At 49.3% G+C, this 125958-nt stretch overlaps 35 protein-coding genes across 35 annotated transcripts; 16 read left to right on the top strand and 19 right to left on the bottom strand.

Annotated features, from left to right (window-relative positions):
- Nucleotides 1–13992: 13992 nt before the first annotated feature.
- Nucleotides 13993–14511, bottom strand: FIESC28_00918 (uncharacterized protein; the record flags this gene model as incomplete). The annotated part of the gene is made up of 2 exons (XM_031155069.1): nucleotides 13993–14051; nucleotides 14109–14511. 2 exons carry the CDS (start codon nucleotides 14509–14511, stop codon nucleotides 13993–13995), a joined length of 462 nt encoding a protein of 153 aa, XP_031020864.1.
- A 5461-nt stretch (nucleotides 14512–19972) lies between these two features.
- On the top strand, nucleotides 19973–21484 carry FIESC28_00917 (uncharacterized protein; the record flags this gene model as incomplete). Its single annotated transcript, XM_031155068.1, has 1 exon — nucleotides 19973–21484. One exon carries the CDS (start codon nucleotides 19973–19975, stop codon nucleotides 21482–21484), a length of 1512 nt encoding a protein of 503 aa, XP_031020863.1.
- Nucleotides 21485–22041: 557 nt separating this feature from the next.
- FIESC28_00916 (uncharacterized protein) lies at nucleotides 22042–29003 on the bottom strand (the record flags this gene model as incomplete). Its single annotated transcript, XM_031155067.1, has 2 exons — nucleotides 22042–28692; nucleotides 28809–29003. The coding sequence occupies 2 exons, from the start codon at nucleotides 29001–29003 to the stop codon at nucleotides 22042–22044; spliced, it is 6846 nt and encodes a 2281-aa protein (XP_031020862.1).
- Nucleotides 29004–33053: 4050 nt separating this feature from the next.
- On the bottom strand, nucleotides 33054–34885 carry FIESC28_00915 (uncharacterized protein; the record flags this gene model as incomplete). Its single annotated transcript, XM_031155066.1, has 2 exons — nucleotides 33054–34562; nucleotides 34655–34885. 2 exons carry the CDS (start codon nucleotides 34883–34885, stop codon nucleotides 33054–33056), a joined length of 1740 nt encoding a protein of 579 aa, XP_031020861.1.
- Nucleotides 34886–36192: 1307 nt separating this feature from the next.
- On the bottom strand, nucleotides 36193–41263 carry FIESC28_00914 (uncharacterized protein; the record flags this gene model as incomplete). The annotated part of the gene is made up of 2 exons (XM_031155065.1): nucleotides 36193–37931; nucleotides 37984–41263. 2 exons carry the CDS (start codon nucleotides 41261–41263, stop codon nucleotides 36193–36195), a joined length of 5019 nt encoding a protein of 1672 aa, XP_031020860.1.
- A 2005-nt stretch (nucleotides 41264–43268) lies between these two features.
- FIESC28_00913 (uncharacterized protein) lies at nucleotides 43269–47068 on the top strand (the record flags this gene model as incomplete). The annotated part of the gene is made up of 2 exons (XM_031155064.1): nucleotides 43269–43408; nucleotides 43543–47068. The coding sequence occupies 2 exons, from the start codon at nucleotides 43269–43271 to the stop codon at nucleotides 47066–47068; spliced, it is 3666 nt and encodes a 1221-aa protein (XP_031020859.1).
- Nucleotides 47069–47640: 572 nt separating this feature from the next.
- On the bottom strand, nucleotides 47641–48414 carry FIESC28_00912 (uncharacterized protein; the record flags this gene model as incomplete). Its single annotated transcript, XM_031155063.1, has 1 exon — nucleotides 47641–48414. One exon carries the CDS (start codon nucleotides 48412–48414, stop codon nucleotides 47641–47643), a length of 774 nt encoding a protein of 257 aa, XP_031020858.1.
- Nucleotides 48415–49589: 1175 nt separating this feature from the next.
- On the bottom strand, nucleotides 49590–51933 carry FIESC28_00911 (uncharacterized protein; the record flags this gene model as incomplete). Its single annotated transcript, XM_031155062.1, has 2 exons — nucleotides 49590–51281; nucleotides 51355–51933. The coding sequence occupies 2 exons, from the start codon at nucleotides 51931–51933 to the stop codon at nucleotides 49590–49592; spliced, it is 2271 nt and encodes a 756-aa protein (XP_031020857.1).
- Nucleotides 51934–55855: 3922 nt separating this feature from the next.
- On the top strand, nucleotides 55856–56205 carry FIESC28_00910 (uncharacterized protein; the record flags this gene model as incomplete). The annotated part of the gene is made up of 2 exons (XM_031155061.1): nucleotides 55856–56012; nucleotides 56066–56205. 2 exons carry the CDS (start codon nucleotides 55856–55858, stop codon nucleotides 56203–56205), a joined length of 297 nt encoding a protein of 98 aa, XP_031020856.1.
- An 869-nt stretch (nucleotides 56206–57074) lies between these two features.
- Nucleotides 57075–58989, top strand: FIESC28_00909 (uncharacterized protein; the record flags this gene model as incomplete). Its single annotated transcript, XM_031155060.1, has 3 exons — nucleotides 57075–57241; nucleotides 57304–58758; nucleotides 58809–58989. The coding sequence occupies 3 exons, from the start codon at nucleotides 57075–57077 to the stop codon at nucleotides 58987–58989; spliced, it is 1803 nt and encodes a 600-aa protein (XP_031020855.1).
- Nucleotides 58990–59553: 564 nt separating this feature from the next.
- FIESC28_00908 (uncharacterized protein) lies at nucleotides 59554–60589 on the top strand (the record flags this gene model as incomplete). The annotated part of the gene is made up of 3 exons (XM_031155059.1): nucleotides 59554–59715; nucleotides 60090–60172; nucleotides 60223–60589. The coding sequence occupies 3 exons, from the start codon at nucleotides 59554–59556 to the stop codon at nucleotides 60587–60589; spliced, it is 612 nt and encodes a 203-aa protein (XP_031020854.1).
- A 263-nt stretch (nucleotides 60590–60852) lies between these two features.
- On the bottom strand, nucleotides 60853–62573 carry FIESC28_00907 (uncharacterized protein; the record flags this gene model as incomplete). Its single annotated transcript, XM_031155058.1, has 2 exons — nucleotides 60853–62233; nucleotides 62287–62573. 2 exons carry the CDS (start codon nucleotides 62571–62573, stop codon nucleotides 60853–60855), a joined length of 1668 nt encoding a protein of 555 aa, XP_031020853.1.
- Nucleotides 62574–65746: 3173 nt separating this feature from the next.
- Nucleotides 65747–68361, top strand: FIESC28_00906 (uncharacterized protein; the record flags this gene model as incomplete). Its single annotated transcript, XM_031155057.1, has 3 exons — nucleotides 65747–65887; nucleotides 65937–66515; nucleotides 66577–68361. The coding sequence occupies 3 exons, from the start codon at nucleotides 65747–65749 to the stop codon at nucleotides 68359–68361; spliced, it is 2505 nt and encodes an 834-aa protein (XP_031020852.1).
- Nucleotides 68362–68736: 375 nt separating this feature from the next.
- Nucleotides 68737–69601, bottom strand: FIESC28_00905 (uncharacterized protein; the record flags this gene model as incomplete). The annotated part of the gene is made up of 3 exons (XM_031155056.1): nucleotides 68737–68845; nucleotides 68896–68977; nucleotides 69028–69601. 3 exons carry the CDS (start codon nucleotides 69599–69601, stop codon nucleotides 68737–68739), a joined length of 765 nt encoding a protein of 254 aa, XP_031020851.1.
- Nucleotides 69602–70063: 462 nt separating this feature from the next.
- On the bottom strand, nucleotides 70064–70894 carry FIESC28_00904 (uncharacterized protein; the record flags this gene model as incomplete). Its single annotated transcript, XM_031155055.1, has 2 exons — nucleotides 70064–70667; nucleotides 70716–70894. The coding sequence occupies 2 exons, from the start codon at nucleotides 70892–70894 to the stop codon at nucleotides 70064–70066; spliced, it is 783 nt and encodes a 260-aa protein (XP_031020850.1).
- A 690-nt stretch (nucleotides 70895–71584) lies between these two features.
- Nucleotides 71585–72968, bottom strand: FIESC28_00903 (uncharacterized protein; the record flags this gene model as incomplete). Its single annotated transcript, XM_031155054.1, has 3 exons — nucleotides 71585–71939; nucleotides 71988–72448; nucleotides 72498–72968. The coding sequence occupies 3 exons, from the start codon at nucleotides 72966–72968 to the stop codon at nucleotides 71585–71587; spliced, it is 1287 nt and encodes a 428-aa protein (XP_031020849.1).
- A 586-nt stretch (nucleotides 72969–73554) lies between these two features.
- FIESC28_00902 (uncharacterized protein) lies at nucleotides 73555–75201 on the bottom strand (the record flags this gene model as incomplete). The annotated part of the gene is made up of 1 exon (XM_031155053.1): nucleotides 73555–75201. The coding sequence occupies one exon, from the start codon at nucleotides 75199–75201 to the stop codon at nucleotides 73555–73557; it is 1647 nt and encodes a 548-aa protein (XP_031020848.1).
- A 3255-nt stretch (nucleotides 75202–78456) lies between these two features.
- Nucleotides 78457–79756, top strand: FIESC28_00901 (uncharacterized protein; the record flags this gene model as incomplete). Its single annotated transcript, XM_031155052.1, has 4 exons — nucleotides 78457–78739; nucleotides 78807–79171; nucleotides 79222–79262; nucleotides 79309–79756. The coding sequence occupies 4 exons, from the start codon at nucleotides 78457–78459 to the stop codon at nucleotides 79754–79756; spliced, it is 1137 nt and encodes a 378-aa protein (XP_031020847.1).
- Nucleotides 79757–79884: 128 nt separating this feature from the next.
- FIESC28_00900 (uncharacterized protein) lies at nucleotides 79885–80796 on the bottom strand (the record flags this gene model as incomplete). The annotated part of the gene is made up of 1 exon (XM_031155051.1): nucleotides 79885–80796. The coding sequence occupies one exon, from the start codon at nucleotides 80794–80796 to the stop codon at nucleotides 79885–79887; it is 912 nt and encodes a 303-aa protein (XP_031020846.1).
- A 534-nt stretch (nucleotides 80797–81330) lies between these two features.
- Nucleotides 81331–83396, bottom strand: FIESC28_00899 (uncharacterized protein; the record flags this gene model as incomplete). The annotated part of the gene is made up of 7 exons (XM_031155050.1): nucleotides 81331–81537; nucleotides 81588–82586; nucleotides 82633–82797; nucleotides 82850–82920; nucleotides 82970–83007; nucleotides 83057–83113; nucleotides 83164–83396. 7 exons carry the CDS (start codon nucleotides 83394–83396, stop codon nucleotides 81331–81333), a joined length of 1770 nt encoding a protein of 589 aa, XP_031020845.1.
- Nucleotides 83397–86106: 2710 nt separating this feature from the next.
- Nucleotides 86107–87218, top strand: FIESC28_00898 (uncharacterized protein; the record flags this gene model as incomplete). Its single annotated transcript, XM_031155049.1, has 4 exons — nucleotides 86107–86211; nucleotides 86264–86493; nucleotides 86562–86908; nucleotides 86962–87218. 4 exons carry the CDS (start codon nucleotides 86107–86109, stop codon nucleotides 87216–87218), a joined length of 939 nt encoding a protein of 312 aa, XP_031020844.1.
- A 995-nt stretch (nucleotides 87219–88213) lies between these two features.
- FIESC28_00897 (uncharacterized protein) lies at nucleotides 88214–88822 on the top strand (the record flags this gene model as incomplete). Its single annotated transcript, XM_031155048.1, has 1 exon — nucleotides 88214–88822. The coding sequence occupies one exon, from the start codon at nucleotides 88214–88216 to the stop codon at nucleotides 88820–88822; it is 609 nt and encodes a 202-aa protein (XP_031020843.1).
- A 308-nt stretch (nucleotides 88823–89130) lies between these two features.
- On the bottom strand, nucleotides 89131–90235 carry FIESC28_00896 (uncharacterized protein; the record flags this gene model as incomplete). The annotated part of the gene is made up of 2 exons (XM_031155047.1): nucleotides 89131–90062; nucleotides 90112–90235. The coding sequence occupies 2 exons, from the start codon at nucleotides 90233–90235 to the stop codon at nucleotides 89131–89133; spliced, it is 1056 nt and encodes a 351-aa protein (XP_031020842.1).
- Nucleotides 90236–91103: 868 nt separating this feature from the next.
- Nucleotides 91104–92641, top strand: FIESC28_00895 (uncharacterized protein; the record flags this gene model as incomplete). The annotated part of the gene is made up of 2 exons (XM_031155046.1): nucleotides 91104–91365; nucleotides 91422–92641. The coding sequence occupies 2 exons, from the start codon at nucleotides 91104–91106 to the stop codon at nucleotides 92639–92641; spliced, it is 1482 nt and encodes a 493-aa protein (XP_031020841.1).
- Nucleotides 92642–92943: 302 nt separating this feature from the next.
- On the bottom strand, nucleotides 92944–93222 carry FIESC28_00894 (uncharacterized protein; the record flags this gene model as incomplete). Its single annotated transcript, XM_031155045.1, has 1 exon — nucleotides 92944–93222. One exon carries the CDS (start codon nucleotides 93220–93222, stop codon nucleotides 92944–92946), a length of 279 nt encoding a protein of 92 aa, XP_031020840.1.
- A 1802-nt stretch (nucleotides 93223–95024) lies between these two features.
- On the top strand, nucleotides 95025–95516 carry FIESC28_00893 (uncharacterized protein; the record flags this gene model as incomplete). Its single annotated transcript, XM_031155044.1, has 1 exon — nucleotides 95025–95516. The coding sequence occupies one exon, from the start codon at nucleotides 95025–95027 to the stop codon at nucleotides 95514–95516; it is 492 nt and encodes a 163-aa protein (XP_031020839.1).
- A 1697-nt stretch (nucleotides 95517–97213) lies between these two features.
- FIESC28_00892 (uncharacterized protein) lies at nucleotides 97214–98182 on the bottom strand (the record flags this gene model as incomplete). Its single annotated transcript, XM_031155043.1, has 5 exons — nucleotides 97214–97231; nucleotides 97280–97375; nucleotides 97664–97878; nucleotides 97927–97992; nucleotides 98041–98182. 5 exons carry the CDS (start codon nucleotides 98180–98182, stop codon nucleotides 97214–97216), a joined length of 537 nt encoding a protein of 178 aa, XP_031020838.1.
- A 5728-nt stretch (nucleotides 98183–103910) lies between these two features.
- Nucleotides 103911–104584, top strand: FIESC28_00891 (uncharacterized protein; the record flags this gene model as incomplete). Its single annotated transcript, XM_031155042.1, has 2 exons — nucleotides 103911–104374; nucleotides 104425–104584. 2 exons carry the CDS (start codon nucleotides 103911–103913, stop codon nucleotides 104582–104584), a joined length of 624 nt encoding a protein of 207 aa, XP_031020837.1.
- A 1359-nt stretch (nucleotides 104585–105943) lies between these two features.
- FIESC28_00890 (uncharacterized protein) lies at nucleotides 105944–108911 on the bottom strand (the record flags this gene model as incomplete). Its single annotated transcript, XM_031155041.1, has 3 exons — nucleotides 105944–108365; nucleotides 108421–108578; nucleotides 108816–108911. 3 exons carry the CDS (start codon nucleotides 108909–108911, stop codon nucleotides 105944–105946), a joined length of 2676 nt encoding a protein of 891 aa, XP_031020836.1.
- A 1911-nt stretch (nucleotides 108912–110822) lies between these two features.
- On the bottom strand, nucleotides 110823–112381 carry FIESC28_00889 (uncharacterized protein; the record flags this gene model as incomplete). The annotated part of the gene is made up of 3 exons (XM_031155040.1): nucleotides 110823–111913; nucleotides 111965–112269; nucleotides 112320–112381. 3 exons carry the CDS (start codon nucleotides 112379–112381, stop codon nucleotides 110823–110825), a joined length of 1458 nt encoding a protein of 485 aa, XP_031020835.1.
- An 843-nt stretch (nucleotides 112382–113224) lies between these two features.
- On the top strand, nucleotides 113225–114238 carry FIESC28_00888 (uncharacterized protein; the record flags this gene model as incomplete). The annotated part of the gene is made up of 2 exons (XM_031155039.1): nucleotides 113225–113580; nucleotides 113650–114238. 2 exons carry the CDS (start codon nucleotides 113225–113227, stop codon nucleotides 114236–114238), a joined length of 945 nt encoding a protein of 314 aa, XP_031020834.1.
- Nucleotides 114239–119834: 5596 nt separating this feature from the next.
- On the top strand, nucleotides 119835–121166 carry FIESC28_00887 (uncharacterized protein; the record flags this gene model as incomplete). The annotated part of the gene is made up of 3 exons (XM_031155038.1): nucleotides 119835–120085; nucleotides 120196–120877; nucleotides 120933–121166. 3 exons carry the CDS (start codon nucleotides 119835–119837, stop codon nucleotides 121164–121166), a joined length of 1167 nt encoding a protein of 388 aa, XP_031020833.1.
- A 291-nt stretch (nucleotides 121167–121457) lies between these two features.
- On the bottom strand, nucleotides 121458–122552 carry FIESC28_00886 (uncharacterized protein; the record flags this gene model as incomplete). The annotated part of the gene is made up of 2 exons (XM_031155037.1): nucleotides 121458–122357; nucleotides 122424–122552. The coding sequence occupies 2 exons, from the start codon at nucleotides 122550–122552 to the stop codon at nucleotides 121458–121460; spliced, it is 1029 nt and encodes a 342-aa protein (XP_031020832.1).
- Nucleotides 122553–124207: 1655 nt separating this feature from the next.
- Nucleotides 124208–124870, top strand: FIESC28_00885 (uncharacterized protein; the record flags this gene model as incomplete). The annotated part of the gene is made up of 3 exons (XM_031155036.1): nucleotides 124208–124378; nucleotides 124479–124688; nucleotides 124772–124870. 3 exons carry the CDS (start codon nucleotides 124208–124210, stop codon nucleotides 124868–124870), a joined length of 480 nt encoding a protein of 159 aa, XP_031020831.1.
- A 305-nt stretch (nucleotides 124871–125175) lies between these two features.
- Nucleotides 125176–125640, top strand: FIESC28_00884 (uncharacterized protein; the record flags this gene model as incomplete). Its single annotated transcript, XM_031155035.1, has 3 exons — nucleotides 125176–125253; nucleotides 125356–125522; nucleotides 125574–125640. The coding sequence occupies 3 exons, from the start codon at nucleotides 125176–125178 to the stop codon at nucleotides 125638–125640; spliced, it is 312 nt and encodes a 103-aa protein (XP_031020830.1).
- Between the last annotated feature and the right edge of the window lie 318 nt (nucleotides 125641–125958).

The raw sequence follows: 125958 nt of genomic DNA, 5'->3' as shown, positions 1-125958 counted from the left end.
TGAATTGGGCCCTCTTACCTATAGGGACAGAAACACCGACGAATTTGCCCTTTTCTAAAGCTGGACCAGTCGAGGGAACAAAGTTTCCCAAGAGAATGCCAACTACCATCGCAAGAAGAATCCATACTGCAAGAAAACGATCAAGCCATCCCAAAGACTTGAACGCTGACGTCTTGCCCTTCTCTTCGGGCTGTTCGACTGATTGTATGTTGTTTTCGGTATCGTGAGCAGAGGGATGCTCTTTTGTACGTGGGGGATCTGTATTCGACATATTGGTTATGGGTACTCGACACTAGATATACAAGTGGTGATGATGTTAGGATCAGTGATACTATGAAAGGATTCGATACTAGGGAGGCTTTAATAAATGAAAATAAGGTTATCTGATCAAATGCCGGGTTTAGTTCTGTCGCAATTATCTGATTCCCAACTTTTTCTTGGGCATTCCTGGTTGATCTTGGGTAACTGGCCAATCAGAGAAGGGGCATGACAGTGTCCCTCCGGAGGCGGAAGTGGAATGGCCGTTGAGATTTTCCTTCCATTGGTTTGATGTAATTGATTTGATATACGACGAACTTTATTTCCGTTTCTGGCTTTTTGCTATTGGTCTGATGATAGCTATCTGGGTACACTAGGTAGGAAGCTCGGTGAAGCTTTCACGGCTCGTTGCATTCAATCTCCCAGTTGTGTGTGTACAATTGATGAACAGACAAGGTCCGATACTTGCGAGTTACTGTATCTCAAGCTTTCCAACTGGCATTGCTAGAAGTGGGATTTTATCCGATGTTACACATGTATACAAGGGTAACGGCGTGGTACAGTAACACAGATACCGTGGTGTTTGTGCTCTCCGATGCAACTAGGAGTGGAATAGTGCTGACCGGCCGGATATAAAATGCATATAACAAATTTTGTACCACCCAAATATTGAAGCGTGGTTCAGTCTCCCAGAATGAACCAAACGCATATTGAAGGCCCTGGCAATGGAAGAGACGGACTGGACGCACCCAGAACGGTACTTTTGGTGCGCAGGTTTGACCTAGTTCAAGTTACGCATCTTGTTGGCTGATCATGTTGAGGATATGCCATGTCAAATCTCTAGATCCTTTTCCTTGGTAACGTGATTCGACTCTCCAATTGAGTATCTTTCGACAGACGTCGTCGGCTCTTGCAGAGCCACACTCCAGAAGGATGGCCGAAGGAAGCACGCCAAGGAAATCAACCGCGGCTGTGGCTGTTGAGTTGTCCACGGCACTGAAATGCCGTTTGACATTCTTGGCCACCTGACCTGCCAAACCCGGAATTTCTTGAGATATTGAGGCTCTGTAAATCCATCGCGGCTTAGCAGACGTCAATCAAGAGAATGAAAGATCAGTGCACGGCTTCATCGACTCGGAAACGCCCCACTAGAAAGAAGCAAAAGAGGATTCTAAAATAGGCGACAGAAACGGATATAAACTAAACTACCTGTAGACTAAACTTCCCACCCTGCATATCAGACGTGTACAAGACCAGCAAGACCAGTCTTTTGTGCATGTAAATACGAGGTTTGGGTTCAGCTTGGTACAACACGGGAATTTGTGCATGAGTCAGTCCACTAACCTCTTCAATCACAAATATTTTCACAATCTTAGAAAATAGAGATAACAAATTGAAGATACACTCGCAAATGCCATGACTAGGGTCCTCTCCTGTCGATCGTGGGGCAGATTAGGATGTGCGGGAAAAGGATGAAGGAAGCGAGGCTGAGTATCAGTTTCAAGTTTTTTGACGATTAATTAACAATCATGCACCGCCATAAGGGATTCTAGATATGACGTTGAACTCCTTCTCGCTATCTTATCGTGAATAGTTTGCCCTGCAGGACGCGCAATGGGAGGATGAGCTATGTTTAGCGACTGACAGGTCAACCCCAGTTGTCCACGCTGTGCCTGTCGATCTCATGTTATCCCAGCCTTTTTGCGTTACCGACTCTTCCAAACAGACTGCAGATTGATTTGTATTCTCTGTTTCTATTCGCTCAGCTTGAATTCTCGTGTCTGCTGCTTGCCTTGCTCTCGCCTTGAACCCACTAAAACAACAACCCACTTTCTTTTCCCCATCATAAACCATGGACCCCAGCAAGGTCATGGTCATGGCTGTGATAGCGTCAACAATGGGTCTGGCTGGGTCTGTTCATGACGATGATCGTACTATATAGTCCGTTCGCCCCGTGCTGGTCTGGTTTAGTTTACCCCAGGCTTTAGCCCCCTTCTTTCATCTCATCTCATCTCTTTTTCTTGTATTCCCCAGACGTGAATACGAAGAGATAGATTGTCTGTTTGTTTCATCATGGTCCGCTTGAGTGTCGTTGCGGCGCTTTTCGCGGCTGCTGTCAACGCCGTTGACTTTGACAAGATCTCTGTTACAAAGGGACCTGGTCGTTTACCCGGTGCTTATATCTTTGAGTTTGAAGATGATCATGTTTGTGTCCCTCGTATCTTATCTTTTGCTCATACTAACGATAACAGGACTGCGCCGAATTCTTCGCCAAGGCTTCTTCAGAAGGAAAGACTCGTATGCAGTACAACTACAAGCTATTCAAGGGAGCTTCCATTCAGTTCAACGACCTCGACAATGCAGAGGATATTTCAGCGAAGATGGCCTCGATGCCTGGTATCAAGAGAAAATGGCCTGTTCAGAGATTCAGTCTTCCTAAGCCAACGGTCCATTGGACGGGTACACCGGGTATGGAGTACACTGCTGTCAAGAAGAGAGGATTCGAAGAGAGAGATCTTTCGAATGATACCTACACACCTCATATGATGACACAGATCGATAAGTTGAGGGATGAAGGCGTCACAGGCAAAGGACTCAAGGTTGCTCTTGTTGACAGTGGTGTTGATTACAAACATCCAGCTCTAGGAGGCTGCTTCGGTCCCAAATGCCTCGTCTCCTTCGGCAAAGATCTCGTAGGCGACGACTACGACGGCGCCAACGAAGCCAAACCCGACAATGACCCAATGGACTGCGCAGGCCACGGAACCCATGTTGCCGGTATCCTTGCAGCGCAGAAGAACTCAATGGGCTTCACAGGTGCAGCGCCCGGCATTGAACTCGGAGCGTACCGCGCATTCGGCTGCAATGGCGAGTCTGAGAACGATGTTCTTATCGCAGCGTTCAACCAGGCTTATGAAGATGGTGCGGATATCATCTCGGCTTCTATCGGTGGCCCGTCCGGTTGGTCTGAGGAGCCCTGGGCTGTTGCTGTGTCAAGAATTGTTGAGAATGGCGTTCCTTGTCTACTTGCTGCGGGCAATTCAGGTGACTCTGGTTTGTTCTATGCCAGCACGGCTGGAAACGGAAAGAGAGTCAGCGCTGTTGGATCGTTCGACAACACAAAGACTCTTTCGCTGTTGAATGCTTCGAGTTATGCCATTGATGGTGGCTCGGAGCATGAGTTTGGACACCAGAGTGGTAAGCCCAGCGCTTGGAAGGATGTCAAGCTTCCTCTGTGGGCACTTAACTACGACACGAACGTTCACGACGATGGCTGTGATGAGTTCCCCAAGAACACGCCCGACCTGAGCAAGTATATCGTTCTTCTTCGACGAGGTTCCTGCACGTTCGACAAGAAGGCTTCCAACGCGGCTAAGTTTGGCGCTGAGTACATTATGTTCTACAGCAACAAGGAGGAACTCTCACCTTTCGATGTCTCCGACATCAAGGGTATCAAAGCAGCCAGCATTGTTTCACCACAGCAGGGCAAGGCTTGGATCCAGGATCTCAAGAACAAGAAGAAGATCGTGCTTAGCATGTCGGACGGCAGTGACGGCGATGTCATCCTCGAACAGAACCGCAACAATGCTACTGGCGGTGCTGTCAGTGCCTTTACCTCATGGGGTCCAACCTGGGAAATGGACGTGAAGCCTCAATTTGGTGCCCCTGGCGGTATGATCCTGTCCACATACCCACGCAGCATGGGAAGCTATGCCGTGCTATCAGGTACATCCATGGCCTCTCCTCTCGTGGCAGGTATTGTTGCTCTCATTGCCGAAGTGAGAGGTACAACCGACCCAGCTATTCTCGAAAACGTCCTCTCAGCCACCGCCAACCCGCAAGTGTTCAACGACGGAAAAGCCTTCTACGATTTCCTTGCGCCTGTTCCTCAGCAAGGTGGCGGTCTTTTGCAAGCTTACGATGCAGCTCACGCAAAGGTCCTCCTTTCTCGATCAAGCCTCTCTTTCAATGACACGGATAACTTCCCTGACTCACTGAACTTTACGGTTAAGAACACTGGTAAAAAGTCAGTTGATCTGCAGATCTCTCACGTCCCGGCTGTGACTATGTTCACACTTGTGAAGGATACTATGTACCCTGATAGTTTCCCCAACGACTTTGCTCAGGAGCAAGCCAGCATGAAGTTCAGCGAATCCAAGGTCACTGTCGATGCTGGTGAAAGCGTGGTCATCGAAGTCATGGCTACACCTCCCAAGGGTCTTAACAACACTCGTCTACCCGTCTGGTCCGGCTATGTCTCCATCAACGGCACCGACGGAACATCCCTCTCCCTTCCCTACCAAGGCCTCAGCGGTTCTCTCCACGACTCTAAGGTCATGGGTCCTGATGATAACTGGATTTCCAACTCAACCGACACCAACCTCTTCCCCGTCCCCGCCAACACAACATGGACACTCCCCAAACAAGGCACCGCCAACAACAAAACCGATACCCTCCCCTCCCTGACCTTCTTCCTCGCTCTCGGCACCGCCAAACTCCACGCTGAAATCATCCCCGTGACCACCGAGAAGCCTTCCGGTGACAAGAAGGCGCGCGTCATCGGTGAACCAGCTGGCTTTCCCCTACTATGGAACGCCATGGGTGCTAACCCGATGGCCTTCACGGGTGAGCTTGCTGACGGTACTTTCGCGCCTGCTGGACAGTATGTTGTGAAGTACAGAGCGTTGAGAATCTTTGGTGATGAGAAGAAGAAGGATGATTGGGATGAAGCGTTTTCGCCTGTGTTTTCGATCAAGTATGCCAAGTAGATATGATATGCCTTCGCGGGCAGGATTTGATTCATGTATGAAGTATTTAGCGATGATCACTTTGGGAAGATATGAGTTGGTACATTATTTGGATAATTAGATGTAGATTAGATTACATAGATGTGGCCATGACAAAGACTGCCAGATAGAATGTTCTATGGACGTTGGAATATGATGTCTGTTAAGCACAATACATTTCTTGCTTCTGTGCCATTCCCGTGTTTGTACATACAAGTTCAGAAATAAATGTAGTATCACAGTCCATGGGACTATGTCAAATATACTGTGATCTGAGTTCATATTCAACAAACTATTCATAAAGCTAGGGTATTTGAAACGCTTCCACCAAAACAAACGACGTATCCTACTGTCGCTGTCACCCGCTAACGCCTATTCCAAAACTACCACTCATACTCAAACTCTCTTCAAACCGATTCGACAATCCTCCTATTTCACTAGATGTATCTAGCCGAATCGGACTCGAAGAGCTCCTATCACTTGCACCTGCGCTATAATTCGACTGCGGCGACTTTCGCCTGCCGGCTGTTTCTCTGACTGGATCAGGGGAGCTGACTAGCTGTGGTGGTAGATCTTCTTCCTCTTCTGAGAGAGGGTCTTCCAGGTCATCTTCCATGGACTTGGACTGTTTCTTGGAGATGATATTTGTTATAACGGCGTCACCGCCGGGGAGCTTAATTTCGTGAGCTTCAAGTGTGTCGGCAATGTCTTGGAGAAGAACATCCATAGGGCAGATGTAGGCGACACGCTTGCGCTGACTCCAGGCGAGTACGTGGCCGCATAGCTGGCCTTCGTCACGACTGACGATCCAGGCACCACTGTCTCCGGGAATACCAAGAGGGACATTCTTGTGAGAATCCTCTTGCTTTGTCTCCTCTGCACTGGTGACTTGGTACGCATGACTGGGCGAGACACGACCGTAAATCTTGACGCTTGTCAACGCAGGAAGGATCTTGCCCGTTTGTAGGCCGCTTGTACGAGCTATGCACTGAACCTCCATGTTGGGCAGTGAGTCCGAAGGAGCTACAGCTGTAGGTCGTAACGATCCACCCTTTGTATCGATGCGAGGGATAGTGTTCTCGTCGGGCAACCTATCATGGGCAAACTCAAACAGGGCCCAGTCAACCTCATGTACGAGGCCAGAAGCTTGCTTCCGACGGATACCACTTGAAGCGTAAATCTCGCCAACGCTGTATGTGTCGAGATGATCCTCATCTTGAGTCTCAGGATCGGGATAGAAGCCTTCTTCCACATCGTCCAGCGCAGGCTGTGTCACGATATACCCGTCACCACATCCTGGCTCGATACCCGGGATATCACCCGGCTCATTGTATTGCTCAGCTTCGTCATCCTCCTCTTCATCATCGTCATAATCGCTCGTAATATCAGAGTCTGAATAATCCTCAGACTCAGTGTCGGATAATTCGTAACCATCCTCATCATCAACGGTGCTATCATCGCCGGACTGTGCGTACCAGTCCATATCGGGCAAAGCACTGCATCTCAAAGTGTCGCTTGGTCCAAAATCGCGGTCTGGATCGTCAAGCATGTGGTGAACTGTCATGCCATAGGGCTTGTCATTGACCATGACAAGACCTCCCAGACTCACAGGCGGCAGATGGCGATCTCCAATCCAAGCACCGATACTTGCGCCATTGCTTGGGCGTTCTTGGTATTCAGGGTTGATAGCCTCAACATCATCTCCTTCGCCTTTCGCACACCTTCTAGCCATAGATCTGAGCACTGAACCAGGCTGTCGACGAGACCTAAGAACGTGACCTCGGCAGACCTTAAGTCCGAAACCAGTTGTTCCATCGAAGAGATCGCCTATTCTCTTCTTAAGAATGGCGCGGACCTTGCCCACGGAGGTACACACAACAAGCACAGTGGGCTGTGTCTTTTGAGGGCTTGGGCCAACTGATTCGAGTGAAATCTCAACGGACTCTGGGTGCTTCTTGTAGAAGTGTCGCAGAGCATGGTTGATCTGAGGCATGAGGATCTTATTCCATTTGTCCACAACCTCTGGTGCGAGGGGCACATGAGGATAAAGACGCATCTTGGCTTCGGATTGTCTGTCCAGGGCGTCTGTAAAATGATTAGCATCCACGGAAAGCATACAGTCGGGCAATGGTGCTTACCTTCGTTGTCAACAGCACTCTCAACCTTAAGAGCATTTTTTTCCGCTCCCAAGGTTGGCGCTGAGGCTGACATTGGCTTCTCGCTTGCAGCCTTTAGAGAAGGCTTGAAGTCCTTCACATCCTTTGTGTCCTTGCCGGTCTTGCTAGGAGGAGCCTCAATGGGTGCAGATGCTTCGCCGGGGTTAAGCTCATGATCGAGCCTCTCCTCCAGGCCACTGACGCCATCCAGGATACAACATGCCTCTAAGAAGCGACTGCATCTGACTTGAACTGAAGACATAAGAGATTCTCCAGATGATTGCCCGGCAAGAGCATCATCGACCGCAGTCCAACAAGCTTGGACTGCCTTCATGTATAAGCTACCACATCGGACAGCGAGCTCCTCCAGGGCCGATTCGGGAACCTTGTACGAGTTTTCAGGGACAAGATCTTCAAGCTTCTTCCACAGACCGACTGAAAGTAGGAGCATGGCCAAGGAGTATAAGTCGTGAACTCTCTGGTCAGTGTTGCTGGAGGAGGAGGATCTTTGTGCATTGCGTGGATCAAGTGGATGGCGAGAGAGACTTGTCGATGTCAAAGAGGCATCCTCTGAGAACAGATCGAATGATGAGAGAAGGGGACGTCGGATATCCACCTCACCGTTGACTACCTGTGGTTGTGATGTCGCAGCATCACAAAATGAGACAGTTGTCGGGTCGATATTTCCATGAGTAATGCCCCGAGCATGTAAGTCGAAAACAGTATTCATGAGATTATGAGCCAGTCTGAACTTAGCTTCTAGCTTAGGCTCAGATCCTGATGTCGATAGAAGATCCCCGAGAGTCGGTAGGTTATATGAAGGGTTTTTGGTAAGACGTTCGAACGAAACGGCGTTGAAGGATGGAGGGAAGCGGTAGACAAGTCCGAGTCTTGAATTCTCCATATCTTCGAAATATCCGAGAAGTCGAGGTAGACCAGTCCATGTACCAGGCGACCTTTGAGAATCTTGCTGCAAGCCGGCGGAAAGCTTCTCGAAGCGGGCCATGGGAGGCATGATACCTGTGCTGGCGTAAATAGAGTCAAAGGTAGCGTACTCGAGTAGTAGTGGCGCCCATGGCTCGCGAGTCGTCCCATGTGTGAGTTCCGAATAAGCTGTCTTGCTCATAAAGACAACTTCTCGAGGCGGGGTGCTTTCGTCTCCTTGCTTGGGTCGTAAATGTGTCAAAGTCTGAGGGTCAATCTGTTGAGGCGTTTGCATGCGACTAGATTCAAAAGGTCGATAGTCGTCCGCCGGCATGGACTTGAATGGTGTTTTAGACGCTCTCCTAGGTAATCCAGCTGCCCGCGTACGTGAAAGGTCGTGCAGTGTGTCGATTGAGGAAGTGAGGTCATTAACCAAATCCTCAAAATGGTTCTTATCCCATTGGATCAGGGGCGGTTTCGTATCCTTGGATCCAGTCTGTGGTGCTTGAATCATGCGTTTTGAGCTCTGCCAGAGGGGCTCTGCCTCTGCCAGGATATCCTTGATGGTAGACATGATGCTTCCCACGACTTCGCTCAATCCAGCTTTTGATAGGGACTCATCGATCTCAGACTGATTCGGGTCAGACCATTCAAGGCCCCAACTGACGAGACGATCTTTTTGGATTCGTAGTTTGCGATGTAGGGCCTTGATTTCTGGATCTTCTTCATTTTGAATTGGTTCTTTGACGAAGTCGCTTGACTTCTTAGTGTCGTTATACAATCTGCTGAGGCGTTTCTGGAAGGGTAGCTGGAAGCCGCCCAGGGGTAGGAAGGACTCCATTTTGATGATCTATGTTGTTTGTAGCCAGTATGAGATGGATATGCTTTGCTTTGTATATGAAGCTGATGCCAAGTCCGATGAGATATATGCTTGATGGCGATCTGATGCGGGGCTCGGGTCTTGGTCCTAGTTGAGGCTCTCCATTTTGACTAGCCGTATAAAAGTCACATGCAAAAAGGAGTCAAGAACAGTGATGTAAGGTAATGTAATGTTTGATTAAAGATATGGGCTTGACTGTTGTTGTTATTTTTGTTGAGAGAAGCAGTTTATTTGGTTGCCTACAAAGCGGATCTTTGGCGGCGGCCCATTCGCGGTCTCATAATCTGGAAATGCTGCTGCCTGAATGATCAGCGCTTGTCTGATTGGCCAAGATCCCGTCATCTAGACCCAGATCACATGACCTTCCTCATGAAGAATGCAGCTGCCTGTCACCCCTTGTCAATTGTAATCTAAACTGCCCAGGTAAGATATCACAAATTAATTTGTCTATCCGATCCAATCTTGGGCTTCTGAATCTCGCCATATGCTGTGTCTATGATACGATGGGTGCGCTCAGTTCTCCTTCTCAGAGACGAAATGCAGGTCCTTGGAGCGAGTTTAAAGCGTCGTATTGCAACCAGTATACTTTAATCGATACGTTGTTTGCTTTAGATGTCATCGAACTCAAATAACCCAGATTCTGTACAGGGTGCATCAAATTCTAGCATCTGTTGATGTGGTTGCGTAACTCACAAGCGGCCCAAGTGACTTACATGATTACGCTATCCAACATCTTGTCAATCTTCCACAAACCGGCATCAAGACGTCACTTCCTTCTAGTATGAAAGGGTTAATTTGATTGCATGATTTTAAGCTCAAATTGTAAGATGCGCCCAATAGTAATGTTCTGTCCGCCCCTCATAGCTTGGACTTCTTGGTCAACCCAGCAGCTTCAACTACACCACCTAATCTCGATCTCTTGATTTACTTCAATTCTACACCAGAAACTCACGATACCATAATGATCTGGCTTCACCGATTGTCTTGCGTAGCTGGATGGGTCCAATTGGGAGCAAAGAGACATACGTAGGCAAATTCGTCAGTTCGCCGGACTATTCTCATTACGCACTCGTAATTCGCATAGCCCTTACTGACGCGCAACGCAACAAGTTTCTTCATCGTAATCGATGTGTTGATTCATTCTAACTCTACTCCAATCGTCCGGAAAACCTGTCTCGAGAGGGATTTCGCTGCTTCGAACAGCCCTCTTTTCATGGCACGAGCACTTGTTGATGCCCAACTCCGCCACGAACACTTCCATCGCAGAAGCCTAGTTTATAACTTCATAGTAGCCTGAATGTGCTCGGCTGTCATGGAAGCCTAGATGCTCTGTCCTTCCTAGTTGCAGTTCAGCAGCCTGTGCGGTCGGAGCAGGCGGAACAGGCAGATGTTCAAATTAGTGATGCGTCGGCGATAACACGATGTAGAAATGAGAAAGCCAGTTCATGCAAATTAGATGAGATGGGATCTGGTAGGTCGAATCGAAACAGCCCCTTGGTTGTTGGCGAACGAGGCCATTGGCGTACGCTATGCAAGAACAGTCAGGGAGAATCACGAGCAGGACTAGTTCGTCCAGCCTGACATGAGATATCACCGAGCTAGCTTTCCGATGCAGACACGTGGTACAAAGCAAGCACAGTGAGGGAAAGTTCCCAATACCATGCTGTTGAATCCTAGCATCACGCAAGTACTCCCCGATTGACACCGAAGTATCCAGGAACTTGGTGATAGACGAAAGTGTATGCTTTGTACCATAGCTGTCGGTGGTAAATTGTACTGCCCTACCCTCTTAGATGCTTTACATGAAGTCATCCTCCCAGTTCTCATCACGGTCCTGGTTACTCGAACCAACCATATTCTCCTCAGTAAAGATATCATCATAAGCATGATCCTTCTGCCACTTCTTCTCCTTCCACTCCTGAGCTTGCCTCGCCTCTTCCTTCTTCTGTAACACATCGTCAGTCCCCAACTTTCTCCATTACCCTCATTCAGACTTACCCTCGCTTGGAAATCAGCCTGATCGCGACGCCTCAATTCCTTGAGCCGATCATCCCGCTCTTGCTTCAAATCGGGCTTCTTCTCCACCTTTGTCTTGTTGAGACGGTTGACGATGGGGTTCTCGCGCTGAGGCACGAGGACGCGCTTCACTTTGCGGGGGTCCTTGAAGCCGACTTGGCCGACTTCCATGCTGCCGTCCTTCTTGAGGTTGGACCAGGGTGTGTAGATGATTGTGACATTGTCTTTCTTGTTGCCTTGGATGATGGTTAGAAGGTGCTGCGGTCGTGGGTGGTGAGTGACGATGTACCTTCAATGGAGTTGGCCTTTGTCAATTGAGCAAGGTCCATAACCAGTTCTTCAGGAAGGGCATCCCATGTTTGGCCCTCCTGCATGCGAAGGTAGATATGTGCGCTGGAGAGTTTATCTGCGTGAAACTAATCACAGCATCAGCATTTCTGACGTCCAGTTGTCTGCCGGTATTATCTCACCCTACATCTCATTTAGCACTCGCCAGTCTCATCTTGATTCACAGAGCTCCCTACCAGATATCCTCTTCCCAGCCAAACTTGATAAGGTCCTCATCTATCATCCAGTCTCAGCCCGCATGAAAACAGTAATGGCTGCACAGCGAAATGTGCTTGGGTGTAGATCATACTCTCGAACTTGTCTTTGCCGACGTAAATGAAGCCCGCCGGCTCGACGACCTTGGAGGTGAAGTAATAAACCATTATGGGACACTCTCCTGATTTCGCTTCAATCGAATAGTAAGAAATATGAGTTTTTCAGGGCGCGAAATGGCCTTTGTCGGATCTGATGAACTGATTGATGTGAGGGGATCTTGGAGAAATTTCCGTTTGGTGGCGGTACAACAGCGCTAACAGAAAAATGCTGCGTGGGTGCCATTCCTACCCAAATTTACAGGTCCATCAGCCCTACGTGATAGTGCCAGCGTACCTGGAATCTGAGCCCCCCGGGCGCAAAATCAGAACCCAGATTTCGACTCACGTGACCTGTCGACAACATCGTGAAGCCAATTTACAAGAGATTGCTGAACAGCTCATCACACAATAACTAATTTCCTCATGAGACATAGCGCTTCAAACTTTAGGATCTCTAATCAAATCATCTACAACAACACAAAATAAATGCATCATCTATCATCCCTCATCTTCACCCTGATCCTCGAACCGGAATATTTCCGTACATCGTTACTCTCATCATGACGTCTAGCCGACCGTTGATATTGGATAGCACAGACTGTCGGACCGGCATCTGTCACAGGGGCCTCAAACAGTTGATTCAGCTAAAGAGATCCTGTTTCTGTCCCACATATTACATTCCCCAGGGGTTTATTTTGTTGATTTCTGCTATTCCGCACGTATATTCCGCTCTATTGAGACCTTTCTACTGGCCTCTATCTCACGTAGTAGCAAGTCTAGAGACAATTGACAGATACTTACACGTAGTTAAGCTAAAGTACCTAGTCCAAGTGACAAATTACACCCCTGGGGACTGTACTCGATCATTCTGCATCCTTCCCAGAAGTCCCTGTTACAGGAAAAAGAAAACAAGTCATAGCCTTATTTCCTGGTGACGAGTTCGATCGACGCTTGGTCCACTCTACCGTTGATCGGACCAGGACATCGGGATTGGCGTCCCCAGATCATGTTGACTGCATATCCGGACTTATCCACTAATCCGAGATCGTACGATTCTGGGACATCCTGGTTTGGATATACTACGGCAATGGAGACACTCCAAGATGTTGAGTTGATTGGATCGGGATCGGCATCTGAGTGAACACAACTGCGAGTTCCCAAACCAGGATACTGTAGGCGATTTTGCAGATTGATGCTCAAGGTAGGGAAGGATCTGAGGATGTTCTTTTCGGTGAGATCTCGGCGACTTCCAGAAGGGTAGTTTAAACATCCTTCGACCCCTTGTCATGCTACCGTTACACTCGTCAAAGAATACGTGTAAGCGACCTAAGGTAGTAGGTAAGTGATAGAGGACAGAGGAGATGCCTTCTAAGGCTTAGGCTGCCGAGATAAAGTATTGAAAATGTCACTCTAAGCCAAGGTAGTATAAGATAACTTATTTGATATGTTATGCTTCAACAGACGGACAACTCTTCCGGCAGCAGCTCAACCGTTGGATATCTCACATATAGACTACCGTTAAGGCTCCTTCGGGGAATAAGGTCCCTTAACCAATCAATGCAACCCTTTGACGTATACAGCATGTTCAGACCATGCACTTAATAACAGCCATTCGTATCTCATCGGCCTTTGGTCCGTCAAGCCAATCAGATATACCCGTGACAAGTCCGGACCATGTCCGAGAAAGGGCTGTCCTCAATAGCCGCGTGGCGTCATGACAGACAACACTTCGCCTAAAGTGCCTATAACAGCATGGACTGACAACTCCGAAAAATAATCCCCGACCCTTGTTCAACACCTTCGGTAAGCTGCCTTGGCTGTCACGATTACGTATAGACACGGTCATGTAGCGCGATTCCTGCTTATATTTAAGAAGAATTCTGCTGTACGACGTAGTATATTATGCACAGCTGTCCGTTTGCACAGCTTGATGTAACTAATTCAGTAGCGTAAGCTTGTTGTCTCGCTCCAGCCAGCATGTGTATGATTCTTTGAAATTCGTGACGCGGAGAGGTGTGATGAGTCAACTCTATCAAGTTTAAAGCAAGGTATTTACTCGATTGTCTCATCCAAGAAAGATGCCAACTCGTCAAGGTAGCATAGCATGCTGTAATGCCGTGTCACTGTACACAACCAACTCATATCCCCAAAACCTGCGCCGCCGCTGAAAAGGAAAAGCAAAAAAGCAAGAAATTATGCACATCCTGATTCTATCCAATTCATCCCATGGCTTGTCATGTCTCATGCCATCCTAGCTGCTTCACTCATTATTGAAAGTTGACGTGAAAAGAATCTTAAACTGTGGCGACGCGGTTGGCTGCTCTCCTCTGTTAAGGGATCTGGGCGCCCACGCTTTGTAGGGCTCGTATTACACCACGCTCAGCAGAGCCTAATATTCGTTAGTACCCGACATGAGTGTAATGGAGAGATGGTAGAAAAGGCTTACTCGGGTTTCCGGCTGGGACCTCCTCATTAACAACAGTGATGCGGCTGCTTTTGGTTTGTTCTTGATAGGTACAACCGTCCGGATTATCATAGGAAACCTTGTACACATCCACCCTGATCTTATAAGAGCCTTCGGCCAAGACGCCAAGGTCAGTAAACGGGAAATAAATCGTTGTCCTCGAGGAACCGATATGCGCCGTGAGATCTACACCTGTAACCGAAGTATTCCCCGCCAAGCCCCCTTCCACAATGTCTCCATTGCGAGTGAGTAATAACGCCGTGGCAAAGAAGTAATACCCAGGCAACGGTCCTTTGAAAGTCAACTCTGCAACCAGCGGAGGATGCAGGATCGTGGATACTCGGGCGCGAGAAGGAGGTTGGACGGCAATGGTGAGTGTTGGCATGATTTCGGTTTGGCAATTAAGTAGTAGTAGTAGCAGTAGAGATGGTCAGACTGAGCCTCGTCTACATGGCACTGATATGCCTCCGTCTCAATTTAGGACCAGAAGGTCTATAAGCATATCTGGGAAACTTGATGCCGGTATGTAGGACCCCATCAAATCATCCCTTATCCTGTCCTGTGACCGTCCCAAGGATTCAAACGCGGCGGAACAATAACTCCCAAGATTGTATGGGCAAGGCGGATTCATTCGTCGAAAGGGTCAAAGCAAGTTGGTGATATACTTGACTTGACTTTGTTCAAGGATGGTGGATAAGAGATTCGATAGATTCGTAAAAGAGAACCCTGTCTTGTCTTGTCTTGTCTTGGTAGCACAGCAGATTGGTTTATTACCAACAGTAGTGTGCAGTCTCGGTGTGGGAAAAGTAAATCCAGATCCAGGGCTGTTTGTTTGAGTCAAAGCAGGAGATGAAGGGAAGGCGGTTTGGTTGGTGTGTGATGAGATGTGATGTGATGATAAAGCAAGGCGAAGATTGAGGCGAAGACAGAGAGAATTGGAAAGGTAGTTCGAGGTATTAAGTTCTAGTAGTGGGATGGAAATCCGGCAGTTTTCCACAAGTGCCCCTACCTTAGCTTAGTTTACTCGCCTAATAAGGAACAGTACTGGACTGTCAAGTTTGAGCAAGGCCCCCTCCACGAGTGCTGCAGGTGTGGTAGCCCTGGCCCTGTGTGGCCGATCCCTGTGCGCAGTCCGGGCATGTACTTTTTTTTCCTCACCCCGGGCTACTCTACTACTACACCTTGGCTCGACTGACTTCACCTCTGAGGTCAGGTTAGTTCACGATCCCTGTGGCCACCTGGGAACAGCCCAGTTGGATCCACGGTGGGGAGGGCTTGGCTTGAGCAAGGGGATTGCTTTGCTTTGCTTCTGTATGTACGTACTACGGACAGTAAACGTCAGTCCGATTTACCGGTTCTTGCCAAGACAAGATTAACTCGCATTGGAAATATCTACGGAAACACGGTAAGTCGAACCTATCTTGGGATAACGATACGCCGATTAAACCGAGACCGTTGGCTTTAGACTTTACGCCTCCAAAGGTCCAGTGAGGTAACCAGCCGCTAGAGAGTAGATCAGCTTCAAAAGAAACGGTTTGATTGATCACTAATCCTCTGATTCAAAAAGATCTGCACGATCTAAAACAAGACGATCGTTATCTCCGTTGTCTTTGACGTATGTAAATTTCCCATGGAAGTTAAGTTCAGATCGTGGGCAAAAAAGAATGGAGCGGAGGCCTCGGGTACCTACAGTTGGTACCATTAATTTTCCAGGGACTTTTTGTTAGGGTAAAGTCTGCAGCCACGTGCAGATGGCGTCTGTTGAAAGGGCTGAAAGTGAAACCGAAACTTGGCGCGATATCCAAAGATGGATCCGATTTGTTAAGATCGTGCAGCTTTGGATGGTGGTGTGTGACGTTTTCACTTCTCACTTGACGTATACTACCCACTCAATGAGAGTCGAGGTAAAGTGCAATTCCTCTGCGATTAAAAAGCAATATCGGACTACGTTGAGGCCCGGATGAATGGCATCTTACAGGACAAAATGTGAGGCGTCTTTAAGCGGCCGCCTCAGCGGTGAGAATGAGGCTTGTGGTTGTCCCACCGGTCGCTCGGGCGGTTGAGCGGCGATAGCCTCACTCAGCTAAGCGCGATAACCTACACTGACACTGACACTGACACTGAAATGGATGGTATGGTGACAATGGATGTGTGCGAGTGATGCTCAGGGGTTCGTCTCGTCTTGGCTTCGCTTCGCTTCTTTTTACCTTGCCTGGCCACGCATTCGGGAATAATTCCATTTGTCACAGACACAAGACACAGACCAGATTCCTGGTTAATTAGCTGCTTGCGTTTCTCGGCTAATTTAGTTTAGTACAGTAGCTTTGACGATTAGTTCTTTAGTTCCCCGGGGACATTCTGGCTGGTGAGACAACCTCCAGCTGCCATGGAACGATCTTCAACAGGGGATCTGTGGCAGGGGTACCCCTGGTATATGTCCCTTCAATTAAGTCCGAACCCCCAGTCTATCACAGTTTGTCTCAGTGTGACTCTGATTCTGTCATTTTCTGCATGAGTGAATGACTAGAGTTGAACTTGGGATCAGACATATGCCATATGCGTCTATTGCGACTCCTTCATTCAGACTTGTCATATCTTAATTATAGAAACACAAGTCTTTCACCTATTTTAATTGGATGGTCCGCATCCTTTACCCTTTACCCGACTAGAGTGGTAGTAGAACAGAGGAACGACGTCAACGCCCATTCTAACCGAAGTCACATGTAAAGTGTCCCATTGGTTTGGACCGCATATGTCTACTGCAGTTTGCAAGACAAACACAACCTCGATGAGATGTTTTAAACGCTTGCATATGAACTTTTGAAATGTCCAATCGGAAACTGATGCGCTTCCAGTGCGCGCTCAGTCATGAACATGACGCATATGCGGTTGGACTATATAAGAAAAGTCGCCGTCGATCCGCGGAGCACGGATATATGATGCAGATGGTGCGATGTCTATTAATTATCACCGGGTCTGCCAAGTTGGTTACTTTACCTAAAGAAGAAGGCCAACAGTTTTCATTAATTAAAAGATTGAAATCAAAGTCTGGGGCGATGGTGATGATAGCTGCAAGCGACACGATCCAATGCACCAGGGGGCGGGAGGTTTGGGACGGCGACAGGTCAGGATACGAGGATGATCCAAAATTCTAGAACAAAGATGCCGTGTTAGGTATGGCATTGTGAAGTCAATGCCGATTCTGTCGATTCTGACATAGGCCGTTGAAGAAGAACGGCCCGCAGTTCTAGAAGGGTTCAGTCCAGTTCCAAGACTGTGCTGTGCTGTGCTGTGCCGTGGGCAAACAATGGATGAGGCACAGACAGTCCGACTCACCTCACCTGAAGATCGAGAGTCATGAAAAGAGAATGTTTATCCTTCATCGAGTCATGAGCCAAGTCAAGCCCATGCAATGTGACCTGTATGCAATGCAATTACTTGTCAATTACGCCTTGTAGTCAATCCATTTTTTCTTTACGTATTAGTTGAAGAATCGAAAGTCGTTATGGACCCTGCATAAGTGGTGTTTTTCCATGTGCCGAGACAGGGGATGTAATTGTCACTACGTAATAAGCATTGACGATACAACATCACTTACTCAGTAGTGTGACCAGATTTAATAATATATGTAACTCAAGGTGAGCAGTTGGCCGAAGAAAACAAGTAGATGATGCTAAAGCTGGAAAACTAAACTGTAAGAGACAAAATAGGCAATGGACCCTTGAGTTCTCTGCACATCAGCTCCATCCTCGCTCCATCTCCTGCGGTTGGACCTTGCTTTAGCATCGATCACCTTTAAAACGGGTACATCATCCGTCCTGTTCATCACTCACTGTTCACTGTGAGAGCAGGGTTAACGGTAGCTGCCCATTAGTACCTTGACATCTAACCGAGGGGATATGTTGGTGATTGTCACGGATATACGACACAGTCAATTAAAGATTGCCAAGCCTCCAATCTTTTTTTCGCCGAACTGTAAGTGTAACGTACATTCCTTCCCCGGACAAATTGTCCCGGAACCGATATCAGACCCACGTACCCGTAGTTTGTATTGTTGGCATATGTCATTGAAGAATCTTTAGCCTGATCGGCTTTTGTCTCCACTTGCTCTGTACATCCGAAGACTCTATATTAAAGAATGGCCTGATTTCTGCGCAACTCAAATACTTCGAAGCTAACGCCGGATCCGCAGCTATAAATGGTTTGTACATGCATGATATCATGCAACGCAACTAAGTCGATTCTTTTGATTGGATAGTTTCTCTTTCATGTTGAAAAGCTGGCACTTGCAACATTGTTGTCGGCTATTCCGTTACATTGGTGTTAGTGATTACTTGAAGGATTGCGATTATCGCAAGCTAGTGCTAAGCGACCTTGATTAGATGCCGTGTCTCTCGGTTGACGTTACCTCGTTGGGTCAGTCTTGCGAATATCAATTCAAGTTTTTTGCAATGCTGGGCCGCAACCGTGTTTCAACTGCGGCATTAAACATGATCTTGGAGACTAATGAGGAAAGAGTAAAGACAACCTCTATGAATATGAACAAGAATATGTTGTGTTGTCTCGGTGTTTCAAAAACACCGTAGCCATAAAAAGTGCATATACAAACCCCACGATCAAGGTAGAAATTACACACCGAGATAATAATAAAAACTTGATTTCTGCCACAGATCTTCATTCGATGTAACACGGAATGTCTTTGGATCTACTCTACCAGCCAACAAAGTCTGCGAGACATCAGCCAGAAAAAAAATACACTTCAGCTATGTCGATCTTAACACTAGAGGGTTGTCTTATAGAACCCTGGACATACGCGCCGGATCTTCCAGATGGACCTCCGCACCGTTTGATCGGTGCCAAGAAAGTAAGAAACTCTTTGATAAATCGCCAAGATACGGCTGCCAATCACGTTGATCGAGTTTTAAACCCGTTGGACAGGAAGAAGCCATCAGTTTGCAGCTACGGAAGGGCCGACATGCACATACTGTAGTTTGCAATGTCGACAGTTGACTTGACGATAGGTAGGATCAAACAATAGGGGAGTCTCGGCAACGTCGGCGCTCAGACGCGGTAGAGTAACATTTGCAGCTATCTAGCTCACGTCAAAGCGGTTGCACACTTGTTTGATTTGTGGCAGCCCGCAAGGCTGGCGAGTTTGTTGTGCTTGATGTTACCTTGTGACTTGTCGCTGTGTGGCTCGATATCAAGGGTTAACCTGGTCATCAGCGTTGCTGACTCGCTGTGGTTGTCGCGGCTATTTATTCTCATCTCAGCGATTCAGCTACTTTCCTTGACTTGCCTAAAGTATCGCGATCAAGCACCGCGGAATAGATCCGTTGTATATGCAGGGTACAGTCTGTTATACATATATCTTCGTCGCTTTGACGACAAGCTGCCTGTAGTCTTTTCAATTGGGCAATGACAGACTGGAGGAGATTGAGGTTATCTGAGAAGCGGAGTTCCCTATCAAGTTAGCTGCCTCCGCTCATTTCCAATGTCTACGCCGCCCAATGGACTTACGTTGGGAATGCTAAGCCAGCCTGTCTACCCTACACCGCGAAGCACGTGACCGACTGGAGATGATGACTCTCCAGAACTACCTGAATAGGAAACTCAGGATCCTTCGAGTGAGATCCATAAAAACTGTCGCAAACATGTTGCACGTAATCTCATTCTGACATCGCGATCATCATTCGATCTGAGGCGCAACTGCAGAAACGAGGCCAGGGGTCAGCTGTCACACAACCAAGTTTCCACTCCTTGGCATTTGTCATAGAGAAAACAACCATCTGTTATCACATCAGAGAATCCAGCAGCGTGTCGCATTCTCACTCCTGCGCGACATCATGCCTGCAGACGGAGATGCTGCGGAAACAACACCTCTGCTAGTCGGCGGCCAACTCGCCCCCGACGCCGACACCGAAGCTTCCACTCTCGTAGGCACCGCGTCCGGCTCCGAGTATGGGGCCGTTGAGAGCACCGGTGATGGCGCTGCGGATGCGCCGAAGCCGTTGGACAAGCCTTTCCCGACGCTTCAGATCTTGTTGCTATGCTATGCACGGGTCATGGAACCTATCGCGTTCTTCTCCATCTTTCCCTTTATCGCCAAGATGGTGCAGGAGAATGGCAATTTACCCAAAAGTGACGTGGGTTTCTACAGTGGTTTGATTGAGTCGTTGTTTTCGGCTACGCAGATGGTTGTGCTGCTCAGCTGGAGTCGTCTTGCGGATCGGATTGGGCGGAGACCGGTTCTTCTCATCACTCTTTTCGGCACGGCTGTTGGACCTGTCTTGTTCGGAATGTCAAAGACAATCTGGCAGATGATCCTCTTTCGATGTATGGCTGGTGTCTTTTCAGGCTCGGGTCTTGTTATCAGGACCATGATCTCTGAGCTGAGTACCCCGGAGACGCAGGCGAAGGCGTTCAGTTGGTTTGCCTTTGGCGGAAACGTTGGAATCTTCTTGGGACCAATTATCGGTGGCGCCCTGGCAGATCCGGCGCATCAGTGGCCCAGAGCCTTTGGAAATGTTCAATTCTTCCTCGACTATCCCTATGCACTACAAGGTATTGTTGTCGGTGCTATTAGCTCTACAGGCTGCATCACTAGCTTCTTCCTTCTCAAGGAGACACTCCACGAGCCCAAAGCTTCACACAGCGAAAGCAGCGATCAGCCAAAGCAATCAACATGGGAACTCATCAAGTCTCCCTCCGTGGCCATCGCTCTCTGGGCTTACAGCCACGCCATGTTCCTCGCCTTTGCTTTCACAGCCATTCTGCCTGTTGTTCTCTACACCCCTATCGATCTCGGTGGCACAGGCTTCGACTCGTTCGAGATCTCCCTATACATGGCTGTCCAAGGAGCCAGTCAAGCCTTGTGGCTCCTCTTCGCCTTTCCCCTACTCCATAAACGCTGGGGTACGCGTGGTGTCATGAAACTCTGCGGATACTCATACCCGTGGTTCTTCGTCGGCTTCGTCATCATCAACATGCTCCTACGCGCACACACGGATGCCTCTATGGTTGGCTTCTGGATATTAGCCACGGTAGTCACTGTCTTTGGACCCGGTGTCTCCATGGCCTTCACAGGCGTACAGCTGGCCCTGAACGATGCTGCGCCAGATCCTCATGTCGTAGGCACCTTGAATGCACTCGCCTTGAGTTTGGCAAGCGGCATCAGAGCCATTGTCCCCGGTGTTGCGACATCTATTTTCGCTATTGGTGTTCGAGGCCAGATCTTCAGGGGTTACCTGGCTTGGGCGGTGCTCATACCTTTTGCTGCGGCTTTTGCCGTCGTGTGTGAGAAACTTCCTGAGGGGAAGCGACCAGCTCGGAATAACGATGAGGAAAACGAAAATTGATCGAGAGAAGTCTTTCCCGCGAAAACGTTCAGCGGCGGAACTGGTCGTGGTTCTTTTATTTTATTTAAGCGAGACACATAGAGCAGAAGGTGTAAAATATCGTATACCCTTACTTGCTGTTTTCGCGGTTCGAATGTCTGTTCTTTAGCGCTTAGAATTGCCAGCTAGGAAAACGTTCAAGATAGTAGATCCTGTGTAATTAATTTATGTCGCCGAAGATGTTAAGCCATGACTATACCGTGCAGGAGGATGATCTGTCTACTAATTTACTCGACTGTGGTCTCTACACTTCTCACTAAGAAAAGTAATCGTCGAGTGACATTCACAGCTGCACAAATGGGACCAAAATTAAACTTGAACAAATAAATTGGATATGACCAGATCGAAACTATTCCAGTACCAGACGCCTTATACACATTCCCCCGTCTATGATCCTTTCATTTCTAAACGTCTTAATGACTTGACATGAACCATGAGTAACATAAATCGCCAGTAAAAAAAACATATCGGGAATTGCTCCCATTTCATAAAACCTCCTCAAATGTGTTCCATCTCCTTTACTGCTGGAGGTACTTGAGAATCTGCTCCCGCTCCTCAACGGGCATAACTCTCAAGACCTCACGAACACCAGTCCATCCGGCCTTGGCGTGGCCTCGGACAACAGTGGCAACCTCAGCTGCCAACACCTCAGACTTGAGTGCCTCGACCTTCTCGCTGATGGTCTTGCGCTCAGTCTCGTACCACTCAGTAACAGCCTGGTCATCCTTGTCCCAGTCAACAATGGCGGACCAGCTGCGGAGAAGGTGCAAGTATCTGTCACGAGTCTCCTTATCCTTGGTAGCAGTCTGGTTGTGCGAAGTGCTGATGATGGTGGAAGTCATGCGGCGCAGGATGTACTCCTCGTTGAGACGTCGGCGAAGACGCCAGTAGAAGAAGCGTCGGGCGTTGGTCCATTCAAGAACGTCGCGGACAACACCCTTGGCCTTCATGCGGCCAGCACGATCGTGGAGATCAGCGAACTGGACAGCGATCTGAGAGTAGACAGGCAGGAGCTCCTTCTCGCGAGCGGCCATCTTCTTCTTAATCTCGTCGGTCTGCTCAGTAGACAGGCTAGCGTCCTGAAGCTGCTTCTTGAGACCAGCATAGGTAGGATCCATGCGGGCCATGGTCTGAACCTGCTTGTCCTTACGGTACTTGATACCAATGATACCATCGGGCTCAAGGACACCACCACGAGCCTCGGTATCAGCGTACATCTCCATGGCAGTCTCGTTGATGGTAGGATCGACGACGACCCAAGATCCACCACGAAGCTCACCGAAGGGAGGAATGTAGATGAAGATGGGCTGCTCGTACTTGACGAGGGCATCAACGATGAAAGAACCGTACTTGAGAACCTCGTTGTACATGTCGCGCTGACCACCAGAGAAACCACGCCAGTTGGCAAGGATCATAAGAGGAAGCTGCTCACCGTTGTTGAAGTCGTTAATAGCCTGAGCAGTCTTGAAGGCGGAGTTGGGGTACCAGACACCACCAGCCTCGTTGCTGACCTGCTCGATAGAGTCAGGGTTGGCGGGATCGGCAGGAGTGATGTTCTCGACAGATCGGACCTCAACACCGATGACACCCATAGGGATACCGCCGAGACGAGCACGACCAACGACAACAGTCTTGGCCCAGCCACCGAGAGCCTCAACGAAAGAATCCTTATCGAAGAGACCAGACTCGAAACCGTTCTCACCCTCGCGACCACCGATCATCCAGCGGACATCGTAAGGCTGCTTCTGGGGAGGGTAGTAAGTGACATCACGGTTCCAGTCATCAACACTGGGGCTGACAGGAACGGGGCTGTTGCGCTTCTCAGGGACAAATGACATCCAGTCAACAATCTTGGAAACACCAGCAAAGTCGTCGTTGGCAGTCATGTGAGAGACACCGTTGCGGTACATGATCTGAGTGCCACCAAGCTGAAGGTTAGAGGTGTAGACCTCGCGACCAAGCAGGTTGTTGAGAGCGGGAGCACCAGTCAGGATGATGGGCTGACCCTCAATCTGGACAGCACGCTGACCAAGACGGACAAGGTAGGCACCAATACCAACGGAACGGCAAGTGACCAGGGTAACGGTGAAGATGTCGTTGTAAGCACGGCTGGTGGCACCGGCAATGAGACCAGAGCCTCGGAGACACTCAACACCAAGACCCTCCTCCTTACCGATGACAGTGACAATCTTGTGTCGCTTCTCACCGTCCTCAGTAACCTCCTCGGTGATGACGTCCTTCTCGAAGCGAGTCTTGGTCTCCTCATCGAGGTAGAGGTACTTGAAGCCAGTATCCTGCTTCTCGGGGTTGTTCCAAGCAACCTTGAAGTGACCCATGAGCTCATCAGCAAGGCCAAGACGAGCACCAGAGTTGGCAGACAGGTAGATACGGGGGATACCGAGCTTGCGGGCAAGCTCAGTGCACTTGTAGAAGAAGTCATCTTCCTTGGGACCGAATGAACCAATCTTGTAGGTGATATCGTTGGCAATGACGATGAAGCGTCGGCCGTTGGGGTACTCAGGGGTGCGGGCCCTGAAGATCCAACCAACCATACCGCAAGTGTTGGTACCGGGCTCACGGTTCACCTCATCGAGGCTGTCCTTGTCATCGAGAACAAGCTCAGTGAAGCTGATGCAGTCACCGGTCTTGGGCTGCTGAGAAGCCAGGCTGGGCTGAGCCTTGACAGCCTTGACCCAAGTGTTCTGGATAGCCTGTCGGAAAAGCTCGGGGAAATCGTAGACGTACTGAGTTCCCATAAGGTGAGCCTTGTAACGCTTGGGCTGGAGCCAGTTCTTGGTGGGGTAGGGGGTAGAGACGGGCATCAAGTGCATGGGACCCTTCTCGTGAGTACCTCCAATGCTGTGGAAGACCCACTCGCCCTTCTCAGACTTGCGCTCAGCGTACATGTCGACATCGACAACGTAACCAGAGGTGTTGGTGATAACGACACGGAGAGGGTAAGGCTCGCCAGTCTGAGGATCAGTGCAGATGATGCGGATCTCAACCTGGGCGATACGGAGTCTCCAAGCACGGATACCGAATCGGTCAAGGAAGCCCTGGAGACTCTCCTCGACCTCCTTAGGCTGAAGCTGGAACACAGGAGAGAAGTTGATGAAGACCTGGTTCAGATCAGAGTTGTTGTTGCCAATAATCTCGAGAGCGTCAAAGATATCGTTGACGACACGGTCAGCTTCAGAGATGAGGTACTCAGCAGTAGGGATCTCATCTCGGAGACGACCAGGTCGAATGACAGCACGAGTGAAGTATCGCTTGTCGGTGTCCACGTTCTTGCCCATACCCTCGTAAACGTGGATATTCTTGTTCTCAGTGAAGACAGGCTTGATGTGGAACTTGCTGAGACGAGCGAGCTCAAGCTGGAAAGCAAGAGCGGGCTCGCTGTGACGGATACTGTCGTCCTCCTTGTACTCGGGTCCACGGAAAGTGTAGTATCCGGGGTAAGAGCCATCGCTGTGACCGCAGATGAATGTAAGACGGCGAACGCCACGGGCAAGGAGCTCATCCTTGAACTGCTCGACGATGGGAAGGATGTCCTCGAGAGTCTCGCGATCGTCACGGTTCTCAACGTCACGAATAGCAACGTTGATGACAGCAGACAGCTCCTCCTCGTTCTGCTTGAGAGGAGCAGGCTTGCGCTTACCGCTGAGGTCGGGGATCAGACCAGGGGTGTTCTTCTTCTTCTGCTTCTGCTCGTGAGCAAGAGTCTCAAGGGCCTTACTAATGAGGTCCTCAGCCTCGTCGAGGTACTTGCAAGGCACGATGACACCCTTGCGAGTAGGCTCATCCTCCCACTTGCTGGTGAGGTAGGACATGTCACTGATGGAGTGGATTCGCTTGAAGTTGAACTCGCCTCCGCTGGGGGTAGCAGGAGTGGAGGGAGCAGCAGACTGAAGAGGAAGGCCGAACTCAGACTGGCCAAGCTTTCGGAGCTGGAAGTCCCAAGAGACGAACTGGGGGTTGTCGTTCTCGTCCTGGTGGTACTCAATCTGCTTCAGGATGTAAGCACGGTAGGCTCGGCGAACATAGACCTCGAGAGAGGCCAGAGACACCCAGGGGTCATCGTGGGCGAAGAACATGGTCAAGACATCGAAGACAGTGTACTTGGAGTCAACGACCTCCTTGATAATATCAAAGCTAGGCTCACGGTGGTCCCAACCAGTCTCGCCGTATCGCGACTCAACGACGGAAGAACGAAGGATGTGCTCCATCTGAGAGGTTCGCTCCTCAAGCGAGGGGAGGGCGCATTGGATCATGATCTCACGAGCCTTGAGGGAGACCTTGGAAGTAGGTCGAGACTGGAGCTCGGTGAGCAGGCGGAGAGTCTCGCGGAGGTTCTTGGCGACGCTTCCAGCCTTGGGCTTGTTGGGGCGGTACTCCTCAAGGATAGCCAGGATGAGAGAGCTCTTTGAGCTGACACGGCTGTGAGACAGAACAGTGTGGACAACCTTCATGATATCATCCTTGTGCTGGTCACGGAGCTGCAGGACAACAGCATCCTCCTGAGGCTGGTTCATGAAGAGGTTCTCAACCTCCCAGTACTGTGTCAAGAGACCCTTGATGACGTTGAGCTCTCGACTCTTCTGGCCCTCAGCGTACATGTCCATAACCTCGGTCAGAGGGGCGAGAGTGGCCTTGAGGAGGTCAGCATCGGCGGCATCAACGTTGTCCTCGAGGAACTTGTTGAAGGCTTTGTTGAGAGCCTTGGCGGGGAACTCGGCGTTGCGGGACTTGCTGCGCTCAATAATCTGGGTGAACTGAGCATCGAGCTTCTGGGGCATACGGGAGTGGAGGGCAGAGAACTGAGCGTTCCACTCGCTGTAAGGAAGCTCGGGGTCTCGGAGAACCTCGATGAGATCCTTGAGGGTATTGGCCATGATAACCGAGTTGTCATAACCAAGGAGAATGTTGTGGAGGATGTTGTAGAGGAGAGAGAAGCGCTGAGCGGGCTTAGCACCGACAACGACAGGCTCGCCGTAGGCAGGGAGCTTGTCAACGAAAGCCTGAGCCTGCTTGACACGGCTGGGGTCGTCGAGAGCTAGGATACCAAGAATGTCACCAGCCTCGAGGGTGGCTCCGGGCTGCTTGATGAGCTGGACGATACCGTCCTCCTGGGCAACGAGAGGCATGTACATCTTCATGACCTCAACCTCGGCAAAGGCCTGACCGGCACGAACGTGGGCACCGTTCTCGACAGAGTACTTGACAAGCTTACCGGGACTGGGAGATCGAAGCTGGGTAGGGTCGTTCTCCTGCTCGAGCAAGCAAGTCTTGCTGTCAACGGACAGACGGGTGGCGCCAACCTCTTCCTTCCAGTAGACGTTGTGGCTTCGTCCGTCAAGGAGGACAAGGAGACCACCATCGCTCAGAGAACGGACACCAACGGAGCACTTGGAACCGTTGATGAAAAGGTGGTAGCTGTCCACACTAGCGCGGGTAGCTGTGAACTTGTAACGGAAGCCCTCGTAGATGAAGTCGATGGTGAAGACAGTCTTGAGGACATCCTTGGAGGGAACCTGACCCTTCTCAAGGCCAGCTCTGTACTCAGCCATACAGGCCTCACTGGCGATGTGCGCCTTGGCGACGGCACCACACACCACAGCAAGCATGGTCTCGGGTCGCTCAGCGGTGAGGCGCTTAGAGATAAGCTCGTCCAGCCAGCCAGTGGAGATGGTGTTCTCCTCGAAAGCTTCGGTCTCGAGAAGCTTGATGAGGTACTCAATGGTGGTTCGGAAATCACCACGAATGCTCAGCTCCTTGAGGGCCATGACCATGTGCTTCCTTGAAGCAGATCGGTTCTCACCATAGGCGAAAATGTGACCGAACTGACTGTCAGAGAAACTGTGGATACCGCCCTGAGAACCGACTGAGAAGTAACCCCAGACGTTGGAGCTACTCCTGAAGTTGAGCTCGTGCATCACACCGTTGGAAGGCTTGAAACCCTCACCGGGATCCTCGGAGGTGATTCGGCAAGCGGTGGTGTGACCCTTGGGCTGGGGTCGTCGCTGGCTCATGGCAGTCTCCTCGTTCTTGAACTCGAAGTCGATGTCGCTTGAAGTCTTGGGGTCGACACCGTACAGAAGGCGAATGTCGCGGATTCTGTGAAGAGGGATACCCATGGCAATCTGAAGCTGGGCAGCGGGCAGGTTGACACCACTGACCATTTCAGTGGTAGGATGCTCGACCTGAAGACGGGGGTTAAGCTCGAGGAAGTAGAACTTGTCGTCGGCGTGGGAGTAGAGGTACTCGACGGTACCGGCAGAGACGTAACCGACGAGCTTACCGAGACGAACAGCGGCATCCTCCATAGCCTTGAACGTGTCGGGCTTCGCGATGGTGACGGGAGCCTCTTCAATAATCTTCTGGTGACGTCGCTGAACGGAACAATCACGACCGAACAGGGAGATGTTGTTTCCATACTGATCGGCAAGAAGCTGAACCTCAAGATGGCGGGCGTTGCCGGCAAGCTTCATGATAAAGATGGGAGAACCAGGAATTTCGCTGGCGGCGGCCTTGTAGAGAGCTTCGAAGCCCTCCTCCTCGGTAGCCTTTCGGATACCCTTACCACCACCACCCTCAGAAGCCTTAATCATGACAGGGAAGCCAATCTCCTTGGCCCTCTCAAGACCCTCCTCCCACGATGACACGCATCCCTTAGCGTAAATATCATCGGCAACAGTGACGATGCCCTTGTCGTCAACAGCGACCTCGTCGACACCTGTTCCTGACCAAGGAATACAGGGCACTTCGGCGTGCTGTGCAACAATTGTGGAGGAAATCTTGTCACCCAGTGATCGCATGGCAGATCCAGGGGGTCCGATGAAGACAATCTTGTTGGGGGAAGCAGCCAGCGACTCTGGCAGCTTGGGGTTTTCTGAAGCGTGACCCCATCCAGCCCAGACAGCATGGACGTTCATACGCTCAGCAATGTCGACGATCAACTCGACGTTGGCATAGTTGTGGTTGTTGGTACCGCCGGGAACCTCGACGTAGTGGTCCGCCATTCGGATGTATTCTGCGTTGGCCTGCAGATCTTCGGGGGTAGCCATCACAGTGAAGTGAATGGCTCGCTCGTCGCCGAACGTCTCGTATGCCCATTTTCGGACTGATCGAATCTCCTTAACGGCAGCGATACCGTTGTTGGCAATGAGGACCTGCAGAGCAAAAGTTCTGTTAGTTAAGCAATTCCCAGATGCAAATGGCCAGCAATGGCGGGGTCCCAATTCCTTCCCCAATGCTGCCAAATTTTGTTGAATCTAGGTTTTCTTACGTTGGTGATGACAGTGTGACCATCATTTTGGCCGACAAAGTCCTTGACCTTGCTCGGAGGAGCATTCTCCAATCGGTTGCCGCCGATGAAGTGGTCTGCGATATTGTACTTCTCTGCATACGACTGCTTGCCATTGACATAGGGCACCGACCGCCCATTGGCACCCTCCTGGGCACCAGCTGAGATCTCAGTCATGGCTGCTGCGTTATGTGTAAAGAGAAGTAAAAAGGAGGAGAGGAGAGATTATGGAGGAGGAGGATAATCGGGGGGAGAAAGAAGTCGAAAAGTCGGGAATGAGGAGATTGATCAAAAGGTTGAATCGTGTCTCTCTCAGGTCGTCATGAGCCGTCCAGTCTAAAGTGGCGGGCGCGCAAGGGCAATCACGGCAGGGGTAGCTCCGGCCGAAGAAAAAAAGCAAGACGGATGCTGGGTCTGCTTGTTAGGTCGGCTGTTGGGGAGAAAAAAAAAAGTGTCCCAGGAGTGTGGTATAGGCGCTAAAAATACAGAAGGGTTTAAAGTGTAGCCAGAGGTAAAATTAAGATGGAGGAGATGGAGAGGGAAAGGAAGAACAGAGTCTGGCTGAGGAGGACCAGAAACTGATTATGTAGATAAGAACAAGATGTTAATCTTGATCTTCTTCCTATTGGACTGGACTTTAGAGGTGAGGAGAGGTAAAAAAGAGAGAAGAACTCTTGAAGAAAGCGAGAAGAAAGTTATGTGGGAGACGTTGAACCCAAGTACATAAAGGAAGCGATTGGAAGCTATCGATGTACAACGAGTAGTCTACAGTACCGCATGTGCACTGTACAAGGATGGAGACCAATTCAATGGATCTGCAAAATGCTCCCCACTCCATTTTCCCCTTGCGGGTTGTTGACCTGGTCCTGTTGACTGCTGTTGGCTGGTGGCAAGCCTAGCAAGTCCCTCTCGGCACCTGGCGGGGAAGAGAAACGTGGGAAAACTAGAACTGTTGGGAGACAAGCCCGCCCTGGGCGTAGACTGACCCCCTGGGGGCCCTGGGGTCATCCAGTGAAATGAAACCAGGCAGTTTAGTCTGCTATTTCCCCCAATGGAAAAAAATGATTTGATACACTGTACAGTTAAGCAGTGGAGTTGAGATTCAATTTCTTTTGCTCTTGTCGGCTTTGCAAAGACCCGGAATGCCCAGAGGAGGGGCACCCTTCAGGGTCCATTCTCATGACATGACATGGCATCCTTGGGAGATGAAGAGGTTGAGGGGCCGGTGTTTTTTTTGCTGCGGGTGAAGGTGGGGCCGTAAACCACAAGTACCTTTTTGATGTACCTATCACCACCACCACATTCATCATGACAGCCAAGCATAGCAAGGGAACAAACAGGGTCAACTATCTCCATTCCCAGCCAAGCCATGGCGACTCCGGGTCGATTGATGGGGTATGGGTAATGACACTGCATTTAGTAGTGCGCGCATTGGTCTGAACTTGAGGTGGTTGAGAAAGGCAGTTTCCATACGGAGACCGAACAAGACGCCGGAATCCGTATCGGAAGCCGGATGCTATCATGCTCAAGAGTGTTTGCTATAATTGGAGAAGCCATCATGACATCTAGGTTTGTTTGAGAACGGGTTTTACGAAGTAGATACTGTAAATAGTAAGCTGATTACGAGCTCGTAAGCTGATATCATAACTAGGAAAGTTACTTCTTCGCAGATCTAACAATGATCTTGAGTTCATCAACTGCTTTTAAGGGTGCTGAGCTGAGCTGTTGAAGCTCTGTATTATGTAGATTTCATCATCGTCGGAGATTTTCGGTGCGTAGCTGTAGATGCATGATGGTGGCTTACACATTCGGAACCCGACCACCAGCTTACCCATTAACACATATCACTACATATTACCATATATTACCATATTACCGTAACAGTTCAACTTCATATAAACCTACCAATCAACTAACAAACTTATTAATCTAGCTCCAGCGTCAACGGCATCTTCCTAACTCACAGTTATCCTACAACCCAACCGTTCAACCCTTCGTATCCAATCCCTCATATTACCAGCGACATCCCTCCCACCACAAGGCTGAACTGTCACTCAGATCTGGTGTACATACACACCCCTGTCCGTTATCGTTATCAATCCCAAAAAGCCACAGATGCAAGCCGCATGTTGAGAACCAGTCAGGCGTTGAGACCTGCCAACGCCAACTGAACTGACGTCTTCACTCTTTGACGTGACTTCCTGTGATCCGGTACCGTTGACCTGAGCTTTTGCCGAGCGGGAGCGAGATCGAGAAAGCACGGTGACCAGGGACAAGGGACTACGTATGTCTAAGTGATTACATGTCTGGTTCAAAAGTTCAACCTTTTTGGGTAGCAATCTTTAATTTCTTCTGAACCTAAGCATTGTCAATTCCATGGTTTTCTTCGGTGAGGCTGGGTATCTTTTAATGAGACTGGATACCTATAATCAATAGTCAATGGATCACTTCTTGAGCCTCATCTCATCTAAACCAAGACAGCCCAGCCCAGCCTAACCTCCACTTCCCTCGCCCAAGCAATACCCCTGTCTTGGCATCTCATCTCTAGACCTACCAATGCAGACTTATCTTCCCCAGCATCTTGAAGTTTACGTAGATCAAGAATGCATACGTACTGTACTGCTATCAGCCAAATCTCTCATAACAAAAGGCCAGTATTCCAGAACAAGATAGGTATAGATGATACAACATCTCAGATTCATCAATTCTTGACCGATGAAATGCCCCCCACTTCCCACTAGCGTCCTACCTTATTTCTTTCACACCCCCCTTCCTCTCAGAAAAAAAGGACCTCCTCCCCAATTGTTGAGTTCCCCAATCTTCCATCCAATTAGACAACTCATTTGTTTTTCGGGGTTGATCTCAGAGCCGCAGCCTCGCAGTCCGCGGATCCCCAACATTGTTCTCTTTTTTTCTTCCGTCTCGGAATGGCGGCATTGCAGGATGTCTGTCCCAGATCTAAGGATATGGTAATACCCGGAGCCGAAGCTCGGTGATACGTTCGATGTGTTGTGTTGAGTTCGGTCAAGCCCCGTGTCGTTGCTTGCGTGTTTTTGATATCGCCAGACTGTTATATCTTCTCATAGTAGGGGTTATTAACTGAGCGATAAAACAGATTCGCTTGCATAGGATTTGAGTGGTGGTTGCATCCGCTGCTCCTATCGGCTCAACACCTGGACATCCTCTCAACCGCATCTTGAACAATGGGTCTTAGACTTGGTTAACCGTCGTAAAGCTTGCAGACAATAGCATTAAAATTCGATTTCACATAGAGCCAAATTGGAAATCTTTGCAGACAAATGCCTGCGCACATCACACATCACTTCTGAAACTGTCATGAATTCAATCAGTATGTATTTGGCGTATCGAGACTAGGGCTTCATCTCCATACCCAGATCTCGAGCTAAGTTTGAGATACTATAATCTATGTATCGTACGCCTCCACAATCTGTGTTTACACGTCTTCCACTCCTTCTTTCTCCAACTCCAATGCACAAAGGGAAATATTTAATTCAAGTTATAGTAAGTCCAGGCCAGAGCTAGCCCTCGGGCCGCTGCCTCAGCCTTGTCAGACATCGTACGACTCCCCACTGATGTCCGCATGTCCGCCCTCCCCCCCGCGAGCAACCTTACTTCAGTAAGAAAAGAGTAGCCTCGCATCAATTCCTTCCCCAGTATTACCCGCTCCTTTTTGGCAAGCCGATTTTAGAAAAAAGAGACCATCCAAGCAGATCTGCCCGGTCGATGACTCGCTTTCGGAGCGGTACACCCCCGTCTATCCAGGCCCAGCCGGTATAGCTTTGTATGTATGTGATTCGGATATACACCTGGCCAGGCCCTGACTCTCTCTCTTTCTTCCCTTTCCCTCCCTTCTAGAAACACAAAAGAAAAAATGATAAATGCCATCCGTGTCTTCATAACTTCCGTAAACCCCGGTGCCGAAATCCCATGTACCCAAAGAAGCAGAAGTATTAGTAACAAAAGTCTGCCAGAGAGCAAGAAGTGGAATTCCGTAACCATCGTCAACACCGTCTTCGCCGTCTTGAAGCGCCAGCCGTAAAAGTATGCCGTACCGTCCAACCCATATGTATTGCAGAAACGGATATCAAATGTGAGGGTGAAATGCGACCAATTTGTGTGAACCGCTCGAACCGCTGTAAAGTAAATAAAATGATAGAAACACAGGTGATCTGAAAGAGTAGCAGAGCTATATGTGGGTTTGACTGCTTAGTATGTCTCTCCCAGATCGCTCAGTTGTTTCCTTGGAGGTCCGGATACGCTGGACCTCATAGCGTTGCTGATCCGTCGGCTGCCGCTTCGCCGACGGAGTGATGGCATGGGAATACCACTGCCTTCACTATTCTGGTTCGAGTATGTACCTCGGCGGCTTGGTGTTCGGAACTCGCCCTCGTCCTCTTCCTCTAGGTCAAGCTGGCTGATGCTGGCTGAGTGACCGTGGAATCCCATAGAGGAGCGAGATCGGCCCATGGGTGTTCGTGAGCCTGTGAGTGATGCACGTGAAATTGGTCGTGGGATGCCCTCGCCGGCAGCTCGAGAAGGTGGCCGAGCATACGACGTCATACTAGCACGTGAGCTTGGCCTGCTCATCTCATCCGGGCCTCCGCGGTTCGGCAACGGTCCAAATGATAGTCGGCTGACTCCAGACGTGCTAAGTCGAGGAACATGGCTTCCTTTGGACGTAGATGAGGGCATGGTAGGGGTAGGCTCGTCGCCTGCTACTGAAGATGCAGCGGAACCACTAGTGCGCTTGCGAGAACGGATCGTAACCGATGAAGGCATGGCGGTGGCGCTGTATACATTGGTCCGCGGTGAAGCTCGGGGAGGTGTGCGAGTCGGCCCGGGAAGCTTAGATCGCGCGGAGTGCACACGAGCCTCAAGTCGCTGCATTTGCGCCGTGAGAGTTCGGATGTGGGTAAGCGAGTTCGAGGTAGGAAGCTTGTTCGAAGCCGAGCGAGGTCCAACAGCACGCTGGGCAGGAGTGCGCATCGTGGTTTGGCCACCAGTCGAGATGCGGCTGCCAGGTGCGCGTTGCGCCGACGTAGCTGTAGGGGGCTTCGAACGAGGCTTGGGTGTGGTGCTGACGTCGGCTGAAGGCAGACGAGAGCGACTAACAGTTCTGCGGTGACCCTGTGCCCTTGAAGCTGCAACCTTGGGAAGAGGCGCAGAAACATCAGACATGGGAGGCGACGGTGGGTCAGGAAGCTCGGAAAGAGTATCGCCGTCCTCAGTCGGCACAGGCGACTTGGAATCGGGAGGTGTTGTGATGAGAGGAGAGCTGGCGGTAGAACCGGGAGAGGCTGGATGGCCGTCGAATGTCGGTGACGCAAGAACAGAGATGTCGGTCGAGATGGTTGACAAGTGTCGAGACTCCTGCTTCTTGATTTTGTCCTGAAGAAGCTCGGCTTCGATCTTGAGGTCGCCAAATTCTTCACGCAGACGCTGCGACTCGATACGTAGTTGTTCACGCTCCTGCTCAACAATCTTGATCTCCTCCTCCATCATAACAGCCCTCTCGATCGCTTGGTTGTACTTGGATTCCATGTCCTCCAATGATGACGTGGTGTTGCGCGCCTGTCGCTCAAAATCATCGTTGGCAACCTCGATATCCCTCAGCTTCAATTGCAAAGTTCGGTTGGTATCTCGAAGGGTTGTGATTTCTTTCTCGAGCGCATTCTGGGATGCGCTAGCCTCGGACTTTGATTCCCTATATTTTCTCTGTGCGACGAAAAAGAAGCGGTTGAGTCAGCCAAAATGTCCATCGGACCAGAGTTGACATCTGTGTCTGAGGTTGTGGTGAGTCAACATACCTTCCACTCTTCCACTTCATACCCCAAAGCCTCGGCCTTTTCTTGATGGTAACGTTCTTGCTTCTCTGCTCTCTCGATATCCTTCTCCAACTCTTGCTCTAGTTCTCTGCTTGAGTCTCTGAATTCGGCGAGTTCGCTCTCTAGTTGTTCGTATTGCGACTTGTACCAGCCAAGAGTATCCTCGACGGTGGCACTAGGGCCTGGCGGAGAGGATGGAGGCTCAGAAGCCATGCTGGGCGGTAAATAAGTTATCTTGTTGCGATGGTTGGTTGCTTGTGTTGTTTATCGCATTGATACAGCCGAAAAGGAGGTAATGATCGTTATTGTGGAAATGTCGGGGGACGTAATAGAAGATGGCGCAGGTGAAAATACAGGTACAAGAAAGATAAAAAGTCGTCGGTGAATTCGTCGAGCGATTTGATGTTGTCAATGCGCAACTGTCATCGTCGTTAGTCGCCCTGTTCCTGGTCGAGGTGGCGGGAAGATGTCGCTCACCGATCCCCAGACGGACCCAACGTTGATCAGAAGGGAAACAGACTAGGAGTGCACCTTCGGTATGGTTGACCCTGAGTCGCAACTGCACTTGGCGATAAAGTGCAGTGAGTCGCTTCACTAGAATTGTGCTGTTTCTGTTAGTTAGTAGTCGCGGCCGCTGGAGAGCGGAAGTTCCATGGATAGGAAACGTCGCGCGGCGGGTTGTCGAGAGAGGTTGTTGAATGTTGAATGTTTGGCCTGTGACCCTCGCTGTTGATGCGACACCTCACTGAACCAGCCAGCCCCCCCATTCTCCTTGTGCCAGCATCATGCACTATACTTTTATTGGTCTAGCGTCTGGCAACCATGGGCAACAAGAGCGTTTTCGTTCCTTCCAACGACCCCACTATTGGACAGCAATCAAGTGTCTCAGATACACGTGACTCTCCTTATGACTCTTTGTGCCTGACTTATGGTCATGATCCCTCCTCTGTATGTATGCGTTGGCATTCGACCCAGGTACTGTTACTGTATGTGATTCTAGATTCATGACTTGCAGTGCGCCTATCTTGCCTTGCCTTACTCTTTCATCTTGAATTTCTGTGCATCACTTTGTGGGCTGGGCTGCGCATTGTCACTCTGTGACGTGACAGGGGTCTGCCACTTGGTTTGTCTAAGACCCGAGTTTCATAAAAGGGTCTATGAATAGATGTTGGCCACAATCCAATATGATGCACACATATTCATCACTTTCGCATAACATGAGATGACAGCCCGGGATTATAGTGATACGGAAAAAAAAGAGGCATTTTTTGAGCTGTCAAATGCACATTAAAGTGTCACCTGAACCAATCCTTTGTTGTGTTTTGTCTGAAGTCATAATATCCACTCTCGTGCAGGGTAACATGTTTGTGGCTTCATTCCACAAAAGCAAAGTGACATAATTCAATCAATTCATGCTTGTTGTATCTAGTTATGATGAAGAATTAAGAGAAAAAAAAAACGCTAAACCATCAAAGGATCTTCTCATCGCTTTCTATTAGACGTCCGACCCTCATGTTTGCTCATAGCCTTGCCCCTCCAGCTCTCCATGCGCCTCTAACCCTTCCCGCTCCTGCAGCAGCGGCACCGAAATTATGCAACCTTTCTCCAATAAGGTAGGCCTCATCGCGGATGCGAGCGGTCCAGCCGTTAAATACCTTTACCAAGCCAATGGTATTCTTGATCAGCAGTGCGAATAATGCAACAGCTGGGTAGGAATGTCGATAAATAATTGCAAGTCGTGCAGCCTCCACCAATTCATTTTCTCCAGGCTGGGCACCCTGGATCAAATTGTACTTGATAAAAGTACTAGCAATTGCTGGAGGTCCAAAAATGGCAGCCCCAGCAATCGCCAAGCCAGGTAGGACGAAAGCTCGGGTCAAGACACTAGCATCGGGGTGCATCCAGCCGCCTCGTGTTACCGTCCTAACAGCATTGGCAAGGCGACTCTCTGGGAACATGGCTGTAATCATTCGAGCTCCGAGCTTCAAATACAACAGACCAAGCGTCCAGGCTTGGATGACACGGACGGTATGACGACTGGCTTCAGATGCGCCCTCTCTGGATGCCTGAACAGATGCTGCAGTAGGAGGATGCATGTAGGTGTGCAGAGGGAGCACAAGATACAGCTCCATAAGCCCTGAGACCAACAACGGGAAAACAATGTAAAGGAAAAAGTAGGTATAGACCAACTTAACTCCCTGCAGCATAACCGTAGCAGTTCGTCGCTCAAGATCACCGGCAGTGAGCGATGCACGGACAGCGGAGAGCCCGTCTTTGATCTTGGTATACACACTGCGAAGATGAAAGACCAAATAGGCCGCAGTCCCAAGCAGATAAACGCCAATGCTGAATGCGTAAATGTCATTTGTGCGGATATGTTGCGGGATCAGCATCTTGAACATTCGTCGACCAAACACTAACGGAATGATGGTAAAGCCAACGCCTGTGACCGCCGCAAATATCCAGATAAACAGGATGAAGAGGAAGATTCTCGCTCGGAAGTGGGGTGGGATATAGACCATCTGATATTGGTTGCTGGCGTAAAGGTCAGAATCGTCCTGACCGTCGTTCCTTCGGCCATGTTCATCCACTTCCAGGAAAACCTTTCTACCCTTAGGAATTTTAACACGGTCGGAAGCGGGTGCCCGGACGAAATGTCCACTCTCAACGAGCTGGTTTGCCTCTTTGAGGTGGTTCTTGTGGCGAGTGAGCGAGCGAATCTCGCTGTTATTAAGAGGTGTCTTGGGCTTAGCATCACCCCCATCAAAGAAGTCGGTCCAGGTCTTGGGTACAACGTGATACCTATCACTCAGCTCCAAGAACAGAGTCTTGTACCACGGCAGATCCTGCTTTCTACGAGCATTTCCAAGCTGAAGGCTTCCTTCTTCGTCAAGCTTTCTTTCGCCGAAAAGGAAATAAGTGAGTCGCAGGCCTCTTGCGCAAGTTCTGAACCACCAGGTATACATGGCATGGAGTCCATCACCGGGTTTGAAGAAGTTAACAGCAAGCGGCATGAGGAAGTTGTAGAACAGAAGGTCCACAGGAAACTCAAGCACTGGTTCGTTAGATGAGTAGTGGACCGGAAGAACTCCAGGAACCGCGTAAGAGAGACCCCATACGACGCCTCCCAGACAAACGATGACCAGCGCACCATAAACGAAAGCCGAGAAGAGAATCTTCCTCAATTGAGTGGTCAGGTTCCTCTCTAGCACATCACGCACCGGATGGAACTCGGGATCATCAGGGTCACGAATGAAGTCTGTGATTATGTTAGTTGTGCAGTCCTCGAGGAGGGTGTTGGGGAGACTTACAGAGAACGCCTTGGCGCATTATTTTGCGGCACATAGACACGAACAGTGCGAAATGGAACATGTATCCAGTACCAACGAACCAGTGAACAAAGACCGAAGTGAGAGGATAGTTGTAAGTGAAAAGGAGTCGAGACTTGAAGGTCGTATTTTCAAACAGGGGAAGCAGGGCACCATCCAGGAGCAGTCCACAGTAGAGTGGGAAAACAAGCATCTCAATGCTGATGATCATAATGACTTTCATGATGCCACTAGCTTGGTGCAGAGTATCAATGATACCAGCTTCCCAAGCTTGCAGAATGTGCCCTCGAGAGAATGGACTTCCACGCTTGAGATAGAGCGCACCCATAAAAAACAATGTTGCATAGCCTGCTGTGATAGCCCAGAATCGATCCAGGCCAGACCAATGGGCCAGCTCAGGGTTAACAGTAAGGGGTCCATCGGACTCGCCAAGATTGATGACCCATGAGTTAGGTTTGAGGAGCGCAGACGAAAGAGCGACCACCTTGGACCAGGCGGTGTTGACTGCCAAAGTTGTGTCTTCGATGGAGAGGTCGCTGCTCAAGAATCTACCGCTGAGTATGAAGCCCAAGGTTTTGCTGATGATTGTAAAGACTGTGCCGATGTGGCTTTTGACAGAGAGGAGTGCACTGTGGCTGATAGCGGAAAAGTTCTGCATCTCTGCAGCAGACATGGGGATCTCCATAAAAGTGTAATCAAGAACTCGGGAACCGGCGGTAGTCCAGAGGGCCCATGAGGCCTTCCTCGCCGTCAAGACTTGAGCGCCAATAAAGCCTCCAATGATGCCTGTAAACATATCGACAAGGTTGATGACAACCCACAGACCGAATCCGATAGCCATGACAGCTGCATCTTGCAAAAGTTTTGAAAACTCGAAGATCAAACGAACAAGGCGCATGGGATTGGCAAGAATCCATACACTGACACGTCCGAAATTGTAAGGAACAAAAATGCAAGCAAAGATTGTCACAGAGACAAGGACCGCACAGAAAATGGCGTTTTGGAAAAGCCCAGCAATAGGGCCACGCATACCGATGAGCTCCATGACACCCTCGAAGTCTTCCAGGTCTTCCATAGCTTCTTGGTCAAGACCAACATCGGGGGGATCAGCCACATTCTCAGGTTCTTCGGGATTCTCGGCTACACCAGGCTCAGGAGGTGCGACTTCTGGATGAAGGTCTTCAAGCTCGGTTTCCCAGCCATCTGTGTCGTCAAGTTGGGCAGCAAACTCGCCAGCCTCAGCTGCTAGTGCGGGCTGTCTATTTTGTTGCACGTCGTCCAGGTCGCCCCACATGAAATCAGTCACCCTATTGACCAAGCCAGCAGGTCGCTCTTCTTCGACTACAGCGTCAGTGTCAACTTGTTGGGGTCTTGGCAATTCCGAGTGAAGTGATTCATATGACTCAGTTCGGCCCAGTGAACGGAGGTCGTCATCGTGTTCCCTCTGGCTAGATGAGGCGGTAGGTCCGGTTGATAGACTAACATCGTCTCGGATCATTCTCTCAACATGTGCGGGTGAAAATGGTGATCGGGGATTGCGGTTTCCATCAGATGGCTGTTCATCTTGTGTATCAACAGGAAGACCAGCAAATGACCAGCTGTTGTTCGCCAAAGGATTTACGGAATCTTGCAGCTGAGGGCCATCAGAAATAGCGCGAGGCCGGGAAGCACTTGGCTGCGGTTCAGAGTCAAAAGGAGTCGTAATAAACTCCAAGTTGGAGGAGAATGGCGTAGTCTCCTTTTCCTTGCCTTTGCTGGAGGAAGATTCGCCAGGTGCATCCAGGGGTGTAGGAAATTCGTCTGAACCGGGAGTAAAAGCCTTTCTGGAAGAGCTGGCGGCAGTAGAGCCAGAGCTCCCTATACGCCCCTGAGTTAAATTCTCGCCAGGCTGTACATTGGCATCCCGCTCGCCAAAAGCCCGTCGGGTGATGTCAACCCAGTAGGCGAGTTTTACTTCAAGTCCTTCTTCATGGATTATCTCCAGAATCCTCTCATGATCGCCGTCGGCCTCGCGATAGATACGCAAGTAATCGTACACACTGGCACGCTCCTCAGAGGGGTTGATGTCCGTAGGCAGATTGGCCTCAGCACCACTTGACCCAGAAGGCACAACTTCCGTTAGACCTTCGGGAAGCACGAGCCCAGAGTTTGTTGACCTACGTCGGCGTGTTTCGGTTTGGACCTCGACAGCGAAGTCGACATCATTAGCGATGGGCTCTCCGGTATCAAGCGTCTCGTCATCTGACTCGTCTGGACCTGGTAAATCCTCCACATCCTCAGGTCGAACAAGCATTGGTTCTTGCTGTGCCAAAGGGTTTTCAGGGGCTGCAAACGCTGCACGCATATTCATCTCTGGTTGTTGTTGAACGACATAGTCCCGAACCAAGATAACGAGGATGAAGCAGACAATGACCAAGACAGTGATAATTTGACCCTCCAGGACTGAAATTACTGCTCGGTTGATTGTTGGATTGCGGGTAAGATTGTTTAGGAAAGCCACTTCACCCAGTAATGTTGGTGGGATAGATGCAGATCCGGATCCATTCGCGTTGGCAGCCTCCAAAGATGCATCAGGTCGGTCGGACTTGCTTGACATGCCCCAGCTTCCCAGGAAAACCCGTACAAGAAAATCGCTAATGTTCTGATCCGATAAGCCATCGAACAAGGCCTTGGCGGCAGCTGATGTGGTCGTGGGCGCAAATAAGGGGCTTGAAGGGCATGTATCGGCATCCAAAGCTGAAGAGGAAAGATGGGCTCCAGAGCTGGACGCCAGGGTACCATTGGTATCATATGCTGTTGGAGAGTTGCCGAACCCTTCGTCGCTAATCCAGAACATGAAGGACCACACCGTTCTCATAAAGTAGGGCAACCAACAAAGCCACACGCTGATGGCCATGGCTCCACGAAGCCAAACGAGAACATTTTGTAAAAGATACCTTGTCATATGACCAATAAAGATATGCACTGGCAGGGACTGAGGCATGTCGGGAGCGTATAGCTTGGTGAACCGGAAAGACGTTTTACAAAGCTCACAGTATTTCTTTTGCGAATGTGAGAGCCATTCCATCAAACAATCTTGGTGAACATATTTGATACTACCACTGCACTTGCACGGGTAGAACAAGGGTTCCTCCGGTGTTCCTTCGCCTCGACATATTCGACAAATCCCAGGGGCGGCGTCTGAAGGCTGCGGGAAGTCGTCGGATCGAGTCGAAGTTCGGGTATGGCCCTTGGGCTTTGGACTCGTAGTCGGGTCTTCCATGACGAAAAATTAACTCGGCGAAAGCGAATCGGGGATATCGATCGCGCCCACGAGGGGCTTATTATAAGGGGGTGGCCGACAGGAGCATGCGCCGGCTACTGGGATAATATCGAGGGGTCTGAATGGAGACGAAGAGACTCCAGAACGGGAGAAATGTACCGATAAGCGATGCAGATAGCAACTGTTGAATATCGATTTTCGATCGTCTTAGAAGTCGACAGCAAACACGCATATAAGCCTCGCGTTCGTTTGAGCGTTGGAGATTGCGAACGGTCGCAAGTCTTCAAGTCGTCGATGCAGAGTCAACCAAACTGTTGAGAGACGTGGTTGTTAATAATTGCCCGTGCTGTTCAGAGGAGCCACTAAACCGCCACCCCACACAGAACCTTGGACCCAACCTAAGAAGGTGCCAGTGCCAGGCCTATTGCATACGGGTCGGGTCAGTAATATTCCGAAGATTACAGGAAGCGCAGGAACTCACGTGTCTACGATGCTGGTTGATGTCATCAGCTTAGGACAAAAAGAAGGAAGTGTTTTCTTAGAGTAGTCGATATTCATTATATTTGGTAAATTAAGATGTTCTTGTCTATGTTTCAATACCTAACTTAAGGCTTGCCATAGATGTTTTGGTATCGTGTCGGTCTCACATCAAGGTTGAGGTTTCTTGTGTATCCCATAAGAGTACTTGCGTCGACTAGGCCACGGGTATCTCTTACCATTGACCACCACTATTAAAAAACACCTATGTTGTCGATGATATCACGTATTTATATATATCGCGGACTGCTAATTCACTACTGGTAAGATGCTTCGTGTTTGTAATACGACATCAGACAGCAGAATTATACGTTCTTCAAGTATCATTTAGGGTAACTTTGTTCCAATATTTCCGTCATAACGGGAGCAGGACATTTCGTAGCGCAATCACATGGAAATGATTTAACCTATCGGCTACAGCCTACACCCTTTTCTTACCGACGAGAGTTTGTCACTACGGCTGATCTGAGCCTCTCTGAAAGCTGTCAAAACTCAAACAGAAAGCTTGCCATAGGCTTAGCCTCTGCTGTTTCCTGCTCTTGGCAAAAGCTAGTCACTGATAATCAACCATTGTTGACACCCGTCAACCTCCCTGACGTATTATGTTTGACCTCGACCCCGATGAGCCAATCACCGCGAATCCTCTTGTCTGTGGCATCAAAGAGGGCCCGGGGTAAAGCAAGCTTGGACGGTTGCCAATGACGTCGCAGCCATGCAACTGTTTCGAAGGTGCAGTATGGATGCAAACTGCTGGGCATAGCTTATCTGCTGCCGACAGAAGTTGGTGGAGAAATAGGGATATGGCGTACTGAAAGGATGGATGGATGACACCACTTTACAGAAGTGATGTGCGTACTAACGTTAGATACCTACCATCCTAGGATTCCAGACCAAGGCAATGCAGCTGTAAACGACGTCAATCAGTGACTTCAGTGATTTCTCCTCTATTTCCGATTTTCCTTTCCTCTTTGTAAACCATCAAAAGCCAAGAGCTTCGCAGATTGATTTCATCTGTAATTATCCGTACCTTCGGTCGCTTTAATTGCCGTCTCGCTTCTGTCTCGAGCGTGTCGCAGGAAGACCTACCCAGCCAAGCCTAGCAGCACCCTAGGTTCCCTTTCGCTTGCTTCCATCATTACGACTCCATTTTAGCACAAAGCACGACCCCTGCCGTGTGTACTGTAGCGCACCGTTGCAGGTAAGCCAAGCCAGCATTGAAGCCGACGGGAAGCTTCTAAAACTTCCCCAGGCCGAAATTTCTCTGCAACCCTGGACTTGACTGATCCGATTCTTCTTTTGTCTAGGCCATCTGTTCATTTCAGAGAACACCTTTGTTCCACGGTGCATCTTCCCGCGTAGCTTGTCGCTGAAGGTTCTTGCTACCGTTCGCTTGCCTCCTCGGCTATCGTTCTTCAACGTCTTTCATCAACCTTCCTGACCGCAGTGCGCGTCTAGCTATCTCGTTATCATGGCCGAGTCTGGCGGCTCGATCATGAATGGCAACGGCCACATGAACGGCAAGACGAATGGAAAGCCTATCGCTGGCCGCAGAAGACCAATTAAGCAGAGAAGAAGCATTTTGGCATGGACTTTCAATGTCGTAGCTAGGTATGTCCCCCACGCGCGTCATTGCGCTGTATCTTACTGCTAGCTGGCTACTTTTTCCACGATCCTTGCAGCTATCAGCGCATCAAGATGCCAGTGCTTTTCTACGTTGACCTGAACTGACCATCATATTTTAGACTCGCGACATGGGCTGCTATCCTCACTGTCCTCTTCCGATGCCCCTCATCACTTGAGGAGTGCGACGAGACCTCTCCCTCAATCTGCAAACCATATTTCCAGCTTAAGAACACCGTGCAACCTCAGGTGCAACCGTACTACGACCATTACGCAGCACCCTACGTCGAGATCGCCCGTCCTTACTACGAGACCGCCGAGAAGAAGGTCTGGCAGCCCACTCGTGCGTACGCTGTTCAGTACGGAGCTCCTTGGGTCGAGAAGGCCCGGGAGCACACTCTAGCTCAATGGGAGAAGAACGGACAACCCCAGCTCGTCAAGTACCAGGCTCTTGCACGTACCCATTATGATCAGTCTGTTGGCCCCTACGTCAACCAAGCTGGCGAGCAGCTAGGCCCATACTACGAAATCGCTCGTACCAACGGCCTGCAAGTCTACTACGAATATCTTCAGCCAGGTTATGCCTACGTTCACCCTTACGCTGTTCGAGGTTACGACGCGGCTTCCGATTTCACCAAGACCACTGCGCTTCCTACCGCTTACTGGACCTACAACAAGACCTACTCTTTCCTTGACAGCAATGTCTGGCCTCACATCCGCTCTGTCTATGCCCAGAGCGTTGAGCCCCAGCTTGTTCGCATTGGTGAGCGCTTAGGACGTTACAAGAACAAGTCCAAGTCTATCCAGGAGAACTACTCTGCAAGCTATGCCACTGGAACAACCGCTTCTTCCTTCCAGAAGCCTTCTCCCCAGAGCACCACATCAGTCGCATCTGTCGAGTCCGCTAAGTCTTCTGCATCTTCCTCTCAGGCCCCTGTGGCCACAGAGAGCGCCAAGCCCGTAGTTGAATCGGGTTCTCAGGAATACATCAACCCTGTGCAGGCTCCTCCTGCTGGTGAGAATGAGAGCGAGACTCGCCGAAAGGCCCGCGAGATGGTGGCCCAGGACCTGGAGACCTGGCAGACCAAGTTTGCTACACAAGCCGACGAGGGTGCCACTGACTTGGAAGAGCGCGTAGGCGAAATCGCCAAGCGTGTGATCGAGGAAAAGGTCAACACCAAGGGCAAGAAGCTCTTTGACGACCTTGAATCCACAATTGATCAGGAACTTAAGAGTCTGCGAAGCAAGATCTCTGCCCTTGCTGGATCTCAGGGAGACAATGTCGACGAGGAGATCGTTTCTGCTGTCCGAACTTCTGGCAAGACCATCAAGCAGAAGGCTCAAGCTATTCGACAATGGCGTCAACAATATGACCAGGAGCTCCAGGAAACTGTTGTCACAGTTGCCGACGTTCACTTCCAAGTTCTGGACGAGACTAGAAACCTCGCCCTGCAACAGATTGGCATGAGGTGGGCGTGGACTGACGGAATCACCTACAAGGACTGGGCCAAGTACCATGAGCTCAAGGCTACTCTGAACGAGTGGACTGAACAGCTCAAGCAGTTGATTGTCACCCACCCGGCACTTCTCGAGGCTCAAGATGCTGCCGCACGAGTCGAAGACGAGGGAATGGAAATTGCCTCTGTCGCCGCCAAGGAGCTGGCTCGTCTCAAGGAGGTTGCCCGTTGGAAGGTCACCGCCGGTGATGCATCCGACAACTTTGACAGCGATGCCATGAAGCTTGCCGCCGAGCAAGTCATTGCAGCCAAGGAAGCTGACGAGCAGACCCCCGCACAGGAAGACAATGCAGCCTCTAGCCTTTCGGAAGTTGTGGAAGAAGCTACATCGGAAGCCGCCGAGGTTGTTGAGGAAAGCTGGGAAGACTTTTGGGGTTCATTGAACTATGAGCCCCCCGTTGAGGAGGCCACCGAAGCCGCCGAATCCGCTGTCTCAAGCGCTTCGTCTATTGTCGACGAACCTAACGTAATCGAGGAGGCTACCGAAGCCGTATCAGACAGCGCCAAATCAGTCGCCAGCGACGCGTCCAGCCTTGTTAACCAGGGCGAGAAGAGCGCCAGCAGTGTCGCCAAAGAAGCTTCCGCATCCATTGAATCGCTCTCTTCGACAGCGTCCGAGTCCGCCACCGCCGTCAGCGAGGAAGCATCAAGCGAGCTCTCGCAAGTAGTTGAGTCAGCCACCAAAGCCCCAGAGTCAGAAGACAGCAGTATGTCGACCCCCCTTGCCTCGGAAGCATCAGAAGTGCTCATCGGTGACCCCTTTTCGATAGTCAGCAATGGTAGTGAAGAGCCCCTTGTGCCTGGTGGTAAGGAGCCACTCGTCGAGATTGAGGAGGACCCTGTGATTCATCGCGACGAGACTCCTCTGTCCGACCAGCACGAGAAAGTCAAGCCTGCCTTCCTCGGCGCCGCAGCCCAGGAGGTTCCTCACCGACAGATTGTCCTCGACGATTACGTGGATACCGATGCGATCGCCAGCGCCACTGATGCCGCCCAGTCTGTGTACTCGAACGCCGTTTCTCGTGCTTCTGAGCAATACTCGAGCGCCCTCTCCGTCGTTTCCGCTCAGATTTACGGAACCCCCAAGCCAGTCCATGAGCAGCTTCTGTCCTCTGTCTCAAACTCTTACGACCAGGCAGTCTCTGCTGCTGGTGATCAGCTGGACAAGGCCAAGTCCGCCGCTACAACTGCCGCTTCGCAGATGCCTGCTACCACCACTGTCCCCGACTGGCTCAACTGGGAGCGCATCGAGTCCATTGCATCTCAGCGACTGAACGAAGGCCGACTTTGGGCTGAGATCCAGTACCAGAGTGCTCTCATCGCTGCAGGATACGCCACACCTACACCTTCCTCTGCCCCCGAGAAGTACTACGAGCAAGCCAAGGTCAACTACTACGCTGGCCTCGGTATCGCCCAGGACCGTTACTCTAAATTCCTGGCTGGTGCCTCATCTGCTCTCTCATCTATGACTGCCACCCCTACTCCCACTGACCTTGCCGGATCCGCCTCTTCTGCTGCCTCTGTGGCTCGTGAGTCCGCTGCTTCAGCTGCTCAAGCGGCTGCTGATGCTGCTGGATCCGCCTACTCCGCTGCTGATGACACTGTCAAGTCAGTCGTTCAGGCTGTGGATGACACCGTCAACTCTGTTGTCGATGCAGCCAACGAGCAAATTTCTAGCGCTGGTCTCCTCATCGGTGAATCTTGGAACAGCGTTGTTGACCAGATCAGTGGCCAAGTTTATGGTGAGCCTACACAGATTGCCTGGTACGAGCATGTTTGGGGTGACGCTGGCTCCGTCGCTTCCAAGGCTACTGGTGTTGCTGCCGACAAGGCATCTGTTGCCTCTGAAGCCGCTGCTGCCTCCGCTATTACTGCCTCTGCCGAGGCCATGAAGCAGTACGAAGCTATGAGTGGACTTGTCTCCGAGCTCATCAGCGGCAAGGAGCCCGCTTTCACCGACAGCGTCATGAACCGATTCAAGGCAGCTTACGCTACCGCTGCCGCCAATGCTGAGAGCCTCAGAAGCCAAGCTAATGAAGCTGCCGCTTCTGCTGCCGACAAGGTTGGCAGCGCTGCCAGCGGCGCTACCGAAGCCGCCAAGGACAAGTTCCAGCGCAAGGATGAGCTGTAAAGCAAACAAGTCGACCAGGAGGAACATTCTTTTGGGCGATACCCTGTATGAACTGACGATCGTTTAATGCCATGGATGATGCGGAGGAAAATTACAAGAATGGACCGAAGAGAAGGTGTGCAAAAGGTGCAGGACACGAAACAAAACCAGTATAAGAAAGGGGAGTGTTGCGTTTGAAGGGTTGGATCTCATTTGTTATTGATGCCCGGCTGTTATGTATTTTTATGATTGCTAGCCCTAATTGACATGCATTCAAAGCGATAAATAACCTGAAAACAGAGATATCATGCCCTGAGTGAAGATGCCTTGGTGAGCCCTGGTCAGGTCTGCAACACACCAAGAGTTGTTACTGAGTATAGCTTGTGTCTATTGTAGGTTTCGTAGCAAGCCCATGCGCGAGTTCAAGACCAAAGTATCAATTCGCCACCCAAGCAATTGTAAAGCAAGATTCCCGCCTACGCCCAAACTTTTGTATCAAACCCAGACCCAAGCCCAATTCCAAGCCCATGATCATAACCCATCGCCTATAAGCCCGTTTTCCCATCCCAATATGTATTCGTAACGCTCATTTCTCATGAAAACCAACCTTCAAAGCACCCATCAATATCCATGTCGTCTTCCAAACGACCCATTTCAAGAGGAGCCTCAACAGCTTGCACCTTCTCCCATTCATGGTTATCTTCCACCCCAGCGAAAGAAAGTTCCTCGGCAGTCTGCGCAATGACCTTGTTGAAGTAGATGACTGTAGCTTCTTCGTTTAGGGACGCGAGAGTGGCGTCGTACTTGCGGAGTTCCTCTTCGTTTAGAGAAAGTTCGGGGAGGTTGAAGTCATCCTCGTCTAGCTCGAGTTTGTCCTCGAGGACAAAGGTATCAGGTTTGGTAGGGGCTACTCCGAAGAGGATCTGATTAATCGTGCGATCGATTTCCTTCTCGTCTAGGTATTCTGGCTCAGGCTCAGGAGTTGTAGGGGCTGAGGACATTGCTCCGACGAAGGAGATGAGAGAGCTTTGGTCGTCGGTGTCATCGTGTTGTTCTCGTATATCTTGGAGAACCGGGTCTTCAAAAAGGCTCAAGGGATAGCTTTGGTCGTCCGCATCTGGGCTGGAAGCTACAGTCGCAGCATCGTTGAAGTCGCATTGTGGCTCATGAGGCATGTAGCAGGGTTCAGTGAGCTCGCCGTAAGGCCATGGCTTCTCTTCGATCATATCCTCAGGAACATCATTCGGAACCCAGCAATCCCTGTTGTAACAGTGCGCGCGGCGACATCTCTCAAGCGTCCAGATTGCCTCGTCAAGATCAATAAGATGACCACAGGTAGGATAAACGTATCGAACCGGTTGACACATGATGATCTGCGATATCGTCAACTTCAACTCATCTCCAACATCAACAAAACTCACCGATATCAATCCCCGAAAAGGGTACTGCAAGAAAAAGGGAAGGGCGGATAGAGAAGCTTCTATATAGCTTCAAATTTGAACTGTCTCCCGAATCATTGCTGTTAGGTGCAATGCATCGTTGTTTGCAGTTAACACAGCATCACCAAAGGGGAGGGTCAGGGCAGTTGAGTGCGGGAAGCAGGCGGGAGGATGCAGTATCGGTAAATCATTTCGGGGAGATGCACGGATCTGTGCAAACGGGGATTTATTTATGAATAAGTCGGTATGGGCTTTACAATACGCAGGCAGAAGAGTAGTGGGCGGCTTATATTAACACGATGAACAATAGTGTTAACACTGAGAAACAATTGGAACAGTGTTGACACAACCCTCTACATTTACTATTCATCCATAAAGGCATAATTAGGTGATGAGCTTTTGCAATGCTATCGTTTTGAAGCAATGAGGACTCTCGCAGTCTATGTCAAGAAGCAGTGTTCGCAACATTGCGATCGAAAGCTCACCAACGAAGGCCACAACGATCTGATACATTGGATGGTGATTGATGGACATCTGTAGCAATAAACAGACCATCCATGAGAAGAATATCAAGCTCAGCTCTCCGCTTGTTAACACGGCAAACCTGGACCGTCAGTAATTTCACAACCCTACAAAGCATTCGCATCCAGTATCACACAAGATCAAGGTACCAAAGTATGTACATATACATATTCTTATTTCATTTTATTTAGAATCTGCAGTGCCAACTAGGTATGTAGCATATACAGCTACTGCATCCATCCTGCTAAAACAATTGTTGGGCCATTCTTGTTGAAGGAATCCCCAGTATAGACGCCATCAAGTAATAATAACTCCAAGGAATTTTGTGCCTGCCTGAGCAAAGACTTATTTGATCCCTTCCAACTCCGTTGAATGCAATAATCCATGAAAGCGACTCTCAGTCGCATGTAAAATACTCCCGCTACCATTTGAATCAAAGGCGGGTAAATCCAGAAGATAAACATGAGCGAAGACACAAAATGTGGTCCCCCATATATCAACGCTATTTGGTATCTTTGTACGTCGTAAATATTTCGAAAAGAAGATGATTGTCACCACAGACAAGACGTCCATGACTGTGCTTATGAAGGTGTGCCGCGCTCTTCAACACGTTCGCCCTCAAAGCTGTAAATGCGGACTTCGCCATCTTCACTGCCACTTGCCATGCGGCTGTCGCTGAGACCAACACAGGTAACAGGGCCAGCATGGCCAGTGAAGCTGCGCTCACACTTGCCAGAGCGAGGCTCCCAGATCTTGGTCATGGAGTCATTAGCGCCAGTGACAACACGGAGAGTGTCGCCGACCAGTCCCCAAATGCCCTCGACGTGACCAAACATACTGCGGATACACTTGCCACTAATGGTGTCCCACAGGCGAACAGTGTTGTCCAATCCACCGGTGAGCATATAGCGCGGGGGAAGAGGCCGGTTGGGGTCGGAGGTGAACCCCGAGCCAAATGACGCGCGCTCATCTACAATTTGTTCGGCAGTCGCTGCAGGAGGAGTGTTGCTGCGGCCGCTCGACACCGAAGCCGTGTCTGTGTTATCCAAGCCGGGCACCTCATCAGGCTCAAAGTCAGCGGGCATGAGTAGAACCTGCTGAACTTGGCCAACATGACCAAGGAATGTCTTGATGCATTGCCTAGTCTCGATATCCCAAAGTTTGACCGAGAGATCATCGGATGCCGAAAATACAACACGAGAGGGTGAATCGATGCGCACATGGTTGACCCAGTCAGTGTGTCCTCGAAGACAGAACGTCTCTTTGGTCTTGAAGCTGGACACCTTGATTGTCTTATCAATCGAACCCGATGCCAGAGTACAGCCATCGTAGTGGACTGACAATACGCCCTCGTTATGGCACTGAAGTGTGTTCAAGCACTCTCCGGTTTGCCAATTCCAGATCTTGATAGTCTTGTCGAAGCTTCCGCTAATCAACTTGGAATCATCGAATTGCAGAGTGCGCACTGCCGATGAGTGGCCTCGCAGTGTGCGAATCACCTCTCCAGTTTCAATGTTCCAGATCTTGATGGTTGTATCGTAAGAGCCGGTCGCAAGGATGTTGTCGTCGAACTGAAGGCAAGTGACGCCATTGTCGTGACCTTTAAATGTCTTGATAGAGCAACGGCCGGTCTTCCAGTTGTATCCCACCTTGAAGCGGTCCCGGTAAACGTCTTTCCATGGTCGAAACTTGCGCTCTTGCGCAAGTTGTTGTCGCGATTTGGTTTCAGCAACCGCCCGAGAGCGCTTGGTAGCTCGATCTTCATGTTCATGTTCGTCGTCGGCTTGGCGTTTTCGTGAATCGCTGCTTTGTGTCTCAGCCTCGTCGTCGATCTCTACCACGTCGGCGGCATTCGGTTGTCGGTGAACTTGTTGATGGCGGCTCCACGCCATGAGTTTTTTCCGTTCGAGCAAGGGCAGGCCCCAACCGCACTTTGTGCATTTGCGGTCGATATGCTGCTCGCACATGCGATGCCAAACGACATCGTCGTCGGCAAGGTTTCGCCATCTACGGCTGACCTGAGCGGCTTTGCAGAGGGAGACTGTATCGAGGTAGGACAGGATCTTGTAGGAGAGTTCGGTGGGAAGGGCGGCAAGGAAATCGATCTTGAGCTGCTCCTGAACCTCGCGCGACACAGTAGAGAGTTGAGGAAAGCAGCATTGTGTAATAATGCCCTGCAACATCAAGTCACGGTGTTTTGAGGGAGCAGCTGAGAATAGAGACCAAACATGGGTGATGGCCTCCTGATCGGCGGAGGATAGACTGTTCAGTTCCTAGTGACAAAATATTAGCATCAAGCTGTCTCCGCGATCGGCATGGCGACCAAGCTTGTTGAGAGGTACTCACACTTTGAATGAAGCCCATCTTGGACTCGTCGGCAGCACGCCGACATTTTGAATCAGGTCGATGGCGGTAACAGAACTTGCTGTTAGGGTCCTTTTTAGGAATTGTGTTGAGTGTGCTGGGAGGCGATAGAGGCATTGCAGCTTTGGCCTTGCCGAAGGGTGCATAAAGACCAGGAATATGTTCCTTGAGGAACGGACTGACGGTCTTGCCGACCAGATCGGAAGGCATCTTGACGAGTCTTGGGTTTATTTCTTGTTCGGATCGATGCCGGTCGCAGTTGTTTTTGGAAGGTTGTTGCTGTGTGTCGTCCTCAACCTGTTCTGTGTCGAAGTCGGTGTCGGTGTTGGAGTCGATATTGGTGGCTTTCAACGAGCCACCGTTGGTAGCAGAGGGAGATAACGAGGTCGTTTCGAGTCCCACAGTCGATACAAGAGCATGGCTTTGTATGGGGATTGTTGTCGACTCAGAGACAGTATAAGTGGAAGTAGACATTGGATTTAGAGATAGAGTTGAAGTTTCGGGGGATGCGTCAGAGTCGGAGGAATGCCGGTATCCGTTGACGAACGAAGTGCTGTCCATGGCGCAGAAATAGGTACGGGGAAGTACCAGGGGTAAGTATAAGAGTTGCGCGATGATAAGGTAAGATATCGCAACTCCCTGGCTGAAATCGCAGTCCAGGGAAGAATGACAGACAGTCGAGTTGTGGTCTGGGGGAGGAAACCTAATCTGAGGCAAAGTCAATGGCGGATGGCGTGCTGAGTCTCGAAAGCGCTATGTCCAAGGTCCACTTTGCAGACTCAGACCCCCAGTCGCCGATTGCACAACAATAGTTCTTGGCTTTGCAGACGCTAATTGGATTATGGAAGGAGGTGAGCTTGTTGATGATTTGTTCTTTTGTCTCCGAAGGAACTTTTAGTTGGCTTATTGTTTTTGTTGTAACGAATGAATGCCGAAACCAAAGTTGAACCAAATGGTGTGGAAGGTGTAAGTGGGAGAGGATGTGACGTTTGGTGGAGGCAAAGCAATCCAACCCTGATAATACCAGAACCAGAGAATGGAAAGAACTTCGGGTCGTCGGGGAGGGACCCTCTCTTTCCGATTCGAAGTGACAAATTTCCCATTTTGTACCACCCAGACCTTCCATGGAAATGGCGGGGGAATGCGAAAGAGGGTCCTTCCTCAACGTTGGTTCCATCAACGCTACAGTACGCTAGACAGTAAAACAAGCAAGGCACAGGTATATCTTATCGGCCTTCTTCCCTATCGTCGCGACTATCTGTCTGTTATCTTACCTGACTTCTTGTACAAGTATATCTATTCGTGCGATCGATACTATCTCTAGGTACATTGCAGGCGGTATGCAGCCGATGATCCTCCAGTGCAACCCCTCAAACCCAACTTCCATGTCCGCACTGATCTGAGCCCTGAGGCGTCGAGCATTGACCTTTCCTCCAATCATTTCACAGCAATCTTTTTCGAATTTGGGCCATGAATGGCGTTATCAGCAACCGATCGGGCGGATAGCTGAACGCTAGGTACCATACTGTAAACAGTGGATCTACAGTACAGTACAGAACGGCAGTCGGTCAGTCCAGTTAATTATTTCCCTTGGCGGCTCTGCTTAGAGATCAGATGGCGAAATTTGCCACTTCGAAGCTTTCACTATCAGATCTTTTTGGAGGTTTGAATATCAACAACAGGTTCTTTCTGGGGATTGCTATACGATATTTAGGGGACTTGACGCTATTCGCGCCGTCATGCACAAGAACGGGGACCGGACGGGGCATGACTGAATTAGACCTGAACCCTTCCTTTCGTCTATGAGACCCGCGACCCTCACAGAGGGAATCTTATTCACCAGTAATGAACGGAGCTCATCTTTTACACCCACTTCATGTCTACTTGCAGCGTAGCTGTCGGCAGATGAAAGAGAAACCTGACGTTTGAGTACCGCCATACTCGTCCCTGTTACATAAAACGACTCCATCGTCAGAAAAATTCAACATCGTGTCTCCTCTTTTTTACGTCTTGTTTTTCTCTTAGGCTTGTTTTGTTCTTGTTTCTCGCCCCTCTTTTACGGATTGTGTTCCTGATTGTCCTGGCATTTGCCTTGGTTGCGGTTGACAGATGCGACGCAAATCAAGACTTTGGGTTTTCGAAGGAGTATGCGCCACAGACAGCCACGATACTGGATATCTTCAACGATCTGGAGTTTTGACTCCATTTGCTTCAAATACAAGCACCACAATAAAAATCGATTTATTGTTCTAGAATTTGCCTCCCAATGTCGTGATTTTACCTTATTAACTGGGCCTTTACTGAACACCAGATCTATCTTTGTAATCAATACTATCTCGCCATTCCGACTCCCGAATTGAGTCATGCTCCGTATATCCGTATACTGACCTTGACGGCTTATCAACCTTGAGAGCCACCTTACAAACAAACACACAACAGCGGAGAATGAGAGTTGTTCGAACCTCGGCATACCGAAGCTTTGTTTTGACTCACTTTATTGTCATTTGATTAAGCAGCCAATGCCTTGTTTCTTGAACGGTTCTAGATCTCACTGCTCACTTGACTCACGGAGCACATCATCACAGGTGAAGCCGTGGCGTAAACCATAATCCGAGCATCGCATTGCAGCGCCAACTAACTGTTTGAGATGAGTACCCTGTTGGGCGCTGTTCTCAGTCCTTCTGTCTTGACCTGTCATATCAAGAACGGTACTTGACACAAAGGTGCCCGATGATCGTCATGTCTGAGGGCATCGATATTTACCCTCGGGCATTTCTTCATCAGTATTGGGCCGGCAATGTAGTGTTTTGAAACTCGACGAACTTTGTCTGTTGTCTGTTATCTAAATTCTGACGACATTCTGTGTCGGTGTGGTGAGATTTAAACAAAGCAAATACCGTGCCTCATCATGACTTGTGATTTGACAAGCTTCGCAGATCGGCAACATGTGCTGTAATGGAACGGGGTCGAGGTTTCCAACAGCAAGATAGTGGATAATAATTAGTTTGATGTGTTTTCACCTTCATGCTTGAGTTGTCCTGCAGCTAGTTCAAGGTGACATGTGGTGTCGCGACTGACATGGAGGGCTTGCTCACTTACACTGACAATAGCAAACTCAACCCTATAGAAGGACTGAATACTTCAAGAGTACAAGTGATCAAATTCATATGTGTACGGAGTCGTAGATGTATGAGGGATCATATGTGATGCAGTCAGATTAATGAAAGCTGACCACCATGAAATCTCCCAGCAATTCGGTTCGTTAGACATACATATCAACTCGATCATCACCCTACACTGAAACGCAGTTGAGCTTGCTGCAGCAGCGTAGATGAATTGACTTTCCCGACCGTTGCTCCAACAACAAATTCGGTGAGATGGCCGAGTTGGTTATGGCGCCAGGTTAAGGTTAACCTTAACACCAATTTCCTGGTGGAGCAATCCTCCTGGGTTCGAGTCCCAGTCTCATCAGATTCTTTTTTGCTTTTTGTCTTTTCTTGATCGCTATCCTTTTGCCTTGTTCGATGATGGTATTGATGGGGCCTTTCTTGTATGAGATCTTGATCTGCAACTTTAGCACAAGGCCAAGCCTTGTGATGGTTAAAATTGCAGTGAAAATTGGACCGTGATTCACTCACAGTTTCTAAGCTTGCTGACCTAAAGCCATCATGGCCAATGTCTGAGGGGGTTAAAATTGCAGTGAAAGCAGTGATAGATACGACGAGGCGTTTGGTGTTTTCAACTTTGTCTCGCACTCAACCTTTACCTTACTACCATGACTTCATCCATGATATAATCGTATCAACAAATCATGGCAGAACCATTGTTTATTGTCCCTAATTTGCTTCTTTTGTCAATCCCTATCTCATCGTCCACTAACACCAGCCGTGCATGAAAGCACTGACCTCGATGCAAAGAAGCTAGCAGCACCTGAGCATCATAGATCGTTGATGTAGCTCACAAACTCCCCAGCCGTTGTCTCATTAACGACATTCAAGATCGAACTCCACCAGACAATAGATCACGAAGCGACCACTTAACGCGTCGAGTTTATACGAAACGCGGATCATTCGCGGTTGGGATGTTGCCACTTGCATCACTTCCTCCCTGCCACATGGTGACTGATCTAGATAGAATGTGATTAAGCTCTGCGGATCGGAGATTGCCCCTGGTCGATGGGTGAGATCAGGGGCACTAGAGATCGGGTTCGGAAGTGCTTGCAGCTGGGCTGGGCGGTTGGTTCTTTGAAGATGATTCATTGAAGTGTCTATCAGTCAATGTCGTCATGGATAAATGGAGCTGCGACAGGAACAATGACGGAGTAGGAGAACAGATACGACAATTCAGAGGAAGAACTGAGATGTATAAGATAGGAGCTCTTCTCGAGTGAGAAGAGAAGTTTATCCTCATCACATTCAGTATCAACACTACAACTACCACAACTCCAATAACCACCTTTCCAAACCACCAAACCACCATCATCATGTCCGACCTTGAGAACGCCCCTTCTGCCTCCTTCGAGGAGAACTCCTACGTATCTCGCCCTGGTGAGAAGGACCAGCCCATTGCTGTCCAGGCCGACTCCGACCGAGTTGAGGACCCCATCGACGCCGAGCAGGCTGACACTGATGCTCAGCTTGGTACGTCAAAGACTCTTCCCGTGTTCAATTGCATTGTCCTAACGTTATAACAGAGCGCGATGAGAAGGATGCCATTGATAAGAGCAACATCATCGAAGAGCGCACTCGAGGTGCTGCCCAGCCCGGCGGCACATACCAGGAGCCTGGAGACGAGGAGGGTCTTCCCGCTGATGACGGCACAAGCTCCGTCTAAACGAATTATTGAAGCATGAAAGCGATCTATGAGCGAGTCAATATGTATATTTAGAAGTCTTGGAATGGAATAAATCTCGATAACTTACCTGTCTGTTCACATTGTGACAATTTACTCGTATTTTTCCGTCCTCGCGTCAGGAGAAGGAATTGGATATAACTCTCATACCGGCCTGTCGTAGCATTCATGATGGTTCCTCATGGTCTACTAGACTACTGAATCCGACGAGTTCGTACCGTCTGTCACTCAACTCCATACGTTCATCTCAATACAGAAAATACTATACCAGATTAATTGAGTAAAGGACGGATACGTTGCCAATTTGCCATGTCGAGCTGAAGAAGTGTTAGGCAACAGATTGGTAGATAAACCAGATTCATCCGATGTGCACTCTTTAAGTACTCATCGATCGCGCAATGACTCTAGTCGAGACTATTAAGTCAATCCTCGAATTAATAGTCTGATGTACCAAAGTTGGGTCTCTTATATGCTCAACTGCTCTAGTAAAGAGTCAAGGTTGGTTGGTGTAAGAGTACAGGCGCCTGCATTATACGACGACAGTTACGGTAGGAAATAATATTAAAGAAACATAATATTCAGAAGCGCTTGTAGTACCCATACGAACTCAATGATATTGTAAAGGATAGATAGGTAGGTATGTAGTCTCAGTTTGTATTCCACTTACACGGCAACTTCGATGCAGGGTAGCTCCAATACGAATGACGAGATCCCCCGCCGGGACCGCAACGGGAAGCCCCACTCTCCCGCATCGAAAATCTCCTCCACCAAAAAAAGTGTCGAGCGCGACAGCTAGCATACACCTTCCCTCTCCCATCCAACATATTACTTTTGTCGCAACAGATGCAAATATGGCCGAGGATAACCAAACTCCTGCCGCGAGCAGCGCAAACGATTCTCGCCTGTCAGGCGACTCCAATGCCGCTTCTCAGAACAAGGAAGGCAATCGTCGCAACCCACGCCACGATCACCGAAAGCCTGGCAAAGGACGCACAGAGAAGGGACGAGGAGAGTGGGGGTAAGTCTTCCTCTCAATTGATGGATTGAATACAGTCGCCAACGGCGCTAACTAGTTATTAGTCGTGGGAAGGGCGATAAGCGCAAGCAGAACGATGAGTTTAAGGAGTTTAAGCGTCGCAAACTGAACAAGAATGGCGATAACGATACGAGCAACAACCCCTTCTCCAAGGATGAGATTGCTGCCGAGGAACGACGACCCAAGAAGAAGGTTGCTGTCATGATTGGTTATGCGGGCACTGGCTACAAGGGAATGCAAGTCAATGGCAACGAGAAGACCATCGAGGCCGACTTGTTCAAAGCCTTTGTCGCTGCAAGCGCCATCTCCAAGGCCAACGCCGACGACCCCAAGAAGTCAAGTCTTGTTCGATGCGCCCGAACGGATAAGGGTGTGCACGCTGCTGGAAACGTTATTAGCTTGAAGCTCATCATCGAGGACGAGGATATCGTTGAAAAGATCAACGCCGAGCTACCAGAGCAGATCCGAGTTTGGGGCATCCAGCGAACCAACAACGCCTTCAGCTGTTACCAGACTTGCGACTCAAGATGGTACGAGTACCTCATGCCTAGCTACTGCCTTCTTCCTCCCCACCCTGAGAGCTTCATGGGTCAAAAGTTGGTAGAGCTGGCTAAGGAGCATGGTGTCGAAGATGACCTGGCCGCTAAAATGGCGGATGTCAAAGACTTCTGGACCGAGGTGGAAGAGAAGGAGATCAAGCCCATCCTGGCTCGGTTAGACCCCGAGACCAGGGCTGCTGTGCTGGAAAAGGTTCACGTCCAAGATGATGAAGAGATGGCTGCACGAAAAGCGGCCGAGAAGGAGACGGACAATACCGAACCTGCAGAGGAGAAGCCTGCCACGGAAGCACCTGCTGGCGAAGCTATGGACCAGACTCCCGACACCGAGGCTCAACAGCCCGGTGTTGTTCTGGAGAGCCACAAGCCTAAGAACCGTGAGCTCGGTCCTGTCGACTTCGCCCTTCGCGATATTAAGGCGGCGTACATGGCTGCGAAGCGACGATACCGAGTTAGCACTGAGCGCCTGAACCGCCTTCAGGAGGCTCTCAACATGTACAAGGGCACAAGGAACTTCCACAACTACACTGTTCAGAAGTCCTACTTTGATGCTTCAGCTAAGCGACACATCAAGTCGTTTGTTGTCAACCCCAAGCCTATCATCATCGGCGATACTGAGTGGCTGTCCCTCAAGGTTCACGGTCAGAGCTTCATGATGCACCAGATCCGAAAGATGGTCGGTTTGGCCAGTTTGATCGTCCGCTGCGGTACCCCCATGGAGCGTATGAAGGAGAGCTACCAGAACCAGAAGATGGCCATTCCCAAGGCCCCTGGTCTCGGACTGCTACTTGAGCGACCCGTTTTCGAAAACTACAACCGAAAGGCAACCGAGTCACTTGGAAAGGAGGGTATTGACTTTGACAAGTATGAAGACAAGATCCAGGCTTTCAAGGACAAGCATATCTACACCCGTATCTTTAGCGTGGAGGAGAAGGATAACACGTAAGTATTGTCGCATGCAGTAGTTGGACAAGGCGCTAACAGAACCGCAGGTTCCACATGTTCTTTAACCAGATCGACCAGTTCAAGACGAATCACTTCTTGTGGCTCACGGCTGGCGGTATGAAGGCTGCCGAGATCGCCAAGGACACCACAGGCGAGAAGGTGCAGCAGGATGTTGATAAGGAGCTCGGTGACGAGGATGAGGAGGACCCTGAGGGCGGTGAGGGTTAAACGTGTAACATCAAAACCGGATAAAGTCATGTTTTTGGTATGATCAGTTGTAAACGAAGCATTGTTTCATCACGACTTGTTGTTGGACCTTTCGGATAAGAGGTCTACCATTGAAGTAGTTTTAGGTGTGATTGAACAGCATCAGTTGTACTGCATTCAGGTCTTAGATTCAAGTTAAGTTTGATTAGAAATCATGAAGATCAAACAAAGTCTTGAGATGCTGTGCTACGGGTTACTTCATGACTGAACTGTGCAGCCACGAAACGAAGCATGCCGTGTAAGTGATCGGATTTCCACTTCTGGTTCTCTTTGAGATGCCCCACTTATAGCGACGGGTCAGCCTTCAAACTGGAGCCCAGTAGCCCAGTCCAGATTCACGCCTCAGGCAACCAGATTGCCGACCAACAAACGCACGGACCACCGAAATTTGCGCACAGGGTTTGAAAACCCCAATTTAGCGACAATCCACTCTGCCGTGCCAGCTACTCTCAAAAATTACAACGGCCTTCGCAACAGCACTCAACTCCGTCGTCGTCAATTCACGTAGTCGAACCAGCCGTCAAAATGAGCGCCCAGGCCCTTAACAAGATCGCTCCCAACAGCCCCTCGAGGCAGAACCCCTCCGAGCTCGAGACCAGCATCGCTCAGGCTCTCTACGACCTCGAGTCCAACACCTCCGATCTCAAGGTCGCCCTCCGACCTCTTCAGATCGTCTCTGCCCGTGAGGTGAGAATACCGTGAAATATCCAAAAAACCTAGGTGCTCGTTTCGATGAAATCCTGTTCCCACACAAGAAACTGTCTTGCAATGGCAATGGCGTGGCATTGTCCCGCGTCCACTTTCCTCTCCGCCTCACGACCCGCGGCGCACACACTTTTCTACACTTTCGCAACGTCGAGAAGATTTCCGAAGATGTGACAATTTTCGAGAGATGTTGAAGACGAGAGAGATGGAGATTGTTGTTGCGCTACACCTTTTCCATGTCGTTTGAGGCGGGAGGTAGTGCTCAGCCGGAGTATCATTGACTTCTGTGGAACAGGACGGGAAGCGGTCCAAGGTTTCGTCCTGGAGCTCGCATGCTGACTTGGGATCTTGATTAGATCGAGGTTGGCCACGGCAAGAAGGCTATCGTCATCTTTGTCCCCGTCCCTTCCCTGCAGGGCTTCCACCGCGTCCAGCAGCGGTAAGATATTCCCTATCCTGAAATTGACAACCAATACTAATGATATACAGTCTCACCCGTGAGCTCGAGAAGAAGTTCTCTGACCGCCACGTCCTGATCCTCGCTTCTCGCCGCATCTTGCCCCGCCCCAAGCGATCTGCCCGCAGCCGCAACACCCAGAAGCAGAAGCGACCCCGTTCGCGAACTCTCACTGCCGTCCACGACGCCATCCTCGAGGATCTCACCTACCCCGTCGAGATCGTCGGCAAGCGCGTCCGCACCAAGGAGGACGGTTCCAAGCTCCTCAAGGTCATCCTCGACGAGAAGGAGCGTGGTGGTGTTGACTACCGCCTCGACACCTACTCTGAGGTCTACCGCCGTTTGACAGGCCGCAACGTCAACTTCGAGTTCCCTCAGAGCGGTCCCGCTGACTACTAAGTCGGTGCGTTATCGAGATGAGATAGAGAACTTGAAGAAGAAAAATAACCAAATGTCTTCATCAATCAGGGCTGGGAGTGCTTTTTAAAACTTTGTTGGTTGGTCAAAAAGGGGCTTGGCGTCTTTAAAGAAAGTAGCTTGATAAATGGTACAAGCTGCGTATGATTTGACAAGACAACCTAAACACTTCTTCCGTCCATGACTTTGTCCAATTATTGGGTATCTAAATCTATGTGTCTCATGTGCATGTCTAAGTAAAGTATTTAATGGTTTCCGATGCGTCCAACTCCTAGTACGCACCAGTAAGCAAGTTCTCGCTTCTCCTGGCCTTCCTTTTCCTTTGCCGACGCTCCGCCGACGACATCTTGCTGGGAGTCAGCTTCCCACTCCATTCTCACAAACATAGGGATCTCCAGAATGTCCTCGTCTTCCTTCAGAGGACTCTGGTCCTTCACCTTATCATCCAGTTGTAGCGAAGCAGGCACCACTTCTAAAATGATACTGACCCAGTTACGTCCTCGCTCCCAAATCTTACCAGCCTCGGGCTGTCCACTGCTCTCCTCACCCTTACGCTTCTTATCCCGGTCATCACCCCTCAGAGCATCATCCCACACATCCTCCGCATTGGCATCAATCTCAAACTGCGGACACAAGATGGTGACTTTGCTTGAGAATCTGCCTGGCGTGCTGTTTGGTGTGGCAAGTGTAACCTTGATATCGTCGAACAGAGGGTTCTTGAAGGTAACGATGTAGTGGTGCGGAGTAAGAGGCTTGAGGGCAGGCTCCTCTTGGATTTGGGGACGTAGGGTGGAGTGTACAGGTAGGACTGTAGGGTTGAGGGGTCGGATGGTGAGGGTTGGTATGTACGACTTTGCGACCAGTTTAATCTTGAATCGTGTCGAGGTGACCTTGTTTTCTGGTTTGGAGATGATGTGTCTGCACACAGAGCAACGCTTGGAGCGCTTTGTCCGGAGGAGGTATGGTATAGGACGTAGACCATCCTGGAATCTCTGTGTCTCTGCTTGTTGAAGGTTTTGCTCAATGGTAGCTGTCGAGTCCAGACCCTCTTGGTGCAATTTCTTGATCTGGGCAGATTCGTCCAGATCGGCCAACTTGAGACCTTCCTCTGGCGAAAGAGCCTCCCGCATGACATCTGAGGGACCGTTGCGCTTGCGAGAGTGACCATGACCAGTGTACATAGCCATAATTCTCGTCAACGCGGCAGGTGAATTGAAGCCCAGACTGTCGTTGAGCGAACCCACCCCACTAGAAGCATTTGAGTCCGCCAACTGCCCTTGGTAGAATGACTTCAAGTTGGCGTACTGAAGGTCCGCATCGACCTCGTGGTCGGCGAGCGGAGGTGGAGGCTCATCTGGTCGAGCCTTGCGACGTTCCTTGAGATCCTTGGCTGTGAGCTTCATGCCACCGCCGTTGTTGACCTTGGAGAGTTGTGTGAAGATACCACTCGGTCGTTCAAAGTCGATGCCTATCTCGGTCGATGTCCAGTTACAGTACTGGCAGTATAAAGCGTATTCGTCTTTGGGTTGCACCGAGGGATCTGCGCCTGGTTTCGGTTCGTTGGGTATGGCCATGACCTGAACAGGTCCAATACAAATAGGACATTGGTAACAACTTCGAGTGCATCTATTCGCATCGTCAGGCCTTTGTTCTCCCAACATTTCCTTTGATGAATTTACCTGTTTCCCTCGCTCCGCAAGTTACTGCTCGGAACCTCAAAAAGACAGTTGGGACAATAGTACGTAACGATCTCTTCGTTAACGCATCGTGGACATCGGATCTGCTGGCAGTCTTCGCAGTAGAGAAGGTACTCTAGTGGGTAGAGGCTGTAGTTTGAGCGTGGATCGTGGGGGTCGAAGGTATGCTCTGCGGAAGCGGAGGTTGGTGTTTGGGGGGTTTGTTGATCGGGCGGTGAGTTGTCGGAGCAGGGACACTGGATGTACGTGTATGGTATCACGGGCGCCATTTCAGCGGTGTGATGTTGAGTATGGTATCGCCAGCTTAACTTGACTTTTTGGGTTGGAGGAAGCTCTTTGTCTTGAAGGTGAAACTGGGGTCTTGGGGTTCGGTGAGCTTAGGTGGAATCGTCGCTCGGTGAAGGGCCAATCATATTTTAGAGCTATCAACACAGCAAGACATAGGCTATTTGCTTATTACAGATTCATAGTAAATCCCATATAAGAAACCCGTTATCAATGTCGATCTTATTTTAATAGTACTGAAATAGCTCAAGCTTTTGCTTTTTCTAGATTGTAGATGATGAGCTGTCAGACATTGTCTTTCGAGCTGGCCATGCATCAGTACAGTACGCTGTCAGACACTCTAAATGCTATAAACTACGGTCAGATTGAGTTTGCTTCTGCATTACCGCCCATTCAGGTGCATCAATAGTTTCTCCAGTCCAGCCCAATGGAAACGCCATTGACAATCAGCTGTCGCTCCGGACTCTTCTTCTACTGAACCCCTACCTTTAATACTCTGTATTAATCGACCTAAACTGAGCGCTGACCATCTACGACCCTTATTTTAGCATCTTTCTCTTGCCATCTCTAAAGACCCTTATTGTTTCAACTTCATCTTTATTCATGCAAAATTCTTTCACCTCAGTCGAGACTCAAAGTGCACGATCCTCTCCGTGAATAGCTTCATCCGAGCACTCGGTTTATACTAACGCTGCAAGGAACTTGTATCCCGTCCCCTACTGTAAGGTAAGCATGAATGGGAGGCTTTTCATGCACACTTTTTCCGACACAGTGGCGTTTTTTTTCCTCATACAAAACAGTCAGCGTCTGTGTTGGTTTAGTGAAACACACAACTGAAAAGACACCTTTTTACAGTATCCTCGGCCGCTTTTTAGTGTCCGTCTCAAGTTCAGCTCTCAATAAAAGCGGGAGCTGGACCAAATACGGCTCTAGACGTTATTTGTCAAATGGATCTTTGGTTCTGGTTTGGCCGACAAGGTCAACCTTGTATGAGAAGAAGTTTTTCTCCCTCGCATCCGCCTTACAAACGGCTGTCACCAGCGATGATCCCTCCTTGCAGGGCTGGTCTGTGTTAGAAACTTGACTCTAAATTGAATTCTTTTTTACTCGCTTCTCGATTGTGCCGAGACCGAATTGTCCAAGCTCGGGATCCGATTTGAATCGCTTCTGCCTTGTATGGATAAAAAAGTTGGCTTTTTTGTCTCGGCCTTGGATGAGGAGGGAATATATCTGCACGACATTGGATATTCTGAGCGGGGCGATTGGAGTTTAACTTTGCGATGAAGTGACTCAATGATGAGAGAATGCCTCATTAGCTGCCTTAGTTCACGGATCCTACTATTCCGTTCTGTTGGTGATGTTGAATGGCCTGAGCTTTTGGCTGCATTTACTGCACTTGTATCTGCACCTAGGGCCTCTTCTGCCCCTGGTTAAGCTGCCCCTTGGTCCAAGCAGCTTAGCAAACTATCTTGGGCTTGGCTGAATTCCCCAAAAAGGTCCAAGTATTGACGCCTCTTTACCCGGTGCGGCTGAGTTTACCACCACCACCGTTGACTCTCAACAGCGGCAGTTGCAAACTTGATACACAAATCACCAGGGATATGATATCCATGTCAGGAAGAAAGAAAGATGCATGCATGCCTAGGTGGAGAAGTAGAAATCTCCAGACCCCAGTTATTTCTTCTTCAAGTTCCAGACTTTGGGCTGTGGAGATGGAGAAGAACGAAAAAGGCCCATGTTTAATTCCCGAGTGGAAAAAACCTGGTAGACGTCACAGATTAATTCAGGGTACCCAATTTCCAATCCTCGGTCCAAGAAATTAAGCCACTTTCCATAGCGAGAATCCCGATGGTCGATCCTGTTAGTTCGGAGAGTCCGGTTCAATTGATCATGGTGAGTTTAATGATCCTCAGAGGTTTATGTTGTGCCGTCCTTTGTGTGACAGAGAGCTACATCATTGTTGATGCAGAGAAACACACCATTGAAACTACTGAGCTACAGTATTGCTAGGCGCATGCTAACGTTGTGATGGTGGGCGGTAAGCTAACAGACTAATGTCTTGTAGTGGTGTTGTTGTTGGAGATGCTCCGATCTATCAGATCGAGCCTGGAGATTTCCGTCAAGTTGGCGCTTCCATTGGATCGAGGGCTTACATGTGGGTGACATGTATGGATGCGATGGAATGATACTCGGTTGTCGTTTACAGACGAGACTGGGCCTCAACGATACCTGGTAACTGGAACTGGGTCCCTCGAAACAGTCACTTATTCACTCATCCACTCGCTTATACGATGTGGGCGGACTAACCGAACATCATCAGCCTCATGAGGATCTCTCTTTCAGCTCTTGTCAACATCGTATCCAAAGCGATGCATAACGAGCACTGATCAGCAATAGTCCAGACATAAGCCTGTCTACAAGAGACGTCAGATAAAAGCCAGCTCATCTCAATGATCATAGCTTCCTGTAGATAATTAGCTCTAGCTCAAACTAGCCTGGCAAACCGAACAGGGATCGTCAATGAATGGATGACACCAGCGCTAGACTAACGCAGTGGCTTGATGGTAGCTCATGTCTCACAGATTGAGGTCTCCTCCCCGACCGACCGGGGCCCTGGCTGGTCTGTCCTCCCGGACATTGAACCAAGGTCCAGGGTCCGCTTAAGTTTGGGTGAAGAGAGAGAGAAAGAGTGAGAAAGAGAGACTTGGCCGTAGGATATTAACATGACAGCCCCCCCTGACCTGAACAACCGAAGAAGGGAGGGGAGATCTCTGATGCTCCCGAATGTCTTGATTCTTACGTAGGACCCGTCATGGAACCCTGTGCCTGACGTCTTTTTGTCTTTTGTTGGTTGAGAGTTTATATCTATCTAATGTCATGACGAGCGAAACTCTACTGTTATAATTTCAACGGAAACTCACTTCTCGCAACTCTAGCCTCAACTCAAACCAAACCAACCGACCTGACCCTGGGAGAGAGACATACATAACCAGACGAAACAAACGAAAAGAGACAAAGAATCTGCAACATCCCGACGACACGGCTATCTGCATTGATTGTTCAGCCACTTTCAGCTAATATCGACTTTTATTTATATTGGATTGACGGACACCAACTCAGCTCAACATATACACTTATACGACAAAAATCCTTCACCATGCCTGCGACCATGTTGAATTCTCGTCAGAGTTCTCTGAGGTTCAGTGCCATGGTGAATGGGAGATCCGAGGAACCACTGCCAGTTATGCGGTGGGATGGTGCTGCGAGGTCGTGTACAAACTGGAACAATATCCGCCGAGTAAGAAGAACTTCAATTCAGTACAAACAACAATATCTAACATGAATAGGACCCTGAATTGTGGTTTCGAAACGGAAACTGTATGGTTCACTTACACGCAAAAGGACACTCAAGAAGAGGCCCATCCTTCAAAGTCCCCTTTACAACCCTCCTCAATACCCAATGCTACCCTCTCATCGAGAGATTCCTCGTCTGGGAATCCGACCAAAAGAAACCTACCTTTCGCGAACTCGTGCGATGGAGCAGAGAGAACCCTTCACAGATGATCGAACTGTACATCCCACCACCACCCAACGCAGATAAAGCTCAAGCCTTCAACTACCATCTAGCCACTCGCAACTTCTTCGCCTGGATCTTTCGACGATCAATGGTCGGCACAAGTCTTGGCAGCGCTGTAATTGGCTTGTTGCACAGCATGCACGAGTTTCGCTGCGGCGTGGAGGATAATGTGGCCGATATGCTGGACTACTTTGACGAGGAGGGCTACCTCGACATGGCCAACCAGCCCAATCACGCATTGGCTATGCTGCAGCTCGCAGAGTCCTTTCAAATGCGGGATCTTTATATCCGGGCTTTTGCTCATTGCGTAGGCATGAGCGAATACGTGTTTGAAAGCCCTGGTTTCATGGTACGTTTTGTGATATATGCAAGTCAGGAATGTTGAAGAGGACGCCACTGACGAAAAGCAGGAACTCAACCCCGCGACTCGCAAACTCATTCGAAAGAGACATTTGGAGCTAGACTACCGCGTGACCCGCTCGTCGTCTATGCTTAAAACTTTCCTGGATGAGGAGCTGTCAGAGGCGCACTTGAGCGTTGCAGCTGGCGCCCGCGCCCATCTCGAGCGGTTCCGAAGCTTTCTGCTATCGTTTTACACGGCCAAGTTGGGATATTACCCGCCAGCCACTGCCGATCCCGACGACGGCGTGTTTGACCCTGCTGCTCTGCGAATCATGCGTGAGGATTTCGAAGCCTTGTATGATCTCCTGGTTGATGATCAGTATACCAAATCTTATACCATGCCGCCTACTGCGCATGGAGGAATTTGCACTATGCAGTTGGTGCAGTCTTTTGATTTGCAGCATGATTACGTTACCTTAACACATCCTCTGCCGTTGATTCCTGATTCCAGTGGACATAACTCGCGGCTAAAGGCGTGGCGAAGGTCTGAACGCAAGGTTACTGCTCACGCAGCACTTGTCAACGCTTCGAATTTGATCAAGCCTGGTGTTTCGCAGAATGATCTTGTGAAAGCCTACAAGCGCTTTGAAGAGGACTCGATCATGTCTCCTAACAAGGCCGATAAGTTGGAGAAGGTGTCGCTGGTGGATGCTCGCAAAGTGCGATGGATTCTCATCTACGCGACGTACCAAGTCCTTCGCCACGTTACTGAGCTGGCACCTGAGCTGGAAGAGGAGGAGATTAACGAAGCTCACTACAGCTTGTCTGCGCAGACTGAGGGACTTCCACCGTGGGATACACCTCGGGAAATGGGCCATATGCTGAAGCGTCAGACGCAGTATGTCACCGGCCCAATGGACTGGACTGTGTACGCAGATGACGAAGCTAACGGACGAGACGATGCGAGGATTGAGATCAAGCCTGACATTGACTACTTTGCTCTCACACAACAATCCCGTCCGCAGACGCAGAACGGTCAAAGGGAACGTCGAGCATCGATGCCTTCTCGCCCTGTCATGCCTCCTCGTCCGTCGCGCTCAAACTCATTCTCCCAAGCTCTCAGTCGCTCTTCAACCTTCCGTCGCTCTATGGCTATGTTTAAATCGCCTGGCAGCACTCCGCCTCAATCTATCGCGCCTGCTCGACCTACATACCACGAGATTGTCGTTCACGGGTACGGCAACGGAACAAACGATGTCAGTCTTGATGCAGAACCCGAAGCAGATCTCACTTGCGAATCAAAGCTATATGATCTGGGTCCTGAATTACCTTTGCCTTCTCCCGAGAGCATCATCGATCCTCCTTCTTGCCCTGAGAGTTTTATCTCACCATCACCTTCCCCTCAGAGCATAATTTCCCCTTCGCCCTCCCCCGAGAGCTTCAACGAAAGCATCGACTCTCCCCGAGACGTCGACACACCGCCCCTGATCGAACATTACGTTGAACCCATCGTTCCCAAAGATGTCAAAGCCCGCCGCGAACGCCGTCGCGACGTGCGAAGCATGATCGGCCGCGTCCCCAAGCGCAACGGCCGACCCATCAGCGCCATCTTCTCCGACAGCTGCAGCTCTTTCGAGAAGGACGCGACAAGCCGACGACACAGCATGTTCCCCGCCCCATTGCGCATCAAGACACAAGTCGATGAACCCTTTATTCTGAGCGAAGATGCGGATTGGGCGGCGATGCAGTCATTTATGGATAGTCCTGGACAGATGTCTGAGACGGATGATGATATGATGCCTGCTTGGGAGCAGTATGCTGATTTGGGAGGGTTGACTGATATGCGGTCCTAAAACTACATTCTTGCGCCAGACGCGGATTTTCTTTTATTCTTCTTCTTTGTTATTAGCGAATACCCCCTTATATATATATTCTGTATAATAGGACATGTTGGATGTCTAGATGAGAAAGATGATTAGTTTACTATGTTTGGTGGAAAGGCCCTGGTGGTTATAGTTAGGGTTAGGTAGTATAACTATATAACCTACAACCAATTATGAAGCTTCAGAATTCGTTCTCCTGTGTGTGTGTGCTTGTGGTATGTGGTATTAAGTTTGGTGAGATAGAGAACTCATGTGATCAATTGATATGTACGACCGTCTCATCGTCAAGTCATCCCTCATTACCATTACTCATACAAAAGTCCCTTCGTATTTTAACCATTTGATCTATTCAGTTCTTTGCTTCACTGGCTGACCAGAAGCAAGAGTCAATCCATTGATGATGTCCTTTCCAAATGCCCAGATCATGTAAGTGGGAAGGATGAGCCAGAAGCCACTGTCACAAATTAGCAGCAGTACAACCCCGGTTGTGAAAAGGATACTTACTTGGGAATAATCCAAAGAGTGAGAATGTCCATGGGGGTGTTGTGACCGATGTTGCCAAATTCGCTGTAGTACTCGTTGGCCCCTGTAATTTGTTAGTTATCGTGCGTCTAGACACCCATGTACTTGACTTACAGTAGAGGGCAGTCTTGCTCAAAGTCATAACCGCAGCACTGAAGCCAATAACAACAGCCAACGCACCATCCCGTCCACCAACCCTCTTCTTGCCATCAACCTTGTCAGCCCTGAAGATCTTCCACAGATAAACAAGATACATCAAAGTCTCAACAACATTCATAGCCGTCTGCGCAGCCGTAAACCCATTCTTCTCCTCCCAAGCCTTTTGCCCATAAACGTAATCAACCTGACCATACAGCGCATAAGGCGTGTACAAAGGCCAGTGGAGATATCCATTGGGCATGGTGTGCGGACGGCCGAACACGTAGCCAGAGTCCCACGCAACGAGGGGTAGGGAGACAGCGAGCCAGAGAAGGGTAGCTGAGGAGGGAATGTGCGCCCATTTTCCAGGAGAGTCAGTTGAGAGACGACGCTTCTTTGCTGAGCCGTTTGTGGTTGAGGAAGAAGTGGTTTTGATGCTTCTTTTGCGGGTTGAGGGTGTTGCTGGGATAGAGGGCAGCTCGGTGTGGAATTCTGGTGCGAATTCAGGACCGACGCTTGCGCCGCGGGAGCTTGCTCTAGTTGTGACCATTTTGACGAAATGTGAGAGATATTCCAGAGATGTTTGTGAAAGAAGGTATGTTGTTTTTAGAAAGTAAACAAATGTAAATAAACAAGATAAAAAAATAGTCGTCTGTCAGTGGAGTGAAGCCCTGAAGAGCTCCATTAAAGTCGGATCAGTTGCATCCATAACTTCCGACATCACACACCCGTTTCCTCTTTAGGAAAATTAAGGGAAGTCCCCTGGCGGGAAGCTTTTAGTGGCTTCTCGGCAGATGGGAGGGTTGTCACACTTTTGATGGTGATTGGTTTAGGTGAGTCGGCGTGGCATTTATTTAATGTGCCTATTTAAATACGACAATGCATGATCTGTTTGTCTTGTATTTGGAATTAGAATGATGAAACTGTGATGTGAGCAGAATATAAGCCAGATGTCTAGGCATTTACAACACTAACTCTATATACGACACTGTGATGGATAGATAATCATTGTTCAGCTCCCAAATGTATCACCTCCATTCTCAAGAAACTCTCTCTCCTCAGCCCTCATCTCCCTTCCCAACGCCTTATTCCTATGAGGATACCTTCCAAACTTCTCAATAATAACTCGATGCTTCTCCTCAAACTGTAAACCCATCTCCCCAACACCCTTCGCCTTTTCTGGATCAGCCTGCACAACCTCTCTCGCTCTCACCTCATACTCATCCGCGCCACCCATTCCCTCCATCAAGCTGAGGATATCCCCATTCATGCGCTGAAACGCTGCCACAGCTTGATCGTGCGTGTCTAGATCTTCAGAGTGCATCAAGGGCATGTAGAACCAGTTCCGGTGGGAGAATACCCAGCGGATTTCGGGAGATGTGTCGGGAATGCCTTGGGAGATAGCTGCGAAAGAGATTTGAACGGCGAGATGGTCAAAGTAAGTGAAGCAAATGGAAGACTTCTCGCCGCGGTAGGAGTTACGCGGGATTTGATCGAGGAGAATGATCAGACTTAGCCAATCTAGTGAGTTGCGAGGCCGAGCGATGGTGAGAAGCTCTTGAGCTGATGTTACGCCTGAGCTGCGGATGGCCTCCAATATAGGACTGAACTGAGAGCTGCAGGCTTGTCAGATGGTTCTGTTGAACAGGTGGCGGGTGACTTACACGCAAATATCGTCAAACTGTTTATCTGAAAAGAACCACCTCTTCTGGTACTCCGGTCCAGCAATGATGCGATCAGCATCCTGCGGCAAATGCTCAAACCAAAAGGCCCTCAGTGCCTCGAGTTTTTCGTAAGTGAGATACTCTTTCAGACTATCCAAATCCTTGTCCTGAGAACCCATGTCGGCAGATTGTGCTTGCAGCTTGAAGCTTGATGAACTAAACGGTCTTGTTACAGGGAAGTAATTCTGGTAGACTTTTGCTGGTACTGTGCTCAGTCGGGAAAGAGCGCCGCATTGATCTGATATCCATTCAGCACTGAAATAACATATAACGATAAAGAGAGACCAACATGCTAGACGACGAGCTGTGATGGTCCAGCTTGATGATGCTCGAATTGATGTTCTCATTGAAGAAACTCACGTGTGCTGCCTAAGGGATATCTAGGTATGCGGGAGCGAGTGTAATATACCCAAGAAAGAGAAGGTATGCTATGTGACTTATAGCAGTAACTTAATGACAAATCAATGACCCGATTGGAGTCGTAAAGAAGGGAGGGAATTCTTGGAGCACGTCACATTGAATTGTTCGAATTGACCGATCCACTCCGAGATCCACCTCGGTCTCGCAAGAATACCGAGCTCGGGTCCGGATGACCAATCTTCGGTGCTGACTCCGTGTCGATTACCCGATTAGGATATGCATCACGCCCAATACCAATCATAGTCAAAGAGACAGGTTATTCAAAGAGATGATAAATTGCAAGTATTAGGTACTAATCTAGCAGGACCGGGGGACAAGGTCTCGAAAACCTGTATCTGAATTAAACCAAAGGACACACAATAGCTCGCGACAAAATCCAGACAGACGCCTTAGATCATCATCATAGCAGCAACAACAGCAAACAGACCAGCTCCTCCAGCAACGACCTTGGTGTTGGCACCGTTAACAACGGGAGTCACATCGCCAGTAGGAGTAGTAGCAGCGCCAGCATCAGAAGTAGCAGTAGCAGTAGCAGTGGCAGTTGCGAGAGCGCTAACATCGATAGCCTGAAGAGTTCGGAGGAGCTCGGGAGTAGTGTAAGTCTCACTCTCGCCTGCGTAGCTGATGACGGAGAAGGGAAGCTTGGAGACAGGTGTAGCGGAGGGGAAGGCGAGACGGTCGGTGGCATCGGCGGCGGGCTTGATGTCTGCGCGGTCAAAGGGGTCATCGGCAGGGTTGAGGACACTATAATAGTCAGTATTGGTTATGAGGGAATGGTAAGGGGATAATTACGTGTCAATGATATGAGCGACACCATTGAAGAGAAGAACATTAGTGAACAGAATCTTCGCTCCATTAACCCAAGCACTTCCATCCTCAGCAACAGTAAAAGTCAGATCAGCTCCCTGAAAGCTAGGAACAGTGACATTCGCCAGATCCGTAGAGAAGAGAACATCATCGACAAGATGGTACTTGAGAACCTGCTGGAGCGTCTCCAGATCAGCGCTCTCGAGGACAGAACCGATAGCTTCAAAGGCTGGGTCGTTGGGGATGAAGACGGTGAAGTCGGAGATGTTCTGAAGACCAGAGGTGTCGGCACCAATGTTGCCAAAGTTGATGGGCAGATCGGCTGCGTTGATGGCGGCGTTGAAGTTCAGGAGGTTGTCGCGGCGGGTGAAGAGTTGAAGGGGAGCACCGAAGCTGAGGACTGTGTCGACCTTGTGGACGATGACTGAGTCGCCGATTTTGATGTCCTGAGCATAATCAGTATAAGTAATGTCTTAAGTCAGAATGAGGACTTACAGCTTCAGTCACGTAGGAAAGAGTTTCTTCACCAGAGATGACAACAACATCATCACCATCCTTCACAATCCCATTATACTGCCCACCAGTAAAGTTCCCAAAAGGCTGACGGTAATTAACAAAGCTACTATCCAGAAGAGACTGCACAAAGACAGGAATGTCCGTAGCAACACTAGCAGGGTAGTATCCCTTGAAGACGTGGTTGGAGAGAAGAGCGCCAATGGCGATGGTGTCGTTCTTTTGCGAAATGGCTTCTCCTTCGGGGATGTCGCGGGGGACTGAGTCAAAGGCTTTGTTGGTGGGAGCGAAGATGGTGATGTTGCTTGCGGATACGAGAGTCTCTGCGATGTCGGGGACCAAAGCGAGCAGTTCGGCCAGAGTGGACAAATCTTCTTGGGACGCGATGATGCTGGCCAAGTCGCTTTGAGCGACGACTGCGGTTGCGAGAGCTGCGAGGTTGAGGAACTTCATGTTGAAGATACTGATCTTGTTAATGATGTTTATGAAGCGATTGAAGAGGTTTCTGAAGCTGAGATGACTGTGAAGCTGTTGAGTGATAATAGACTTGTACTGAGGTTATCACCAAGTTTTATACACAACATCAATCTATAACGAAGCTATAATGATCCATCAAAATCACAATCCCAAATTCCAATTCACTTCAAAGTCAAGGATAACTTCGAATCAAAGCATCATCGATTGACTACAATCTGTAAGCAAGACTGCTTCATTTTGCTTGCTACAACCTCAAAACTCCAGTTGAAACCTTCAACGGCAAAAATTGACCGTCCCCATAAAACAAAGACCCTGGATAGACAAGCTTAATTCCTATCCGGGGACACAGCCTTAATTCAGCACTGCCTCGTTAATGCCGGTAACTGCAAGAGTCGTGTACGTCATTTGGTGACTCTGACAGACGGGGAATTTAATGCGGCACGGTTACATATGGAGCTACCTAGTAAGCGAATCTCACTATTGGACGGCTCGCCATTGAATTGAGCTTCTAGAACAACTTCATGATCCGATAAATATTAATTAATTATTAAGAATGTGATAACTAGAAATGTCCATTGGGGCTGAGCACGTCGATTTCTTGCTCGGCTGTTCCTCTTTCCAGATTCGTCTCGTATCGCTCGATGATGCTCTCGTAGTCATTCAGCCATACAGATAACCACTCTACAGAGCCTATGATCCTGGTATTCCAGTTACCCATATGCGGATCAAGCTTGAGAAGATTCTCTTTCACGGTTATGAGCTTGTTCATGGCTTCCCTGACATGTAGGTCCGAGCGGGTCAAGACTTGGCTGTAGGTATTCCCTGGTGCAGACACTGCCACGAATGTCTTGATAAGGATGGATAGCGTGTAGCTCACCGACGGTCCGAAGCAGAGCGATGGTAGGCTTAGGATCAAGCTGGGTTCCATTTCGAGGACGATGTCAATGGCGAGATGGCATGCTTCGACCAGGGAGCGCAGAGCCGTTGCGGTTGTGGGTGTTATTTGTGAGGGGCAGGCAAAGTCGTGTACGCCGATGCGTTCGGCGAGATAGGGTGATCCGAAGAGGATTTTGTTGGTGGCTGTGTGCAGAACTGACTCATTGACGTGGATGGCAGCTAGCATTCTCCAGAATCGAAGCTGAGCATCGTGTGCGAGCGGTCTGCTGCTCAGGGCGTTGAGGTCGTTGTATGCTTGTGCCCTTGTAGCCGCCGCGATATCAGAGTCTGTATCATGGAAGGCGTGGATATCGCAGAGTTCCAACCCGGAAGCGACTTGAGCGTGAAGCCTTACTGTGTAAAGCATCTCCAAGAACAGAGGGTCTGAGCCATCGGCCTCCAAAGCGTGTAGTGCTTCGTAGTGTGAAGTTCCCCATTCGAAGGAATGTGCTCTCCTGAGACCGAGAGCAGCCATTGTTGAAGTCATCCATGAGACTAACCATGTCTTTTGCATTTCCAACGTGGGAGGTCCTTGGATGCGGAAGAACCATGCTGGTGCGGAAGTCTGCATTTCTGAACCTCCTAGGCCGAGTTCAACGCAGAGATCGTGGGCTAGAGATGCAAGTTGTACAGGATTGCCGTGGTTCATGTCGATAGAAGGTCTTATCCAGAGACTCATAATTAGAGTAGCTTGGATGAGATCAACTGATGGGCTTTTGAGACCGACTGCCGCCTTGCCCAGTATCTCGAGCGTCTTTGTCCGTAGTTCCTCTTGAGTTTGTGGATCGATTCCTGCATCTGAAGGGGCCACAGCAAATACAGCCATGAGTTTGATGGGTGTCTTTGTCCTCATAGTATCCAACCAAGATCGTGCCGAACTCCCGTCCACCGAAGGAATGAGATACCAAAATTGTCCAGCCATCGACGAACAAACTTCCAAACCCTTCACCTGCGTCTCATAATCCAAATGAGCATCTAGAAACCCAAGATCAGAAGACAAAGTTGTTCCAGGCCAATTACCCTCCGACGAAAACACAGAAGTCGCCCTGGTAGAAGTAGCAGCCTGCGTAGAAACCCCATCCAACCGATCCTGCAAAGCCCTAACCTGCTCCTCCAACTCGGAAATTCTATCTCTTTGCCATTTTCTAGCAGCAGGAACACAGGTGATACTGAAGCGAGTGCAGCGCTCGCATGTTGATGGGTCGTTTGGTGAGGGTTCGCATTTGACTTTGAGAGCCTGGCAGGCTTCGCAGGCGCGAGATCTTTTCTTCATGGTGGCATGGTTGTGATTTGGAAGAAGGGCCTGTTGAGAGGCGATTTATAAGTGAGGTGTGAAGGAAGGGTGGCTGAGTATTCTGGGTTGTATTTGTGATGCGTTGGATGTAATGGATGGTTGGTTGTTTGTACAGTAATCAGGTTCTAGCGGGGTGATGGTAGGTCGTCATCCATTAATTAATGCTAGCGTTTAGCACTTACAATCGAGAAATGATTGTCAGTGGCTCTGGTAATACAGAATAATTATAGCTTATAGCAGCTTGAGCATAAACTGATATTGTATAGGTAGATGAAGTCGACTGTATACACCGTAATTTGTAGCTACCGAGGGAACTCGAATTTATTTGCTCTCGACAGCAAGTACCTACTAATGTACGTGAGTAAAAACACTGAAATTCAAGGGGACTCAATTCCCTTGTAACTCGAGCTTTTTGGAAGTGTGGATATTGAGTTTCCCATTGCTTTATATTGTTCAATAGCAGCTGTCTAAGTGTAACACACGAACTATGCGATCTGGTTCATTCTGGCCTCACGGTTAGAGCGCACGTTACGCCCCTTTTTCCCAAGATCTTTTAATAATTAAAGTTCACGATGGTTCAATTCCGTTATAAACTTTTGCGCAGTGGACCAGCCTTTGGTTCAGGTTATAATGTGTAATACCTGCTGCCTCGGTGTGGTGTGGTACCTCGGCTTATACGTTCTGGCTCACTCTGGCCTCACGGTTAGAGCGTTCCATTACAGCCCTTTTTTTGAAATCTCTGTACGTGATTAAGGTTTACAGTTGTTCGATTTCCTTGCCTAGCCTTTATTGTCATTTTTATGCCAATATGCTCTGTCTGCTTTGATGACGCACCTAAATAAGATATTCATGGTACGGAATTTGTAGTGGATTCATCATGAGCCATTAAGGTACCATGCCGTGAATAATCCAGACAGCTCATTCTGTAATAGAGCTTAGGCATATGTATGAGCAGTTGCTTCGACTCCTTTCTTTTTTCTTTTCTTTTCTGTTTTCTGCAAGTTACTTTGTGTACAAATCGCTTTCTCTTGTTGTTATTCCCCCACGTTTCGCGCTTACACTTCCAAGTCCCCATCATGACAGCCGCTAGTGGGTCGGTTCCAAAAGGTCACGTGAACGAGACGTTATGTTTCTCACACCCTCCTGGATTATCCTCCACAACTCTTCCTCGTAAATATTCTCGTTCTTGAGTTTACCTCCGTGGTTTCGCATCGAACTTCTCTCTGCGTTGTCCCTCCGGTATTTCCTTTTTTTCTGCAAGCAAAAGCGCTGTTCGCGCTGGCCCCACCTTGGGCCACATGTGACTGCCCCGACATCTGAAGCACCACCACTGATCCCGCAACATCGGGAAGGAGAGAACGACCATCACCACGACCATTTCAACTCCTCACCTTCCCAATGAACACTCTATAAACGGTATTTAAGCTGTAAGATTGTTGAGTCTCCCAACCAAGGGCGTAATGGTGGCGTAGCGGCCTGATCGCGTAGGCCGAGGTACCACACCCGTGTCTAAGATCGCTGGTTCGAATCCAGCCCGTCCTGTCTCGAAACACGTGCGTCCCTTGGCCTCTGGAGCAAACTCTAGGGAATAATTCCTCTTCTCCTGCGTTGGGGTTGAGGGGTGGACGTAGTAGGCATCTTCCAAATGCTTTGCGAACCATTTTGCTATCGTGAGCTTCTTTTTTGGAGCATTGCGCCTAAGCCAACGTGATGGTTTTCTGAACTGTGCAGACGATATTCCCTGTGGACTTACACCATGGTAGAGATAAAAAGGAAGATGGCCATATTCACTGGCCACTGGTCATTTAACACCGTTGTGAGAAGAAGTCCTGAATACGGCAAGCTTGCTTCGGCAGTGGTTGATAGTAGGCTTGTCCTGGCATAAGCCACTTGGACTCAACCAGCCCAATGTCTTGTGCCTGTGCTGGGCTCTGACCATACGATTCCAAGACGACGGTCATGACCGAACCAGCTGTAACGAACCTCATCTCCTAATCCGCAGCGGATCCGAAGCAAGGACCAGGTTGATGTCACTGCAATGATCTACCGGCACTCGCGATCTTGAATTGTAACCATATTAGGGTGATCGGATCTTGAATTGTTATGTACGGCATGACCGTCACCGTATTCACTGACGAATGACAGCTGAAACAAGACGATTGTCTGATCTGTAGAGCTTAACAAAGTACACGAGGCTCATGAAAGCCCTATCAACGGACGCTAACTCTGTAGCGCCAAATCATGTTTCACAGGCTAAAGAAGATCCGCTCTGCCGGCGATAATTATAGAGACTGTGCTGTACATACGTAATTTAGGGGTTCCTACAAGATCTGGTCAGTTGTGATAGCTCATTCGTCATCCAATCTTTGAAGGAGGATTGTTTGTGAGGAACTTTTACATGACCCAGGATGGTCCTGGTTTAGACGATAAGATGCTAACAAATAGATGCTTGCGACGGCTGGTCTTCTTTGACGCCGTATCAACGGATCTTCACCGAGCAAACATCACAAACACCTTTCAACTTCCTTCCTTTCACCCATTTTCAAACTTTAATCATTATTAACAAATATTTTTTTCTTTTTCGCAAAGGAATTGGCTGTATTATGCGGCCGTTGACGTGGGTCCACTATTCATCTGGCTTGACTCGTCGTGGTCAGCAAAGACACTTGCTGCTCCGTGGTGAGAGTTTGGAAACATACTACAGCGCCTTCTGGAACTTGTTAGTGTCGGGCAATACTAGTATAGAGGTAGGGCTGTTGTCTTTCAGGGTGAGCTGACATCATTCATCATTCTGTGAAGAAGGCATTGTTTGTTGTTCAACATCTTGAAGAGTCCTTTGATGATGGAAAATCTGTATCCTAGTCGATGATAATTAATCCCTCTGCAAAAGCAAGGATACATCAGCTGAAATGCAATACATCTGCAGATAAATCTTCAACGGTCGAATGGAGATCAAGTCTCGCCTTACGAACAAGGATCCCCTGCTGAAGATCTGTGCGAAAATGGATTCTCAAGTCCGTGCTTCTTCCCCTTCAATGTGATGCATACTATGATTAACAGCAACGAGATCGGGTCAGATCACTTTAGTACCGATGCTTTGCTTCAATATCTATGTATGAAACCCGTTCTTCCCCTTCTAGAAGGTTGTTCTTTATGTCTCTCTCTTCATCCCACACTCTTTTCGCTTTTCCTTTCTAGTATTGTTCCCATCTGCAGTGCAGATTTATCGCCAAAATGTCAGATCTATGGAAAGGACCAACATTCACAGAAGTCAAGGCTGGCTCAAATGACATGAACATCGCCAGCATCGCCTGGGGCATATCGCTCGGCGTCGGAATGTTCACTTTTGCCAAGGGTCTACGACAAACGATCGACTCGTGGCATAGAGGCAAGAAGTTTAACCATTATGTTATCTTGCTTTGGTTAGAGTGGGCGAGCAGTTGTCTCATGAGTGCTGTCACTTGGTGTTATCTACGAAATTACATTCCCGGCGGGTTTCCGGTTTTCTTTGTTTTGAGTAAGTTCATCCAGCATCTCTATGGTATTAATCTTGAGTGTCTTGGGTGGGAGGCTAACAGTGTCAGTCTTTCTTTGGTGTATACAGATTCAAGCACTCATCCAAATCATCGTCAACCGAATTGCGATCCTCATGGTCGACCGCCGAAAAGCAAAATGGCTCAAGATCTGGTCGTTCGTTATTATTCTTTGCATCAACATCAGCGTCTTTACAATTTGGATCCCTGCCAGATTAGAGGTTAACCAGACCTGGATCAGCATCAACAAAGTCTGGGATAGAATCGAAAAGGTCATCTTTTTGTTTGTCGACGCTGGATTGAACCTTTACTTTATCCATCTTGTGCATTCGAGGCTTATTGCGAACGGCCTCACCAAGTATACTCGCCTGTTCAAGTTCAATTTGGGTATGATTGCAGTTTCCATGACTATGGATGTAAGTCACTCCCTTTACTTCTTGCATTTGAAGATGCTAACGGAAGTCAGATCCTTCTTATCGCAATGATGTCCCTCCCCAATGACATTGTGTAAGTCCTCTCCACCATCCTGCCCATCTCTCGCTAACAACCCCAGTTACGTCCAATTCCACCCCCTCGCTTATCTCGTCAAACTCCACATCGAAATGAACATGGCCGATCTCATCATCAAAGTCGTAAAAGCCAGCAACGGAAACGGCTACGACTACTCAGGCTCCAAGTCCGGCAGTACCCAACCTAAGCAAAAGAGCGGCAACAAACTCGGAAAGGGCCACATCCCTTCAGCGATGTTCATCGGCGGCAACTTGACCTTTGTTCAAGCAGGCGACGACGATATTGAGATGAACAACTTGGAGGGCGGTATTCAGAAGACTACGAGGACAGAGGTTGAGGTTGTGGTCAAACAGACCAGAGCGTCTGATAGTGATGATCGGGAGGGCAGCGATTCGGGCTCGGCGAGGGCCTTGAGGAAGAACAACGTTTACACGGTCCCCGAACCCAAGAGACGGCGAAGTTCTCAAATTGCGATTCTCACAGCACCATAGATTAAATTCTCCTTCTCTTCTACCATATACTATAGACGATACCCTTGCTTTCACTAGCAGAACACTTAGAATAATAACAATCAACTTCGATTCAACAACAAAGCGTGCATTTACCCCATCTAAGTGACCTAGTTCATGTACTTTGCATACCACTCCAAAAACTGCTCCGGCTCCCTCTGGAAATACGTATACCCATCCCACCTCTTCTCAGTCCCTTCAATCCACTTGATCTTCTTCTCCTCAATAGGAATATTGTCATAAACAGACTGCACATCCGCCGGCGTCGTACAAGGATCATCGCGCACCTGGTACAAAAACGTCGGGACATTAGTATGTTTCGCATCGCTGGGTGGATCAAGCTGGTTGATGTGGAAGCTAGTCTTCATGAAGAACATCCGATCTGCTTCCTCCATGAATGACTCCGGTGCTCCCATTGTCTTGACGAGTTTTCCGATGGAGGATTTGGCGGATATTGGCTGTGGTGCTACCATGCAGCGTACACCCTTAAAAGTGTCGGGTCGATGGCGCATTGCTGAGAATGTCGCGTTTGCGCCGGCGCAACGACTGAATAGTCCGATAGTCATATCCTTCAAATCCTCTCTTCCACGAACATACTTCAACGATCCAAGCACATCCCTCCATTCAAAGAACCCAAACAGACCCTGATTTCCCTGTCCGCTCAAACCATGGTTTCTAAGATCATACACAAGGACATTATACCCCCCATCGTGGAGGATCTTGTAGTCAGGGATGAAATTAACTTCAAAGTCGTTGCCGGGCATGAGATTATTCCAGGGTTCGAGATGGGAGGGGATGCCTGCACGGTTGAACCAGTGTGGATGGTTGGCGATTATGATCTTGTTGGAGTTTGCGCAGGGGATGAACCAGCCTTCTAAAGGGACGCCGTCGTCGGAGGGGAAGTAGATGTCTTCGTAGGAAAGATCAGCTTCGGAGGGGTTGTGCATTATCGGGGCCAGCGGCCAGCCTCTGAAGTCGTCTATGACCGTTTGAAGGACAGCTCTCAATTCGTCTGATGCCATTTTTGCTGCTTTTGGTTTGTGTTTTAATTGCTGTTGTCTATGGTACAATTGGTGATAGGGCAGGTGTTCTTATAATATGTCGTCCTGGCATGTAAGACGATCTGCCGAGAATTGAGGCTATTCAACCTTATCAGTCCAGACTTGCCGTTGGAGGAATTCCCCACTGAATCCTTCGTTCATCTTTAGCTTATCGACTCGGCTTTATAAATCGTCGCGATTTTATCCCGATTCATGTCTTGTCTTTTTCGCGAGAAACTCTGCTTGTTATCCCCGCTAACTCCAAGCGCTGCATGTACAGGGGTCAGATATAAGCGTCATAAACTGCATGGAACTTTGGTGTTGCTTCGAAACAGCCCACGATGCGCAAAATAGCACAGAGATTGGGAATTGAAGAGGCACGTAGCATAGGTTGAGTCCAAACCACCATCGGGATTATGCAAATACTGCATATTTCCGATCATGAAAGAAGGTATGATCGATTGGAGACAACGTTCAATTGAGGGAAAGTATCCTACTAACTCGATCTGATACGCCTCATGCTTGGTACACCGCAGCCTCAGGAGGATATCCCGTCAGCTTCGATCCAGGTCCAGGTCTGAACTTGGGCTCCTTGTACCACTCCTGCGCAGTCTCAGCAAGTTCCTTGACCTTGGAGAACTCAAACTCTGGCTTCTCCAAAAGATCGTAGATACCCTGCGCATAGTCCTCTGAGATGTTGTATACCTGCGCCAAATACTTGCTCTAAGGGGAAGTCAGCTTGTGTTAATTAAGGGATAACTATGCATGCTTACCTGGATCTCGGGATACTTGACACGTCGAAGACCCTTGGCTGTGTTGTAGCAAGTATTCTTCTTCTCCTGCTCACTCATAACTCTTGTCCAAAGCTCCTTGGCTTGGTCGTAGTCGTTCTTCTTACCCTCGTGCCAATAGTGACTAGACCTACTCACGATGTTGTCGTTCACCTGGTAAGGAGCCTCGGCTGCGTCAGGTCTGAATTTGTGAGCGAAACTGTTAGGGGCGTATTGCTTGTTGCCCGCATGATTGGCATCTGTACGCATTGGCCCATCAAAGTTCAGTGAGGCGTAGGACTTTGCCATGAAGGGACAATTGACGGGGATTTGGTGCAGGTTGACGCCGATTCGGTGGTACTGGGCGTCGCGGTAGAAGAACATGCGGAATTGAAGAAGAGGATCGGGCGAGTCTTCGATACCGGGGACCATGCTGCCTGGAGAGAAAGCAGCCTGCTCAACATCCCGATGGAAGTTCTCGGGGTTCTTGTTAAGCACAAGTCTTCCAAACTCCTTCATCGGGAACTGCGATCTCGGCCAAACCTTTGTAACATCAAAAGGATCGAACCCAAGCTTATCAGGATCGGCCTGTCTAGGATCCATGACCTGCACATGTGCAGTCCACTCAATCTCCTCACCCTTCTCAATAGCCCCCCAGAGATCTCTCTTGGAGTAATCAGGATCTTCACCACACATCTGCATTGCTTCACTGTCGGTAAACTGCTTTTGGCCGTGTTTGGCGATGAAGTGGTACTTGATGTAGACAAACTCTCCGTTGGAGTTGACCCATTTGAAGGTGTGGCAGCCGTAGCCATGGTTGAAGCGCCAGCCGTGGGGGGTGCCGTGGTCACTGAAGAACATGAGTCCTGCATGGTTCGCTTCGGGGGTGTTGGCCAAGAGATCGAAGAGGGCGTCATGGTCCAGGAGGAAGTTGGTTGGGTTGCGATATTGGGAGCGGATGACGTCTGGTCCTTGGATAGGGTCACGGCAGAAGAAGACGGGCTGCGGAGTCAGTATGGACTTATTGAGAGTAGAACGGAAAGCTCACAAAGTTCAGACCAACAAGATCATAATTTCCCTCCATGGTGTAAAACTTGATAGCGAAACCTCGAGGGTTGCGAGCCTCATCCGGAAACTCTCTTCCAAGAGTGACAGTGGAGAATCTGACAAAGACCGGAGTCTTCTCTCCTTTAGACGAAAGGAAGTTGGCTTTCTACGATATGATCAGTCGTTGTAGATATGTCTCATATTGTAGCCTGGCTTACTGTGAGGTCGGTGACATCTTGAGTGCACTCAAAATATCCAAAAGCGCCGGAGCCACAAGGATGGACCATGCCTAAGATGTGTAAGTCTATATCCAACTTCATAGACAGTGCTGTACATACGTTCCAAGTTCTTGGATCTGTTGAAGTGCTGCTGCTTCCTATCTCAATGTCAGATTTGAAATTCATAAGGCGAAGAGGGAAACTTACTGCAACAAAAAGGTGTCGCTGATCAGCGGCATGCCTCCAACTGTCTTGCTATGCGCCCTAGACAAGCATCAGTACATTTCTGAGCACGATAATATCAAAAAACATACGGATCAGGGAAGGGGTGGCCTTCGTTGTTGGTAAAGTAAGCGCCATCATCTTCTCTCTTCCCTCCACTCACGGCACCAGACACCTTGGCGATAACATCAGCTGGTCCTTCATTGGCACCCATCATATGACTTGAGCGAGGAGGTCTGCGCTCTCCTTGTGCTTCAGCACTGATGGCATTGCCAATAGCCTGGAGGGGATGTTGGCGCGGGTCCAGTTGGTTGGAGTTCTCCATGGTGAAGATTTCTATGCAGACCACTTCAGGATGAGGAGACGAGAACAGGACTAAATAAGGCAGAGCAGGGCATACCTTATAACCCTCTTCTCACAACCCATTCCTCCCAATTGTCAAGTATCATGTCGTCGCGCATACAAAGAAAGCACTACTGCCCGGAGATTACCTCCGGATCGTTGACACATCGTAAAAGCATATCGATAGTAGATGTGCAGCAAACACCATCAATCAAACATAGTGCCAAGCCAAAGACATCCAAAAAGCTCCGGGGTCCAATAGAATCCACCGGATTAAAAACCGCTGAGGAAAATTGACCTAGAAATGACGGTTATGTTGTCGTCATAAGAGGATAATCGATATTTCTCACCGCCCGAAATATGCATCTATGATCGTATTAAGAAGCAAACTCCGAAACATCGTGCGGGGGAAAGAGAAGTTGAAGTGAATGTGTGTTTGGAATCATTACCTGGCTGTTGGGATTGGAGAGATTGGTCCGTTGTAGTGAATCCGTTAGAGGGTGACTGGATAACGCGTGGTGATTGGATTTCTCTCACCTTTCCGCGTAGGCTAAGATTACTCACCAAAAGACATCAAAGAATAGGCAAGAGCTCTTTGGTATTTTCCATATGACGATTCTAAATAATTCTGGTTGTTGTTCTTTCTAATTTTCTAAGGTCAGTCTGGCTCCTTGTGCCTTTGATAACCGGTAACAAAACCAGTAAAAACTGCAATGAACTTTTCCAATTTCCAATCTCTATCATTGCGATGATTTCGAGAAGAGAAAAATCTTTATATTTCCAAATGTCTATTGCAGTGGTATTGCCGTTATCGCGACGTTATCAAGTAAAATCATGGCTAGGGGTCCTCGCCAGGACAGAGATCCTCAGTGAGACTTAAGAGGCCAATTTCTGCTGCCTGTTCAAAGTTCTCAAAATCATATCAATGTGCCCAACCCTATTGCAGCAATGGAAATTAAGCTTTACTTGTCACCTATAAGAACCCCCAAAGCTTGCTCTTCTATTGAGCCCTAATACAAAGTTACTTACAAGATGTAAAATTCCCTGAGCTGCTCCTGATTCCTTCTTCTCCTTTAATCATCACCACAACCTCCCAATCCGCACGGCAGTAAGTAACTTTCAAGGTAATCGTTTCCCGAGTTACCAGAGGTCTGATAATTTTCAACAGTAGTCTTGGACATGATTGATCCCTTAGCATCTCATCATGTCGTGAGTCGTTGGAAATTCGACCTGGCCGCTCGATGGTACTCAATCCAGTCTGAAACCCTACAGATTCCCGATCTTTTTGGCTTTTTCACCTCGGAGGGCTCACCTCCAAGCCAAGTGTTCGACGTTGAAAGCGTCATCAGGCTATTGGTCTGCCAGTTGTGCTTGGCCCTTCTCTACCCATTCTGCATCATCCTCTTACCACAAATCGGGAGATCTCGAGCTTTGGGGGCTTTTGGGACCATATTGATAGCATAGCTCATAGTGTTCGGTATAGCTTGGGCATTCGCATATACCAGCCCTCGCCTCAGTTCTGAAGACTTGGGAACATGGCAGTACAGGGACGATGATAGTCATATCCAATACTGGAAGGAAATCTCTGAGTGCTTTTGGAGAGGATGGGAGAGGTTCATTTTACACCAACTAGCCTTTTGTCTCGTCTTTTTTATTGATTTGTCTTCGGTATGGCGGACGGTGGTGGTCATCGTGGATGAGGCAAGAAAGATGTTTATGCGGTCGTTGGTGAAAGGCGCGGAACATACCGCGGGAGAGACAGCGTGAGTTTCAACGTCAATACCCAGTCCAAACAGGAATTTTTCAAAGGTAGTAGAAGAAAACCTACGATTATGTATGAATTTCCAATGCGAGACATTCCTCGATGGCTTCAAGACAGTTTCAGTTCTGCTGGTCCGTAAGTGACTGTTGATGAATCATGCACATTGTCTCAGAGGACAAAGCCTTTGGATTTTACCCTACACAAAGATCTTTATTTATACTGCTGGGGCCAGAGTTCTTGGATACATGCCCTTCGGTGGAAGTAGTCGGGAAATAAGTCTTTTTATATCAATCATCTCCGCCAGCGTTCGGCAACTCCACGGATCACCATGCCGAGGCCAGTCAACGCTCAGGAGCAAGAAACCCACAGGGCACAAAATCTTGTTCCTGGCCTGACCAATCATTAGTAGAGATCACTAGTGCAGATCGATCAAATCTAGGTCTCGTCGCCCTGAAACCTTATTCAATAGTGTCTCAATGTCGTCAGGCACTGGAATTCGATCAGGAACTAGACTCAGAGACAATTTCCCAAAGCGTCAAAATGGGACTTTAGAGCGAGCAAGGGTCTGACCATCGAGAAGTGGATTTTATCTGCGTTGGCGCTATGTCGGATTTATCGATTTTAAGCACAAGCTGAGCCGCAGTTCAGCAGCATAAGCACAGAAATACGGCGGAGATAATCACAACGACTTGGCTGTAATTGGAAGCTGGAATACGAAAAATAAGCGGTTGCTGACAATTGACGGAAAATTGCCAAATTCCGTTTTCCGCGCATCAGCTTTTGATATGCTGATTAGAAATGGATATAGCTGCATATTCCTAGTCATATATAAAGACACAAGACCAAGGCTTTGATAGAAGTTCAATCCAACGTTCGCCTTACCCAATAACATACAGATTATTCTACTCTTCACCTCATTATCAACATCAAAATGGTCACTGTTGCAGTTGCAGGCGGTACAGGCAAAGTTGGCCGTACCATAGTCGAGGCTATTGTTGCAGCAGGAAAACATGAAGTCGTTGTCCTTAGCCGAGAAGTAAATCTTCCAATCTAGTCAGGTATGACAGTTTGACTAACTGGAGTTAAAGGAAAACAAATCCTTGGAACAAGAGCTTGGCGCTCCCATCCTGGCGGTTGACTCCCACGACGTCGATGCCCTCACCCAACTCTTCGAAAAGCACAATGTCCACACCATTATCTCAACATTCGGCATGAATGGTCCAACACCTCCAGAACTCGAACTCATCCAAGCGGCAGAAGCATCTCAGTCGACAAAGCGGTTTATTTCAAGTGATTGGGGTTTGCCTCACACAGAAGAGTAAGCAACCTTTGATTTCTAAATAACTCAGCAAGATAAAGAGAGTTGGAGCTGACATACATTAACAGACACACCAAACAAGCAAACTCAGCAAACAACAAGTTCCGCGCTCAAGAAGAGCTTCGAAAAACAAAGCTCGAGTGGACATCTATCCACAACGGCTTCTTTGTTGATTTCTGGGGTTCTTCTGCAACGAAGTCTTATTTGCACAACGCCGCTACCTTTTTGGATATCAAACATCGAACAGCTGCTATTCCAGGTTCTGGAGACGTTCCCGTTACGTTCACGTTTAGCAAGGACGTGGCAAGATATGTTGCTGCCTTTCTTGACCTGGAGAAGTGGGAGCAAAGGACGTTTATCATTGGTGATAAAGTTACGATGAATGAGATGGTTAAGATTGCGGAAGAAGCCACAGGTATGTTGTTTGTCAGTGGGAAACCGAGGCACAGAAAGCTAACATTACTCAAGGAGATAAATTCACTGTCACTCACGACGATATCGAGACGTTGAAGAAGGGACATTTGACTGAACTACCTGGCCATGTTCCTATGTACGACTTTGTGCCCAAGGCTGTGTTACAAAGTGTGATGGCAGCCTATGGCTCATGGGTAGAGACTGGTGGTTTTGATCTTGATGAGAGTAGGACGTTGAACAAGGAGTTTCCTGATATCGAGCCAGTTAGTGTCAAGGACTTTCTGCAGGAAGCCTGGGGAACTAAGAACTAGACTATGTGTCGCTATCTAAATTCAATACACAATCGTAATTGCAGACATTAATCATAGAATCGCGTGGTTTTTCCGACAGCTTAGTATCGAACAGCAAAACATAGGATGGAAAGGCGGGTGCGGTAGAGACTACAGTCGACAAGTGGACCCATACTCAGATTTGTTCCTCGCGATCTTGATCACCAGGTCTTGTGATCCTTCGATGCCCAGAAAGGAAGGAACGCGACTAGCCAATACGATTAACGACGGTCCAAGGCTAAGTCGCGCGACCTTGTCGCAGATCTAGCCGATTGCCAAGTCGATTAAAGCCGGTCCTGTTCCTGAACTCCCACAATGACATCAACCATGGCCCTTGGCACAGACAATTCTCCTTCCGACAAGGAACTCTCGTATTCCGTCAATTCACAGACATCAATCAGGAACAAGGCACCGATCTAGTTACCCCAGCACCACCGAAAGCAGCCACCAAACGGATACCGCCGCATAAGACAACTTCAGGCAATTGGCCCTGACTATCAAGGGCCCACCGGAGTCGGGAACCTTGAAAGAAGACAACGCCGGGCGCAAAGAGAAAAACGTGGAAGAAACGACCATTTTCTACAGTAACGGCGAAAATAGATAAGACAGTATCTGGAATCCATCGATTAAGGCTAGACACTCGGCCGGTATGGGAAGAGCCAAGTAGGGAATGATGGTTGCGGGTGGTGGAGTGGCTGGAATGTCTTGGGCGTCTTAACCCAAAGTGAAGAGCAGACCGCACGCGGCAAAGACAAAAGCGATGGCAAATTGATCAAGATAGAGTTGAGATCAAAGACACGGTTGGCCGTCGGGTAGCAAAGACATATAAACCCGATAAACCCGTGGCCTTGGTATGTCTCGAAATTCCTCATCACCACCATCAGCTTCACTCACTCTCAGCTTCAGCCTTCACTCAAGATACCTCTCGACATTCGCTTCGAAACACTCGCTCCGATAATCACCTCGACGCAGCAAAAATGAACAAGGTCCTCCTCATCGCTCTTTCAGCTTCCGGCGCTCTCGCCGCGGTGCAATACTCGCCCAGCTTCCCCCTCCTCGCAGTCCGTCAAGTCGTCGAAGTTCCCTGCGCGGACCAGGGCCTCAAAGACTGTGGTACCGGCTGTATCCAAGAAGACTGGACCTGCTGTCCCAGCAAAGCCGGCGGTTGTCCTCCGACTGCCTACTGCGAAGTAGGCACCAATGCGCAGTACGGCTGCTGTCCCAACGGCAGCGTCTGCAATGGCGAAGGAGGCGGTAGTACTCGCGCCGAGACCAACACTCTTACTCTTTCCGGTGGAGGTACGACTACTGTTGTTCAGGGCGGCGTGAACACGGGCGAGACTCAACCTCCCGTTGTTGAGGGATCTTCGACTGCGGTTATTGTTCCTCCTCCTGTTGATACCGCTTCTGTTCCTCCTGTCCTCCCCAACCCTGGTACTCCTGTTCCTCTGCCCAGCCCAGAGACTCCTGGTGTTCCCGTCGTTCCTGTTCCTACACCCAGCACGGTTATTGTCAACGGTGGATCGTCCAACAGATACAGCTTGTTTGGTGGTATTGTGGCTGGTGTCGCCGCTCTCGCTCTTTAAGGACACGCGTTTTCTTTTGTAATGGAATCATATAGATTGCTGGTTTAGATGGTGGACATTGGGGTGGAGGACAATTCAGTATGGGAATACCAGGCATTGCCATCAGCCTGAGGGGATATAATTATTGTTGATCGAGTTATGGAATATCAACTCACTCATTAGAGGGATCTAATTTGTTTCTCAAATATTGCGCGTCACTAGAAATGTTCCTTGGGATCATGGTTCGTGTGAAAATGTGGTATCAATTATTCTATATAACATCAAAGCCAGGCTCTACACCCGGCATTACTTTTCTCATAAATCATCGCTTATTCAATCTTGACACAGACCTTGCCCTGGTGCTGGCCAGACCACTGGTACTCGTAAGCCTCACGGAGCTGCTCCAGGCTGAAGATCTTGGGGTCGACAACAGGGCGGAGCTTCTCGATGTTGGCCTCGACAGCGCGGCACATGTCCTCCATCTGGGTTCGGCTTCCGACAAGGAGACCGCGGGTGGTGCAGAGGTTGGAAAGGCAGTCAAGGAATCCGGGGTCGTTCTGGCCAGTGCCACCGACGAAGCCGATGATGGAGATGACACCGTCGATCTTGATGGCGTTGAGAGACTGCTTCATGGAAGAGGGACCGGCGACCTCAATGATGTGGTCGACACCAGCACCGCCGGTGATCTCCTTGGCCTTGGCTCCCCACTCGGGAGTCTCCTTGTAGTTGATGATGTGGTCAGCACCGAGCTTCTCGAGAAGCTTGGCCTTCTCGCTGGAGCTGGTGGTAGCGATGACCTTGGCGCCAGCAGCCTTGGCGAACTGAACAGCGAAGATAGAAACACCACCGGTACCCTGGGTAAGGACCCACTGGCCGGGCAGGAGCTTCTTGCCCTCAAGACCGTAGAGACCGTTCCAGGCGGTCAGACCGGCGCAGGTGAGAGTAGCGGCCTCGTGGAACTCAAGACCCTTGGGCATGGGAACAAGACCTTGCTCGTCGAAAGCACCGACGGATCGGAAGGTACCGTCAATGACACCACCGAGACCGGTCTGGACGGAGAGGTTGTCGAGAGAACCGCCGATGTGGCCCTGGTTGAAGAGGGTGACGACCTTGTCGCCGGGCTGGAAGCGGGTGACGTTCTTGCCGACGGCGAGGACGGTACCGGCACCATCGGAGCCGGGGACGACACCATCCTTGGCGGGGAAGGGGTATCGGCCGATAGGGAGGATGAGATCACGGTAGTTGAGGGAAGCACCCTGGACTGTGAAGTGTTAGATGAGGCATCATAAGATGTTGATGAGAAGACTTACGCTTGACGAGGACCTGACCGTCACCGAGCTCAGGAGCGGGAGCCTCACCGAACTTCATACCACTGAAGTCCTTGGCATCCCGAGAGGGAATGGTCCACTGCTTAACAGACTGAGGAATAGACATTGTGAAGATGTGTTTGTTGGTGTTTGTTGTTTGGGAGAAGGTTGTTTGTATGATGAGTTGTAGCAGACGGGTCTAGATGTAGTCTTATATATCTTTACAGAACAACAAAAAACTCTATAAACAGAACTGACGATGCTCGAAAGATGGAGATTTGTAAGGAAACAATGTCTGTGCATGAGATTTGTAAGAATTGTTTCTTTGAATGAAGCTACGATACTGACGTAACTGTCCCGAGTGGATACATCTTGACGTTTTAGTGGCAATTGAAGCTTCAACTGCCGAAAAGGTGATGGAGAAGAAAAACTATGGAGAACCAATTGCGGGCTTTGGACTAAGAATTCCGATGGTGAGGCCATTCATATTTTTTCGGGTTTACGGAGTCCACAAAGACCCACGCGGATCCGAGATTCGTCAATGCCTTCCGAGTTTAGAGAGTAGAGCCGCTCGGGGCGTTACCGCTTCGGTGGGATGGAGGGACGGTGGTTTGTTCTAGAGGGTGCGGTGCTGGAGTTGACGTTGAGATCTTGTCATTGGGTTGTATGCCACGTTGTTCTAATGACTCGTGGTTCATGCAGAATGCATCTGCAGTAGCTGCATGCATTGAAGCTTGGACTAGCACATACCTTTATGTCCTCGTTGGTATTGCGATTATCATGAATCTGTGATAACGAATCTGTATCTTCTTTGAATTGAAAGTAAACAATTGCATGGTTATCGGGCCAAGCAACCAATTCGTAGCCTTAGCCTTGTAATACCGGGGCTTAGGTACCTCTAGCCCCGCCAACTGTCATCTGTCATCAACATCTACCACTATCAAGTCTACCATCTCATCTAAACAAATCACATAATACTCCCGATCGATCAATCCATGGCTCAGTTTAACGGCCTCGGTCTCCAGCTCCCAAACTCCAGTGGACCCTCCACCCCTCGACGCCCCATCACGCCCGTCCCAGCTTCACAACCTTCAGTAACAGGCATAGTCGTCTTTTCAGGCGGTAGCGCCGCTAACAACCTCGTCGATGTCTTCGAGAGTCTTCGAGAAGCGAATCACTGCGCCCTCAGCTACGTGATCCCCATCTCCGACAATGGCGGTAGCAGTAGTGAGATCATTCGCGTCTTTGGTGGACCAGGTTAGTCAATGCTACCACGTGGCATGGCATACTAATGCTAACTGGAAATAAAAAAGGTATCGGTGATGTGAGGTCTAGACTTGTTCGCCTTATTCCCAACGATGGAAACCCGGAGACCGCGGCTATTAAGCACTTCTTCAATCACCGCCTTCCCAAGAACTACGCTGTTGCTAGATCGGAATGGTTTGAGATCTTGGAGGCTACGCATCCACTTTGGGAGGACATCTCGTCGCCTAAACGGGAGCTTATCCGGTCTTATCTCAATAGCTTCAATCTTGAGGTTGTGAAGCGCATGAAGCCGAGTAGTCGCTTTGACTATTCTGGTGCTAGTATTGGAAACCTCTTCCTCACTGGTGCTCGTCTCTTTACGGGTAGCTTTGAGGCTGCTATTTACCTATTGAGCTCTATCTGTTCTGTGCCGGATAGAATAGCGGTCCTTCCGGCGCTCAACACTAACTTTGCCAGTCATATCGCTGCTGGACTGGAAGATGGCATGATAATCACTGGTCAAAATGACATTTCTCATCCCAGTGCTCCCACGGCTGCTGTACCTGGGACATCAGCGGGTGTGCATAGCCCATCGGTAACGCGAAATGACCCGTGGGATCATGATCACCATCATGTAGAGGACGCAAACTTACCCGGCACACTACCTGCACTGCGACGACCAGCAATTGCTTTCTCCAAAGAACAAGAAGAGGATCTACCAGCCAGGATCTCACGACTATGGTACATCAATCCATACGGTGAAGAGATCAAGATGCCCGCCAACCCAAGAGTCCTGGACGCCCTCCGATCCGTGCACAGCGTAGTATACAGTATCGGATCTTTGTTCACCTCACTAATTCCCAGTCTCGTCCTACGCGGAGTAGGAGACGCCATTACGAGTCCACACGTGCGCAACAAGATTCTCATCCTTAATGGCACAACCGACCGTGAGACGGGACCTTCCACATCACCCTTTACGGGATTAGACTTTGTTGGCGCTATTGCAAATGCTCTCGCTGACTCACGAGGTCTGCCAAAACCTTCAGAAGAAGAGTATAATAAGTATGTGACGCATGTTATTTACATCGAGGGTCCGACGTCGCCGAAGGTGGATAAACAGTATTTTGGACAACTGGGTATTGATGCGACGAGGTTGTATGGGCCGAAGGATGAGAAGGGTCGAGGTGGGAGGTATGATGCTAAGGCGTTGACGCAGGCTCTTGAGACGATTATCGGGAGGAAGGATGTTCGATCGGATAGGAGTCGACGAAATACTCTCGTGGGGTGAGTATGCTACTATGGTATAAGCCTCATCGTGGTGCAATGGCCATGACTCAGATGTGGCTAGACGATGAAGAATATGGGAGACATAAAAAAAGAATATGTATTAGATGTTATATCGATGTGGTATGCATTCAAACTCCAGGTCTGACCTATATGCTATCCATCCCATCCTTAACTTGATAGGCAAAGTAAGGTACCTCGAGGTATCGTATCTCCCAAAAATGCGCCGTCCATATCGCTCATAACCAGCAACGCTTTCCATCCCAACCCAAGTAAATGTCATTTTGTCATCCAGATTCCATCTCATCAATCGACATCGGCGGGAGAGAAGATGAGATACGCCATGACAACAGGCCAAGCCGTGGATAATAACAGCGCTCCAAGTACAGACCCTCCCGTCGTACGCACACGGTCGTAAGGGCCCTTCCAGCGATCGATAAGGGCGCAGGTGCTGAAGATCATGGCGCAGGCGTAGAGAGATGCAGCCCAGAAGATGCCGAGAAACATGTCCGCCTGTCTGTCTTCGGGGCTGATGACAACGCCCGAGAGGTCTGGGACAAATGTGGAGGAGAGGTTGGCGCCCATTGTGTCGGACTTTGTTGTAGTAGAGAATATGTGGGTTTTGTTCTTGTTTGTTGGTAGTGAGAGTGAGTGTTACCAGACCAAAAATTAAAGAGAGGTTCGTTCTGGTAATAAAAAGGATTAAGATGTAAGAGGTCACTCGTCCAGCGAGGAGAGAAAAAGAATGAGAATGAGTGAGACTGGGCTGAGGACTTTGGTCTGGAAAGAGCGAATCGTCGTGACAAAAGAGCATCTCTTGATGCATGGGATGAAGCAGGGATAGTACAGCTGACCAATTAGAGACTTGGGAGGGTCATTCTTTGAGGTCGGGGCCAAGACGACCCGGTCGCGGATGCGTCTCGTTGGTTGAAACATCTGCCACTATCGAGACTAGGGACCAATTGAGGTTGTCTTTAAGCGCGCGGTATCTATAGTCCAACTGCCAACATATCACATAGAGCTAAAAGACTAGGCGCTGGGCATGAGCTGATTGATTAGAGTTATCGTGAGATCTCTCTTTGTTTTTCTCTTCTTTCCCTTCATTCCCATTGACTTGTCCTATTGATCGCCCTCTCTATTATGCTGGGCTTGTCTCCAGATCTGTTTCACATCTGGGGCGATGGCCCGATGTGACCATGGTAAAACTCAGAACAAACATCTTAACTATGGGGTGATGCAGATAAACCCCTGCACCTCAGAATTTTTATGTATAGCATTGATTAATATTCTTGGCTTTTGCCGTTCTTGGCTCATCCGAAACTTGGGACGTCCGATTGAACTCTCCCTCTCGTCGGGTCCATGCCGAGCCGGCCCACTATTTACAGTACAGTAAGCCAGGGGTCTACCTAAGCCTCGGGCATGTGACGTCTTCACCATGTCCCCTCATGGATTGAAGGTTTGTTGTGGTATGTTATTTTGCAGGCAGCAAGGCAGCAAGGATCAAACGTGAGGTTGGATACATCGACCAGTCACGGTTGCTGCTTTGGATCAATCATCAATCTCCAGAGGGTGACAATATAGCTAGGGAGTATTTGGTGGTAGCTAGCGCATTATTTCTGTCGGCATTGCTTCAAGAGTTTCCGACCCACGTGACTGCAGGTTCGGTATCCTCCAACAACTTGAACTACAATATCGAGGTTCAAACTGTGTTAAAGGAATTGGGTTCAGCTGATAGTAAGAGTTTGTCTATCTTTCTTACACTTAATAAAGTCCTCTGATATTTTGACCACTATTGTCCCAGTAACTTTAAAATTTCAGCATCAGATGATATGAAAATTGTCAACTGCATAGTCTGGTACCCTGAACGATATTACCATCATCCTTTGAAAGTCAAACACGCCCAATGGCCTTTTAGATACTATCTTATTGATGGTATAAGTTTTCCCCTTTCAGTCATTGTATGATGGATGACTCAAACCCGCAGTCAAACTTTGCAAACCAAGAAGATATGGAAGAACATGGAATTCAGCAAACGATGATAAACTCAAAAAGAAAAAAGTACAAGAAGACAGTCTGCCCCCATGTCTTTGAAAGGTCAGATTTCTTTATTCCATTCCCAGACAGTGAAAAAACGTACTCTTCTGTTTTCTCTGCTTCTTGTTCAAGTACACAAACAATCTTTCCGTACAATCTCTCTACAGACAAACCTTCACGAAAAGTCTCTACAAACAACCATCGTACGAACAAGCTCTATACAAGCACTCTAATCAACAATCGTTCTAGTTTACCAGAAGACAAGTCACAGCAGGTTTGTCTCATCTTCAGACACAGCCTACGCTCTATCCTGCCAACCCACAGACTTGTTTTACATACCATCAACAGTCAAAATGGTTCTCCTCCCCGAGACTCGCGATCGAGTACATGGTCACTACCTCTGGTTTTCAGTCCACCTGTGCGACTTCTACGAAAGGCTGGACAACATGCCCAAAGTCCAAGCTGCAATGGATGAGCTCTGGGCCGACTGGTATAAGCATCAGCCGGTGACCTGCATCATGGACCCAGACTATAATGACCTCCTCAAAATGTTTGCTCTGTGCATGTTTACCAGCACGAGCTACACCCGCGACAACCCTGACAAGTCAACTTGGGGCGAGATGTCTCATCTCACGCGCTTCTGCATCAAGATGCACCTTGTTCTCAGAGAACTCAATCAAGATAGGCATGGTGCTGGCTGGTACGACAGTATCGAGGCCGCTATGCACTATGCGAAGCTGAGAATCAAGATACGGGTTTCTGATGCTGAGTTTGCGAGAGATATGGAGACGCTCAGAATTCATGATGCGATGCTTGATGAGGGACGGCACCTGCTGGGGCTTTAGAGTGAGAGGAAGCTGTTATTAACAGGGATCACTTGACTCAGGCCTTCATTATACAACTATCGATAACGCTCATCTGAGGTTAAACTACACATTGAGAAGATGCCGTTATCACAGGCACCACTCAATCTTATTACACGTCTCTATCTCATTGCGACATATTCATCAAGCAAGCTCAGCTTACTTATTCTACACTACTACATCTCATTCGATACACCAACTACACATTCAACACATTAACTGCACACTCAACAAATGGTTTCAGGGAGTGAAAGGTTCACATTATGAACAAGAAGCAAAAGCTTCTTGATGTTTTGGAAAAGCGTTTTATGAGAGACGGGAAAAGCATTTTCATGCATGGCACCTGCTCGGCGGTTTAGAGAAGCGTTTTTGAGAGGAAGAAGAACCTCGTGGAAGAACCAATGTTTGCATGAAGCAACTGGTTCAAAGCTTTATGTACAAAGAAATTCAGCAAAGAACCGATTTAACCAATACTTGATTTCTTATGCCCCTAAGAGTGACAGATGAACGATTTCATGTATATGTCGTCTACATAATATGAGAATATGATATCAAGCAAGCAAGGGAAGAAGTTTGCGCAATAATAAATCCTTAATTTCTTGCATTGGGATGGGATCAGAAAGGTCTTGTGAGTTACGAAGTCTGCAAACTAAGTGAGGAAAGTCTTAACGGTCATCCTCACGAGTGTACTAGTCCCCTGTGCAAGGGTTAGTATGTCCCTAGGTAGTAATGACCCTTAATGTACGACAAGTCGGTAGTTGTTGCTACTGGTAGGTTGTTGGGCTTCCTTGAATTACATGAGGCTGTATCACAAGGACAGGCGGCTATGAAACCCTTGCAAGAGACGGGGATTTTCATAGATATGTTCAAGCTTAAGAACAAGCAAATTTCAGTAGTTGCTGGGTCTGAAAACGTGATACTGTTTACCATGGCTTGGCGGTATTGACATCGAATTGGTGTTATTTACCACCAACTGGATCATAGTCACGCTGCTATATTCTGGCTTTACTGAACGAGAAGATCAATAAACATTAACTTTGGCGTATAGCTAGAATCGATTCGACTTATGCGTGAAGAGAGCAAAGCCCCACTCCTCTCCCGTACCTATCATTTGCTGAGACCACTCCAAAAACATCAGTGAAAGAAACGTCGAGATTCCATGCCTTAGACCTGTACGCAGAATCAAGCCTAACATCCCCGTCTTTGGTATCTATGCGCGTTATCCACCTGAGCATAGTGATGGTCCCTCGACCCTGATCTTGGGGAGCTCTCGACAACCATAGGCATGCCTGGGGGCACAGGGGCCCATGGTAACCAAGGTGTTGTTTGGCTGCTATCCGGGCGTTTGTATCTGATAGTCGGCCGTAAGACAGCTTCTGGAGGTGAAGGAAGGTAAGAAGTCTGGGCTGACTGACTGCGGTGATAGACACATAGTTGATCATATGGGCTTGCCTTGGGCAAGCCGCAGTCAAGCAACACGCAGGCTTCCTTTGGGCAACAGCCATTAGGAACCTTGGCCTCTCCATGACAACGACTAGTGATACAACGATGATGTGGACAATAAGGAGAGTTGAACTTGTCAGTACGGCTTTGTTCAGAACAGTCCGCCCGCCTACAGGTATGCCAGGAGCACAGACGGCTGTTATAGCCCCTGGAGTCCCCAATAGAATTACTGCAGTTCATGACGCAGCACCGATCTAAGGCGGGGTGTTAGCCAGGAAATGTCACGAGAGATAGGCACGTACGTTTGTTGCAATACCTGGTGTCAGAAGCCCCACCAATGTCTCTCCTTCGCTGACAGGTCTGCACATAACACTCGTGCTCAGCACAAAATGAAGATCCTGTCTGGACAATAGCATGACATCCTCTCATGCTGCATCGACGATGATAGATGCAAAACTCAAATGGAGAATCGTTGCCATCCGATCCGACATGCTGAGTACAGCCTGATGAGGCACAGGGCTGATGGTGATGACACTTTTCTGTATCCCTGCCTGTAGCAAAGGTTTCCTTTGTACAGTTCGGCTGCTGACAAGTGTGCTTATCACAATAGTGCTTTGAGCTCCGATCTGAAGAACAGTCTGCAACCTCGCATTGGTTTTCGTCACCATGCTTGTCACAGTACTTACTCTTGGGACTGCGACGATATCTCCAGCAGTCTTTGGTCTTGCAACGATCTGCGCCAAGTCAGTTGCCCTGTTAGTTCCTAGATAGATATGAGTCTTACGGTCAGAGCAGAACCACCAGTCCTGTGAAGGAGTTGCTGCTTTCATCTTGGAGTATTTGAAGTCGTCGTCCTCTTGTAAAGCCCTTTTTCCACAACCTGGATGGCTGCACTGGCCATCTATACAAGTTAGTAACTGCCCCTAAGCCAAATAAATGGACTACTTACGGTAGCTGCAGAACTTCTCACCCCTTTCGGTCATAGTCTTGCATCCATAGCCAGAGTGGCAGCTGTCTTAAAACTTGTTATTACTTCCTTTCGGTAATTGGGCAATACACTTACGACGGCCACAGTACATGGAATACTTCCCATTACCACTATGCTGGAACTTGATCGTTTCCTTGTTGCAATCTGGATTGGCACACTTCACGTGTGGACGACGGTAGGAACTGCGACCGCTGGGACTGTAACTGGATCTGCTCATGATGCTGTGGTATGGACTGTACGCGGCGTACTGATAGGGATTATGCTGAGTTGGATAGTCGGTATCAATCGTGATGGTGTATAATGAGGTCAATGATGTAGGTATGGAAATTGATGGAAAATGGGTGATGAGGTGCGGCGTCTCCGAGATTTATATAATTGCAAGCCTGAGGTCCAAGAATGCCTTGGACGTCTCCCCAACGGATAGAACCGCAAGCGAGTCTCGGTTAGGTATGTCTATATTGACTTCAGTTACACCTTGGTTGTTTTGCTCGCATCGACCTCCACAAACGTGGGCTTCCACTGATCGTTACACTTCCCTGAAGCCGATACACCTTGCCATCTCCAGGAGCCTGGTTACCTCCTGAGCGGCATGATCAAATGATCATGAGGCTGAAAAGAAAGGGTTGAGCGAGTTTAGTTGCCTTTTTCTTGCTTCTAGTATATGTCAACTCTCCGCAGTAAGCCCGTAGCAAGGAGTCAAACTCACGATGTAACGGCCCATGTTCCTGAAGTTCAACAATCGCCACTGTAATTCTTGTTCAAGTTTTCGTTCGTAACGTCATAGTTCGCATCTCTATTCCTCTGCTTAGTATCGCTAATTGCGTATGACTTCAGCTGCGATGTACCAATTGGAATCGCAATCTGTGTCTACTTCTGTCAAACAATACAAACAGGTCAGTTGTATTCTCGTCTCGAATCTGCATCTTTTCAAGCCGCCTTGAGACTTTGACAGACGACTTTCAGCTCCATGAAGCAAGATATCGTCAGTCCAACAAACAGTAGCATTGGCAGGTGACAAGAGCTCTGGTATACCCGCTGTTGCACCTGTGTATTACATTTTTGTCCCTCCTCTTGTAAGACACGGCTGCCATCACGTCAAATCCGAAGAATCTCGGATCGAACAACAGAAACCTTTGCAATCGTGAGGCTCTTTCCCAAGGAGCTGGTCAGGCGAAGCGGGCGATATCGCGCATTGTTTGTGGGCCGTAAACACGACGGACAAAGATCACGATGGAAGGTGCTTGTTCGGAGATGGTACAGACGCCAAACTGTCACTCGAAAGTGTATTCGGAGGCCTGTGACTCTCGTTTAGTATGGTGCCTAAGAGTTGTAGACTAGGCCATGTAATACCGGACTGCTTTCGTGCTCCAGATGCACAGACTGTGGTGTAGGAGGCAGTGACGATATCGGGGATTTTCTTTGGACAACTGACCTTGGATTGCTGTCATGACAGATTGAGGCTCTGCAAACTGTTAACACTGGATTGAGCCTGCTTCTCCCTATTCACCCAAAGCATATGTTGCAGTCGGGAACCCAGCCTTGAGGTTAGGAGTCGTCATCTGGATCATTTTGAGGCCTCTAAATAAATGATCAGGTGTTAGAGACCCCAGATAGTGGAGGAACTCTTGGAATTGACGTCTGGCATCAAACAGCACTTTCCAGAACAATTGGAACATGTCAATGTGGCCCAAAAATTCGAATAATTGTTGTGTAGGAGTATTGGACTGCGTACGGTGAATGGGCAGGTAGAGGCGTAGTTTGCTTGTATTGACTTGAAAAAGAGAATCAGTTGACTCCTTAGCTGCAATAGCCCAAAATAGCGCCTTCTCTCAGGCCAACAGTTCCACCTTCCCTCTAACTCGTAAACTTTTGACTGCCCCATCCTTCCTTCCCAAACTATAGGTGATTCAGATTCAAGCCTAATAAAACGGAAGGCTGCAACAAACAACACCATGTTCTTCCGAACCTTCACTCGTACCAAGTCCATCGCCCAGAGCCGCATTGTGTCGTCTGTGTCGCCAATCTCCACGCAGCATTATGTCGCAATCTTCACCACAAAGAACGAGCATGCTGTAACCAATCTTGAAATGCGGCATGGTGCGTGATCATACCTAACACTTCCAATTTGTCTCGCCTACTGTCACCTCTATTAGCGGCAGATACTTGAGGAACACAAGGCGGACTTGCTGCGATGTTATGGCAGATACAAGACGCCAAAGTTGACAGTGGTAAGTCGGTAAGGCATCTGACCTGACAGCAGATATGGTCTCACGGAGCCTAGCAAGAGATGATCTTGCCCATGCAACCGAGGAGTACGTCACTGTAACGATGCAATGACCGCGACGAAAGACAAAGATCATGATGGAAAGCCTCCTGCATGAGAGGGCCACGAATGCGAACCATCGTCAGTAGGCAAACTGGTGAGTCATGATTCGCCCTGATTCAACAGAGGTACAAGATCGAGCTACTAGACGAGCAAGTAATAACGTGTACTGATCTGTTGCAGGAAAACCGCATCTTGGCTCACCACGATACCCTCACTCGCAAGCACTGCTTTCGATGCATATCAGTCATACGCAAACTCAACATCAAACACAGAAAGGCATGGTACTCACCTGGGCAAGCAAGTCAGTGACTCACTGACCGTTGACAGGCACCGAGTCCTCCGTCACTTGTCTCGTTTCTCGATGAGCCTGCGATATTTTCAAAAGTGGGATCCGAATTGCATTTAAATATCACCTTGATCATTACACAATGTACCTTCATCTATCTTCGCAAGGTTTACCAACTTGGGGGCTACCACTAACTATCTGTCAAAGGCCGGAGTGGTGAACGCGGTATACGATCGAAACGACGGAATCACCAGCCAGACAATTCCCTCCATAAGCGATCGTGCACCCAAGTGCACTGAACGATAGGCATATCTCAGCGGATGCCACTATTGAGAACGCTTTTCGGTCCGATTGCACAACCTTTCAGTACTCCTTGTGTCGGTCGGTATGTTTGCACTTGGCTTCTAACAAGCAATACACGCAAACATATCACGTCGCACGAAGACGTTGGCGTGCTCTTCTCGGCAGCAGTTTCTCCCTCTGATCGCCTGACCACTCAACAAGATTTATCCCATGAGTAGCTGATGTGTCATCGATTGAAAGCTCATGCTTAGCTATACACTGCATTGGCTCCAAAAGACCTCTATTGACCGGCGAGAGTTGATCAAGCTAGATCGGGGGGGAATGTATGAGCACTCTAACCGGGCGGCAATCGCATTTTTGGACCAGCTTCGGAGGCACCTCTATGTGTAATCCATGGAATGGGACGGCTGATACTTAGCAGGATGAACAGTTCCTTATTGACGACGGATCGTTACCGAGGCACATACACAGGCTTGTGGCCATGTTGCTTTCCCGGCAGATCTCAATTCACCTGATACGAACTCAACTCCCCTCAAGTTATGAATTACAACAATTGTTCATGTGCAAAGACCTTCAAATCACAGCTAACCAGTATTGCAAACTATTCCAACAATCATTTGACTTCATAGGTATGCTCTGCGCGTCGTCCGGACTTCCTGATTCAAGATGCGCGTCTCAGGGGGTGATACACAACCCCACGTGGACATGCTTCGGCTGACGTCGTTTGTCTTAGAAACAGCCCCAATGCTTGTGAATTACCATCTGCCACCGGCCACTCACAACCAGGCCAGCCACATTGCCGAGAACTTTCTGTTCATGGGACTGCCGAAGTTTAAGCCGGAAGTGCAAAGGTGCAAGCATTGCAAGAAAAAGCTATCATCATCGAATCAGGTAGTTGTTGCGTATGAAGTCAGAAGAAGGGGCTTGTGCATGACTGTCAGACCTACCATGCCCAAACCGTCGAAGCCGAAAGCCAAGATTCAGGACTAGTGATATCTCATAGCTTCAACAGGGGTCTACAAAGGTCAAAGGTTCGTTGCTTGTGGATATCCTAGAAGGGCTATTCTTGCGAGTCGCGTCTGGATGCTGATGTTCCTACTAGTCATTCCCAATTGGATTTGATACCAATGGCTATCATGCTACAATGATGAGCTCTTGAAGCGAGGAAGCAGGAAATGGCTGAGCTCTAGGTGAAGAGGGCATTACAAACGCTGAGGCGTGTGTACCTTACCCCTGACAAGTGACGGCTGCGTTTTCGTTGCAGAAATGACATCGACTTTAAGAGCTCGGCTGTTCATATCGAATGAGTAAAGCGGAAGACTATATCTATCCGTTGACTAGTAGCTGATCAGGCTCTTGCGCCGGTGATTCGTGCCACAATAGAGAGCTAGAGCTCAAATTCTCTAGGATCCGTGATAATGATGCGGCAAGAACGTGTTGTGCTTCTCCTCTGATCTTTACTAACATTCTGACAATTCCAGTTCGATCTCCCAACCCCTTCTTTTTGGTACCAGTCGGGGCTTATTTAATTCTTTCCGAGACCTCAGCCCTCCTCTTCATTACCCTAGAAGTCCATGTCTACCCAAACTTATACACGTTTCGTCCATGTGCACAGCGGATGTATTAGTTTTCGTCAAGTAAGGCCTAGGCACCTTTGAGTGGGAATCATTTCTTGTGACTATAGCTAACGGTAAGCTATCTGGCCCATATCAATAACAATCGACAACTCGGAACTACTGAGCTGCGAACCGAACTGCACCCTCTACTACAAGCTTCAACTTCCAATACACCCACGGCTACTACAGCTATTCATGGACAATGCCGAAAGACGAAAGTCAGACTCTACCATTTTCGCACGCACAGCCCTCTTGATAACGGAGCGGATCCCTCCATACATAGCCTATGCTCATAAGACTGAGACTTATCGGAGAGGCCAGTTGAAGCGAAAAGAGCATTCCGGATACCAGCATTGTGAGCTCGCATTTTGCATCGTGTTATGGTGTCTTTACAACGAAACCATCATAGTAATGGTAATTGGTGATATGTCCCGGTTCTTTTATGTCTCTCCATCAAATACAGGGGATCTACCCCAGTCCTCAACCAAAGCTCTGTGGCATTCGGGCAACGATGCATTGGGGTAAGGTATCTCTTAGCTTCAGGTATTGGCTGACCTTGCCAAACCTAGGGCGCCAAGCGGTCACTTATACGTCCAGGCTGGGGATAAATAGGGATTTCATCATTAAAGTTCCGCATACAAAGCAATAGCACTGATACGTTGACGACATCTTTTACTTTTACCCTACCCTAACATAAGCTTTCCTGTCGTCTATAAAAAGATTCGCTTGCCCCATTCTTCCATTTTCTCTTCCTGTAACTAACATATGATTTACTAGATGGCTATCGAAATGGGGATCAACTCAACGAGTTACCTTCTCTAGAAGGATAACTATCTCTCCTACCAACTTCGGCCACCGTCAACGCTATCATCACGCTTGATGAGAAGATATGCGCGCTCTTTCTACTACCTATGTCTTGGCCAACGCCATGGTAGCAGGCAATAGGTGGCCAACGTGGGACGGTGTGCGCGGAATGGAAGATCCTTACGAAGACCTCTCCATTCAACACCAATTGGAGAGACGCTGGGTTGATACAGTCTCGGCAAGGGCCTTCTATTACGATCCCGCAGTTTTGACCTTGTCAAGCAGGAAGCTTTCGGACCAGCAAAGCAGCGAGGATATGCTGCTGAACAAGGCCCTGATATGCGTGTTGGTACAGGCAACCCCGCTTGGTTACTGGAAGCTTTTACTTCCTGAAACCCTGCCACGTGCCGACGGTACGGATATTGCTCAAGGTTGAACTATGCAGATAATCAACGTGAACTTGACAGCAGTCCTACATCACTCCAACATGCGCTCCTATGACCTCGAAGGACCAAGGGGCTGCTAGTCTCAGAAATATACCTTTATGGATGGTGATCTATGGACTGCTATAATGACATTATTGGATTGTCATGGGTCCCGGTTCTGCTATATGCTCAGCCTTCCGCGACTTCGGAGTACGCTGACAGGCCCCAGCAAGGGTGATTGTCGAGATATCAATGCCTATGATGACAATTTTATCTCTGCACGCTGGGATCAGTATGGGTTTCTCCAAGACTATGAACCATTCCAACCCAAGATTGCAGATGTTCGTACAGACCCTGATTACCTTAAGAAGAAGTGTGCCCAGGACATCAAGCGCGATAAAGATGGACACCTTGAACGCGCTCGGAAGCGGCTGTTCATGCCCGTTGATGAGTTATCTGGAGATAAGGAGGATGGCGCTGCTGTGGGTGGTTGGCTCAACTATGTGGCCCGCTACGAGCGGTGCAACTTTGGTGAAGCAACCTTGAGACATATACTTCCTCGTGTACGCAAACGCGTATCCTATCTAAACGTCCAAGTCAACGATCCACCCGCGTATACAGGAAATCGATGCAGTCTTCTTCTGCTCAGGTTCCTGACATTTGCTCTCTTCCGTCATTGCCCATGATGGGGTCTGCTAGTGAACCCAAAAACCGACCAGCTGCTGAGCAACAGGAGCGTGAGAAACGGGAGGCAGTATTGGAATCTACCAGACTGATAGCAGCCGAGCTGGGATTCGGCCACTCGGACCATGAAGCTGTTTCCGAGGGCAAGGTTGTGATGGCACTCGCCATTCTTTGAGCCCAGTACATCGAAGCTGCCGGGGCATCGTGCATCAGATGAGATGAAGAAACCTACCGGAACGTAGCGAATGCTCGCAGATAGTTGCAGAGGATCAAGATCAAGTCTCGTGGGACTAGTATCTTTCTCTATGCGTGTCTGAGCGCAGCAGCTTCCTAGCTACAGCTAGATTCCTCCAGTTGATTAAAGGTCTTACTAAGGAATCTTGTGCAGAAGCCCTGCGATGGTGTTGCATATACTTTCGAGTACTTGGGCCATGATGCGTAAACCATAAGTTCTCTCTATATGGCATAGACGTTGCCGTATCTTAGGTTTAGTTTCGTGGGACTTGGGTAGGGTGTCCAAGGGACGGACAAGATTTGGACATGAAGCAGCTGGAAGTCGTTGTGGGACTGCCTGTGTTCCAAATGGTGATGGCTTCATGTGAGCCTTCGTTGGAAGGGTTGAACGGCACTGAAGTCCCTGTGCCGGTTGCTTTTTGGGATGGAGAAAGGCGTGCAGATGAACCCCTCCGGCGCCCAACTAGAAAACGAACTTGTCAATTCTAGAACCTTCCCATCTTCTCCGAGGAACGATGTTGGCCAGAAGACGTCGTTTTGTTCAATGACCATTTGTGCTTCTTGATTCGAGTTTCCATCTCTTTGGGTATGACTGCCGGTTCAGATCCGTCTCGTTGCTTCGCACTAAGCGCGATTTATGCCAACTGCTCGGCAAAGTGTGTGTGTGATTCCCCAATTCAACGTGTGAGCGATATGTGACTGCATAATGACTTCTTTGACAAAAGACCTTGGGGGATGGGAGGACTTCAGCTCCCCACGGATCAATGATGGCAGGTTTTGCGGCGTGGATCAAACCTTGATTCTAAGAGAGATAAGTTCAGCATCAACCGCTCTCGAGCAACGTGTCCCTCTATGCTCTCACTCGACTCGAGGTACCTGCGAGGGATCTTGGACAGCATCCTAGCTTAGTAGGTGGGCAACAGAAAAATATCCTCTAAGGTTTAGGATACTAGAAATAAAATAGCCTAAATACCTCCCTAAAATGCCTAAGATGAATAAAGTATTTCGTCCCTTACGCCTAATAGTCAATCCCTCCAACACCCTGGGGCCCAGCCCTTCAGAAACAGATTAGCAGCGATGTGCACAATCAAGTCAAAGTCAAACGCAGACTGTGAATTATCACCGGTTGTCATAAACAATATCATGGGACACATCGTATATGAATAAAAGTATATTCCATATTTCGTAAAACTAATTATGCTGGCCACTGACGTAACTGGCACAAGGCTACGCTACCATTTACATCTCGGTAGTTCACCTTTCAGCTGCAAGAATCATAATCCACCAATCCGTCTCCATTCTACAGAGTCGCGCTGAGAGGCAGGTTACGAGAGCTGCTGCCGACCCAGATCTTCTTGGCGTGATCAGTGATCACCCAGTTCTGGGAGTTGACGTCCCAGTTGCTCAGGTCACGGCGGGTGAGCTGAGCGGTGAACTTGGCGCTCTGGCCAGGGGCGATGTTCTCGAGACGCTCAAAGCCACGGAGGACACGGACAGGCTCGTTCTCACCACCAAGGCTGACGTACAGCTGAGGAATCTCGTCAGATGTGGCGTCACCAGTGTTCTTGATGGTGGCGGTGACAGTGTAAAGAACGTCCCAGAGCTGGGGGTTACCACCGGGAGCACCAGAAGAGGGAAGACGGGGCTGAGCGGAACCGTTGACAGCGTTAGGAGGCAGGAACTCCTCAGCAGTGGAACCGAAGCGACCCTCGACATCACCGGAAGCCTCTTCGGCGGAAGAAGAGGTGTTGAGGTAAGGGTAGATGAATCGGTAGAGGTATCGGATACCGGAGGGGAAAGTGTAGTCTTCCAAGTTGGTGCTGAAGTTACCGAAGGTAGGAGCGGGGATGGTCTCGCCGGCAGGAGGGCTGTAGGAGGCGTTGCTGACACGCTTGACCTCGAGGTCAGAATACTCAAAGGTGGTCCAAGACAGACCAAAACCGAACTCGTAGAGGGGAGCGTTAGAGTCGTTGGAAGCTCGCTTTCCGTTGGTGCTGGGAGATCGACGGTCAAAGTGGCGGTAGTCAATGAAGTTACCCTCAGTGAAGGTCTCCTGAGGAGCACCCTCGCCGTTGTTGGCCTCGTAAAGGACCTCGGTACCGTAGCTCTCGCGAGTGCGGCCCCAGGTGAAGGTGGAACGTCCAGGGCTGGTCTTTCCGTAGAGAACATCAGCGATAGCGTTACCAGACTCCTGTCCGGGGACACCGGCCCAGAGGATAGCGGTGATGTTGGGGTTGTTGTGCCACTCGGTCAGGAGGACAGGGCCAACGGTGTGAAGGACAACGATAGTGTTGGGGCAGATGGCGGAGACATTCTTAATGAGCTCGTCTCCGTTCTTCCAGAGAGTGAGGTTCTTGCGGTCACCGTAGTTGCCGTCGACATTAATGTAACCCTCACCAGAGTTGGCGTTGGCGAAAACGATAGCGGTAACGTTGGGCTGGCTGACGAGAGCCTGGGTCTGGGGCCACTGGTTGTTGTTTAGGATGCTCTCGTAGCGGGTGCCGTCCTCAACAGCCTGGAGCTGGATACCTTGGTCGGGAGTGATCAAGTAAGGGAAGTTAGAAGTACCAGATCCCCAAGACATGGCAAGAGTACCGTTGTCGCATCCACGGTCGCTGCAACCGTTAGGCCCGGCAGGGTTGGAACCAGCGTCTTCGCCAATGACAGCAAGGAACTTGGGCTTCTTGAGAGGGAGAGCACCGTCAGTGTTCTTGAGAAGGACAGTTCCCTTGGCGGCGGATTCGCGGATGTGACGCTTGTGGTCGTGCATAACGTTGACTCCGTGGTTGACCTTGGCGGGGTTCTCCTTGCTGTAGGTCTGAAGGAAGCCTTCCTCGTCTCGGGTCCAAGAAGAGAAGTTAATGTCGGGGAGATCCTCAACGGTCTTGCCAACCTTGAAGAAAGCAGCCATGATACGGGTAGCCATGTCGTCAATTCGCCAAGCAGGGACAGTGCCGTTGACAACAGCGAGAGTCAGGTTTCCGCCCCAGAAGCTGTAACCGCTGTCGAATGAGGTGTCTCCGGGCATGGTCATGTCAAGACCGGCGACGGCGGCAGCGGCACCGGAGTGGGTAGCGGCCCAATCACTCATGACAAAACCCTGGAAGCCCATCTCGTCCTTGAGGATTCCGTTGAGCATCTTGGAGTTCTGGCAACCGTAAGAGTTGTTGATCTGGTTGTAGGAGCACATGATAGCGCCAACACCAGCGTGGACGGCGTCGGCAAAGGGCCAGTTGTAGAGCTCGTGCATAGTCTTGTCATCGATGTTGGAAGACAGGGACTCGGAAATGTTGAACTCGCGAGACTTTTCCTCGCCGGACTGGCGGAAGTGCTCTTGCTCGTTGGCGATGTAATGCTTAGCGGTAGCGATGACTCCGGCATCCTGGATACCTCGAATAGACTCAGCCATGGCATGGCCAGCTGCGTAAGGGTCGAGAGTGAAGCCTTCCCAGTTTCGTCCACCAGCAGCATGACGACCGAGAGGACCACTAGCAGGACCGAGGAGAATGTCGATACCCTTCTCCTTGAACTCGGTACCCATCAACTTTCCTCGCTCGTACCAGAGGGCTTTGCTCCAGGTGGCACCAGCGGTGAGACCAGCAGGGAAAGCGCTGTTGTAGTCGGAGAAGCGAATTCCCAGAGGGCCATCCTGAAGGCAGAGGCCTCGCATACCCATACGAGGGATAGATCCAACGTTTCCTACACAACGTTCATTCTCCCAACTAGACAGACAGTTAGCTTGAGGTTAAAAGTGCGCGTGCTCTCCCAATTGCTTACCCAACACCGGTGGTCAAGTTGACCTTCTCCAAAAGAGTGAGTTGAGAAACAAACTCCTTGGCCTTAGCGTAGGCGTCCTCCCAGCCCGGGGCATTGGGGTTCATCCATGGCGAGGGATAGTGAGGAGGAGAATAAGCGAGGTCGTTATCGCGCGCGATCTTTTGAGTGTCAGTAGAGAGTTCAACTGTAATTCCAGAGACTGTCGCGACTAGCGACGTAATGATAGTAAAGCGCATTGTGTAGGAGATCAAGAGGCGCGTAGAAAATGAGAACAGTGGAGGAAAATAGCCGTCTACCCAAAAGAAAGTCAAGATGGCGATTTATCAATGCGAGGGATGTAAGGGAGAAGAATTGTTGTTGACTGGCAAAAGTTTGGGACGGGATGAAAAGCTTACCTTGACGCCCGCGAGAGTGCCAGGAACTTGGGGTGCAGCTGCCGCATCAGTGCCAGCAGCCAGTAGTGCGGCTGCGGCGAGCCAATTGGCCTTCATGGTGTGCTAAATATATAATATACAAATATATTAAAGCGTCTGTAAGTTATTTCGTAAGTAATTGAAAAGGACAGGAATCCTCGTTGTCGTGATCGGCAGCAAGGGATGGATGGAAAGGGAACTGACGGTGATTATTAGACTAGTCCAATCAATATATTGGAAGGCTAGTCAAGAACACACGATGTGAGGCACAGCGTGAAGAAGGGAGACGAACAAGAAGAACGAGGTGGGAATTGTTCTTCTTTTATACAACCAAAACAATGGGTGCTTGTCCTGTCCCAAGTCAAAGCACGACAAATGTTGTGGTCTTTTATGTTCCATGCATGCTACCTCAACTTGAGTTTAAGCCTGCGCCTCACCCAAATAATTACTTCCATATCCACTGTAGCGTGTCTATCATTTCCCTTCAGAGTCTAATCACACCAGAATTGTTCTGTACCGAGAAGAACATCCATGCAGAGAAAGTGAAAATCGTCATCAAAGGTGTCTCTCGTCCTCTTCCCCACAACGTTGGGCGACGGTCGACTGGAGGGTTGATCATGGCTAGGATTGGACAATTGGGCAGGGTTCTTGGGTTGATTGGAACTACCAGGTCGTGGGGTAAAAGGGCCGATATGTTGATGTTGGAAGAGGAGAAATAATGGAATCCTTCTTTCTTACAGAAAACAGACTCGTCTGATGCAGACCAAGACGTTGTATTCTTACTGGGGTGTCTTTGACGTCACATGGTCTTGATTGTTTTTACTGTTCTTACTCTGGTTGATGCCCTTTCATTCTCCCGTCTCGTGAAGCATAACAACAGTTTATGAGCAGGGATTATCATTACCTATGTCCACCAAAACAGATGATGACGAGTTTGAGTTTACTGTAGACTTAATCATGAGACTAGCAGTAATTAATCTAGTAACTAAAGAAGTGGAATCTGAGACTGTATCTCTGTAGAGAGACAAGATCCCCGAGACCAACGTTACACTACAGATCAGCTTCGTCTCTGCTTCTCGAGCTCCTCTTCGGCTCGGTCAGAAACAACCGTGATCGACATAGCTAATTTTCTCACGCATGACAATACATTAAACATTAAGTTTTGGTTCAGAGCTCAGTTTGCCCGTTGGACAAAAGTCTAATAGAGACGAGCTAAGACAATTTGCCTCATAACTTACCCTAAGCAGACCATGCTACTAACCTCTTCGTCTCTCACCTAGCTTACCGGTAAATTCGTTCTAAATTGCCGACAAAAGTACTCTGTACTCCTCATCCATCAAAAAACCTGCCTCATTCCCCACGATGCCCTTGCTCCCCGAGCCCTGTTTCTTCCCCGCATCGATGAACTAAGAACCCCTGTCAGCTTAGTCCGAAGCTATCGAGCGATCGTCTGCGTCCGACGAACCCCCGTGGAACTGCGGCCCGTTGATCCTATGATGGATTTCTTACCCATTATACCGATGTATATCCACGCGATGCCTTGTTATTATCGTGATATGTCGGTCTACAAACTTTCACGGATTGCTCGGAATCACAGCGAGGTTCCATAGTTTACACGTAAGACGTCTACAAGTGGCGCAGTTGCCAGAGTTTGGCATCAGGGACATGCACGAGGTTGGTCTTGAATCTCACCAGTAGCAGTAGCACATACATACGAATCTTGGGTGGTATGCATGCTGCACACGTTTAAAAGAACATATGTTATTAGTTAGATGACGCAGTAGCTTAATTCCTATACAGGAAGGTGCATAAGCTTTCTATGCAATTTTCATTCGAGGGATATTCACTTCCCCCAGCCATCAATGAATGCCATCATTGACTTGACTCCATTATACCCTCTTCTTCTTACGGACCGTATGACCGATATCGCACCACAATATCGTGGACCGTTTACTTCTAAAACCTCCAGTTTTTGTCTCCATACATTAATCAGTAGATGCCAGGAATGATTCGGGAGCGGACAATCTTGCGATACTCCTCCCAGTCCTTGCCATACTTTCGGTGGCACTTTTCGTCGTCGCGGCGCTCTCGGTGAATAAGAAGAATGGCAAAGTACAGGATGTAAAAGTATGTGATCAACATGCCCCATCCCTTGGCCTCACCCTGGATAACCTCACGACCGTCGCGCATCACGTACGCGCCCTCAACGTTAGCTCCGGCGCTCAGGATCTGGTAACCCGCAAGACCGGTGGGAAGGCAGTAAGGCCACGACTGGATCCAATCGCCGAGGTAGTTGATGTGTCGGGACATACCCCACCAGCCAGTAGTAAGCAGCTTGCTACCCTTCTCGGTCTGGATGTACTTGAGGTGCGAGATTCTGGGGTCGTTGGGGTTAGTGCGGAAGCGGTTCTTCTCGTTGTTGGCCGAGCGGAAGATGTAAAAGCCAAGACCAATAAGGCCGAGCATTGCAGCGAGACCTAGAGGGCCGAGGGACACGGGGTGGATGGAGAGGTAACGGGTCTGAAGCGAGTAGACATAAGGCACCCAGACGATATCGCCGAAGGCAAGCATCATACCGAAGCCATCGGTGGTGATGTCCATCGTCGTCAGAATTGCGGGCTCGTTCCACCAAGAGTCAAAGACATACAAGGCCTGGACAGCGGTGATCAGGATGGAGCTATCAGTCACGTAACCGTAGTTGCGGTACTGCTGAGCGCACCACGAGCAGTTCATGATGATCCAGCCCATCATACCAGGACGAAGCTCAAGGAACTCCTTGAGGTCAACCTCGCCGATAAGAGGGATCACAACACGAGGGTTGAGTTCGCGACCAATGAACCAATCGTACAACATGTTTCCTGAGTGGCCTCCCGCAGCAAGCTCACGAAGCTCCTTGTTACCAGCCTTGACGCTGAAGCTTCGGACGTAAACGAAAGTCGAAACGAGGTACGAGTAGATAATGTTGGCGGACAAGATCTGGATGAAGTTCTCCGACATGAAGGTCCAGACAGGGAACTCGGCGCCCTGAGCAACGGTTCCGGCGGCGAGAATCGCAAGAGTGAAGGTGCTGGAGTACAAGGCTAATAGAGGTTAGCAGGTATATCGTTGAAGCTTAACTAGAGTTGACGAACTGTTGAATCGGTAGTTGAGTCTACCACCAGAGCGCAACTCAGTACCCTCCACCTCAATCGCGGGCAAGACGCGGTAGAGGATCAGAGACAGCACATTGTATCCAATAACAGCAAGCGTTCCGTTCCAGCTAACAAGACCAGCGACTCCATTCTGGGGCCAGCCAACCTCTTGTTTGAAGGCATCAATAGAGAAGGTCTTGGGGTGAAGAAGAGAGGGCGCGGGGCATCCTGAGATATCGTTGCAGACGAAGTTGAAGACGTATACGAGAACGGGGAGGAAGAACGAGATAACAAAGGCGCCAGGACTATAATTGTGTTAGTTGAGGCTTGAGTTGAGGTTGTAGAGTAAACTTACGGGCCAAAGAACTCGTAGCCGTGTTGCTCCTCAGAAGGAGCTTGTTTAGCCTTGACTGCCATGTTGTGAATTGAGGAACAACAGTTGCGCAGTTCAAGGTTGTGGCTTAAAGGAGCTTAAAGGAGCTTATAGGAGCTGGCGAATTACTTTGCCAGAGGCTATTAAGCAACAAAACTGTTGAAGAAGACAATAACAACTTGCAAAACAGAATGCGCAAAGAAACAACCTGAACTACCAGGAGTCGTGACGAAATTACCCAGACTTTTAGTTTAATCTAAGGAGCTAGGATCTGCCGTCTTTTTCGGGTTACCCCTGTCGTATTCGGCATTGCCTCACTGCTAGCAAATCAGAGCTCTTTTGGACGGACATCGGTAACAAATTCCCCGACAATGGATGATGCTCGTGTCCGGATTAATACCTTACCCGTAAGCTTCAATAAGGAGATAACTCTGTGAAGCTCCGACCAATCATGAGCTTCAGCTTCATGCCCCTAAGGACAGGAACACAGGGACATCAAGAGCGGGTTTTACTAATTCGGGAAAGAACAGTTTGAGGTTTCCTAAATGCAGGGCCACCAACGCGTAATCAGGGAGAAGCTCTAACAACTATCTCTCGTTTCATTCTCATCGCCAATATCTGTCTCAGTTGTTTATTTCTGACTTGACGTTGCTTTGCTTTTGTTCTCTTCTACGTGATTCTGATTCATTGTCCACACTTATCCCTCCCACTTTACTGGTGACATTCATTTCATGACAGGTCTTATCGCAACCTTGACCCAACGACAGTAGATCTGTCTATTGCGAAGGAACGACATACATTCCATTCCAATCCCGACTCACTCTATAAACTTGTTTCGCTTCTTTCTTCTCTACACTCACGATACGACTCGACTTGATTCATTCGCGATGCGGTTCCAAACATTACCATTTGTTCTATCGTTAGCTGCTGCCGTGAGCGCAGATATCGCAGAGGTACCTTCGACTACAGTACCAGTTCCAGCATGCACCGCGACATCGCATACCGGTATGGGCGGCTTCTACGACCTGCGTCCGGACATGGCCGTCGTTCCCGATAAAGACACCTCCAAGTACGCCATCACAAAGGATTACACCTCCAAGGGTTACGACTACGGCAAGAACTTCACACTGAACCTCTGCGGCGCCGTCGTCGAGCCCGTCACCAATGTCATCGGCGTCGAACCTCCTCTGTGGCAGAACGTCAGCGCATATTACCAGGTCGGAGGCGAGGTCTTTTCCATAGGGTTGGTTTGAACAATACTCTCGGGTGTCCATCTATGCGCCAGGAATGCGCCGGCTAATACGATATACAGTTTCGAATCAATGGATTTGCAGAGCCGTGGGCGCAAGCTGGTTCTTCAGTACACCGGAGGATCGCCTTGCGGTGCCGACGTTAACAAGACGGAACCTATCTACAAACGATCCGCTCAGCGCGACTCTTACCTCGAAGACGAGAACGATCTTACCGCTTACACACCTGAGCCCGAGCCCGAAGAGCCCGTGGAGGAGGAGCCCAAACCTAAAGATAAGCGAAGACGCAAGTCGACCACCATCTCTTTCCACTGCGACCGAGATCCCGGCACTACCTCCGCCAGTGTCTCCTTTGTCGGCACGGACCCTGACGAGTGCGCCTACTTCTTTGAAGTCCGATCATCCCACGCGTGCGCCCACGCCGAGCCGCATAAGCCCGGTAGCGTCGGGCCCGGCAGCATCTTCGGTCTGATCGTCGTCATCGCAGTCCTCGTGTACTTCCTCGGCGGCATTTTCTACAACCGAACCGTCACGCATGCGCGGGGCTGGCGCCAGCTCCCCAACTACAGTCTCTGGGCAGGCATCTGGAACTTCATCTGCGTGCGTCAATCCCTTTCTGGTTCCTCTAAGCCCGAGCGATACTCTCCCTGAGTGTTTCATTATTTGTTTTTTTATTTAATATTGTCTCCTGCCCCCTTCATTTTTTGTTGTCTGTAAAACTGGGAAATACAACGGCGAAAAAAATACGAATACGGGGCTGACGGTGGGATTTTGCCTTTTTTCTTTACAGGAACTTTGTTTTTGCTGCTTCACGGCCTGTCTGCGACGCATGGCCTTTCGACGTGGCTACCAACCGGTGCACTCAAGTCCTAGCCGCAGAGAGCAGGACCGAGATGCCGAGAACCGGCTGATCGACCAACTAGACGAGGAGTGGGAAGATTGAGAAAATAGAATGGAGGTGTGAATGGTGTTTGTTTGTTCATGGGCTTTTAGGTGTTCTTGTTGCCTGGGTCTGCGTATCGTATATAGAAGGACATGAACGGAGTTTCAAAGGGTTGCGCAATAATGGCCATATGCATAGTACTGGGTTTCGAAAGAAAGTCTAGCACCTCAAATACACGTCAAAAGTTTATGCCATTTCTCTCTGTCTTTTAACTGAACCCGTGGTGTTATGTGGTCATGCCAATCTGTGTCTTCCGACGTTGCAAGATGCAGTTACACTACCCTAGACCACCAGCTTTTCCATCTCTCGGCCGAGTACAACCCGTTACTCCTCCGTCTACTGCTGGAGGTACTTCAGAAAGTTTGCTCAATGAATTGGAGTAAGTACCAGAATGGATCCGTGACAACACTCAAAACTTGCAGAAGCCTGAAACTTGCATGAAGCCAGCCAGCCAACTTTCTCACTTCTAACAGTTGCTTCTCGAACTATCATCTGCAGCCACAGGATCACTTCCTGTCATTTCTCAGTTGACCACATCAGCGCTGCAGCTGAGAGAGATATGCTTCAGAGGGACAGTGTCAAAGTCCAATGTGAGCGGCACGGCCCATTCCTTGACAAGTCTCTCTAGCTTTGTCTTCTCCCCCCCTTCTAACGCTTCCCTGCGACGGGGAAAAGCAAATCCACCCAAAACGGACCCTGCCTTGAGGCTGATCACAGCCACAAACGATGCAGGCGATGCCACTTAGAGACACACCATTGGTACAGCAAACGCAGTTTTCTGCAATTGCTGCTGATGAACTACTGTAGTAGCATTAGAGAGACAACAGTCGCGCACGAGTGGGGGGCCTTGAGGTTGAATGGCATGCAGAGGATAACCGAACGATGACAAGGCTACTAGCTGCTGCTGGAATGACAGGATTCTTGAAAACCCCGCTGCACGAGAGATATGACAATGGCAGTGTTGATGCAGTCTTCGCAAAAAAGAGAAAGCATCTCGCAAAAGTGCCCCCCCACTTATCGCGAAGCCGTTCATGTCCGGTCGAGTACACAACAGCAGATCGATCAGCTTGAGAAGGATCTACAGATGCAAATGCAGATCCAGATGGTCCAGGCCAAGGTTCAACCCTGCAAGCAACACAAAATATTGAGGAATCACCATTTTTACCTCCGACGCATTTATGATGCAACACCAAATATGATCGATCCTCGGAGAATACAACCCATCCACTCGTAAGTTCAAATGGACAACCCATGGACCCGGGTAATGGTGCGATTCGGATATGCAGGCGAGCAAAATGGCAGGATGGATGTAAGAGCGACATCCGCATTTGCTCTTTTGGACGAGTCGGAAAGCAAAGCAAAAAGAAATCCCTGCAAGCCTTTGTTGTCTCGATGGGCCACGTCCAGACCCGAAAAGCGTTTAGCTGTTTCTTGCCTTACAACGGTCGTCCTTGTCTCGGCCCCTGGCGATGCTTCGTAGTACAGAGCTGTCTGAGCCTGGTATTCTCAGCTCTGCTTGCTTGCCATGCCGAAATCCATGTCTGTATACCGTCTTCATATAATTCCGAGGGACAGGGTGCAGCACGAGTATTGTAAATGCACGACGTAGTACACAGCATCGCAGGACCTTTGGATCAAGTGACTGTGTCTCTCGCATGATACATCCCGTCAAACATTCGAGTGCCAAGGTAACGAGTCATGTGATGCTGAAGCAGTCCAAGGTATCTCACTGCCCTCTCGAGTCGTGGAGCTGAGGGCCTCAAAAACAGGCCTTCGCAGCAAAAAGAAAAGAGTGAATCAGCCAGAATCCCCTCGTAGCTAAGTAAGTACCTTGACAGAGTTAGCCAGTTTGCATTGTTTTCTCGAGACAAGATCAACCTCAGGGTCATGCTTCTTGTAAATGTGACACTCGCGTATTGCTTCTTACCTTTTGGAGCAAGAACTGCGTCATTGTGCGATAGAGGCTTGCAAGCTCGATGGGGATAAAGTTGATGCGCGTTGAGCCGCATGGAAGCAACGGGATCGTCTTCCGGGCAGCCATCCTGTAAGGTAGTATGCATGCTCGCGTAGTAGGGCCAGAGCTTAGGGAATTGGAATAGCCAATTCGTGTCGACAAACTTGAGAAAGAGTTCCTTGCCATGGCGGACATGCTCCGGAGTTGACGAACATGATCGTTGTGTGTTTGCGTCTCCCTTGACTGTGGCGATCGTGAAGCCTCGACTTTCTGAAAAGAGTAAATGAGATCTTCAACAAACACAATCTGTAACCCGTTGTTGCCGCCCACTCTAATTTCGCCGCGTCAGGTCTTCCCGAACTCGTCATTGCTTGGGGCCTTTGCTCCCGTCGACTGAGGCTGCCGCTGACTGAGGCCGCATCATAGTATTTCCTTAAAGGTCGAGGTGCTGCATGTTTAGTCAGTAACCGAGGTACTGTATAGAAGTACTACGGTCTGCAAGAGACGGAGAGGAGCCCATAGCTATGTGTCGTCTCATTGGGTGGCTGAGAGCACACGAGCTGAAGATAGACACTGTCTATTACCACTCCTCCAAGCCTTGCTATCTCGCACACCCTGACCTACCTGGAAAGGTGCCCCCACAACTGTAGACGACCGTTATAGCTCAAAACTGTCACGGCTGGTCTAGCATGGCATGGACCATCACACCGCCCATAGTAACATCCCAGACGCCATCGAAAGCGGCTTAGATCCCACGCGGAAGGGTGGACCAGGCTTAAGATACCGTGAAACATCCCAAAGCCGGCTATTTGGTATGCAGTCTTCGCTTAGGACAGGAAAGCGGCCATTTGGGGACCTTGCGCTAGGTATCAGGTATCTTTAGATGAAGGCATACGGACGCTCCGAGCGTGTCGTTCGATCGGGAGAAGAGGGAGGAGGCAAGATCAGATTTGAGAGGGGTGATTTGACGGGACGGAATCGGGTTCGGACTCTGAGAGTGGTCGGTCTGTTTGCTTGCTCGATTGAAGTTGGTATCGACAGGGAACAGGGCGAATAGCCCTACGGGATCTATCAATGCATGAGTTAGTTACTGCATAATCAGTGAAGCGTAAGCAGCCTGTAGACGGCACAAATTGTCGCCACTACCTGATTTACGTTGCGAAATGACTGAGTTACAACGTATGCCAGGTACCGTCATCGTCGTGATGACCGCCTTTTCTGCGTACATCAACGGCAAAATCGACTGGGCAAAGACTTGAGAGTGTGCAGTGGGGAAGTTGAAGCGAGACGCGGTGCCAATGAGGAACACAATATGCAGAGACGTTGCCTCTTGGTAACGTACCTGCATCCACCACTGCCCGCTGGACCGTTGGTCATTCTTCCCAGTGTCGAGATGACATGCTGGTATGGAACACGGTTAACCAATCATCCACTACTGGTGCTCTTGGTAGATTGCTCCTGCCTTGTCTTGTGTCCCGTGCCTTTGCACAAACCAGGGAGGTGCGGACTTGCGACCAGAATATGCATCAACCAGGACTTTATGCTATTGGCCCAAGTATGGTCACTAGCAGACAGGTACAGTAATGAAGCACAGTAGACACTCTCGTATAATGTTTTTGGTGTTTTGTTATTTTCAGCGAACGTCTGGAGTCTCCCAGCTGGCAACAACGTCAACTTTTACGCCGCTGCCTAGGGATTTTGGAATTGGACTGTCTCTTTAGGATACTCGATGAGAAGGGGCTTGACTAGATTTCCCAAGCAGTACATAGGGTCTCTCCTGCTGATACTGGGAGCAGAGGAGTGTTGTGGAAACTAATTTCAAAACGCTCCTTCCCGAGTTGAAGTGACCCTCAGCCTATACTGAAGAGGCGCTGAATCGTGATTCACTTCCTACAGGCTACGAACCTAGTTAAAAGTGAACAATCCAGTGTATCTCCATTGCAATCTACAGTGAATCATCGTGGCTTCCGCACGGGTATATCAACCTGCTTTCCCTCCAGATCGATATGTTTGTTTTTCTCCTCTGTCCATCACTTGATTTTCTGGCTTCTGTGATCAGCCGAGTTGATGACTCTGGAAAAGGAGCAAAATCTTGTACCATGATGCCCAAATGTTCTCTCAACCCAACGAAGATGATATTTTCACGCGATGACCCCAAGCTACTATACGCAGACACCGACCGAAGCAGACGTTGAAGCATCGACTCTTCAACCAACCCACACCGAAATACCCTCCGATCTATGACCCATGAAGATTATTCCCACCTATTCATTCGATAAAGATGCACCTTCTCTCATCTTCTCGAACCTCAACTTCCCATGATGGATACCAACCCCCTCCTTTCGTTGAGATGGGTCATGGGTCCAGCAAACCCAGCCCAACCAGGTGCGTCACTTTATTGTTCAAGTCCAATGGATGTACTTGCCTTTATGACAAACAATTATGCATGGCCCCTCTATTCATTAATTTTACTCTATTCCTGCAGGCGTCACTCTGAAGAGGGGCGTGCAATCAGTGGTGTGTGACCTGAGGGGACCCCCTGCCCCAAGACCAATCTTAGCTGCAGCTGCCAACCCCCCTGGTCCAGACCAGAGCTACGGTATGCATGTCACCGGCACTAGGAGCCGCAAGACAAGTGTCTATGTACCAAAATACCCTTGATGGAGTGATCGTTTAGCATACCCGTGGGTCTGCAAGTTCGCAAGTCCAGATCAAACATGCCCATGAACCTGGAATTTCCTCTTCTGGACGAGCACATCTACAAGGGGAGCGGGATATTACACATAGAGTGGCTGCTAAGTGGCGGCTGCAAAAGCCGTTGTTTCTTGTTGCCGATCTCATCTTGCAGATGTACGATTTAGGAATTGGTTGAACCCTGTTGATGCAGCCCTGAGCTCTGGACCTTACTGCCATGAACACTTGGACCAAGGGGCTCGAGTGATACTGCATTCAAGTCCCCTCTGCATGTCTTAATAGCGGTGGAATTACTGTCCAAGTTGGAGAAGAGCTCCAACGGATGTCTCTATATCAGGAGCTATTGTCCCCCTCTTTGAAAACGCTCCGAGTTATCGTTCAAACATTCAAGTCTCGACTAGCACTCTCCAATCCTATTCATACCCTTGTTAGTATCCCCCTCCTTCCGTATTATCCTTTGACTCTCCTTCTTCCTATTGGCTCTGTTTGCCAAGTTCGCATGAGCTCATACCTACTTAGTGCAATTTACAACGAGGAGTTGTTGACAGTACCCACAACATTCCCAGTTTGGACGAACTTGAATTAAGGTCCGACGCTATGGCTCCTATTCATCACTGGCAGCGTTCTTCAACAATGGAGCTTCAAGTGCCAGAGCCATGGAGCTCACCTCCAGGACCAAGCTATATTTCTTCTCCTCTGTCCACGATTTTCTTCTCCCAACCTTCTCCCACATCACACTTCTCTTCATCTTTCTCCCCACAGACATCATCATCAAGCAGCAACTCCTGCTTCGAATCAAGCTTCTACATCAAGCAAGAGACTCCCGAATCTACAACAAGCCCTTCTATCAAGCAAGAAAGTCCGGCACCACTCCTCCCAAGCTCCACTGGTCGTTCCTGTTACGAAGGTATGTTTGACATTTGCTTACTTACTTCTTTGCCTCGCAAGAACCTTTCAGAGCTGACTTATGAAAGACATACACATCCAACACGAACTCCTGAAGACTCTACAGGATAGCGACAAAATGGCCCCATACATGTTTGAGGATCCATTCCAGGCCGGCATCAACCCCTACATGGGTGCGGGTTTTGACGCTTCCCTCCTGGGAAACATCTCTCTACCCTATGGAAACGCCCACTATGTCCCTAATGGGATCACCTATCTTGCCGACAGCCTTTCCTACGACGTACCTATGGGCGTCAGTCAACCCTGGGGCGTCGCCGACTCCCTTCCTGCCGGTGCCACCTACGGCTTCCCTACTGGCATGAACCAATTCCCCAATGCCGTCAACTATATTCCCAACGTCGGCAAGAATGTCCTCCCTGGCCGCGTTCAGGAGCCTGTCTGGGCTCAGAACTCCGAGCCAGCTCAGCCTGCCGGTGTCGATGCTATCGTCAAGAATCGCGAGGCCTGCTTGCCCGAGGAGGCGCTCAAGGCTGCAGCTACCATTCGAGAGAAGTATCCGCAGGTACCAAAGGAGGTGTACGCTTCCTTCCTGATCCCACCGCCCAAGGGCGATAGGGTTGCCAGAAACGAGTATGCAGACCGAATGAGGGAGTATAAGATACCGCATGGCCTGATCATCAAGCTCGGGCAAATGGACTGTGCTGAAGCAACTCTCCGGGGGGGCCTCCGTAACAAGAGGCTCCCGGCCAAACAACGACCTCGCAGCAGCGACGATATCTGGAATGACCAATATGTAAGTTGATACAAGCTTATAACCTCAGACTTATACTAACGACTTGATTCGATAGGTCGTTGCTCTGCTCTTGGCTGTTGACGATGTGCAGAGGCGTATGGGTATTCCCAGGTGCAGCACCCATGGCATCGCCTGGGAAGAAGTCACAGATGGAATGCACAAGATAATGGGACCGAAGAGCTTCAAGTTTTCCTCAATTGCAGTGTCCCGTCGCTACAAGTGCCAAGATCCTTTTGAGGGTGATGTAGAGAAGAAGAACAAGAAAAAGGCTATGAAGAAGAAGGACTGAGTGCGGGGGACAATTTGATCATGCATTCAAGGCGTATAGGGACAGGGTATACCATGGGCATATTGCCTTTTGCTTTTTATCGGATGATGACCACCGAATTAATGTTTTATGAGGATAGTTATAGATGGTCAATGCAATGAGCAAGAACTGGCTTACGCTTCGCTTTCCGTTCCTTTGGTGACATGCTGACTTCTTAACCCCTGATTCCCTGATTCGTATGTGGTTTCGAATACTCTATCTGTGAACTATTTGCCTTGTGTCTAGAAGACTCTTGACCGCCGTACCACCTAATCAAAGACGAAGAGTCTCTCCATTATCAAACGTCGTCGGTACACCAATATCTCGAAGTACATTATGCAGCGCCTCAGGATCCTGCTTCAATGCCTCCCACTCCAACTCGTTCTTGACCAAAGCCGTACCAGCGAGCAGGGTACCATTGAAGGCCAGAGTTCCCAGGACATCGCCATCTTGGCTCTGTAGCTTGACACCTTCCGCTAGACGAGGGCAGACTACGAGCGTGCTCTTCGTCATGGCCATGTTGTAGCTTATCCGCGTGGGACCGTCGCTGGGTGCTTCGTCCGCGTGCATGGGGTCTTTGGTGTAGTATGCCACAGCACGGCAGGCCTTGCGGTATAGTCGGAGGTAGATGGCGTGGAGATCGGTGCCAGACATGTCTAGGTTGATTTCTTCAGCGAATGTAGCGAAAGGCGCAACTTTCATCTTGAGTTGGTCAGCAAGAACAGTCCAGGGTGTATCGACTTCAAAGCCATCCTTCATCCTTGCAATAGGGAGCAACTGGATATGTCGATGAGGTTGACTAGCACCAGAGTGATCACCGCAGTTGAAAAAAGCATATAAACCATCTCCGCCGCCCAAGGTTCCATCTCGATGACCCTGCTCAGCTTCAGTGCGTCTTGCAGCTTCATATGCCTCGATACAAGCCAACGTGGCTTCTAGATCAGATTCTTCGAGGACATGAGTCTGAGGCTTGAATTCTTTGGTAGCGAGGATGAAGTGCTCAGGAACAACGGCGAACTTGTTCAGGACGCAGTAGTGAGAGGGACCGAGGTCTGTGACTTTCAGAGCGGGAAGGGGATTCTCGAAGGGATCAAAGGGCTTTTGGGGCTTGGAGATGTCTTTGGGTGGTGGTTTGGGCTTGTTGGCTAGGGATGGAGAGAATCGTAGTTGGAACTGTGATATCCATTAGCGTTGGCTCTGTATAGTTGTCTGAGATTTATCAAGCTGAGATAGACTGACTGGGATAGAGTCGACATTGAGAACCGTAACCTGAGTGGGGAAATAGTGCAAATCGCCCTCTGACCTGGCCTTGGTAAAAGTCGACTTGACTAGTTCTGGGAGATTTGAAGGGGCTCTTATACGAGGCATTTCGAACAAGTTGTCTCAGTGAGTCTGCTGATGATGAAAGTAGATTGCATACGTTTAACTTCTCAAAACTTGGAAGTGACTGGCTGGGCTTGTCAGACGTTACTGTAGTGGATCAACCAATGATGCTCCGCTCTGGTTGGTTGCGGAACCTTGTCTTGTTGCCGCAAATCCCGGACCTAGCTTGGCCAAGCTTCCTGTGGCTTTTCTTTGTCACCAACAACTTGATTTCTGAAATCTCCCAAACTTCTTTTTGAAAAACAGCAAGCAGATGTGAATTTTCTTTTGATTTTCACGAGTCACTTCAGACTTGTCTGAAATCGAAAACTTGGCCGACAAATGAGGAGTTACAGTCACTTCTTCACAGTATGTTTGGCTTTCTCTGAGATTGAAATCATGTGAATGTGCGTTGCTGACTTTGATTTAAGAAGCTACTCTTTCCCTTCGATTTCTTTCTTCTTCTATCATCTCGATGTACATCGAGCTATATATACCAAGATGCGGCTGCTATCGCGCTCTCTGCCCCTTACAGCTAGGGTTAAAGCCTGCACAAGATCACGAAGTCCCTTGCAGACAAGACAAATCTTTTCTGCCTCTGGAGAATCATATGCTATATAATAGTAAGTCAAGAGCTGTGCCTCGTACAAGATCCCGATCCGCTAACCATAGATCGCAACGGCCTAGTCACTTCTCAAAGGTTGACTGTCATCGTCACTGACCAGAATCGGAGTGACTGCTAGATAGGCACTTCCGGAAACCAGATCTGGTCGAATGTCACATCGGCGGAAGAAGTAGAGACTTCGAGAAGTATTTAATGCTGAACCGCCGATGTGACATTCGATCCGCCCACGCTTGGCGTTCCTGGCGGGTCCCGTTCGCCCAAGGTAGAGAAGACTACCAAGGATTAAGAGTCCGAGAAGTTCTCTGAATATCTTGGTGAACAGCCTGGGAATGAGCCCCCTGATATATGCTGATATATGCTGATATATGCTGCCCCATCTGCATTCGCAACCGGACCTGCAAGACAGTCCTCCGCGAGCAGGCAAAGGCCAAAACCAAAATCAAGATCAAGGCTAAAGGTATCAACGTCCCCAAGACTGATCATCCTGACGAGATCTGAGGCAAAGCCTGGGAGGATGGCACCGGCCACTACACTATGAAGCTTTGGGATGGCCACCTCCATTCAGGCGTCGCCGATAACGTCTGGTACTTCAAGAGCCTCAGCTGCCACGAGATCGCGCTCTTTGAGACGATCTACGACGACGGCGGGTGAGCCTACTGGACCACAGCCCGGTGAATGGGTATTCACCTTCCACGTTCTTAGCGTCGAGGTAATTAACGGGGGCGGTCTACGGATGAAAGGGTGCGAGTAAGTAACCAGACACCAGTCTTTATATCCCCAAGAGTCAACTTACTGACGTAACCCATAGCTCGAAGCCAGAGCCACAACATATTGGGCTCTTGTGTGAGGTGGGATCGTCCGAAGAACATTCGACCCAAAGCCAATCCCGGCAACGGCGGAAATCCTCCCGTGGAACCTTTTCTGCTATGAACGAACGGCATCAACAGCAACCGCGGCGTCTGCGACAATATCTATATATTATATATACTATACACGGATCAAACAACAAGACCGCTTCTCGCAATACCCGGTCTTCATGTTCACTGGCAAGAAGGTCCACATCACCTCATGCTGGATTTCCTATTTCCCGCCGCTTGTACTCTACAAGTACCCCATCGTCGGCTACTTCCACTACGACGACGTTAAATGGGATCGTCTTGAGAACATCCAGCCCAGAGACAATCTCGGGAACGGTGGCAATGCGCCCGTGACTCGTCTTTGCCGCGACGACTTCGAGATGCCACTCCTGCTGAGTGGTCCAAGGACCCATAGCCCGAAACCCATCTGGGAAACCTACTACACTCTAGCAGTGTCTTGACCGCGGTGAAGATGACGATGAACAGCCCAAGCGAACTGCCTTCCCCCCGCTATCGAAGGCCTTCGCGCCACCTGGAACCGGCCGGTCTTCAATGGGCGGTCGGCATGAATACCCCACTATTCCGGCTCCAGTCCCGGTTCTGAAGCAGGAAGCCACCGCAAAGGAGTCTTCAGGCGCGGTCTGCAAGATTCCTGCCCTTGTATGGTGCGCTGCACGTGTCCAAGATCTGTGTCGCCTGCGAAAGACCTTCCGTCCTTGAGCCCGCTGACCGGACCTAACAAGGCCGAGCCGACTCAGTCATATGGCTCTTACACAGCACTGACCACCAAGGATGATGGTACTGATGAGGAGGAAGACGATGATGAACAGTGGGGTGTTTAAACGATCTCAACCACAAGTTGGTATCCTACCCTCCATCCACGATCGACATCTTTGACAATGCCTTCCACCAACGAGAACGGCGCTCGACGCAGCAACAAGAACTTTGGCAACTGCGGTAACTAGGCCGTAGACCGGTCTCAGGATACTGCTACTGCTCGAAGTCAGCAGCGAGCAATGTCTTGAACTGTCTCCTCCCTCGGGAAGACTGGACTGCGCCGAGATATCTCATATATATATATATTAGAGCCGGTCCATACTCTTTCGACCTCTCCAGCTGACTACCTCTTGTCACATGCGAGTCAAGCATGTCTACTGCCGCTCACACCAACACCAACACCAACACCTGCAACAAGTCACGCACTATAAATACTATACCCGACGGTGTAAGCTTGCGCTATAAGACGTCTGCTTGCCAACAGACGGAAGCGACCCGAAACTTGCACCGGAATTAGTAGGCTGGTACGCTGCATGTTCACCTCTCACAGGCAACAGAGTTCGCAGCAGGCCTTACGCCTACCCAGATCTGTCACTCGTATTGCGATCCGTCCATCACATTTGGCAAGCAGTTTGCAGCAGCTCTTGACTTTGAGCCTAAGCGTGCTGCCCTGGTAAAGTTGTTCCAGTTCTTAGGCTGTAGCCTTATACAGTTAACGTAAGTAAACGCTCTTCCCTCTTCTTATTCGTACTAACATTCTGTGTCCAGCGAAGAGACGGCCACCTTCATATTCGCGGGAAAAGACACGCCTCCCAACATGACCAAACTGGTCTGAGAACTTCGGTTAGGGCTGCTGTTGAAGAAATAATGAATCGCAATGTGAGCTGGGCTTCAATGCTGCAGAGTCGAGATAGGCGATCAAATTTGCTACTGTATACAATAAGGGGGGAGCGGGGGTACGAGGCTTCCACGGCTCAAGCCTGAGCTATTGCTTGATGAGCCTAGGCATCATTCCGGCTATTCAACCTCCGGATTGCACGGACAGATGCACACAGTTGGACACGTTTACCCAATGGAACTGGAAGCATTGTGGAACAGACCGGTCTTCAACATGTTTGAGGAACACGTCCCAACTGGGGCGTTTGAAGTACCA

The sequence above is a fragment of the Fusarium coffeatum genome, assembly GCF_003316985.1.
Source record: "Fusarium coffeatum strain FIESC_28 chromosome Unknown BRIP53273_contig_26, whole genome shotgun sequence".
NCBI lineage: Eukaryota > Fungi > Ascomycota > Sordariomycetes > Hypocreales > Nectriaceae > Fusarium > Fusarium coffeatum.
Note: the sequence above shows the minus strand (reverse complement) of the source record. Positions and strands in the feature narration are given on the sequence as shown.